At 39.6% G+C, this 142802-nt stretch overlaps 8 protein-coding genes and 2 long non-coding RNA genes across 15 annotated transcripts; 6 read left to right on the plus strand and 4 right to left on the minus strand.

The window, feature by feature from the left end:
- The first annotated feature begins 6796 nt into the window (after nucleotides 1-6796).
- Nucleotides 6797-10379, plus strand: LOC149101930 (uncharacterized). The gene is made up of 2 exons (XR_016202391.1): nucleotides 6797-6932; nucleotides 8146-10379. It is a non-coding gene; the product is annotated as an uncharacterized LOC149101930 (long non-coding RNA).
- LOC110064574 (folliculin-like) lies at nucleotides 9282-24880 on the minus strand. 4 transcript variants are annotated; one of them, XM_089274817.1, is made up of 21 exons: nucleotides 24545-24880; nucleotides 23663-23739; nucleotides 22826-22919; nucleotides 22012-22145; nucleotides 21077-21199; nucleotides 19010-19075; nucleotides 18229-18265; nucleotides 17879-17969; nucleotides 17484-17551; nucleotides 16421-16513; nucleotides 15243-15294; nucleotides 14662-14697; nucleotides 14378-14424; nucleotides 13950-14063; nucleotides 13627-13680; nucleotides 12905-13015; nucleotides 11679-11710; nucleotides 11095-11156; nucleotides 10774-10876; nucleotides 10280-10342; nucleotides 9282-9992 (listed from the first exon to the last, which is right to left on the minus strand). In XM_089274817.1, the coding sequence occupies exons 1-21, from the start codon at nucleotides 24611-24613 to the stop codon at nucleotides 9869-9871; spliced, it is 1650 nt and encodes a 549-aa protein (XP_089130943.1). In that variant the 5' UTR covers nucleotides 24614-24880; the 3' UTR covers nucleotides 9282-9868. The 4 variants fall into 4 exon arrangements, with proteins under 4 accessions (XP_089130943.1, XP_020627298.2, XP_020627297.2 ...); XM_020771639.2 differs by having other exon boundaries at nucleotides 14378-14427; XM_020771638.2 differs by having other exon boundaries at nucleotides 14662-14700.
- A 1634-nt stretch (nucleotides 24881-26514) lies between these two features.
- On the minus strand, nucleotides 26515-36174 carry LOC110064577 (CUB and sushi domain-containing protein 3-like). The gene is made up of 13 exons (XM_020771643.2): nucleotides 35830-36174; nucleotides 34535-34708; nucleotides 34075-34248; nucleotides 33331-33504; nucleotides 32871-33047; nucleotides 32198-32566; nucleotides 31463-31639; nucleotides 30784-30963; nucleotides 30479-30700; nucleotides 30104-30268; nucleotides 28648-28818; nucleotides 28206-28277; nucleotides 26515-27343 (listed from the first exon to the last, which is right to left on the minus strand). The coding sequence occupies exons 1-13, from the start codon at nucleotides 35915-35917 to the stop codon at nucleotides 26988-26990; spliced, it is 2499 nt and encodes an 832-aa protein (XP_020627302.2). The 5' UTR covers nucleotides 35918-36174; the 3' UTR covers nucleotides 26515-26987.
- Nucleotides 36175-36339: 165 nt separating this feature from the next.
- Nucleotides 36340-64719, plus strand: LOC110064576 (uncharacterized). Its single transcript, XM_089275260.1, has 27 exons — nucleotides 36340-36769; nucleotides 37876-37945; nucleotides 38716-38907; nucleotides 39136-39318; nucleotides 39895-40062; nucleotides 41040-41234; nucleotides 41717-41893; nucleotides 42130-42303; nucleotides 42582-42873; nucleotides 46048-46358; nucleotides 46953-47087; nucleotides 47269-47385; nucleotides 47750-47870; nucleotides 48416-49031; nucleotides 50808-50951; nucleotides 53035-53095; nucleotides 53525-53716; nucleotides 54010-54177; nucleotides 54519-54635; nucleotides 56074-56176; nucleotides 58559-59181; nucleotides 60109-60298; nucleotides 60565-60863; nucleotides 62094-62228; nucleotides 62422-62538; nucleotides 62937-63057; nucleotides 63612-64719. The coding sequence occupies exons 1-27, from the start codon at nucleotides 36752-36754 to the stop codon at nucleotides 64225-64227; spliced, it is 5655 nt and encodes a 1884-aa protein (XP_089131386.1). The 5' UTR covers nucleotides 36340-36751; the 3' UTR covers nucleotides 64228-64719.
- Nucleotides 64720-65961: 1242 nt separating this feature from the next.
- LOC149101931 (prostasin-like) lies at nucleotides 65962-77095 on the plus strand. Its single transcript, XM_089274821.1, has 7 exons — nucleotides 65962-66143; nucleotides 71174-71234; nucleotides 71662-71853; nucleotides 72158-72325; nucleotides 72676-72792; nucleotides 73783-73885; nucleotides 76475-77095. The coding sequence occupies exons 1-7, from the start codon at nucleotides 66069-66071 to the stop codon at nucleotides 76989-76991; spliced, it is 1233 nt and encodes a 410-aa protein (XP_089130947.1). The 5' UTR covers nucleotides 65962-66068; the 3' UTR covers nucleotides 76992-77095.
- LOC149101932 (CUB domain-containing protein 2-like) lies at nucleotides 76974-83797 on the plus strand. Of its 2 annotated transcripts, XM_089274842.1 has the most exons (6): nucleotides 76974-77097; nucleotides 78257-78408; nucleotides 79247-79451; nucleotides 80193-80335; nucleotides 80971-81358; nucleotides 82038-83797. In XM_089274842.1, the coding sequence occupies exons 1-5, from the start codon at nucleotides 77070-77072 to the stop codon at nucleotides 81184-81186; spliced, it is 744 nt and encodes a 247-aa protein (XP_089130968.1). In that variant the 5' UTR covers nucleotides 76974-77069; the 3' UTR covers nucleotides 81187-81358; nucleotides 82038-83797. The 2 variants fall into 2 exon arrangements, with proteins under 2 accessions (XP_089130968.1, XP_089130969.1); XM_089274843.1 differs by lacking the exons at nucleotides 76974-77097; nucleotides 78257-78408 and adding an exon at nucleotides 78424-78874.
- A 1042-nt stretch (nucleotides 83798-84839) lies between these two features.
- LOC110050087 (complement receptor type 2-like) lies at nucleotides 84840-107062 on the minus strand. Its single transcript, XM_089275261.1, has 22 exons — nucleotides 106850-107062; nucleotides 105076-105258; nucleotides 103830-104095; nucleotides 103261-103387; nucleotides 102921-103088; nucleotides 102203-102388; nucleotides 101888-102055; nucleotides 101374-101541; nucleotides 100527-100694; nucleotides 100247-100420; nucleotides 99330-99497; nucleotides 99073-99249; nucleotides 95021-95188; nucleotides 93421-93588; nucleotides 90816-90985; nucleotides 90615-90783; nucleotides 90114-90281; nucleotides 88894-89064; nucleotides 88067-88237; nucleotides 86275-86570; nucleotides 85815-86205; nucleotides 84840-85526 (listed from the first exon to the last, which is right to left on the minus strand). Exons 1-22 carry the CDS (start codon nucleotides 106905-106907, stop codon nucleotides 85138-85140), a joined length of 4272 nt encoding a protein of 1423 aa, XP_089131387.1. The 5' UTR covers nucleotides 106908-107062; the 3' UTR covers nucleotides 84840-85137.
- Nucleotides 107063-108483: 1421 nt separating this feature from the next.
- Nucleotides 108484-109418, plus strand: LOC149101933 (uncharacterized). Its single transcript, XR_016202403.1, has 2 exons — nucleotides 108484-108525; nucleotides 109033-109418. It is a non-coding gene; the product is annotated as an uncharacterized LOC149101933 (long non-coding RNA).
- Nucleotides 109419-109753: 335 nt separating this feature from the next.
- LOC149101934 (tolloid-like protein 2) lies at nucleotides 109754-111127 on the plus strand. Its single transcript, XM_089274856.1, has 2 exons — nucleotides 109754-109799; nucleotides 110661-111127. Exons 1-2 carry the CDS (start codon nucleotides 109787-109789, stop codon nucleotides 111026-111028), a joined length of 381 nt encoding a protein of 126 aa, XP_089130982.1. The 5' UTR covers nucleotides 109754-109786; the 3' UTR covers nucleotides 111029-111127.
- A 1007-nt stretch (nucleotides 111128-112134) lies between these two features.
- LOC110050088 (sushi, von Willebrand factor type A, EGF and pentraxin domain-containing protein 1-like) lies at nucleotides 112135-139121 on the minus strand. Of its 2 annotated transcripts, XM_089274791.1 has the most exons (24): nucleotides 138868-139118; nucleotides 138638-138772; nucleotides 137642-137815; nucleotides 135388-135561; nucleotides 134604-134789; nucleotides 133988-134161; nucleotides 133350-133529; nucleotides 132881-133057; nucleotides 128463-128630; nucleotides 127323-127493; nucleotides 127047-127226; nucleotides 126472-126657; nucleotides 125391-125558; nucleotides 124898-125065; nucleotides 124169-124336; nucleotides 123567-123752; nucleotides 120511-120681; nucleotides 120256-120423; nucleotides 119819-119986; nucleotides 118423-118593; nucleotides 117605-117775; nucleotides 115064-115359; nucleotides 114340-114490; nucleotides 112135-114051 (listed from the first exon to the last, which is right to left on the minus strand). In XM_089274791.1, the coding sequence occupies exons 1-24, from the start codon at nucleotides 138941-138943 to the stop codon at nucleotides 113663-113665; spliced, it is 4356 nt and encodes a 1451-aa protein (XP_089130917.1). In that variant the 5' UTR covers nucleotides 138944-139118; the 3' UTR covers nucleotides 112135-113662. The 2 variants fall into 2 exon arrangements, with proteins under 2 accessions (XP_089130917.1, XP_089130918.1); XM_089274792.1 differs by lacking the exon at nucleotides 117605-117775 and having other exon boundaries at nucleotides 138868-139121.
- Nucleotides 139122-142802: the final 3681 nt, after the last annotated feature.

Below are 142802 nucleotides of genomic sequence, written 5' to 3' on the forward strand. Positions count from 1 at the left end.
ATTTCAAAATTTTTGGTATGGTTTGATAGCCAGCTCTATAAGCTTTAATTTGATATAGGGGTTTAGGTATCTACATCTTAAACCGGACGCGCTACATCGCTTGGACGTGAGACACCCCTGAAGGTATACGGTAACCTTAATTAATGCTCACAAATAGCCAAAATTAGAATAAAGAAACCAGAATTCGAAAACGAAATATTCTTGTTTGTGGGATTTTAGTCTTTTTTTTTTTGTATTTTTTCCGTTTGGCGTTTTCTTAAAGATATTAAAGTGTGCTAATATTTTTTTTTCCTCCATCTAATATTGAAAAGCTGCTAATCAAACTCCGCAATAAACAAATTTGAATTGAATTTAGAATTAGATCTTAAAGGTATATCTTCCTGTCACAAATGCGTAAACTTATGTTAATTATCAAGGCTCTAATTAGACTTAGATGCCAGAGTTCGGATAAAGCTTTTTGTAAATGTGTCTCCAAATGACGAAAATTCTTTTCTAACCCAGCGGTCGCAGCCCCAAACCTTTGATGTTTATATGGCCAGCGACATTCAGGCTACTTGATAGATTTACCACAAGTCGACCTCATGAATTTCAGGGTAGAATATGTTAGTCCGCGAAGCGGCCGAGCGAGCAACGAAGTCGCGAGAGGTACTGAATAAACAAGACGAAGGACTTTTCAGAAAGTCTAGCTACTTGACCTTTATGGAAATGTTTTGGGGGAGATCGGGAAAAGCGTAGGGGTTGGTCTGTGTGGGTATCTTTGTGTTAAAGATTACTTGATGAAAAAAATTAAGGTGCAAGTATAAATACGGGAAAAATAAACTAATGCCTGTACAGCACACGATAAAAGCCGCAGGTGCAAACGTAACATAACATATAATAATAAAAAAATATAACAAAGAAATAGGCGCGACACAAAAGAAAAGACTTGTGCAGCTTGACATGTTTTTCAGGAGAGCCAATCAAGACAACAGGATTCTTAATTTACGTCTTAATAGAAGGCGTGTAAAGGAAGGTCGCGATGTAAACAGGGCGTCACTTCCCAGTCAGGGTCTCTCATTCAGCTTGTGTCATTTTGGAGCTACTAACCAAAGAAGCGGTGTTGCTGTCTTGTGATGGATTTCTTACGTTCTAAGGCAAGATCTGCGTGGGTCACAGTTATGAAATGTGTTGGGAGAGAAGATCAAGCACAACCAAGAGGTAAGTGGTTATTAGCTAAGCCGGCCGAATCCACTTGTACCTCACCGGAAATCAACAGTCTGTTGCAATGCATCAAGAGTTCAGTCGCTTGACCGCAAATTTGAGTTTTGCTCACGCAAACAAGCAGTCTTGTCAGACGCTCAAAATGCATGGACTAAAGGAGGATTTTAAAGAGTATTTTATTTGTTTCGCCAGGATGAAAATTAACTTAGATGTAAAATCAACCGCGCTGCTACGGATTTTAAGAATCAGCACCATTTTTCTGTCCGCGTGCTCATTTCCTGATCATATTTGGACCAAATCGCGTTCACGACTTGTACACAACAAATGTTTAATTTGTAAAACGGCAAACTTGATAGGCCAAAATTTAATATTGTTTTTAATTACTGCCTTTTTATTCTTTGACGTTGAAGTAAAACCGGTCGGAGAACTCAAAATTAAGGTGCGTAGTCTCAACTGAACGGCAGCAAACCTCAAAATATCCCAACAAACCACTCTCAGAAAATAATGTTTAAATTAAAATTGTTGCATCACTCTTGCGGGAAAATAACTTAAGTGTTGCACCACTCTTAGAAAATAATTTAACTGTTGTATCTTTTGAGAAATACAATATTTGCAGTTACTGTAGACATTCCAAGCAGACCTTCCATGTGTTAACTTCAACGTTCATAACATTTCTGTCTTTCATTCACACATTAATTAACATTGTAGACGTCTTCTTTAATATCAAGATCACGTTAGAATAGTACGTAAAAGCCCTTGATAAACTAGAAACTAAGCTGATAAATGTTTGATACGTATAAATATACCTCAAATACCATAGTCGTAGTTAGGACCAAATGTATATCATGTATTCTTGTTCATGAAAAAGAAACAAACGAGTAGTAACCCAGCAACATAGTGAAGTGGAAAGAATTAAAACCTCAGCACTTTTTGGAAATGTTAATTCTTGTTTTGACTAGTTAAAAAATAGACGGCGCGCGTGTGCCGGGATACTTTTGACAGCTGTGGTTAATTAAAAAGAATACCAAATCAAATTTATATTATACTTTCGATGGAAAGCAAAGCGGTGTTTTGTTTACAATTCACCGTAAAAGGTGCTCTTTGTGATCTCTTTTCACTGAGCTTTATCTTCGTAAACGATAAACACGCGGGTGATAATTGAGCCCGGCCAAAAGTCCTGTAGCTTGGCAACCCAATAACAAAATATTTCAGCCAAAATTGGCTATTAATTTCCTTGCAATAATATTTACGTATTTAAAAAACGTTTCATCGGAGACAAATTCGATACCTATGGCCGGCGTACTCTGTTCACTCTGGTGCTTTCATCAGTTCATTCAGTTCAGTGCTTATTGTTTAGCCTGGCAAGCATCGGCGAACAAAACTGTTGTTCGTCATCTATCGCACAATGTCCAGGATACAGTCATCCATATTTTGCCAATTGTCTCGTGATCCAGATGGTTGAAAAACGAACTGCGGTCACCTGCGCCTGTACAGCACGCTACAAAAAAAGTGCCACGTAATATACGTCTGCGCGCGTGACGGGTGTTTGAGGAGTACAGGTGCAGAGAGCCAATAAGATACCGTCAGGATTCTTAATGTAGTCTATAATAAGTCAGTCTTAATGTAGAATGTGTGTAAGAGGGCGTCATCTCACACTGTCATTACGCAGCTACTAACTAAAGAAGCAGTGTTACTGTCTTGTGATAGATTTCTTAGTTTCTAAGGCAAGATCTGTCTAGACCACAGTTACAAAATGTGCTGGGCGAGAACAACAATTAATGCAAGGTAGGGCGAAATCTACGCATGAACTTCACGCCAAGACATTAATCAATTCAACGTATGGAAGAATTCAGTCGCTTGGCAAATTTGAGTTTTGTTCATTCAAATAAGTGGTCTTGCCAGACTTTTAAAATGTGTGAGCTTTATTTGTATCACCAGGATAAAAACTGGCCCCAATGTAAAATCTTTTGCACTGCTACAGATTTTAAAAATCAGCACTGAGTTTTGTCCGCGCGCTCATTTCCTGATCATGTTCGGACCAAATCGCGCCAACAACTTGTACACGAAAACCTTTGTCGTAAAAGGTCAAACTTGATAGGCCAGAATTGCTTTTATTACTGGCTTTTTATCCTGTGTGTTACATTGAAGTAAAACAGTCACAAATTGTGATAGTGGACAACTAGATTAATGAGGCCGGGAGTCATAAAAACAGCAGATGAACCTGCCAGTGCGAAGAAATAAAGTAAGTTTTCTGGGATCGAGGAGCTTCACTAGGGACAATTAACTCTCTCATTTGAAATGTCACTGACGGAACTTCAATTGGTGAAAAGTTGAAGGTTAATCAATACAGAACATGTTTTGTAACACTACAGATTCGCGCTGAACCGCGGGCGCTGGGCACACCTTTACGGTTTGCAGCCAGGGCTGTTTGCACATTTACTAGAAAGAAAATAATAAAACCATCCATTTTACTTGCTGTGGAAAACTTTTTCTAGCATTTCAAAAGGTTTTAAAATAGACAACTTTTCGTGTGGAGTTGAAACAAAAAGAAAAATTAAGTTCCCTTGAATCTAACAACTTCCATGCTCCCTGATTTGTTTCGCGGAAGACATGATTTTGACAATACGGAAATGAAACAAAGTTGAGTACACTTCCATTGTCAGTAGGTCGAGCAACTAAAAAGCATTGAATAGAACAAAGAGCACATGAAGAGACTGACGTTAAGTTAACATTATTCAGCGAGTATCGCAATTCTTCCTTTCAACTGGTAGAAATAGTGCTAACAAAGGAGAAACGCCTTCCAACTTCACAGTCCGCCCTTTGATTTGAAGGTGTTCAGAAAATTCGGAGTTTCTTCGGCGACCCTTGAGTTTCTAAAACAGCATAATAAACCACAAGGAAAATCGCTATGAAAGACAACATTTGCAACACGCACAACTTATGGAGTTCATTTTCTTACACCCTGAGCTCTTTTGAAAGGCTGTCTGCTTGAATCGCTGTTGGTTGCTTAGTAGTTTTAACATAAAACGATCTGTACAGGATTTTTCAAAGTTAGGCAAATCAAGATCTTACCAAACAAAACTGCGAGAGCTCTGATTTATTTACCACCAAAAGCATAAAACAGCTAATTAAAAGAACTTATGAAGTGACCATCATGTTGAAAGGTGCATGCAAGAGCTAAAAAAGTGTAGTAACTAAGTAATTTTAAACAATATCCATTGAATATAATTTTAAAGAAAATCTAGTTTCTTTGTCTTATTTGTGGCAGATTAGTTAAGCACCTTTTCAACTTCGAGTGATGAAAAATAAATATAAGCACGCTTTCAAAATCTTTTGAAACGCAAATAGACTGTTGTGAATTAATTTCGCATCGCGAAGGAACTTCGCAATCTTGTTCTTTTATCCCAACAAATCATCGGTGTATTCAATTGTTTGCGTAATTTCCTCTACAATTTTATCTTCTGGGACAGCGAGCTCAGTCTTCTGATTCTGTAGCGAGAGGTCGTTCTATTCTGCTGCAGAGTCCTTCGAACAACGTCAAGTCTTCAAGCGCCTCCAAGTTAAGCGAATACAACTCTTTTTCTTCATTTACTGCCTTTAGTGCTCCTGTGCAGTGTCCACGATATAAAACGCAAAAAACCGTGATATCTCAAAAACAAAGTTATTTTGATTGATGCATTTCCTGTTTTTCTAATTCTGATGTTGGATATTCTTCAAATCACTCCGCAAACTAAGACTAAGTGATTGCTATGAGCCTCAGCCTGCAGAACAGGCGGATTAGCGGGCCAGAGAGCTGTATCGCGTTTCGCTCTCTGCCCCGCTAATCCGCCTGTTTTGCAGGTTATGAACCTAAGCCGATTATACCGATTAGTAATAAAAAAACCCGTGTATGTCAAAAACTAAGTTATTTTGATTGACGCAGTCCAAAAAAGAGCTTACAGACTGTAACGGGTTGTAGCAAAGAAAAAAAAAAAAAAATGACAGGTGTGACAGGTGTTTTGTGAGCAGTTTCAAACGTAAAAAGCGAAAGGCAAGTAGAACCAGGGAGGTACGATTTATGAAGAAGACGTCTCTTCTCACTGCGGCATTTTTGCAAGTACTAAGTAAAGAGGCGGTATTACTGTCTTGTGATGGATTTCTTATGCTCCAAGGCGAGATCTATGTGGGTCGCAGTTTTGAAGTGTGTTGGGCGAGAACCTCAGGCACAGTCAGGAGGTAAGCAGTTATCTGAGCTAAGCCGGAATCTACGCGTACTGCACGTCATGGTGGAAACCACTTGCAATGTGTCGAACAGTTCTTTGACAAATTTGTGATAAGTAGTAGCATGGGCTATGCAAATTATTTTGGAATGAAAATTAATGTTGGCCCCCGTATAAAATCTAGTGCAGTGTCAACAAATTTTTATAAATCGCGCACTCACATTCTAGACAGATTTGGACCCGATCGCGCTGACGTCAGAAAAAAAAAAATTGCCCTAAAACACCAACAGCCGCTTGCGTGTACATCAAGATCACCTTAGAATGGTGCATTAAATTTCTTGACAAGCTAGAAACTGAAGCTCAAAGAGATTTTAATTCCTTTCAGTAAGATAGTCATAGAGATGAGCATGAAAAGAATTACAGACTATAAACGCACAGAAAACCGAGAAGTGAAGAAAAACTAAGTGGAAGAGTTGAAACCTGACATTTTAGTCAGTACAAACACAAAATACATACAAACTATTGTCTTTAATAATTAAATAAATGCGATTGCTTTTTATTGCATTATTTTCCTGGTTTTCACTACGACATAAGCACAAGCATAAACATAACGGCAGAGAGGACTCCCAGAACGAAATCATAAGCACAAGCAAACGGAAGTGCGGACGAGCATGTAACAGGGAAAAATTTGACAGCAAGGGGGTTTCATCCTCGTCGGCACAGTCATAACGTGAACTTCCGGCATGAGAGTAAAACAAGGGTGATACCTATGTAAGTCAAAGTATGCGGTTTGATGAAACCTGAAACAATTTAAACAATCTTAACGTATTTTGCTGACAGTGAGGTCAGACGTCATAATGTTCCGACTAAATTAAACATTATTTGTCCAAAAATTACCGTGCAAACTGGTGAAACGATCAAACATTTGCTCTTCGCGCGAAATGTTGAAAAAAAAAAAAAAAATCTTTGAACTAAGGGGCACTAAACAATCAGACAATGACACGATGCCAGTAGATGATTTCAATCTTTTGCCGACGAGATAAATGGACAGATATAGACGAGGGTTCAAATGAGCAGCTTCATCAATGACATTTATTTGAAAAGCGCTTTATTCATTTTAGATAGAGCGGTTTTCTATTGAGTGTCGAAAGCGATCAGGAAATTACTTTGGTTTTGGTTTTACTATGGTTCGAGCCGATTAGCTGAGTAGTCTAATTGGTAAGAAATTGGTTTGGTTTTGGTTTTACTACACTCCGGATTGAAAACCGCTCTAAATTTATCTTGCTCTATCATTTACATTGCATTTCACATTGGGGCTACAGCTCTTTGAACTTTTATGTTTGATAAGCTTGTCTTGCTCTATCATTTACATGGCATTCCTCACATATTGGGGCACGCGTTTCGTAACTAACCGAATGCTGATCTTTGTTTTAGGGTTCATCAACTCACCCTACAATTACAACCGGCTGATAGACGAGAATCAAGACGGCGTGCCTGGGACCTTGGATCATGCTACGGATTCTCGCGTGAGCAGTATGTGTTACACCGCTAAAAATACAACAAAAATAATGTAGTAACCCCCCCCAGTTTCAAGTATCTGGGGGATCACATGATTTCGAGTGCAATTTGAAATAAATAAGCTCGAGAAAATTTTTAAATGTTGTCAGGTCCTACTGAGAATTGCTCAAACCCGTAGAGGGTGCAACTTATATTCTTTTATAAGTGCTTATTTATTTCAAATTACACGAGAATGATGATGTGATTACTTGTTAATATAAACTATTTTTAGTCTTCGCCATACAGTCGAACCTCCCGTATGCGCTTACGGAAGGTGGTCGCTCACCAGAGCTTAGCCCTTATTGGGTCAAACTTTTTCCTCACTAGCACATTGTAACTGCACAGACCTACCCTATGTCTTAACTGTTTTATCCACATGAAAGGTCAATTTCGAAAAAAAAATCGGGTGCTTCGCATTGAGAAATTTACCTCTCCTTTACCTCCCTGGAATGCGATGTCACAACACCTTATTATCCAATTTTCGCTCTATTATCTGTCTCGGGGATCATCGGCAAATTTTCAGGTGATCTGACTTGATCGGAAATCCTCATTAAACTCGTGATCGTGACTCAAAGAATACGCAACCTTGCAAAATGTAGTACTTTCTTAAAAGCTGTCATTATCCTTTCAGATACAGAACAACGATTTTGCGACGAACTCAACTGGCATCTGAATAGGAGGCTAGGCACTTAGGTTTTGCTGGTTTCACGCGATTTCGGCCTTTTACAGATGTACCGTTGGTTTGGTTTTGCAAAATCTTTTCACGTAAATCTCAAATTCGGAAGATAATACCCTCCAAAGAGTTAGAGCTTTGGAGCCTTTCTAGATGTTGGCATGTCAGTGATCCCATAACTCAAGTTCTTTCCACCGTGTTCTTCCAATTCACCTTACAATTACGATGTGTCATAAGTGAGCGATACTGATAACAATAGCGATACCCAACACCTACCGCAGACTCTTAGTTGCTCAGATATTTTTGTACCCTGCAAGCAGAGTCGCTTCGATTTTGGTAGATACGTTGGAAAAGAGTTATCTACAGTTACTTGGGAAAGATCGAGGCGACTCTGCTCGCAGGGTGATATTTTTGCGGCCCTCGTTAACGACTTTTCGGTGTTTAAGGTGATATTTTTATGAGCCTAGCCTTTTAATAACACTACGAGTTTGTTAATTTAAATCATTTTAAAAACAGATCCAATTCAATGCACCACTGAAGACGAGTTTGCCAGAGAAATCGTTACTGGGCATAAGAAGACCTACTTAGGCGCTGAAATGAAGTTAATACTGAAGGTGAACGTGGAAGTGGTTCCTGACCGTGATTAAAAGTAACCGGCGCAAGATGAAGAAAGCTCAACTCATCGACGGCTGATTTAAGTTAAATAAGATTACATGTACTTATTAAATTAAATCTATTTTCCCCTGGAGGAATTCTAAGCAAAACTATGATGTAAAATTGGTAAAAAAGAAAAAAAGAAAAAAAAATTAAAATTAATTAAATAAATAAATAAATAAACAAAATAAAATAAAAGATAAATACTTAGATAAATTAGTAAACGACATTAAAACTATCAATGCCAAAACAGCTTTTAAGTATTCTTGTTCAGTGCAAAAGAAAAAATTGAAAAGAAGCTTCAAAGTGACTTCACCTTGCTTTACACCTTGTAACAACAACCCTGTTTGCTCTGTCACGTGATCGACCTCCCATCCTGCCAAAGTACTAGACGCTGGTAATGTTATAATTCTATTGAAGGAAAGCAAACTCCTGACAATGTTCGAAGGAAAATTTGAGATGTTTCGGCAAGACTTATATCATCTTACAGATAGAAAAACAGATAGAAAAACTAAACTGAAGATGGGATAAGTTATGCCGAAACATGTCTGTAGAAGCTGTCTTGGTATTTTTTACGTTCTATTTTATTTGGAACGAATGTACCAGAAACGGATTGGGGAAGACAAGACTTGGCATATTTTGAAGCCTTCACGAAAATCCAGAATGTCAGCCACTAGAGAAACGTTCTTTCTAGAAAAGCCCACTGACTGACCCTGGGTCTCGAGGATGTGAGAAAACGGAACAAATTATCTGCCAAACTAGTGCTGCCATAATCAGCGACGAAGGCGACAACAACAACAACAAACCAAGCAACCGAACAAAATGTGACGACTTAAAAAAACAATCGACATTGCTGGAGTAATCCGCAGGTGCGGTGGTTTAAAGGTTTTCCTCTCAACCACTCAACGATTGAAACTGTTAAATCTAAATAATATAATAATAATAACGACAGCACTCTTTGAGCCATATTCTTTTGTCTTACAAACACGACAAACCTGTTTGTTTGCTCGCTAACAGACATTTTAATGTTATAATTTTATCTGATATTGCTAATCCGCTAGCGATTTGATTAATGTAATTGAATCATCCATCATCATTGTAACAAGCTAACATTTCTTATAGTTCCAAACTTAAGGAGGATTAGTGATGCCGTTTTTCCGTCCATAAGTCATTTTCTTGTGCAAACAAAACACATGGACAGCTTTCACAGAGAAGTTAGGACTTTCTCTCCAGAACCCCTTGGGAATAAAGGAACTGTAAGGATGATTTCTGATAAAGAATGATCCTGGAGAGTCACTTGTTAGTTGTCTCTTTCTGCCGTAGGGAAAAACTATTTTGTCAGTTAGAATTCTGCGCCATTTGTCTGTTACTAGGTAACCTCAATAGCACCCTCAAACAAAGTTTTCTCCTATTCATCCCTGAGAGTTGTAAAGTGGCCGATCACTCTTATCACGATGGAAACAATAAATGGCAAACTGACGAGGAGCTAACAGCCCCATAATGTTCAAAGCCGTCGGAAACTGGAAACTAGCTTGCCGAAAGAGGACTGTCAAACATCCAGACTGAGGAAGTTTGTGAGTGATGGTCACGAGGTTGAGCCAGCACTACTGCAAGTCAGCAGATGTGATCTGTACTGTTTGTTTAGTCCTGTCATCCAAAACTTGAGAACGATTTCATCCTCTGATTTGGCACCAAGAATTTTTAGAAGTCTGCAACGATCAATAGCAAGTATTAAAGCACATTTGAAACGTTTATCACAATACATGTATGATACTATCGTAAATAAAAAAAAAAAAAAAAAAAAAAAAAAAAATGGAAGAAAAGGATCCTTAACAAGTGAAGTTTATTTCAGTTTTATTTTAACGGTTCTACCTGCATTACAATAAGATTCAATGTAATATGAGAATATTTTCGGCACAACCCATTTATATTTCCTAACTGAAATATAGTTTTGTACCTTTTATATATCTATATCTTGATCTGGAAATACACTTACTTTTCTTTATCTTCACTGGTACTGTTACCTGACCGGGCAAACTTGAAAACCACTTTAACTTTGCTATAGAGAAAACGGGAAAACAAAAAAAAAAAGAAAAGATTAGTTGATGGCGACACCGCAAAGACCACAAAGAGAATCTGCATCGATGCTTAAGGTAAGAAGAATGTATATGGAAATTAAACAACGAAAAAAATACCCTTCCCTTAATGGCGAGTTTCCGTATTAAGAGGGACTTCGTGAAACGGGGGTCGATCGTAAACAATGAATGGTCCTTCAGATCAAAATGCTGATTAGTACACGAAGATTCTAGGAACAAGACTGCCGTACTCAATTACACATCTTTCTCCTAAACGTATGAAAAGTCGTTCTTATTTTCCTTACGAGGACCCGCGGAAAGATGTCAGTACAGAGCCTGAACATCTAAGGCCTTTAAATAATGTTCTGAGCACAAAAGAAAAAAACGACAATCTAACAAACGGGCGAAATCTTACTCCATCCACTCCTCCTTAAGACAAATCAGCAGTTGATCAAACACTGCATCAGAGAGACTGTCGTTATCCAGGGCTTCTTCTACTTTTTGCAGAATGGTAGGGTCTGGAACGAGTTCACTCGAAGTTAGTTCACAATAAGCGCTAGATACTAGGAATCACTTTGGTAGGATGGCAAAGGGCTATAACAGCAAGTACAGCGAAAAGTTTAAACCCCGGAATATCAGCACTACCTAGCAGTTATTGCTGGGTGTTGCTTATAAATAACGGCTGGGGGGAAACCTTGTTAAAACGTAAACATTACCTTTAACAACTGCATCATACCTGTAGCATTCTCTTTTCCACACACAACAAACCCATACCCTGGGAAATCGTGTTCGTCATCTCTAATAAACAGGATGAATAGGTTAGAAACAGTTGTTCTGAGAAGCGAGCCACCAAGGGGCGCGAACAGAAAAAGTATGAATGGTGCATATTTTAAATACGCATAAAACCGCAAACCGTTTCATAACACCTCACAAAAAGTTGGCAAACAAAATTGCAAACTTAGATCGAAAGGATGGCATATAATTAACAATTATTCACCGAAGTGGAGGTAAATATCCATCACTTTCACCGACACTGGGGCGAATAATTGTTTTAGTATATACCACACAAGCTGAATAATTAGCGGACCAAAACGTTATTTTATGTGACAAGCGGCCGGAAATTTTAAAATCTCTCGCGCCGGCTGCTTGGAGGTGAATAGTACTTGCTAATCGCCTCCGAGTTAACCAATCAGAGCGCCCGAAAAGTACTATTCACTTGTGTGATATATACTAAGCTTGGATATTTTTATATCGTTTTCTGTTTACTTCGGATTTAGAACACGCAGAAAAAAGGAGAAATAAAAGTTCTAAGCCACTAACCTTGATTGGTCGGCAACAGGGCCTTCAGGGACCTGGAAGGAACACAGATATCACCCAGTAAAAAATAGGACTCAACAATAGGACACAAAGAATAACAATACGAAATCTCGGGCAAACTTTGATATCTTTTGCGGCCTGCCCTCCTCACACGGGTTTAAGTTGGCTAAACACAGTTTTTGATACCTGTGTTCATTCACCTTTTTCTCTAAAACCCTCGATCTCTCGGTCGCCGAAAATGGTAGCAAGCAAGTTAACAACACAAACTTTGATTTTTTGATGGCTAAGCTGACGTATGTGCCGTTGCCATGGCAACATGAATAAATATAAACAGGCCTTTAAAATTGGTTTTGTTTATTTGTAGAAAATCTAGTCATTAGATTTTCTTTATAATTTGCATGCAACAAGCTTGTAACGACTCTGACAAGTTAACACCATTTTGCTAATAATTTAACAGAGAGATCTTTAATTATCCCTTGTTGAAGGTTCACTGGAATATCTAGAATTTCCTTTGTTAAAGTTCAGTTATTTTCAATACTCCAGTTACTTATTTCCTAAAGTATTTTCGTGCCAAATTTCGTGAAATTCTATTGAGTGGTTTTCGTGAAATAGGCGTATTTCCGAGAGTGCAATTTTCATTCAATCGCAATTTTTTGACTTACCACGCATGCACTGCATTTAACTGGGTTCTTTCGGTAGCAAAGAAAAAGCTGAGAACTGCTGGCTTCTTTGCATCATTACCTTGTCTAACATATCTTTGTAATAAAAGACTAAAGCCATCAATACACTGCGTTCAATTATAGAGAAAAATAGCACAGATAGTGCGGGTGTTCAGTAAATAAAATGATCGCTCTATTGACGGCATGTTTGTGTTTTGCAATCCTTGTGCGCGCGCTGAATTGCATCAGCAAAAGCGCGCGCGAAAACTGTGTTCGGCCACCTTAACAGAGATTCAGCTGTTATACCTCTCAATAGATGGAATGTAGGTTTGCTCCCCGTCTAATTGATACAATTATCTTCCACAAGCCTATTTTATTTCAAACGCCTGGACACTAATTCAAACGTGTGTGGAATCTTGACACCGAACGTTGAATATGCCGCGGGCAAAGTCTAAATCCCTCGGGTTCCAGAATCTCGAATAAGTGGTACAGTGTGTATGATTTGTATAATATCACGGTGCTTATCACATTCAAAAGGTTAACCATATGTATTTCGCTGTCAATACTCACATGTCCTCGAGGGGAAATGATATCAAGTAGAACAAAGAGGTCAGATGACAACACATGACGCGGAATCTCAACTCCTGGAGCAAGACCAAGGAAATTACATTGCCACGAATCCTAATAGAGATTCACAGAAGAAAAGAAAAGGCGGATTATTAATGTCGCAGAAACTATTAAAACAAAATGTTAAAAACTGGATCACTGATAACGAATTCAAGAAGTTTCATTGGCTTAGCCATCATGGGTTATGAGCCATTATACCATGCTCTACAAATATAGTAAGCGAGCACGTAATTTTCTGGGGGCGTTTTTTAAAAAATTATTTGTGTTTTCTTTATTTTGGGGGTGTTTTTAATAAACCGATTATTCTACTCGCACTTGTTGGATATACAATGATTATAGCCAACTCATATCCAACGCGCGCTCGTGGAATAACTGTAAATATTCAGGACATCACAGGTTTGTAAGCAAACGTTGGCATTTAACTAAGTTACATTTATTGTATGACTGCGCTTTCAAACAACTTACAGAAGACTTCCCAACAAAACCAAAACTAAGTAAAAGCTTAGTTAACGATGCTACACGACTTCTCTATGGGCATTTTATCTTGGGACTGAAGGGACACACGACAGCACTTTTCAATGATCTATAGTAGATGAATGACTTGTGTATTACACCGGGACGAGGTTTTCTTCTCCAGCTTAAAACTTGAGTGTTGAATACTATACCTTGTACTTTGTACTGTATGGAATACACGAACAGCATCCACTTGGTATAAGAACCTATTAAAAAACAAACAAACAAAACAAACAAACAATCAGTAAATGAATCAGTGAGTTAGTAGGTTGTTCCGGTCCTTCAGTCAAAAAGGAAACAACAGTCAACAACAACAACAACAACAACAACAACAACAGCACCAAAACACCAACAACAAACAACAACGGCTAACACGAAACACAAACGAACGAATAAACAAGCGAACGAGCAAGCAGAGGGACAGATGGACTAAATGCTTGTTAGTCCAAAAATGCTTGATTTCAATACAACTTACCTTGAGGCAGTTCAGAACTGATTCAACAGTCTTTCGTTTCTCGCCTCGCACAATGACTTGGTTGCCTTGAATCACATGAAACGCTAACAAGTGAAAGTGCTGACTTCCTAAAACCTGCAAAACAATATGATAAGCGTGAATAGAACTACTGCACACCATCTTAGTTACACTGTTACATTATAGGGCATTGGCAAATCTCAGGATATAACCCGGGTATGCTGGACCAACGGATATCCCCCGGATATGGCAAACCTCTGGAGAATAGCTCGGATGTTGGGAATCCCCGCGAGTATAACTCTCACATAGCGAAAATCCGGACGCAGCAAACCTTGAGTTTAATTTCCCAGTAAAAACACGTTGAAACGGTGGTCGACGTAAACGTTCAGGTACAGAATGATGTTAACATGTGATAAACAAATACAACTCACCTTTAGAATGTGCCGGAGAGAGCTGAAAACTGGTCCACTCGTGTCCTCTTCTTAAAAAAAGTCATTAAAATAGCAGGATTGAAGAAGAAGAAGAAGCGAAAACAGTATAAGGGAAATATATAAACTATTGGAATTCCAGCCAGAGCAAAGGCATTAAAATGTAACATGTTTTAACCTGCATTACGGTGTAAACCGACTTCCACATCGACATTAGCTGGGTTATTATTTTAATAAATGAAGAAATGCACTGGAATTGATACTATAAAAAACATTTTTCTGTGTACCTTCAGGAGTGTCAGATTCCTTTTCCGTGTCAGTGTCTTCTGTAAAAAAACATTATTTAAAAGTTTAATGCTTACACATCGACATGCAAACAATGTAAGAAAATCTGTGTGAGTCTCCGCTTAGAACGTTTATTAAACACAAATAAAATAAAAATAAATAACTTCTTTATTGCGTTAAGCTTCTAGCCAGCCTGCAAGGCTTACTAGTGAAACACACACCAGATCGATTTGAAATTTGAAGGAGAGGGGGGAGGAGAAACGGAGAAACCACAGAAAAACCCTCAGAGCAAGGAGACGAGAACCAGCAACAAACTCTACACACATATGACACTGGGTTCAGAGCTCTCACCACGACGCCATCCCTGTCACCAAATATATAAACATGCTGTCTGAAGGACTGCAAAGCCCTAAAGTAAGTCTGAATGTAGTAAACATTTGAACTCTTATGTCCTTGGGATTTACTAATTGTAAGCCAATCATTCACGTATACCTAACATAACGTTCTTGGCAATTGAGAATGAAGCTAAGAAATTGCACACAATGTCAAAAACCTGTCACCATGGTAGAACTTACTGACATACCTTGATCATCATCTTCCTCCAGTTGAGCCTCTAGATCTGTCAGGAGTTCCTCCTGAAACACAAATGCTTCAGCATTTACAGACAATCTCGCAACAGTTTTCTGTTTCTCTCTCCCTCAGATCGTTATCTGACTTTATTATTGTTAAAATAAGCTTTTGGATTTCTGTTATCATTATGGTCATGTAAATAAAACTATTGTTGTTGCTGATGTGGATAGATCTGTACAAGAATTACTCTACTAGTCCTATGTACTTCACTGGGAAATGCCCTTTAACCCATTGACTCCCAGAACTTTTTGCCAAAAACGCATTTTTTGGAGATTTTGGAGATTTTCAGCTTGGATTTGGGCCAATTAAACTCCAATCTACTCAAAAAGGCACTTGCAACATGACAGCATGCCTTTCTTTCCACTAGCATCGTGTTTTAATTTTTTTCCCCTTTCCTTTTTCTCCTTTTGTTGCAGTGATTGACCTTCTACTTGGCTTGCTTCCAGTTCAAAAAACTCTGAGAAAGCATCATCGAGACACGCAATTTTTACCATCGAGTAGCCACGTGTAATCGAGAGAAGTTTTGCTCTGAGTTTTTCACTCAAATTTCTGAGTACTTTTGTGCATATTTCAGGCTCCACTGAACCGATCACTTTGGTCTGGGTATCATTGGAAAGATCTTTTCCTCTTGCAGAAGTTGAGCATAGATGATGCCAATAGGCCACGTTCGATATATCAATATTTTAACATGGCTCCGAGGCTTTCGGGTCAAGATTGTAAATTTTTTAAAGTTTCTTTTGTTTCCCAATTTCCAAAAGAGACTTGGATACAAAGAAAACCACACCAAATATAGACGTTTGTCCTGAAAGCCTCGGAGCCATGTTAGAATATTAATACTGTATATCGAACATGGCCTATTTTGATCAAAGGTGATGACGTCATAAGTGGAACAAAGGCCAGGGCTCGTCACGGCCAGTTACGGGCAGCACAGGAGTCAATGGGTTAACTATATTTGAGCAAGTTGTAACATGAGTTAAACTTGTACAATTAATTTCAATACAATTTTCTTTTTTTAATTCTTTTTACTCTGACAAATAAGTACTAGTTAGCAAAGAAAACTTATATTGCCTTGCTGGCTCATGTATATGGCAAAGGACACAGTTTGCAGATGTACATACAAGTATTACTCACCTTTGGTGGTCCCTCAAGAAGCTTTTCAGTTATTCTGTTTCCACATGCTTTCAGCATCCATGAAAACCGTTGGTGGAGAGTGGCAAACAGATCCTACATGTAAATCAATAATCATGTACCACTAAGAAATTAACAAATTAAAAAATAGGCTTGACTATGCTTCATTCTGTTATGGAGTACACAAGTACATCACAAGGCAAAGGCTTGAAAGAAGTAAAGGGTGCTGTGCCTTGAGTGTTCTCCTGGGAAAATAGTAACCAAAGCTTTTACACATCATACATGATGCATGTTATCCATTTTCAGCTTGTATTGTGTTGTCACCACATCAGATCCTGAGAATGTCCTACTCTTTATTGATACAGTATCCTGGGTTTTCAATACAAGAGGACAACAAGTGGATTTCTACCTTCTGTCAATACTGCTCTTCAAGTGCTTGAAAATACAAGGTAAATATATCTGATTATTATATGGCTGTGTCTGACAAGGACAGGGAACTACTGAATTCACGAACTTGATTGGCTGAAATCGATATTGACCACGGTCTAGATTTTCCCATCTAGACCGGCATCTAGACAGGTTTCATTTCGCATTGAAAAAGTAGCAAACTAATGTACAAAAATGTTCACCGTTTTCCTTTATTTTCTTCTCAATCATTTACGGAAGTGCCGAAAAGCCTGACGACAAAAAAAAAGTAATGAGGACGAGCAAATTTCGGCAGGTTTAAGTTAAGCTCATCTCCGTTTGCAAACAAAATGTCAGCAAACCAGTTTCATTAAACGATTTAAGTTTTTCTTGTTTGCCATATAATAAACATCTTGTTATTAACCGAGCTAAGTCGGTCTGTATGGGAGAATCTTGACCTCCGTCGTGTGTAAAGACCTCACTGCGTTCAGTCTGTACTCATGACCTCGGTCAAGATTCTCCCATACAGACCTCCTGCTCAGTTAATATGAGCTAATTAAAGATCTACAGGTACATGTACTGAGTGCCCTGAGTATGTGTATCTTCACATGTTATGTGACAGTAATGTATGGTCAAACGTCTACAGTGTAGCTGCGCTTACTTTGTCTCTGAGAAGGTCAGCAATTCCTCTGTAGGTTTTATTTCCACCTCGCTGTCTTCGAAAAATATCTAAACAATGAAATAAAAGTGATAATTTATAAATAAGCAGCAGAAGAAAGGAAAGGGCACTTTTTAGTGCTACAAAGTTTCAAGGTATGGATCATAAAAGAACAGACATGTTCAAATGCAGCTCCTTATAACACATGTACTTACCATGGAAACTGCAATCAAAAATATTAAATGCATCTGTTGTACATAAATTATTTTATCTTGCCCCCTCCTACTTCCTACCCTTTTCAAAACTGAAGCAGGCATTATTGTATTTTGTAAAAATAATTATGTACAGTGTAGCTAGCATCATGGTGAAAAAATCCACGGACTAATGAAATAAATTACCAGGAGTGAGAAAGAGGCCATTAGCACTGGGCTGAATGTGTTGTCCTTTCTGTATACTCGCAGCATGCTCAGCATCATAAACACCAGTTGCCTGCAATGATCATAAGATACATTTTACAAAAGTGATGTACTTTTGCTAGTAAAAATATGTATAAAACGATACAATGTAAGCAAACCGTAAGTGTTGAACATTATGTGTTGTCCGCATTGAATACCCCAAGCAATAGTAGAGAAAATTTCAGTGTCACTTAGTAAATGAATGGAATTAATCAAATGTTGCTCTTACACATAACAAGGGCTTTAACAATGCTTTTGCACCAATTTGTAAATGTAATTTTATCAAAACTAACCTTGGCCTGCAGTTCATCTATTAATTCCCTGAAATGGCTGCAAACAACAATAAAGAAACTGAGTAAATTCAAGATAATGCAATGACTGTAAGTTAGAGGCTCCTGTTTGTGATACAGTTGCTGTTCTAAAAAAAGCCTTTCATAAATAATCTGATGTCAGTAGCCATCTTGATTACATAGTGAATATTTTTCAGCAGTACTTCAATCATTTTAGTACATTACATGCCACCATAAGACTGAGCGGGCTGTTTAGTCTGCCAATCAAATGCTAAAAATCACCACCACGATCATCGTCATCATCATCATCATCATAATAATAACAATATTTAATTTTAATTAATACCTTCTAGAGCACTATTTACATTTACTGATCAACAGTGCTTTGATACTACAATAAAATTCAAATTTGTATAACTACTTACAAGTGCATATACATGTATTAATAAAGTAGATACAACACATTACAGTACTGTTCCTAGTTAGGAGTTTTGCATGGAAATGGGTGGAAACATTACATTGCAAAACAGTCTGCTATAAAAAACGCCACCACTGGAAATCTTCAATCCATGGTAGACTCAACTTATTTGCCACCTGATGTGGCCCGATGAAGTGAAAGCCAGGGGCTGACACTAATACGCTGGGAGAAGGGATACATGTCAGTACAGTGTATGTCATGTGAAGAAAAAAGGTGACAGGTCACAGGACAAGAGAACAAACTATTTATGTGCACATGTAACTGAGTACCTCTAAGCTACAGTCTACCGAGCAATGTCAACCATACCTTACTAAGAATGGCCAAGAGTTCACTAAATAAATGCGATCCTTCATGACAGCAATTAAACTATACCTGGAAGGAAAACAGAGCATCTACATTGTAAAGGTTTTCAAGCCTTTCTATCACATGATCTGCTCTTAATGTTTATAGATGAGTGTGCGTGAAAACACACACAGTCACACGCATATCAGCTACCTTGTATTAGAAAACAGTCCTCAGAAAATATGTGCACTGATTGGTTAAAAGTCGTGTTTCTATAACTCGATAGAAACACAGAACCAGCACAAGCTGTTGACGTAATGATGGTGCGAGCAAAGAGAATTTACATTTTGATAATCAAAGTTAACAAGACGCATGGCTGTGTGAACTCGGGCTTTCAATATCGCACATCTGGAGTTATCTTTAGGGGACTGCCATATTGCAATTGTCACTGTTGTCACGCAATTTCGTTATTGCTAGTCACAAATAATTGTACTTGTGTTTATTTTTGTCTGCTGAGTGTAATGAATGTTGTTATGGTTTCAACAAATACTTCTTCTCATGTTGTGCAACTTTATTTAATCTTACCCTCTTCATATGAAGCTTACAAACATTCTTTGTAACTCTTCTAACCTTCACATAACGACATAGCAAAGACGACTTTGGTATGCTTAGACGAATACGCTCATAAACAAATTCCTTCAGTCTCCTGCCCTTCCTTCTGAGGCGTTTTAGAGTAGCTTCTGGTATTCTACTGGGTTATCGATCACGTCTAAATACACGGTTGCGTTTATATGTAAACATAATATGAGATAGCTCGTTTGATATAGCTGGTTTCGCTTGATATTTCTCGATAGAAGGTTCACTTGTAAAGGATCGCTTGTAAATTGATCTCTCGTAAAGTTCACGGACCGACCCATTCCCAAAACGCTCCACAAGTTTTAGTGTGGGTCTACCGCGAACGGTGTGTGACTTTGTATGTACATTGAGTGCAATAGCCATCAAATTTCTTTCGCTTTCATCAAGCGAGGAATTTTCCATGAAGGTGGCTGTTGCTTTAAACCATGCTCTCTAGGGTTCATTCTACGCATGCGCGAACACTTCACTCCTGCGCTGCAGTTGAACTGCGTTTTGTGACTGAATGCAAAAAAAAAAAAAAAAAAAAAAAAACGGAGCTGAATTTATACCTCGGAAAGCCCGAGTAACAAGTTGTGTTCCTTTTTTCATCACAGTGTTTTCTAAAAGAAATAGAAAACGTGTTCTCAGTGTTTCTATCGTTATAGAAACACTCTAATATCGAGTTATTAGAAACATGAGTGGAAGTTTGGGAGAACTTGAAAAAGCTGTGGAAACACTCACCTGCGGCTCGTGTTCCCACAGCATTTCTCTTTCTCCCAAACTTCCACTCATGTTTCTAATAACTCGATAGAAACACAGTACATGTTTTCTGTCTTCACTGATGATCCCAAATAAATGCCCTTGCCCTCAAGCTTTAGCATTTTTCATGAGGCTAATTAGATGTTAAAGATCCAAAATCAAAATCAGATCATTTTGCAGGTCATTAAGCGATTTTGAGCTCCAAATCTTTTAGTTTTCCTATATGGAGAGAAGTCTAGTAGAAACACCACTTGATGGCTTTAAATTGGCACTACTTGAAACAGAGCCTGATAGAATTTGTGTTATTTTCTAGGTGGTGTGTCTGTAAAAAGCCTCAGGGTGCAGTAGAACTATTATTTTCACAGATGTTATCTCGTGTTTTGTAGGAGTAAATCTACTTTAGCTATGTTTCAGCAAAGTACTGGAATAAAAAGGGCCCCAAAATAAATGGGGTGAAATATCAATGTCCAAAATTTTTCACAGGTGATGTACATAGCCCACCCTTAAAGGCCCATTAAGGCAAACATTTGGCATAAAGGGACCACGTCCACTGTAAACTTTGTACATGTTACAGTACATGTGCATATATCAAAGACAGCATGCTACATGTCATGTGTAGATCATAGTGTAACACATCGAGCAAAATAATTATACTCTACCTACAGGTATGAACATACATACAAATGTAGCTGTATTTTACACTTATGCTGAACTCACCATCTCTGGAATCCTCTAGATTGAGTGTCCTTAAGGAAGAAGGTGTGAGTGAACACATAACCTGATGACTCCTCCCCAAAGAACATTGGACCTTCACGACCTGGACACACTTCACAACTCAAACTATGTCGATAACAAATAGTAAAAGTTAATATTTTTAACGAGCAAGTGGAGTGTTTCTCTGTGCTATAATAATCAAGTTACAAACAAGTTTTGGCCTCATTATTTGTTTTGTACTGTAAGGCATGCATATCCATGCACATGCACATGCATGCAAGCAGAAGTAAATTTGCAGAAAATTTGTGCAAGATGAACAATGAGGCTGACCAAGGCGAAATGTGTGCCCAAGCCAACCTTCCAGATCAACACCCCTGAACGACTAGTACCCTCATTTCCATTACTACAAATTGTACTTGTGCAGCATGTACTACTCTGTTGCACATTGGTGTAACCAGATGCAGGTTTGTCAACAGGTTCTGTGAACATTCGAAATCTGTCCCAAAAGAAAGTGGACTTGCCAGTGGCAAAACAATTCTCTTCCCCTGGTCACACAACAGATGGCAAGCTTGTGCGTGTGGTGGAAGCTTCATTGATGATGCAAAATGCTGTAGAATTGTCAAGTGCCAAACTCTCCAATGTACAGCACTGACATTGACTTCAAGCTTCAATGTTTAACCAGCACATTAATAATTCGAATAAAATCACTTGTGTTCTGTCTAACAGCTATTCCTATTGATGAAGAGACAGTAGTCTTGAAATGAACATGCATGGACCTTTCAACTGCATCAGTGCTAAAATAACACGCAATTTTGAGCTGATGAATTTATTACAGTGGTGCTACTGAACATGGTTTCTAAGCATATAATTATTGCAAACCCTACACACAGCCTATAGTAATCAGTTGATGTGGCAATACAAAACTTGTGACCTCTTACCTTCTAACACATGCTTGCCTTACCACACTGTACAACTCTGGCTGTTCTGGTGACCTGTTGCTATAGTAACTGATGTGAGCCTCATGATCAATACTGATATATCCTGCATGATTGTGGTCTAAAGACTTGCAAGCCTAAAAAAAGAAAATGGCCCCTCAGAGTACTGAACTTTGAAACTACAGAGCCAGCAATACATTTCATGAATAAAGCAATACACATCATCATAAAAAGACAAATCAGCCTGTCTGTCTGTTAGTCCATCAGTCTGTCTATCCTGCTAGCAGTCAGTCAGTCAGTCAGTCAGTCTGTCTGTCCATCTGTCTCTCCTTCCATCCGTCCATCAGTCTGTCTGTCCATCAGTCAGTTAGTCAGTCAGTCAGTCAGTCCATCCATCAGTGCATCAACTGGCCTGTCAGTGTGTCAGTCCCTCTGTTCATCTGTCTGTCAGTCCGTTAGTCAACCCAAGGCCAATAAAAATCTATCTGTCTACATGATTGTTTATTTAGTGGGAGGGAAGTGCAGGGTAAATTGTGTCAGCTACAAGTACAAGTTGCTTGCAATGTACATACATTTACTATTTTACAGTTGCAATCTTTCACATTAATTGTCTCAATCTCAAGTTCATGATGTTTATTCTTGACAGCCATACAGTTCTTTTAAAATCATTTCTGAGAATTTGGTGGTATGACAGCAAATGCCTGGTTGACAACATAGAAATTATCAGACCACAATAACGCAAAAACTGACATTCAAACTTGTGTTATAAGTAATATTAAGAAGGGTACTGTACACCTTTAGATTCATTTGTGCTGACCTCACATTGGCTTGGTCTAGTTGACGCCCATGATTGTCTCGATTCCTGTGCACTTTCAGAACCTGGGGTTTCTGATCCAAAGCGGGTAAAATTCCTACGAAATAAAATTATTACAGTGACACATTAGGTTACCTGATAATTAAATTAAGGAACATTGTTTACTCTTATGTTAGAATATATTTAATTGTAAAGAGTGAACTTTCATACTTTTTCTTGTCAGTGGATGTCATGTGAAATCAAACAGGCAAACTGATTGCCTGGTATGAAAAGCCAATATCGCATATGTTTGTACCTATATGACAGTGCATCAGCCAGTTGTCGGCCACCACCACCTGGTATCCATCACAGATTAAGACAGTATTACACAATTATACTTCACTATGATGCACATTGAAAATTTATATGAATTCAAGAAGGCAGATTAGAGATGTGAATGGTTCCATATACAACAGTCAACTGGAGTCATTTTCAAAGAACTGCACTACTTGTTGAGAATAAGAACAGACAGAAAAAAAAAAAAAAAAATAGCAACCTTTTAGGTTCTGTTATTTCTTGCATGTAGACACAGTATTGACCCACTATCAGAAATAATTATTACTATGAAATTCTTGGGTTTTTCACAGAAATACAGCAAAGGTGGATACACTACACTTTATCCAAACAGAGGCAAGTTCTAATGTTTTTGAGTGTACCATAATGGCATATAATGACCAGTTTATTACAATACAGTTTTCAGCCAATTACAAGTACACTTGTTGGATATACAACTTGACAATAAAGCTGCTAGTAATGAGATTCAAACATATTTCTAGTGCATACTGTGTGAGTACATCATACCGTTTGATACACGCTCCGCACTCCAAAACAGAAGTGCAAGTTCCTTTGAGAGGATCATGGGCTTCACAGTGGAAAGCCTGAAGGTAGAGAAAGATGAGTACAAAGACATGAGAAGTGGAAAAATGCTTGCTATTACTTGTCTAATGTTCTTTATAATCACAACCTCTGATGAGCACATTTTGTTAGCATTAGGACGGTGTACATGTAGGTGCTACCAACATCGTATGATGTTCAAGGAAATGGGAGCAATAGACTTTTTTTCAACTGGGTGGTTTGTTGCCCCATTTCAGACCATGCGATGATATTCTTGAGAATTCTTTCTTTCAAATTTCCAAATAGTCGCGTGTATATGAATGAATATCTTTTAGATGGATAAAAGAACAATTCTCTAGAGAATATCACGTGGTCTGTATTAGGAAAACAAACTGCCCAAACGAAAAAGGTCTACATTGCAGAGTACCCAGCCATTTCATTTACATGTATCAGTGTGCTTTGAAGAACAAGGTATATGACAACAGCTGCTATTCTTTTTCAATGAGATGTAAATAAGTGGTCAGGTATTCTACAATTTGGCCAAGAATTGTTCACCTTAGCAGGGTACAGATTTCACCCAAAAGTGCTCGAAATTATCAAAATACAGTGAAATTATTAAAGGTTAGATCAGAAGGTTGAGATAAGTTAATGATCTCTGGTCAAATGCTGTGACATAACAGAAAAATTATTCCAAACTCGTTTCCAGCCCGACATTTTAAAACTTGTAAGCTTGTGTATGGACCTAATATGTAAGCTTACAGAAGATGTGATGTGGTACAACGTATGTAAGCTTGCATTTAAGCTTAACTTATATGGACAATATTTATCATAGTCGTTTTCAATAATTACCTGTGTGCAAAACAAGACACTAGGCCCGTGGAATTCACAGAAATGACACAAGGCAATAATTGCGTTCATCTTGAGGACGAGAAAAACAAGTTACTGCCTGTACAAGCTGTAAACTTCGCAACGTACTGACAGTGAAATGTCACGTCATCTGCACTTTTGACTAGGAGAGTGTTTGATGGTGGCAGCATCTACAATGAACTTGACGGAAGGCAACCGATTTCCTCTCTGTTTCCAATTATTCTTCTCTCCGACTGTTGACTTGAAAGTGCTAGTAGCGCTGAGTTTTACGCTGATTCATAACGCCATGACAGTCACATGACAAACAATTTTCCAAGCATCCAGGCCTTTTTTGGATTAGGCTCCGAAAGCGGACTAGTCACGAAGAGGAAAATTGTGTGATGAATCCAAAGATTCCGGAGGGAGGGTACTACCTTAAATGGGCGATATCTACATCTACATTTACATCTAAATTTATTAAGTTGGTAAAATCATTAAGACATCGCACCAACTAAATTATAAAGTTGATTATAAAATATATACATAGGTTCAGGGTCATAAATAGGGTATCGATTTTGGCCATTTTGGTCAGAAATTTGGTATGGTTTTTGCACTCTGGTCTTGAAATTAAGTATGCTTTTTTAGAGCAAGCTACTTTTTCATTATCATCGATAAGACGACCAACAAAAGCCCTTCATAAATTATGTTTAGAGCAACTGTGCCAGTTACAACGGCCATAAATAGGGTATCAAATGTTTGGTCAGGTCATAAATAGGGTAGGGAAAATCGCTGATTTTGGTCGTAAATATAAATTAATAGGGTGAGGGTTTTGGGAGGTGGGCCGCACACTCCCACCCATTTTTTCGGGAGTACCCCCCCCAGGAAAGAGTGTCTGCGCAGGACTGGGAGGCTAGAGTTGCAGCGGATCATCTGCCGAATTGAGAAATCGAGAATATGACCCTGTTTATTTGGACTCGCCATGCATACACTTTCGGACCGCGTTTTCTATAGCTTCCCACGGGGCTCGTCGCGCGTTCCTTCCTTTCGTGGGGAGGAATGTGGGACGAGCCCGAAGAACTTCAGCGTGGGAGACTATTTTCTGTCCAACTATTCTTGTTTTGCTCCCAGTTCCCTCGCTTTTCCCAGTCAACTGATCACAGTACTGTTTCGAAAATCTTTGTCGTATCTGAGGGGAGGTATATCGGTCGAACTCGTCATGGAAGCGAAAACAAGCTCGGGGCGTCGGGGTTAGAGATCGCCGATAGTAAGTGACTGAAAAACTGATATCACGAGGAAAAATGATTTCAGTTTGAAATGGCAGAAAATTCGAAATAGCCCAGCTCGACATAGCGATGTTCAATTGTAATCTCTCGCCAGGGAGACTGGCCGCTAGGATACAAGGTTGTAAAATGGAACAAAGATGTCATGCGCCGGGTCGGAGGGCAAGTGAATTGAAGCCATTAGCTACTAATCAACTTGAAGTCAATGACGATAAATTGACCGCACGCCATAGCGGAATTGTAAAGCTGATGTTTCTAGAGTCAGCTTCACTAGAGCCAAGTGGAGGATTGTGGGTTGTATCAGAAGCCGTATTCCTGGTTTTATGTAAGCGGTGTGTAACCATGGTTACATAGTAAAGTATGGGGTTACGCTATGGAGGAAGCATGGCTTGACGTTAGAAAATATACGAATGAAAATAGAGTGTGTGGTAGCTCAAGGTGAACAGACTTTTCTTTCTGAAATTCTTCCTTGAAGGGATCACTAGTGGAACCTTCCCATTTCATTTCTGTTTTAAGCAACCGAAACGTTCCTACAACTTGTGAGAGGCCCACATGTGGACTAACGACTGAAGCACGTGATGTTAAATGGCTGTATCCAGATCGACACGTGTGTTCTTGATAGTTTGGTCATTGTAATTTTTTTTTTTACCAAGAAAATCATTGCTAATAGTCGAACGAAAATATACTACTAACTGTTTTACAATGAGCAGTTTTATTTACTACAAGCATAAGGTTTACAAGCATAGTTACTATAATAAAGCTTCATAGCTGATGGCGATTATGCTAAATTCAATTAAGGAATTTACTGCTAGGCTTATTTTCTTTTTATTCAAGAGCTTAACTTAATGGATTGAACTTACGTGGGTCCAGAGAAGGAACAGAGCAAGCGGTTTTTAGAGCGATTTTCTCAGTCTAGGCCCTGTTCAAGTCGCGTTCTTACAAAACTGGAAAGCAAATAAACCCAGAGATGATACGAGCTAAAAAATACCTTGCTTGAAATATGGACCTCATATTACCTCTACAGTTCCCTAAATTTACTTGTTACATGTAAGCGAAAAAATGAAATAATAATTACAAAAAACAAACAAACAAACAAACAAAAAAGACCCTAACAGCAACAGTAACAATATAGGCGTCTTAGCTAAAACGGATTAAGAGAATTCAGTTTAAATCAGTCCTTTGAAATCCATATGTTCGCCACATTTTCTCTGCAACTTTGCGAGAAAATCTTTGTTATCCTTGTTCCACTTTTGCACAAATGCTCGCTGAGAGAGGATAAGACCCGGTTTGGGGACTTCCTCTCTGGATTCAATTACAACATTACCCACCAGGATGAAAGTCTTGCCGGGTAGCGAAGGGCAGGGGCAGTCTGGTGACTTATCATAAGGGACACTGACGACCGCGTCCCCCTCAGGAAGGGACCCATTGGTGTTCTTTAGCACCTTATTTATTGCAACCAAATAGCGGACATGTTTCTTTGCCGGGTCTTCTGGCAATATATTCTTGACCTTGGCGATAAAGGCTGAAAAACAAAACAAAACAAAAATACTCTGTACAAATCAGTCAAACTTGGCAGGACAACATTTGGGCCCATACAAACTCAGTGCGCAAAAAACGTGAGAAAGTAAACCCTGAATAAAAATACAAGCGGACTTCAAGATCAGGTTCTTTGAGTCCCTTTTTGCATAACTTCATTCTCGTCCCCAGAGCTACTCGTCGTAAAATGTCGTTGACGAGTAGATCGCCGACCACGTGACCAATCGAAACGGAGGCTCTGGGGACAAGAAACGCATAACTATGGAGAGCAGGGGTGGCGCAGGCAAATGTAGTTTGGCTTCGATTCCGGCCTGGTGCCATATATGGGTTGAGATTTGTGAGGGTGAAGGAAGGGTTTTCTCCAGCCCAGCACTCCGATTTTCTTCCCTCTCGAAAAACCAACATTTCAAGATTCCAATTTGACCTCAATAATGGACCCCTGCGAAAACCAGCTGGACTGATGTGGCATTGTGAGTTCAAGACCCTCGTTTATTAACCTCGAACTTGACATGTGTAACTTGGAAGAGGTTTAGCATTCATACCTAGGATAGATACTTACATGCGTAACTAAGTACAAAGGTTCTGGCTTATTGGTGAATTGAGGTCTTAGACGATGTTGCTAATAAAATACACTACAGTGTAAATACTCCCTCTTTCGCTTAGTCCGTTTTGTTTTCCTTGGGGTTTATTAACGATCACGCCCAACGGACTAGGCGTAAGAAGGACTACTCGTAGTCTACTTATAAAATTCCTTTCGTCACTTGTTTCGTATACTTTGATGAACATTGTATCATAAAAACGCTGACTCTCAATTTTAAAGGATAAATCGCGAGAACCCGTTGACTTACCAATATTACTTCCTCGGCAAACCCCGCCGACTTTCATTTGGACACACTTCGGGCAGTTTTCACTTGGTTTAGCTGAAAAACAAAGGCAGCACGTGAGGCTAAAAGATATAAAACAACTGAGAATTTTTGTCACTTTTTCCCCCCTGTTATTATTGGGTTTTCATGCAATTTCGTGACATCAAGTGGGTTTGGATACACAGTTGATACTTCAAGATCATTTGTGTTGTTCATTACAAAGAAGCGGTAAAATACAAACAAAAACCTCAGTTGGGAAAGACCAAGACATGGAGCAGGAGACAAGACGTGAAATAATCGAACATTAAGTGGAAAGAAGAAATCAATATAAGATAAAACTTTAAGAAAAGGAAAATCGTCCAACAAAGAAACAAAAATGCAAACAAAGCAAAAGATCGCACAAAAGAAGCAAACAAAAACCTCTTACCTTTAGGTGGGCATCGCTTATTGCATTTTTCTTCTGTGTCAAAGTTATTTTCATTACCAAAACAGCCTCCATATTTGAATTGCTTGCAGCGTCCTGCTTTTGAGTGAAACGCCCATCGAATTGTCTTCTTCTCACAAGGTCCTGTGTCAGCTGGCTGAGCACACACATCCACTGTATGGATAACGTAAAAAGCTAAGCTATTGAAAATTAAATATTATTTTATCGAATTCTTATTTTACAATCTAGTGAAAAACACCATGCTCACCATGCAGAATGTTACTCACAGGACGTAATGCAAATTTGATTCTGCCGCAATATACAATGTATAGTCAAGAAGTAAAAAAGCTGGAAATAGACAGGAAATATTCTAACATATTATTCGTCATAACTTCAATTGTAATCAGTTTAAGCGAGTGAAATATCCAATCAATAATTGGATATTTCAGTTGATGGGTGTTGACTGATTGTGCGACTTCATCACTGAAGGAATCTTCCATTGTCTGTTGCTGAGGTATATGGAATATGGAGCACTTAAATAAAGAGGGTCCTAAAGGGGGCGTCGAGGAGGGCGGGGAACCAATCCCATTTCCCAGCCCGTTTTTTTTCCAAATCGCAATTCCCAGTGCTCAAATTCCATTCCTACAAGCAGAATTAAGACCAAATCGCAGTGTTATACATACCAGCTCTTTTCCCTTTGCATCCGCAAAATTACGGCTTCTAAATATGACCAAGAGATTATGATAATCTCCTGATACGATCCAACAAAGACCCAAAAATTTACAAGGATTTGCGAAGATATCTTGAAGACGATAGGATCCTTTTAGACTGTACTAAAAATTAACGCGCAAGTAGTAAGTCTCTCAACGAATTCAAATTGACTGGTTTTAAGAACTCTTCAGTTTCATTTAAGTTCACGGGCAAAGTTATCGCCCCGTCCATTGAATAATCTTGTCCGACATTTCGTTGTCTGGCGGATTTACCATGCATCTTAGCTCACGACTTCATTTCAGCTTGCTTGTTTCTGGTAATCTCCTGTAGGGTTGGCTTTGGAACTTTGATTCGAGGCAAGGAAACTGCATGTGATGTTGGCAGTTTGTAATTTGAATGTGGATGTCTCTAGTAGGCTGCTGCCTACTTAGAAACCCTCTTCCCTACCTCTTCAACTGCCGGGCCAAACATTATCGTATATTTGCACAATGGGAAAGGGCCTCTCTTAAAATGTGGACCCTTTATAAAGCAACGAACGAGGAAAGGATAATCCAAATCAACGTGACTGCACATATATAATTATAGTCCCTAATTAGTGAATGCGCAAAACACCATAACAAATGCCACACTGATCCTGCGTGCATACCCTGAAAAACAATCATATATATATATGCTAGTTTGAATGACTACTGAACTGTAGATACAAGGACAACCTTAAATCAAATGTAGCTAAGGCTTCATGTTTTACCTGAACAAGTGCGGTTGCAATCTTCTATAGTGGTGAAGCCATTCCAGCCACTTGGGTGGCAGCCACCGGCGACGATCGGCTCGCACGCATTGGTCTCCAAGTTGAAATAAAAGTTTCTAAAATACCCCCTGCAATTGCTGGATGGAACGATTTGACAAATTGCTCCTGTGAATAGATGCAAATGAAAATTGGAAACAAATAGTTGAGCTAGGCCATACTATCGACAAAAAATTGAGAAACCAAAGCAGAAGCTGAAAACAACACAAAAAAAACCAAACAAAAAAAACAAACAAACGAACAGTCAGAAAGACAGACAGAAAAGTAAGGAAAAAAGAAAGCACAAAACAACAGCTGCAGCAACAAAAACAGGCATACCTGGAGTGCACGGACCATCTGCAGTCTTCTCCATCTCTTTGCCTTGTCTGCAAGCTGTCGCCTTCATAATGCAGTAATTATTGTAACTATTTGCATCCGAGCCACAGACTGGTTGGAAATCAGCTGGGCATTCCAGGTTATCACGACAGACACATCTGACGCCATTGCTGCTGTCATAAACGCACTTCTCCCAAGCTTTACAAGACACACCCTCGCAGCGATCTGTTAAGTTCAAAGGAAATACCTTAGTTATGCAGAAGATACATTGATGTAATGAACAGAAGCATGGAGATTGTTTAACATACCTTTACACAAGGGCACCATATCAGACCACTGACCATCTGAACGACAGGTTAGCTTCGATTCTCCATCCAGCTCGTAGCCTTCATCACAAGAAAAAGTTACAATGCTGCCAATACCAAAGTCGTTACCAGTTCTTTTTCCATTCTTGGGAGGAAGGACATCGAGATCCCAACAAGAGGTGACTGAGGTTAAACGAAAAACTCAAGTTAAGTCTAAGGGTTATGTAATCCAGATTTGGTATTTCACTTTCTAAAACTGCTGTCATACAACGGACGCTGATCGGTGGTGAGATCACAGATCTTCATAAAGCAATATGCGCTATATGCGCATACCACGATGGAAACACTCTAGAAAGTTTCAAGGAATTTGAAAGTACTTCCTTTATGAATGTACTTAATTTTTACTGCTCGGCTTTTTACAACTCGGATTTTTTCGGGTGTTTCTATCAAGCTAAGTTAATATGCACGCTTTTTCCTATTTCATTTCTGCTGCACACCGAATTCCAAGAGACCTGTGTTTGGGATCTTTTTTTGCCCAGTACCTATTTGAAGTGGGGATTGTGCTTGCCATTCTCTTGCAAACTAAACCCATCAATCATAAAGCTAATACAGTAACAACAACTGTCACCTTCCATCCAACAAGTCGCTCTTAGATTCAGTCTAAAACAACATTTCCACTTACTCACGCAAGTTGGTTGTTCTCCCGTCCACTCTCCGCTGGGCAGACATTTTCGTTTACTTGTGCCATTCAACTTGGTATTAATCTCACAACCAATCTCCACTTCTGTCCCTACAATGAATTCCTCCAGTCTGTCTTCTCTAAAGCCCTTCTCTGGGCTTCCTGGGTCTGGGCACGTTGCTACAGTAGCCACAAGAAAATAGGGAATTATAAGAGAAATCGGTGGGATTAACTGTGAGATCTTTGCACGTTCCCTTATATACTAAATTTCCAAAAAAATGAAAATAGAAGCAATCTAGAGGCTCTTGAGTTAGCACGCTGAAGTAACATGTTACAGTTCGGTTACTGAAACCGTGGCCACCAAGACGATGAAAACCAATCAGATAGCAAAACTAAAACAATAGATTCCAACATTTTCAAAGTGGACTTGTTTTGTACCAGACATGTTGTTTGCTGGATTTGACATGTTGGTATCTATTGTTTCAGTTCTGCCATCTGATTGGTTTTCTTTGTCTGAATGGCCGCGGTTTTAATAAACGTTCTGTAAGGCTCAGTGGTCGATCTGATAATTTCCGACGCGAGGAGATTTTATTATTCGTCAGATTCAAGATTCAATCGTATCGCTTTCTATGACGTGTTGCGGCAATGCGACAAGATGCTAGGAGTAACATGCAATACTGAGATATATATCCTATGCAATATTGGCCACCTTACCCGGAAGTATCAATGATTACCTACCACAAAACGTCGGGGGATACAAATTGCGGATAGACTCGACAGCCACTATTCCTTCGGTTACTTGTTTGTCCTCGAAGGTGACAGAATATTTGTCGCCATTGATAGCGTCAATTCTAGCGAAGGTGTACTTTCCAGTTCGCACGTGTTTTGCTATGACTCGGGTTCCCAAAAAGACGTGCCTCGGAGACGGAAGAATGTCCTCTACCATAATGTAATGCTGCGTCCCTTGTCCATAGATCACGATGTCCTTTTCCTCATCAGAAGATTCTGTCAACACTGTGACGACGTTTTCGCGTTTTTCCTTGACTAATCCACGTAGAAAACGAACGCCTTTCCTGATGAAAACAGGCGTGTCAACTCCAGCGCACGCTGTTAAAAAAGCCAATAAAAGAAATGATAATCCAGTAGTTGTAAAAAGGTCATTCTTTCGTGTTGTGATGTGTCCACTACTGACTAATATGTACAAGACTGACACGTATTGTGAAGGCAAGTCGAAGAAAAGCGTGGTAAGACAGGCCATAAAGAACATCACAAACGAGAGTAAAGCAGAGAAGAGGGGAAGGGGAAGAGAAAAAAAGTTTAGAAAAGACGAGAGAAGAAAAAGGCTGTAACAAAAAAGAAAAAGAAAAAAAAAAAAACTAAGAAAGCTATGGAACATTTAGAGGTTATTTACCAACGCAATACGGCTGTACCCCAGTCCACTCCCCTTCACCATCGCAGCTCCGCTCGTGAGACCCATATATGATGTACCCTTTGTTGCAGCGAAAAGAGACTTTCGCGCCATACTTGAAATCTTCGCTTCCATTTCTTGAACCATACTGCGGTATACCAGGGTCTGCACAGGTTATTACTAAAGCCGTGATTGAAAATTGAACTATAAGTTTGATTTGTCTGATAATTTCCATATTTTTGATATGATGGTGATGCCTTTGTAATGATTGTTACCTAACTACCCACCAGTTGCCGGTCAATGCGTAGATACCAAACATCACCTTAGTTCCTAATATTACATATTCGTCTTCTGCATTAATTCGTGAGAACTTACTTGAAAACCACAAGCATCTTGAAGACACTGAACTTTGAGAGAACTCAGCTATAAAACACTGGTTCAATACAACTGAAATGGAACATACCTGTACAAACGGGAACTTCACCAATCCACTCTCCTTGTTCTCCACATGCCAAATTGTCTGGTCCTTGCATTTGGTAACCTTCGCGACACGTGTAATGCACGTGCGCTCCGAACACGAAGCCGCCGCCGAACATCTCCGCGTCAGCCACCGCTGGCGGGTCCTCACACGTGATAGCTAAAGTCAAAATAGAACAAAGAGAGTCATAGAAAGTAATACTTCAGGGATCTAATGCGGAGAAAAATAGAGGAGACAACTGACAGTGATTATATATAACAAACAACAAATACTGTCAAGTGTGTATTGCAACGAAAGGAGAATTATCATGCCGACATATTTTTCAATTACATTGGATTAACTGTTTACAGAAAGTGCTTATGAAAATGTTTTAAGACGTTTCGGGAGAACCACTTCTTCGATTGATGAAGGGATTTTTCTCGGAACGTCTCAAAAAAAAAATTTTTCCTAAGCACTTGCTGTTGACAGTTAATCCAATGCATTTCAATTCAAAGTGCCACACAGCAACAATTTGTTTTTATTTCTAAATGTGATATTGTTCCATTAGCCTTTTTGCAGGCGTTCGGTTAGTTGGAGGCGGCAAGAAAGGTGGTTAGAAAAAGAAAATAGGTGTAGTGATATGTGCGACTTTAGTCCAAACACTTTAAGGTAGACTTTTTTTTTTTGTCGCGAGACTTTTTCCAGAAAATTTCGGTGCAGGCTAAAATTGTACTAGGTAGATAATCTTACGTTTGCAAATCGGCTGTGTCTCGCTCCATGTTTGATTGGCAAGGCAGGTTCTTGTCTTGGGTCCTTCTAGCTCATACCCAGGCAAGCATGTGAAATTGACGGTGTTGCCAAACTGGAACAACCAGCCTTCACGTTTGCCATTAACGGGAGATCCTGGATCTCCACAGCTTACGGCTGATAAAAAGATGAGTGGTGTTAAGTATGGGATGAAGGAGACAGTAAAGTAAGGAAACCAAAAAGCAGACAGACAGACAGATAGAGGAACAAACAAACAAATACACAAACAAACAAACAAACAGACAGATAGACAGACAGACAGATACACAGACAGAGGAACAAACAAACAAAAAAACACAAACAAACAAACAAACAAACAAACAAAATAAACAGATATTTACAACAAGCAAGTAAATAAACAAAAAACAAGGAGCAGTTTGAGAGCAATTTTTTCCACACTTACCTACGCATGACACATCAGATTTAGTCCACTGTCCATCTGATTGACATGTGATTGTAAATGGTCTTCCAAGTCGAAAGAAACCTTCTTTACACAAGAACTTGACGGTTGAGCCAACTGTGTTGTTTCCCACTGTTATAGAATTTTTAGGAGCTTCTGGGGCAGGGCATGTCTTGGCTATACAGAAAACAGAGAATACAGATAATTTATAGACAGTGATTGTATTGCTATTTATTATCTAACCTCACGAAGAGGAGTACAAATAATGCGCTAAGCGATGAACTAATATTCTATCGTGTTTGTACCGCGCGAAATCAGATTTAAAGCATCAAGGCCTAGGTTAGTTGCAAGTTCTAACACAGTTCATAGCCAGATTTTCGAGAAACAAAAACCTTGGATAATTAAAGTCATTTTAATATCGCTGATTGGCCATTTTAGCGTGCAGTGTTTTGCCCATTTTAGACTACTAAAAACGTACAATTTCTAGTAATTTTATCATTTCTAAGAGCGCTAATCAATATACAAGTTATTTCACGTAGAAGAGATCCTCGATACAGGATTTCAAATAACGCGTTGAATAACTTTGGTTTAGATTGCTGGAAAAAAAACCCTGAAAACTACACAAAAAAAGGTCAAAATAGGAAATTGCTTTTATGAAACGTTTTCACGCTGCATATTAAGACTTTGAGAGTGTAACAAAGAAAAATACATTAAATATTTTCCTTCTAAATACTGCAAAAACTACAAATAGCAGCTGGTTTTCTTAACTCGTGTAACGGGGCTCGAGCGTGACATAACATGTTTCGATTTTACTGCCTGCGTTACAGTCTTCTTCACACCCTCAGGACCCCAATGAAATCAGCAAAACCTCTGCCCATCCCCGTAAGGGATATTTGTCCAGTAAGGGACTCCCGGTCAGGCAAACTGCGCTATCTAACCCCAGGTATACCAGGAAAAATCGTCTTGTACCCTATCCCACACTAGAGTGTAAAGAGGTGTCTTATCTTCGGTTATGTAAACCAGACGTTCGCGGAAATTAAGGAACAACAAACCCGGCTGGATATCTGGAGAGTTCCAATTTCGCAATTATGATACTTGCTTTATAGCGTCACATCAATTCATCTTAAAATTACAAGATGGTAGTGTTCTTTTCAGAAGTCTGAACATTCAAGAAATACTGTACATGTACTTTAATATAAAGTCGCTTCTTAACGACAGACGAGGCAGATTTGAATTTCTAATGCAATGAAATCAACAAGAAAAGAATATACATCGCCACTGAGTGTTGATCTACTTACCTGGGGTTTGGTCTTGGGCTACGGCCAGTTGAAGCAGAAAAAGACAAAAAGCGTATTTGCAGATACGATGCGTCTTGTCACCGTACATTCTGTTTACGAAGACGAAATGTCTTTTGAAGTATCTCTATTGCGTCTCAGCCGCAAGGAAAGGGAAACGTGCACGAACGTGCTAAAGAGATTTCTACCTTTCAGCACCTCTAATCCAATTGCTTGTCAGCTATATCCTTGCTTTGACAACTAGCCAACTGTTTCGCGAGGAAACAACAGATGCTTTCGCTCTGGATTTTCGACAGGAAGTCCAAATTCATTAATTAGTCAGCGAACTTTCATTGAGAACGAAGTTTGTTAATGTTACGAGAGCCAAATCAGCTGAGATTGTAATTAATCAACTTTTTCAACCCCCGCGGCTTATCTTTTTATAGCTATTGGGCAATTTGCGTCGTCATTCATGAACTTGGCTGTTTAGTGGGGTCTTAGTTGGCCCCTTCTTGATCTTGCACTGTTATCGTTCGTTTTCTCACCATAATGTAAGAAACGAATTGCTGATTCAATCAGCACGAAGCAAAAATGGTTTTTAGACGTTGCTTACAAAGCATGGAGCAGAAAAAGCGCTAAAGAAAGCGAGGAAAATATGTTTTTTTACACAGGAAGCAAATAACTCTACTGACCTTTTATTTTTGAAGCGTCTGAGAATTTGACCTTCTTTCCGTTGAAGCGTTAGCTCAAACAGATCAGTGTGCGCGCACGCTTTTGTCTTTGGCAGAAGTTCAACAAGTTCGTCTGTGCAAGCAACATTCGATCGCATCGCCTCAGGCGGATAAAATAAAACCAAAGGATTGGCCACAGCAAGACGCTGCTGCGGAAGTCGAATAACAGATATTTGCAAGTAAAACCTAATCGAAAGTTTCATCAACAGAGCAAGATGTTCTCGAGATATGAGGTAAGATGTATTTCTAGGTCTCCTGTAACAAACGTATTGGGATTAACAAAACAAGCAAAAAAACGTACACACTAAATTAAAATACTAACCAGAATTACGAGGTCATTTACGTGATATCTTGAAGTTTCTCTTTCTTAGAAACCTGGAAGCCGAAACAATTGAAAAGGTCGTCAAAGCAGTTTTTGAAAAGGATAAGTTAAGACAAAGCGGAGTCGCTTATCAGAAGAATCCACTGATTACAATTTGCGATAATAATAATTCTTCATAGTACAAGTGTTCAAATGTTGATATTGTTCCTCTTGATTTATCCTGCACGGGGGCGTTTGACGTTCGTTCAGAGTGATCTAATTCAGTGTCTAATTAAACCGGAATGAATCCAGTGGCATGTTTTCGCATCAAATGACAGGAAAAAATTTGAAAACAGCATATGTCTGCGTGGAAATAACAAGTTTGATCTTAAGTAAGTAGAGGAAGAATGCTCCGATAGATAGCTATCTACTCAGTCTCCATGCTTTTTAAAGTATAATCTTTTTTGAAGTTATAAAGTCTGAGAAGGAAGCATGTTATAAGAACTTTCAGAAGTCAAAAGAGTATCGATTTTCATTGCGCAAATAACATTTGTTTTTATTCCAATGCAGATGTAAGCTGTAGTAAAGATGCACCTATAACATTAATACCAGGTTAACCACTTTCCGCGCCCATTTTAATTCCTTCATTGAAAGAGATGTTAAGATTGTTGATCAAGTGTTTTGGCTGTTGCTACTTTTGCCGCTAATTTTGTCCCGTGCCTCGCACCTCTTGCATGTGATTTCTTATACGTGGTTAAAATGCTCAACCCGTCTTTAAACGTAGAGTGCAAACCTCGATTATTAATCCGGCAAACAAAGCTAACAAACAGCTGATGGTGTAATCGGGAGGTGGGCGTGCTACTGTAAAAGACACGAGGCGCTTTTGTGAAGCAGTTAGTATTTCTGTTTCAGTTCATAGACATTTTGCACTAAATTCTCTTTTGGCTTGGCCTGGTATAAGATAATTGAGTAAACATCAAACAGGAAAAAACGTTTTTAGACGTTTTTAGTAAAGCATGTATTTCTTCCGCTCTCTAGATCCTTGTGTGCTTATTTCTGATCACTTTGGTAACCTGCATTGAAAGTGCTGGGAGCCGCCGGAGCAAAAGTAAGTTTAGATCGGCTTTGAAGTTTGCCCGGCTTCATGGTAATTTTTAGCAAGTAAAGTAAATAATTAGTAAGAAAAACTGATGCGCTTATAAGCTATTGACTGCAAGTTCAGTAGAGTACTTGCCATGCAAATAAAGGCTAAACGGATCTAAACGTACATGTATGGTCAAAAACAAAACAGTAACGATACAATAATAATACATTCCTAATGGCAAACAGTATTTTATTCTGATAAGCTAATAAAGATGGTGAATTTTAAGCTGGTGAATTTTTCATGTCGGGGACTCAGAATTTTTCTTTGTCCCACGCTCGTGTCATGTTGATTAATTCACCTTCACATTTCATCACCGAGCTTAAAATTCACCATCTTTATTAACTTATTACTACTCACGATGACTTCGATAGCGTTGATCCTAGCAGTATGCAGGACACCTGTCATATATGAACTCAGTTAAATGGCCTAGCTCTCCATGAGTTCTCGTAGTTCAGTGGATAGAGCGCCCGCCCGGTGTTTAGGGGGTCATGGGTTCGATTCCTGTCGGGGACTCGGGAATTTTTCTTTGTCCCACGCTCATGTCATGTTGATTAATACACCTTCACAGTATTTTATTCTTTTGACAAGCAAACAATTCACTCGATGCCAAAATGTCCAGTTTCAATGTTTACACGTTCTTGCGTAGGTCGTATGTAGGTGCAGGGCTCACTACTTTAGTTCACCTTAAGAAGGATATTTGGATATCTTTATTTTCATAATATTTCTTAAATTAGATTGCGATAAGAAATGCAGTGACCTACTCCGGCGAGTACAGAAGAACCCACCTACTAAAAGCGCGATCGAAATACACACTGGTCTGTGTAAGGCAAGATACCGCTGTTATAAAGGCTTTAAGTTGGTTGGCAAGGAAATACGGACTTGCAAGGGAGGGGCGTGGATTGAAAGGAAGGAGCCCAAGTGTTATGGTATAATCAATTCCATACAATTCCTTGTTGCTTTATAGAATCATCATACGTAAGATTTAATTTGCTTAATTATACTACATAATTTTCCTGGCGCGTGAGCAATCAATACTTAACAATAACAAATACAATAGCAAGCAGCATCTTATTTTAAGGTGTTTGTTTCAAAGTTAATGAATGATGTAAACTAATGTATTTGTATTCTGATTCGATACTGAAATGCTGGTAAAGCTAATACATTCAAAGGATCTTGTGGAAAACCTGAAGACATCCCAAACGCCAAGTATACGGGCACGAGTTTCAACTCCAATGATAGGTTGAAGTATAGATGTGAAAAAGGTTACACGCTCATCGGACCTCGAAGAAGAAGATGTGGAGCTGGTGGAAAGTGGTCCAAGGCTCCCAAATGTTTACGTAAGTTAAATTTAGTCACATTTCCCTCAGTAAACAATCTCCCTGAATTCATGAGGGAACTCGGCCTGGGCGTAAACCATGATGTGTCTTGTGGAATCTGGGGAGAGTAAAAACCCACTCGAACACCTCTCCACTACAGAACGAATTTAACACACAAATTACGTAATGTTGGAGCTATGTCAAAATGTGTTGATGGTCTAGATCGATCAAGGGGATTTTAGTTTAAGGATAGTGTCTTTCAGCCGGTAAAATAAAACTTGAATACGACCCGGATTGGTCTCCTTTGGGTCTTTAGGGGTTTGGTTCAATTCAGTCCGACCAGCATCCCAGACCCTTTCATACGGTAGTGACCCAGGGCACTGACTTATAAAAGCTTTGTCAGAGGTACAGTAGCCCTTTATGAAACTTTTAGGGTTATTTTTAACTGGATTGTCTAAAATGAGCTAACCTTGAGGTAACCTGATCAAAAATGGCGTGGGCTAGAACGAGGTAACCAATGCAAACTCCTAGGGGAGCATTTGCTTTGAGTTTTTTTTGTCCATCTTTTCATGTGCACCCTTGCATATTTTCTGTTAGGACCTTGCGGAAAACCGGAGGATATTCCGCATACCAAGGCTAATGGATCAAGTTATAACTTTGAGGATACTTTGACCTACAGTTGTGAAAAAGGCTACGCCCTAGATGGACCGAAAAACAGAACCTGTGGTGAAGATGCAAAATGGTCCGTTGGTCCTACCTGTACGCGTAAGTCGAGTCAACATGCCATGAATCCCGCCAAAATCTATCGAACGTCCGGTAATCGAACTCATTCGAAGTTCAATCGTTTGATGAATTTCGATTGGGATAAGCAAATCGAATGGAGTCGAATTCGTCAAAACATCTTGCCAATCAGTCGAACACTCAATCGGCCATAATCGAACTCTAGTTGAACTGAAGAGATCAAAAGCAAATGGTTTCGAAATCTTTCATCCATCCTTTCAACAATACTACCTGCATTCACGATAGACTGACAACAAAACTCCCTTGATCGTCCTTAACGACACCTCTAACCCAGAAATGCGTACTCTGCTTTTTCACCTAAGAAAACCTATTATACATTATGAGCCACAGTCCACGAAATTAACATTAGAGGGAGATAAGTACGTTGAATGACATCAGAATGCTTGTTTCGAAAGGCAATTACGTTTTGTCAGTTTCTATCTCAAAGTTGACGGGATGAGCCATATGGCAAGTTTTAGACACCTTGAAAAGCATGACACCATTAGTAAACGTGAAGACACTACTTTTATTTGCGAAATGAAATGTCATTCTGAAAGTTATGAATAGGGGGTGTCTACCCCTGTACTTAGCCGATTTCTATAGAAAAATCAACTATACAAGTGGAAAGTTCAAGTGTGTGTCTGTCTTAGATTTTCCTGGCGTGATCATTCGGGCAAGTGTATTCCATTGGTGGGGTCACCTTTAGAGTTAGTCAATATATTAGTTTATACAGATAAAAAATCATCGTCAGATGGAGAGATTGTATCCACACAACTCTAAAGATGACCTTCTCCCAGTTTTTCGAAGCGCCAATCACCAACAGCTGTTCTTGTCAATACTATCTTACCCCGATTGATCACAGTAGATTCAGTAGACAAAGTTTCTTTGATACCCCTGTTTTCAAATCATTTTCCAGGATTATCTTACAAAACAATATGCCGTATTTTTATTTCCTTTTGCAGCCATCAAGTGCACTCATCCTTTGAAATATCGCAAATGGAAACTTCGAAACGGCAATGTTTCATCCTCTGACCCAGAATTCTTCGAAGGTGCCACTTTGGTATTTGAGTGCAATGAAGGATATGACCTCAGAGGCAGTGACACTATGACTTGTTTGGAATTTGGTTGGAGACCTCGCAGACCCCCATATTGCCTTAGTAAGCGTTTCCTTCTCGAGTCTAATAAAAAAAAAATCAAATCAATATCCACAGTAAACAACGATGGCTTGGCGGTTTTAATGGGACTGATCATCTTGAGTCATAACCTTTTGTTCAGTTGAGATCAAAGCCAAAAATATTTGTACATAAAAAAAAGGAATTTCTTAGGATGACTTTGAGTTGTTCTGGCTTTGTATGTGAGAGGTTTTGGAATGCTCGAAGGTGTCAGCGCTTATGACACGTTTAGGAAAAAAAGAAACAAACCTTGCTGGTATACCGTTGGTTGTACTGGCTCAGTTTATGAATTAGAATAACTCCCTTCCTAACACCAACACACTACGAGCAAGATCTCATTGCAGCTCTTGGCCTACTTTTGAAGCTGCCACGAGAGCTTGCTTCCAAGCTATTCAAGCAACAGTTCAGCAGTTAAGGGTCACTAGCAAAATTTGTTTATTTGTCAAACTGTATATTGTGATTTGCAGTTAAAACTTGTCCCGACCCTGGGAGACCAGACAATGGTGATCGCTTTGGATATTTCTACGTCGGACGAACGGTACGGTTTTCCTGTCAGTCAGGTTTTGAATTGCATGGCTCCAGGGAAAGAACCTGCTTGGAAAATAAAGAATGGAGTGGCTCTTTGACCACCTGTCAAGACGGAAGTAAGTTGGGCGTTGCGAAGTTTTTGTAAGTAAGAGATAATCGAGTCATTTGTTTGGTCTTCTGGTAACTAGTTACGGCTTTAGAGAGTAATGGTCGTGACTTTCTGGGAACTGCAACTAATGCATTAGAAAATGGGGGATGAGCAGTTATTCGGAAATTTTAAAACCTCTAATACGATTTATAACATAATTTGAAAGCTACAGATATGATGAAATGAATTGTATTTTCCTTTCAGGGTCTGATTGCCCAGTTCTTGGAACTCCCATTAGCGGACGAAAATACGGTAGCAAGTACAATAATGGAGATATCGTTACATTTGAGTGTGACCCTGGATTCGTCCTTAAAGGTTCTGCAGTAAGAAAGTGTTCAGAAAATGGAACTTGGAATGGAACAGAGGCAATTTGTAGAGGTAAGTGCTTCAGAGATGGTTCTCTGCGAATGATCTGAAAAGCAATTCTACAGTAATGTAAAAAATGACATTTCTTTAAAATACGAAAAACTAGAAGGTTGATCACCGCATGTATGAATTATATTATCATTAATCTAAATTGCGCCACACTGGGAACTAACTTTCGTGTCTTCCAGATTCTCGATCAATCAGTACCTTAAATTGGGCGGAAATGTCCCTAAGTACTGATCACATTTAAAATCGAATCTACATCGCCAATCAAAAGAATTCTCTTGCAGATGAGGTTGAAGATCGCTTTAAAGATGTCAACACCACTGCTTATAACTTTCGAAAAAACCTGATTGATCCTTTGTTGGAATACACGTGCAATAGTGACAACGCGACCGGGTGCAATAAGACAAAGGGCCTTGGGATGGAAATTCGTGGAAGAGCCATTAATCTGAACGCAAATGGCGGACTGGATCTGGTGTTTGTCATTGATGCCTCCAGCAGTGTAAAGAAAGGCACTGATTTTAAGAGTGGCTTGGAATTCGCAAAAGAGCTTGTGAGAACCATTGGAACCAGCAAAAGGTATGGACCCATGACGCATTGTAGTCAGTCAGTCAGTCAGTCGTGTTTGTTAGCCGAAGACTCAGCTGCATCCAAGGTATTGAGCGTCCGTTTAAGGTTTTCGTGTCTCATCAAGGGTGCGTCCACTGCGTCCAGTCTTGAACATACAGATTACAGTGCATAAACCTTTTTGATATGTGTCTGCTTGCTACGATATTCGATTTCATAGCCTGCAGAGCAGGGGTATTTTGAACGCGCGAGTACACATTTGCCTTCTTGGATTTGTCAACTGTGGAGAATTGGGGCGAGGAAAAATTGCCCAGGGAGAAGGCCTCCTCTGCCTCAACCCCTACCGGTCAAGCATCCAATTGCAACCCAAGATAGCGGCATCCAAAATACGGTTTATCGAGCGTTCCGTTCCAAAATGACGCATGCACTGCAGGCTAATTTCAATGGAACGCTATTTTACACTTCGTACGAAAAGCTGAGAAGAGACCTTGGAACGGCCATGTGTTTTACAAATTTTATAATCCCTTGCTATTGCTTCAGTTGCTCATGAAAAAGCTATGCTACAGTAGTCTTAAGTCTTTCTCCAACCATGCCGTACCAAATCTGTGTGATCCATTATCACAGACCAATAATAGTGGGCGAAGGAGTTAAAAGAATTGGCAATCGCAAACGAATTTTAGATTGTTCTCAGTTCAACAAACAATCTCAAAGTACTACTGTTATCAAATATTTCTCTCATTCAAGTTAACATTGTCAAAACTTGTCCATAAATCTTGCGTTACCAGGGCAACTGATCCTGTTCGTTAATGAACGATTCGAAACGATACTTCTATTTCCAATCAATCACTGATTCTTCTTACAATACATAAATTTCGACTTTATCTTTAGCTTCGAATGTACATGTCAGGCTCGTCAGAGATGCTTAATAGAACATGTTGATTATGGCATTTGAAATCCTTTGAAATTCTTGAAATCTCCTGTACAAGTCCACTGCAATATTCCATTTAAGAGTGAATGCCTATAAAAATGGACCTAAATCGCCTATCAATGGCACAAGTCGAAAAATTGATTTCGTTTGTATTTTGTCCATAGATAGGTCCTAGTAAGAATAGAAACGGACCATAGTTAGTTTCTGCTAATACAGCTTTCTTTGGTAGAAATACGCCAAAAACGATTTCGACCCGATTGGGCTCAAAATCTACTTCCGGTTTTGCTGAATTTTCCGAATATTTGATTGCTTCGCGCTTCGCAGAACAGCTACTTGAGAATCTTTCAATGGATTTTATATTCAGTTCAGGTCTTCGTGGTATGACTGAGCGAAAAATAAAATAAATCAAAGTTAGTTTTGAGCCCGAAAAGAGATCAAACTGACACGCAAAATTTTACAGTGTGTCGCAAAAGAATTATTGCACAAAAACATCGCCATATTTTTCTATGGGCTATAACTTTAGATACCATAAAAACACTTTCTACGGGTTAAATATACACCCACCTGTTAGGCTATCAAAAAACATCTCTGGGCAAATGATTTCCAATCGCCCGCTTTGGCCTGTGTTTCTCATATATTTTGCCCAAAATCCGCCGTTGGAATGTAAACAATTGCGTGACGCGATAGCCACTCTCGAGTAAAATATTCGTTTCCAGCAATCCGATGAAAGCAATTTTTGAAACGTTGTGTAGATAAAATAATGGAAAATGTTTTGTTGTTGTTGTTGTTGTTGTTGTTGTTGTTTAAGTTAGTATAAATATATATGTTTTTTCATTTGCATTGCAACACCCACGACATCCCTGATAAAGAACATTTCTACAGTACTCCGGGAAATGATTTTAACACTTGTTTATTTTATTGATTTCACTGATAACTTACAATATAGTGGCAGTTTTAGAGATACACTTAACCAATCCTCTATGGTTTATGGCAACTGAATCATTGACTGACAAATAAAGTCAAGTGGAAATACCATAATTTCTATAAACTACTAACTGCGTGATGGCATCTCCGCTCTTCTAGCTGTGTAGAAAATTTGTACCTACACAATATGCTCAAACTCAGCTAGAAAACCCGGAATTTCTTGAATTGAATTAGCCCAGGAAGAAATTGCGTTTAAGTTTCGATCATACTGGGAAAAAATCCATCTTTTCTACTTTGGTTGTTTGATCAATTAACTGAAATTTGCAGATCATAACAATGGTAGACAAATAAACATTACAGTGGTCGATCTAGGACTAGGTTTACACTAAAGGAGTTTTTTTGGATTCGTAAAAGTTCCCGGATTCATCAATTTTAGAGTATTCGGATTAGTAGGGGTTTACAGTGAAAGGATATTCGGATTCTTAACCGTTTACACACGACGATAACTCCGGGAACATTCATGATGGAATGGTTAACAAGCAGTTTGTTGCCTCGACAACGAGAAACAAAATGCCTCCGAAAATAAGGCTACGGGTAGGTTGAGACAGTCTGCAGTTTTTTTGCAACTCGCGGACCACGGTACTGTTGTCCATCATGTCAGGTCTCTCCAGGTATTTATTCTGGTCTTTACTTAATATCTAGAACCGTCGAGGTTTTCGATCGTGCCATCGTCGTCATCTGCGCAGTAAAGTATAAATTGGGTTTCTGAGGAGTATGGCATTACCCATTATAGAAGTGATTACCTACACCTGAAACAGCACGAGGTAATCACCCAGCGACCCCCATCAAATGGCCATCAATGTGCCTACGACTCGACTACGACTGGATCAGGTAATTCGATCCGCCGTTTTCGTTCCACCGCAAACTCAAAAGATCACAGGCGGAAAAATATCCGGATTCGAGAGAAAATCGTTTACACGACAAAACTCTCCAGATTCAAAAGTTTTCGGATTCAAAGTTCCCACTTTAAATTCCGGATTCAAAATCTCCGGAGACACGACCAAACCGGGAAGTTTTTATTTCGGATTCGTCCACTTTTCGACTTGTGCCTTTGTTTGGTCCATAGTTATGGGCACTGGCTCTTAATATACCATTTTATTTTATTTTAAATTAATAATTAGATGAAACCATTTTTGGTCATTTTGCACAACCGGTGTCTAAAATTTTGCATGGGCACAGCAAAACTCCACTTGGAACAGAGACCCTTTTATGAGCAATTATCTAAAGAAGGATAATTGCTCACTATCGTTTGTCGTTATGTTTTTTTTTTTCAGGGCCGACGGAACCAGAATAGCAGCAGTGTCATTTGGTACTGAAGCAAGACTCGAGTTCAACTTGGGAGAGGCCACCGTGAATACGATGGAAAAGGCCATCGAAGCCATTGACAAAATAATGTACATGGGAGGGGCTACTGCGTCCGCACTTGCTTTGGAAATGGTGAGGAAAGTAGTTGTACCACAAGCTCGTGCGGACAGCCACCGGGTGATGATGTTTATCACAGACGGAATGTCGAACATCGGTGGTCCTCCCCAGAAGGCAGCAGAATATCTTCGCGAGAACGAAAAATTTGAAATTTATGCAATAGGTGAGATGGTTCATCTCCCACAGTCATGTGAATGAATCAGAACTTATATTTAATAGTTAGTAAGGAACGTTGGTTTGAAACGAAGGTTTAGTTCAGTCGCGTTCATATGATGTAATAGTGGATATTTACTTTTTTTGTTTTACAATGGATGAGTTGCTCTTATAAGGTTGAAAAAAGCAAACGCGACTGTCAAAAAGGACTCATCAAGGCTGTCTTCGTCGGTGTTGTAAGTTATAGAAACAAACTACAATAAATTCGACGATAAGTAACTAGTCCTGTCACACTGTACGAGTTCTGCCGAAAGTACATGGGCAAGCATCCACCGGGGTGGCCCAAATAAATTATCAGGGTCAACTAGGGGGGAGTCCCCACAGGTCCAAACATTACAACAGTCGGCTCTCGTACAATTTATTCAACATGACGTTATTTAAGCAGTTATTGACTCTTAGGCTTGCAATGAACACTCGTTGAACTATTTGTTTAATTTTGAGCCTAAGTCAGTTAAGAAGGAAGAAACCATAAATTTGTTTAAAAGTACCAGAGGCATTTTTTGTAGTTTAAATGTTAATTTAATATCCATTCACGTTGTTCAAGGTGTTGGAAAAAAGGTTCGCATTCGTGAACTGATGGGCATTGCGTCTGCTGACGAAAACGACGACCACGTGATCTCCGTCAAAAAATATAAAACTTTGCAGGAAGCCATCAAGAAAGCGGTGTACATAAAGATAGGTACGTCAAATAGCTTGTCTTCCATTGTTTTTTATTTTGCCTCGAAATTTCCTTTTGGAATGAATGTTCAATTTAAAATTTATTCGAAGTACCAAACATTTTAGTTGAGGCTTGAGGTCATTAAACTGAAAAGTTGGGACTAATTCATTTCTATTTTCAAACTTTTGTTGCATTTTTATAGATTATTCTCCTTGTGGTGTGAGTCCAGTAGAATTTAGAGCTCGAATGGTTGGAGGTAAAAACTCTAAAAGAGGATGGTGGCCCTGGCAGATTGGACTATACAAAAATAACGATGAAGGTAAATTGAAATCAGATTTTGTTGTTTTCGTTTGCTGGGAATATGGAAAGATGACGTCCTATTTGAATACACCTGTAGCTTCACCTGAGAATTCATCATAGACAATTCAAACGTCAGCGATTTTTTTACAGAGGGCTCTGAAGGCCCCATTTTCCACCTTCAGGCCGCCTTTTTAACGGAAGTTTAAATAACCTGCAAGTAAAAATGTACGTGTTCACAATTATTTTGTTCCACATACGACAAACAGAATGCGCAATTAACTGTTTCGTGAAAGAGCAGAATTTGTAAAAACTCTTCTTCATCTTTTGAGATTGGATACATTTCTTTTATCCTCTTGTTTGCTCTATGGTTTTAATTCCTCCAGGACTACAGCTTATTTGTGGTGGTGCTCTGATATCTCGTCGCTGGATTCTGACTGCAGCCCATTGTTTTTACCACTGGAATCCGATATTTCAGAGATATCGATTCAGCGGAGACACTGGAGAGTAAGTGAGCTAACTGCTTTTTCTTTTCGTTAATCCTAATACACGTCATTCTCTATCTTTGTCTTTTTGTCCATCCGCTCGTTTGTCCTTCCTTCTGTCCGATTGACCATTATTTATATTTGATTAACTTGGCTATCTAAGCTACAAGCTTATTTTAGCATTTGCAGTCTTCCTTGAGGATTCCAAGGAATTTAGCTAAAGATTGGGATGTAATTTTATAGACTAATTAACACTTTGCGAGTGTTCTTGGGGGTTCAGATGCACTTCATTAGGTTTGTCAAATGAAAATAATGATACCATTCGCTTTTCAAAATGCTTGCGAAAGTACTGAAGACCCAGTGCGTCTACGAAAAAAAAGATAAAAACATCTGTTGCCACATGATGAAACGCTTATTGACTCAGATAAGTCTGGCTGGACTGGAAAATATTTGCCTTTCCGTCAGGACATCGGTCTGTTAGTCTTGCCCTTGTGCATGCCACTACAAATATTATGCGGTTTGGCGCTCCCACTCAGTCAATAAGTATACATATTATCTTTTCTCTAGATACCTGGTAAAAGCCGGTGACCACAACTTAAATAGGGATGAACGATCTCAACAGGACATTCACCCAGAGAAGTTCTTTGTTCACCAAGATTACGTGCATGATCTTAAATACGTGAATGACATTGCTCTCATCAAACTCAAAGACAAAGTGGAACTCAGCCCTTTTGTGCGAACTCTGTGTCTTCCAGAAAAGGATGAAGGCGATTTGGCAATCCCCACGAAATACGGTTTTGCAACTGGGTGGGGTGTAACACAAGCCTTGAAACCTGGTGAGGACCCCGAGCCTGAAAACAGATACTCAACACGTCTTCAATACTCTGCTTACACAATTCAAAGTGACCAACTATGTGCAAGGAGAGCCGCAATTGCTGTTAACTCTACCGTGGCGTTTTGTGCCGGAGATGGAAAAGGTGGAAACGATACATGTCATGGTGACAGTGGTGGAGCTTTTGTTCGAGAAGGAAAAAGAGGAGAGGACTACAGATGGGTGGCAACTGGACTCGTCAGCTGGGGTTTGGGTTGTGCACAAAAGGACCAGTATGGGTACTACACGAGGGTGTATCCATTCACTGATTGGATAAAGAATACTATTAAGGAAAATACCGAGGCAGACCACTGAGCTTTGTTAGTATTGTCATGCATTCGCGCACATAGAAAGCAAAACCACTACTGTTTAAAGCATTGTTATCGTCTTCTTTTTCTGAAATGCATTGATCAACGTAATATTAGACAGTTTAAATATACATATACAGTTTTAAAGTGAACAAAAAGTACCACCAAAAAATTTTCAACGGCGAGTACAGTTATCTTTCATCGCCAAATGAAACCTATTCCAGGACGATGCGTGACGCAAAGACATGAAAGGCATCAAAATTTGGAGACCTCAAAATTCTGGAGTAACATCAGAAACTTGCTAGTGAGTTTTAAATAATTACTGCGAAATCTTGCTTCAATTATTCGATTGTTTCTTTCGTCATAATTTGAATCTAACTGCAATAAAAATCTATGTAAGATACGACTTGTTTTTGGCTAGTGCACACAAAATGAAATATTACCATAGAGAGCGATGTAAAGTACAATAAAATAGCAATTAAATGCATTTGTGAAATACTTTTTCTCTGTTAAATATTTCATTTTTCTTCATCTCAATATCCAAAACTCGTCATTTCTGGTCTGGGTTTAAATCCCTCCTGCTGTTAATTTACCTTGGTATCAGTTTGTCAGTACACATAAATAGTATCGACGTCGATCGAGTGAAAACAGGAACTGAGTAGTAACTATTCAAGTGCGTGTCCTAGTTGATGGAAAGCCGCATGATGATCATCTGGGTTTAAAAGTTAATCACGTTTTTCATTATTATTATCCAAAGCTATTTGTCATGCTAACCTTAGGCTACTATTTGACACTTTCAAATCGATACGATTTACGGAAATGACTGTTGGCGGCATTTTAAAAACAACCCATTGCCAAATTTAAGGTTGACATCAATTCTGGATTACCCTAGTCTCGCTCTAAACAGTCAGGCCCAGTCCGTCGATAGTACATCCAAGCCCTTGCGATAGTGAACCCCTTAAGATACTGTACCCAACCCTTGACGTACCTCGCGAGGTTGTATAAAGAATAAAAGTCTGATAGTAAATAAAATTGCATTTTGAAACTTCCGCCAACCAGGGATGTGAGTCTCCACTGCCATCTTGCATGGAATTAAGCAGATACTGATAATAATGATACTTGGTGAGGTTTCATGAGATGGTCGCGTTAACAAAGGGGTCAAAGACATGCTCCCTCACGAGAATTCAAATTTTCAAAACTTCAGAAACGCTCTTTTAGGCATTCTGGTAGAGTTTTATTGCATTGAAATAGGTGCTGTCAATACACTTAATGGTAGTTATTAAGTGACCCCCCCTCCTTACGCACCTTTTTTCGGTTGGCTTCCCCTTTGAAGCCATGCGTTTTTGGCGTGACTCTCCTCCCTCCTAAATCCCACAAGCTCCCATGGCCACCTATTTTGATAAAACATGTACGGCCCCTGAAAGTTATTTCAGCTCCTGAAAGCTATCCAGTTTTAAAACCATCCTGCAAAAAGTGAATTACTGAGCACTTTTAGCCTCATCATTAGCCTTACTTGGTTGGTGATTTCAAAACATTTGTAGTTCATTTGTAAAATTCCATAACAAAGAGGAACTTATTAAAGAAAGAGAATAGCATGGACTCGTTCAGTTTCAGACACAGGAAGACAAGGAATTGCTTTTCATTTGTAACCGTCTAAGAACTTGACCTTTCTTTCCGTTGTAGCTCCAGTTCATACAGATCATTTTCAGCGTTACGTGTTCGTATTCAGTGCAGTTACTGTTTCACTTGGCAATTTGACAACATTATTTGGACAGCTTAGTTAGACGACTTTAGAAACGATCGAACTTTAAAGACGGGTAACTTAAAACCTAGCTCTGGTGCGGAGTGGATGAGGTCTGATAGATGGAATACCTTTAGAGTTAATGCAGATAAGCTGTCCAAGATGTCCTCCGCTTGTTGTAAGGTATGTCTTTCGGTCTTAACCGCTGTCGCCACTACGAGTGAGAAGACTTCCCTTTGGGCTTATTCCTTTTGTGCAGACTAAGGGTAAGCAACATTTCAAATATCTAGGAGGAGACCGTTGTCTCTCTTAAGCCGAATCATTTAAAGTTTTTTTTTAATATCCCATAGAAATGGCTTGAAAGTTGCTAGCTAGTCAAGCGCACAACAGACAACACTTGTACATTTCATAATAAATGCTGACTTGACAATATAATCGCCGTTTCAGTGTAGTTTTCCGTGGTTTCCTTTGGACGACGTCGCCATGTGCAATTTTTACAATGTTAGGCAGTATTTCCATGCCGGGAAAACTGAGTTTGCTGCTGTTATTTAATTCAACTACGCGACGTGACCTAACGATTAGGGAGGTAACGAAATACGACGGCGACGCCAAGGACAATTTCGACCGAATCAAAGTGGCTATGAGCCACTGAACTTGGAAAATAACTTATGAAAGGGTGTTATGAGGCATTGCTCATTAAGGAACTACTCGTGATGTGAGGGCAGTCTAGCTTTCGAACAAGCCCGTAAAGCCTTTTTCCATTCAGGGTTGTGTTGTGATATTTGCAAAATGAAAAAGTTCACTGTTTGTTACTCAGGCCTGCCTACACGTTTTACATTACATGTATCTGTACGTGTCTTCCTTGAAGGTGGTAAAGGGGGGGGGGGGGGGGGGGTATAGATCACGTTTCACGGAAAATAAAGCAGCCCTTTCACAATTCACGAAAAATACAACATTGGCATTTCACGCTTCACGGAAAATAAAAGAGAACGTTTTGGAAAATCACGGTTCACGGCGACTATTGAAATCACGATTCACGAGGAAACAAATGGCTATTTCACATTTCACGGGAAATAAAAAGGGCCGATCACGGGTCACGAAAATACCCTTTACCACCCTCTTCCTTGTGCTGTAGTCAAAAACGGCAAGATTATTTTGGTTTGGTGAAAAGTGAGGTATACACTGAACGAAACACTTGAGCCTGCGGTAAGTAAATAAATCATTAATATTTTCGCACTACGGTATTTGATGTACAAGTGGCGCAGTGTGATAAGCATTGCATGGCCCGCTATGCTAGGCATTGGAAGTTCGAACCCTTTTGGTGATTATTGATTATGTTTCCTTTTTGCCTTCATTGTTTGTTCTTTTTCCGTCAAGAAACCATTTACCGAACGGTAGCGTTTGTCTTTCCGTTTCTTGTGTTAAAAAACAAATTCTCAGGAGCCTTTAATCATTCGTTTATATCGATTGCTTTCGAACTCACAAAGACTTTCCCTGAATTGAATCGCTAAGCAAGAACAATAAGTATCTTTCTTATAATGAAAAATTTTTATACCTTCTACCTCTCGAAAATAACTAACTTGAAACGCTGCAAGCAACTGTAAAACGGCCTTAGACGGCTGATGTTTGAAACCCGCCAAGGTCGGGGATTCTCGTCGTTTTGGGTACAAATCAAGGATTCTGGTCTCGCTTAAGTTGTTGATGACGAAACGTCACCATTTTTAGCTGTCAAAGTATCCTTTGTGACGTGCCTTATCATGATTAAAATTCGGTTACTGACGAAATATTACCACCAATCAGCGAGAGACAAGTTACTGTGAAAGAAGTGTTCAGAACGGCGACAAAACGATCTCCACGTATGAGCTAGATGATCGAGGCAAATTAAAATTGCTGAGCTTAAAAAGACCTCTGGTTTGTTTACGTTAGAGTGTGGTAAGCACCAACCCTGCGTCCTATAGGATTAGTTTTGCTCTATGTTAATCTTAGACTAATCAACGAAGGAAAAATAACATTAAAAATATCGATAAAATAGATAAAATAGTTTAAAAAATAAAGTTTAAAAATTTTCATGTTATTTTGAAAACATAACAAATTTGCGCCTGTGTAAATGATGTCAGTTTCGTGAAATATTGAAGTCAAAGAATGATCGTATCAAGCTCACACAAAAATTCGCCAAGTCAGTACAACGGAGTCCTTTCACATGGACTTCCCGCTCTTCCCTTCGTACCCAAAAGATTTATTTATATTTCCCGTGTTTTCCTTCCAGGTGCTGTTGTGTTTATTTGCTGTTACGTGGATATTCTTGCCTCAAAGTTCTAACGGCGCAAGTAAGATTAAAATGAAATGAATGAAGTTTACTTAAAACTTAGAAAATTACTTGCAGCTGGACATGAGGCGATAAAGTCCTTAGCTAAAACCTTGTCCACACGTATTTGTTTGAAAACAAGTATGTTTTTTTCTCGGGATTGGCCTTTCGACCACACCTACAGCTGTATCAGCTGGAAAGAATAATCAAAACCGCATCTTTTTAGAAACGCTCTCCAGAATAAAGATTGGACGGATGAAAATAGACCTTTTTTTTTTTAAAAAAAAAGAGATGGCGTCAGATTGTTAGACTTGGACTGATTCAAATGCGAACTGCTTCTGGTACTCGGTCAGAATTTTGTCTATAAACGACACTGTTCTATTACAAAATAAAGTGAATAAAATTCACTGGTATGTGATAAGGCAGCGTTATAATTCGAACTTCGTTGCAGGAAATGATGGACGTTGCAATGATCTACTTCGGAGACTGCTGAGAAACCCGCCAAATAACACCAAGATCGCCATAAACATTGGACTGTCTAAAGCGAGATATCTCTGCCACGAAGGATTTAAGCTGGTTGGCAAGAAAGTGCGAACTTGTAAGGGAGGAAAGTGGAGAGAAAGAGTAGAACCCAAGTGTTTAAGTAAGTTCAAATGAGAACTTAAAATTCCATGTTTCATTCACAATATTCAACGATTTTGAACTAGTCTTACAAGAACAAGGAATTTCAACAGGCTTTACTTTTTTGTGCTTTTCGTGAGGAGATTAGGTCTACAGGAAGCACTAACGATGCATTGATCCATAGACCTTGTAAGCTACCTTCACCAAATACTAACACGTTTAGTCAGGATAATAATAAAAGATTAGAAACTGCAGGAAAGTATATTGATGCAGCACTCGTATTTGTTTTTTTTTTCATTGTGTTCTCCAAATCAGAACCTTGTGGTAAACCAGAAGACATTCCATACTCCAAAGTTGTTGGCTCAAGTTTTAATTTCAATGACCAGTTAAGATACCAATGTATAAAAGACTACACGCTAATTGGACCCAGATTGAGAACCTGTGGTGACGATGGAAAGTGGTCCGAGGCCCCTAGATGTAAAGGTTAGTCATATCCTCTCATTTGTCTGAGAACCCTCATGAAGCTTTTTTCACGCGAAACGTTGTTGTTTAAAATTATTTTCGGACACTTCCGTAGCAAGGCTCCTGCCTTTTTCACCTTTAAACACCGTTTGGCACTGTTTGCAAGCGTTTAAAGCTAAGAAAGGAGGGGATGCGGGTGAGTCAGGGATTACTGGATTAAGGGTGGAACCATTACAAAGCTGCGGCGACTTCCTGTATCAGTGTTTAAGATTTTGCAAAAAGTACACTCTCACTGAACATTTGCTAATAATGTAAGTACGTTTACTCACAACATCCGCTATGCTAAAATCTATTTCTTACAGAGATAATTCCCTGTGGTCAGAGCTTAGTATATGCTAGGGCCAGGATAGTTGGTGGAACAATTTCCCAAAGAGGAATGTGGCCTTGGCAGATTGCAATCTACAGAATCAACAAAAATGGTAAGTTCCCATTCCGTACTCTTGTAGAGTTGGTGAAATGATCATCGCTTTAATCATCACGGATATAGGATATATGGCGAGAAACTAAGAACGAATAAAAAACTAAGCCAATGTTAAAAATAAGGAATGGTTACGCTGGTGTTAATTGTAAATACATACAAATGGAGATAAATATGTAGAGGGAAAAACCTGGGTCAGGGATCTTCCTTACTGGCCGAGAGACTTAGGGTAGACAGACGGCAGAGTTTGTCCGCTACAGCTACAGGTGTAAGTAAACCGAACTAGGCCAGCGAAAAAAGGAATCATTTTTCTGTGCTGTTTTTATCGTTGTCTAATTTCGTAGAGAAGTCTTCTTTGCTACCCTTTGTTACCCTCCTGCTACCCTCTACCCTCTCTACCCTCTTTTGAATATACTTGGAGTGTCAAACAGGCGTCATCAAAGTCGCTAAAAACCGATAAAAATGTTAAACAACAGAGAAACAACAACAACATGATATTAAGTGTAAATTCTGGGAGAAACGTACACTTGAAAGGTTGGTTGGACGCATATCGATATGCCTTAATGTGACAGCGTGATGCTGTTAGTGAGTTTATATATATATGTTCTAAATGTCTTGATGTGACAGCGCGATGCTGTTAGTGAGTTCATACGTGCTACATGTCTTAATGTGACAGCACGATGCTGTTAGTGTTAGTGCTCTGACACTCATAATAGATCAACCCGTTTTTGTAATATAAACTTAATGTGCCCGCGATTTAAGAGAATTACTGAAGGGGGTCGAGCGTTTGCTGTGCGAGCCACGAAAGAATGGAACAAATTAAGTGTGGACATCAAACAGAGTACCAGTGTAAAAAATTTTAAGCGCTCCCTTTTTAAAATAATTTTAGATAATCAAATTCTTAGCAAACTATTCCTGCAAATTTTTTTTTAAAATTTGTAAATAATCGCATTTTATAAATATTTTACGATGTATGTAGGTTTAATTATTTTATTTTAATTATTTTTAATATTGTTACGATTGTACTATTTCTTTCTTTTTCTAAAATTTTAATTTTGAGGGCCATTAGGTTATCAGTTTTAATACTGTCAAATGTTACCCTCGTAAAATAAAGTCTTACCTACCTACCTACCTACCTACCTACCTACCTACCTACCATATGAGTCAATACGTGGCTGTGTAGCCGCGCGAGGCGATTCCAGTGGATACCCACAATTTGACCCTTGCTCACCATGGAGTCTCCAGTCGCTCAGTGCTTAGAGCATCCGACTAAATCACGGAGGGTCGTGGGTTCAAATCCCAACTGGGACTCGGATTTTTCCGAGCATACGTTTCTCCCAGAATTTACACTTATAAAACAAAATACAGCAACAAAAAAAAAACCTCGCAGTTTTCGCCTTAACTAAGTTACACGATTAGACGTTTTGTTGTGTTTTTAGTTCCTCAGTTTCATTGTGGTGGTGCGCTTGTTTCTCGTCGGTGGGTTTTAACCGCAGCCCACTGTTTCTATTCGCGGAGACTGTTCACCGGGAATGCAAATCTGTAAGTGCAAATATTTTAAGTACAAATCCAAATATATTGAATCATGCAGTATTGATATGATCCGAAATTGGAAAGTTGAGGATTAACTTTACCGTAATTTAACGTGCAGTAAAATATCCCACAAATTTATTTGTGAGCGTTAGCCATGGAGGAGAAAGACTACATAGAGCAAAGAGATTTCTCTTAACGCTGCCTCGAGTCGAGTTGCTTTACTTACGGTGATCTAAACTCTGATCCAATCCCGAGGTCGTGGGCTCGAATCCCGCTGTTTTGAAAAGAAGGTTTTTTTTCTGTCGTGTCTATTTTCCCCAGGGCTAACGCTCAGAGAGACATTTCTGGGTTATTTTCATTTTGGGAGTCAAGTTCGGACACGTTTTGCCACCCGATGTTGTAACGTACCATCCAACATCCAACTCGCAGCATGGCCAGGCGGGTATGTGTAACATTTTGCGACAAATGCTTCGTGCGTTTGGCCGGAACTTTAAGAGTTACCTGCCGGAATTGACGCACCTCTATGAAATTCAGTCTCGTTTCTGTCGAATTACAAAAAAATCAAATTTAAAGACTACATTAGAGATTACGACAACGAATAAAAAATCAAAACCAAGATGTCAATCACGAGTAAGGAAAATAATGAATGGAAATCACGAACTGCAAGACATGAGAACTCGAAATATTTGGATGTTTTATTGCGACAAAGCAAGATGCAACTGCATGACAATTTATTCACTTGCTTGCGCATTCACAAGTAAATAAATATGAGTATTTTATTTTCGCACAGTTTCCCATTGGCAAGTCGTTCAGCCCTAATTTCCAACATCAAGCGAAGCTTAGCGAACAAACTAGATTCTGATAAGTTAATAAAGATGGTAAATTTTAAGCTTCAAATTTTATGCTTAAAATTCACCATCTTTATTAACTTGTCACTACTCACGATGACTTCGATAGCGTTGATCATAGCAGTATGCAGGACACCTGTCATGTATGAACTCAGTTAAATGACCTTGCTCTCCATGAGTTCTCGTAGCTCAGTGGATAGAGCGCCCGCCCAGTGTTCGGGAAGTCATGGGTTCGATTCCTGTCTGGGACTCAGAATTTTTCTTTGCCCCACGCTCGTGCCATGTTGATTAATTCACCTTCACAAACTAGATTCTGTTTATGTGTGGATGAAAAGCGTAAACGTATAATAAGAGAAATTTGTTTCCTGACTGCGGGAAACAGGCAAGCCAAAAACTATTTACTAATAACCTGAGTTGGTGTGAGCTAATCAAAAAGACAGGAATGCAATCCGTATGTTATAGCATACTTTTGTACGTTATCAAGCTTTAAGTGTGTGATTAATAATGTTTGAATTAACTAATATTAATCGAGTTAATTAATATTAGTTGAAGTTTCTAATACCAAGGAACAAAGTCGTCTTATCTCTTTAACTCACTCACGTAGCTAATTGCTATTAGCAAACTTTCCCACAGTCGATTTGTAAAGCCAGGAAATTTGCTTACGTATGGGCCTTTAAACCGCAATTCAAACCTAGTCTAGTTTAATTAACTTTTCGCTGAATGGTTATAAACAACTTTTGTTCGTTATTTCACCTTACCAAGCTGCGTAAAAGTGTTTTCTACGCAGTTTTCGGTTCTTCCTTGTTAAAGCGACATGGACCTTTAACTCTACTTGATAAGAATGAAACTTGTGTGATTATTTCAGTAGGTTTAGGGTTTCGCTTATAGTGTAAGTTTGTAAGATTAAATACGTGAGCGTATGACCAAAGGACGGAGTAAGTCCTCGTTTCCGATACCATCGAACAACGGTACGTTCTACATTGTAGTTAGTGCTTAGCTTACCTTTGCAGAAATATTTACTCTTTTACATAATATAGCTTTTGTTTATCACTTGCTGCTGATAAAATTAGGATCACGTTCAATTTAGGTTAAAAGGTATTTTGTCCAGCCAGAGCTGTGATCGGTACCAAAATCTACAATCTATAACTTAGTTTTGGGTTGGATTTTCTTAGACCCACGGTTTAACTCGTTATTTCCTCAGTTTCTAATTTGAGTTCGAAGCACGTACTTGGGTATCAAAGAAGCTACTGTTTCCAGTGTTCTCATTCATTCTTAACAATTTACGACCAACCACAGCTCAGTGTGTGGACGCAATCATGACGAGCGAACTTAAATGCTAGTTTTGGCTCGAGTTAGTTAGTTGATTGCTGGCTACAGCAGAGAGAACACCTCCAATAAACCAGTTGCCGAAAAAGTGAAGCAGTTTTCTTGAGCTACTCTCCCCGTTACATCTGCCGTGTAACACGTATTTAATATCAAGAGGCTATCACTGTGTCTCGGAAGATTGTTTTTTGTTAAATGAACGCATTCATTTACCTTTCAGTTACCTTATTAAAGCTGGCGACCACAACTTGTCGGTGAAGGAAACTTTGCAGCAAGAAATTGTTCCCGAGAAGATTTTCGTGCACCCACGATTTAAACCGAATGGTTTGCCATTTTTTGATGGTGATATAGCCCTAGTAAAACTCAGCCAGGAAGTGGAACTTAGCAAGTTTGTTCGAACAGTTTGTCTTCCAGAAAAGGACGAAGGAGATTTGGCAATTCCCAAAACAAGAGGCACTGTGGCTGGATGGGGAGTGACACGAGCCTTACGTCGCGGCGAATACACCCAGTTAAGTGAGATATCCAAGGTCCTTCGTCACGCTTCTTTTCCAATTCAAAGCGACCAGCTTTGTATAAATAAATCGGGTATTCAATTTAACACAACGACAGCGTTTTGCGCCGGGGACGGAAGAGGAGGAGAAGACGCCTGTTCGGGAGATAGTGGAGGAGCGTTTGTTCGGGATGTCAGTTCCAGTTTGTCAGATTCTAAATGGGTGGTGATTGGTGTTGTCAGCTGGGGAAATGGCTGCGCACAAAAGGATCAGTATGGATACTACACCAGGATTCATCCATTCCTTGACTGGATTAGGAAAACTATGAATGAAAAGAAAGAACCAGCAAATAGTGAGTACCACTAATGCAATAATGCTGTCATAAAACAGAACCAAAAAGAACAACAAAAACAGAAAATAAAGAACAACAACGAACAAAAGATGAGTGAAAAAACCGTCCTCCGTAACGTTTAGTCGAGAAAATATGATACCTAAAATACTTAAAGGTTTTTTTTTTTTACTTGCAATAACACAAGGGAGAACAATGCATACTCACAGCACTAGCTCTATTTACATTATATTGCTCTAATTATTTACACTATGATTTAAATTAGAATATCTAAACGACTTACAATACAGTTACATGACTTACACTACTAACAAATACAGTGACGACTAGGGGCAAAGAAAAAAAGAAGAAAAATAGATAGTTGTCATTACAGCTTGAGGTTGTACTATTGAAACATAAAAAAACAGACCAAAGGCATGTGGTACATTAAAAGTAAAATTAGTTATGTATCTTACAGGAGATTAGAAATATAGACTAATGGGTAGGAGATAGATACCGATAGGTATAGAAAATGTGATCTAAAATATTAATTAAATCCTCATATATCCTGTTAGAGGTTTCCATTTCTTTGTGCTTCCACTTTTTGTTCTATTTCATATTGTGATTTTAGTGTGGATATGAAATGCGTAAGATTTGGATGATCATCTTTTGTTTTAGCGAGCCATATCTGATATCGTGCTAAGAGAATACTTAAAAAATACATAAAGTTGCCATAAGGAACTCGGAAAGTAATTTAGCAGACGTCTTTTTTACTGCATCTGTAAATGAAATACAGTTGGTTCTGAGGTTGAGCTTTTCGAATTGTATTTTTGATTTCTCATTGTATTCTCGCTTTCCTCTTTTAAAAAAATAAAATAAAATAAAATAAAATAAAATAAAATAAAATAAAATAAAATAAAATAAAATAAAATAAAATTTCTCTTTTTACAGACAAGCCTAAAAACCAATGCAGTAGTGAAACTACTAGGCAACAAAGAAGACAAGGGATCAACTTAAACGAAGATTGTGGACTGGATCTAGTGTTTCTTTTTGATGCTTCCGTCAGTGTGAACAAATTCTATTTTCAGACAAGTTTGGAGTTTGCGAAAGAACTTCTTACAATCATCGGGGCAAGTAAAAGGTATCAGAGATTTGTGCCATTTTAACTGTTTCAGAACTGTCTGTGCATTTTGAAACTGCCTTTTGGGGAACGTGATTGTTAGAGTTCAAGAATGAATGTGTAAGTGGGCAAATTCTACCAAAAATTGATAAATTAATAAAAAATAAAGCTTTGAGCTAACAGATATTCCATCATGCAACAGCAATTCAATATTTTACCCGGATCCTCTCCCGTGGTGTTATCACGAAAGTATGCATACACTGAGTTAAACTCTACTTCTTTTTCAGGGCGGCCAGAACACAAGTAGCAGCTGTGACTGAAGCTAAGTTGGAATTCAACTTAGGAGACAGTAAAGCGGATACTATAGAGAAAGCTATCAAGGCTATTGACAATATAATGTTCGTGGGTTGGGTTTCTTCGTACATTCGTCCTTTTAAACTTGTCAGGAATAAAGTGTCACCCAATTCTCGTTATGATAGCCATCGGGTGATGATGCTTATCACAGACGGATTGGACCTCAGTGGATCCGTACGAAGAGAAGCAATGTATCTTCGCGATAATAAACACTTTGAAGTTTACGCGATTGGTAAGGTTGAACTGTTGGTGAACTGTTATAATTAATTGCATTGGATTAAGTTCATAAAAATACCTTTTAGCCCTTTTTTGTGAACTTAATCGGATGCAATTCAATTCAAAGCGCTACCGCCGCAGCAATTTGTTTTTATTTCTAAATATGATTTTTAATTAATGCCCGCCAAATTTTGTTTTAAGCTATTTTGCAGTTTTTGCTGAAGGTTTACTTGTAGCCAATTAAATCAATGTGTAGTACATGGGTACTCAGTCTGGACTTATTAAGTGATGAACACAACAAATACAACACTACATCGAGCATATGGCGGACCCAATCCAAGCGCGCGTAGATCTGACGTAAGGAGGCTATTGACGTCGAATAGTTTTAGTTACAGCGGCGCAACCCTTTGGAACAGCCTACCCTGTAACATTAGAGAGTTTGGTTCACTAAATCAATTTAACGCTTTCTCCATCATAATTTTTAAACACACGGCATTCATGGAAATCAGGTTTATTAGTAGAATATTGTTGTAAGTTAATATAATATTAGGATTATAATGTTAGGTTTAGGATATTAGACATTTTATCGGAATTTATTGTACCTGATGAATTTTTACTGTGTATAAAATAATAATGATTAAAGATTAAAGATTTTAAGGCGGGAGTACAAAATACACCACAGCGCTGACCATTTATTCAGAGCGATTTAGTAAGCAAGTTTTTGTATATCTAGAAGAAAGGGATAAAATAAAGTTTTTTTTTGGTGGGGGGGGGGGGGTTTACTTTGCATTGTTCTTCTGCTTACAGTTAGAGAAAATCAATTAAAATTACAATTAACAACTGGTTTTTCTACCCTCTGTAAATCTCTACAAATCGGACATTGTCATCAGTAGCTATTAAGAGAGCGTTTCTTTGAGAAAATTCAAGATTGGATTCTGAAATTGAAAAACGGACTTCGCGTTTCTTTACTGAATAGATTAATCAAAGATCCCTCGGATCATGCTGCATCATCATGTGTTGATCCGAATGATCTTGGATTAGGCCGTCTGGTAAAGAAATGCAAAGTCCGTTTTGGATTTAAGAATCCAATCTGGCATTTCCCCAAAGAAACGCACCCTGATTATACTTTTCGCTAATTTTAAATGACCCGCCTTTGCTTTTTCCCGAGTTTAGGTGCATTTTAGAGCCCTTAATTCGTACCAAAGTGAACTATCATTTCTTTGTTATTGTTTTGCTGTTCTTGAAGGTATTGGAAGAAAAGTGAATACACGTGCACTAATGAGCATAGCTTCGGCTAATCAAGACCATAATCACGTGATCTCTGTTAGAAAGTACAGAAAACTCCAAGAGGCCGTTCGGAGAGTAGTACAGATATATATTGGTAGGTGAAATGGCATTGGTTTTAAATGACAGTGCGGCATGCATACCTTTAGGTCACCATGCACCATGCCCCTCTCAATAATACTGAAAAATAGATTTTCAAAATTACACTCCGTAACATATTTCTCAATGTGATATCTCCAATTGACTCTAAATGTTGATTTGATTTTGAAACTTCTGTTGTATTTTTATAGATTATTCTCCTTGTGGCGTGAGTCCAGTAGAATTTAGGGCTCGAATGGTTGGAGGTAAAAACTCTAAAGGAGGATGGTGGCCCTGGCAGATTGGACTGTACAAAAATAACGATGAAGGTAAATTGAAATCAGATGTTGTTGTTTTCGTTTGTTGGGACTATGGAAAGATGACGTCCTATATTAATAAACCTGTAGCTTCAAACGAGAATTCATCATTTTTCGTTAATGTCAATGAATAGACAATCTAAAGGTGAACGGGTGTTTTACAGACGGTCCTGAAGGTCCCATTTTCCGCCTTCAGGCCGTCTTTTAATGGAGTTTAAATAGCCTGTAAGCTAGAATGTCGGTGTTCACAATTATTTTGTTCCATATACGACAAACAGAATACGTTACTACAGCTGTTTCGTAAAAGAACAGCATTTGCAAGCTTATTAACTGTATTGAAAACTTATTTCGTATCTTTTGAGATATAATTTTTTATCTTTTTGTTTGTTTTATCGTTTTATTTCCCCTAGGAGTCCAGCTTATTTGTGGTGGTGCTCTGATATCTCGACGCTGGATTCTGACTGCAGCTAGTTGTTTTTACCATTTTGATCCGATATTTGGGAAATATCAATTCAGTGGTAGCACTGGAGAGTAAGTGCGCTAACCGCTTTTCCATTTTGTTAATCCTAGTACACGTCATTCGCTATCTTTGTATTTTTGTCCATCTGCTCGTTTGTCCTTCCTTCTGTCCGATTGACCATTATTTATATTTGATTAACTTGGCTATCTAAGCTACAAGCTTATTACAGCATTTGCAGTCTTCCTTGAGGATTCCAAGGAATTTAGCTGAAGATTGGGATGTAATGTTATAGACCTATTAACACTTTGTGAGTGTTCTTGGGGGTCCAGACATACTTCATTAGGTTTGTCAAATGAAAATAGTGATACCATTCGCTATTCAAAATGCTTGCGAAAGTACTGAAGACCTAATACGTCTACGAAAAAAAAAAAACTTAAGATAAAAACAGCTGTTGCAATATAATAAAACGCTTATTGACTCAGATAAGTCTGACTGGACTGGAAAATATTTGCCTTTCGGTCAGGACATCGTTCTGTTAGTCTTGCCCTTGTGCATGCCACTACAAATATTTTGCGGTTTGGCGCTTCCACTCAGTCAATAAGTATACATATTATCTTTTCTCTAGATACCTGGTAAAAGCCGGTGACCACAACTTAAAGAGGGATGAACGATCTCAACAGGACATTCACCCAGAGAAGTTCTTTGTCCACCCAGATTACGAGGATCGTAAATTCGTGAATGACATTGCTCTCATCAAACTCAAAGACAAAGTGGAACTCAGCCCTTTTGTACGAACTCTGTGTCTTCCAGAAAAGGATGAAGGCGATTTGGCAATCCCCACGAAATACGGTTTTGCAACTGGGTGGGGTGTAACACAAGCCTTGAAACCTGGTGAGTACCCCGAGCCTGAAAACAGATACTCAACACGTCTTCAATACTCTGCTTACACAATTCAAAGTGACCAACTATGTGCAAAGAGAGCCGCAATTGCTATTAACTCTACCGTGACGTTTTGTGCCGGAGATGGAAAAGGTGGAAACGATACTTGTCATGGTGACAGTGGTGGAGCTTTTGTTCGAGAAGGAAAAAGAGGAGAGGACTACAGATGGGTGGCAACTGGACTCGTCAGTTGGGGTTTGGGTTGTGCACAAAAGGACCAGTATAGATACTACACAAGGGTGTATCCATTCACTGACTGGATAAAGAATACTATTAAGGAAAATACCGAGGCAGACCACTGAGCTTTGTTAGTATTGTCATGCACTCGCGCACATAGAAAGCAAAACCACTACTGTTTAAAGCATTGTTATCGTCTTCTTTTTCTGAGACGCATTGATCAACGTAATATTAGACAGTTTAAATATACATATACCGTTTTAAAGTGAACAAAAAATAGCACCGAAAAATTTTCAACGGCGAATACAGTTATCTTTCATAGCTAAATGAAACCTATTCCGGGACGATCCGTGACGCAAAGACATGAAAGGCATCAAAATTTGGAGACCTCAAAATTCTGGAATAACATCAGAAACTTGCTAGTGAGTTTTAAATAAATTGCTGCGAAATCTTGCTTCAATTATTCGATTGTTTCTTTCGTCATAATTTGAATCTAACTGCAATAAAAATCTATGTAAGATACGACTTGTTTTTGGCTAGTACACACAAAATGAAATATTACCATAGAGAGCGATGTAAAGTACAATAAAATAGCAATTAAATACATTTGTCAAATACTTTTCCTCTGTTAAATATTTCATTGTTTCTTTATCTTAATATCCAAAACTCGTGAATTCTGGTCTGGGTTTATATCCCTCCTGCTGTTAATTTACCTTGGTGTCAGTTTGTGAGTACATATAAATAGTATCGACGTCGACCGAGTGAAAACAGGAACTGAGCAGTAACTATTCTAGTGTCCTAGTTGATGGAAAGCAGTATGATGATCATCTGGGTTTAAAAGTTAATCACGTTTTCCATTATTATCATCCGAAGCTATTTGTCATGCTAACCTTAGGCTACTATTTGACACTTTCAATTCGATACGATTTACGGAAATAACTGTTGGTGGCATTTTAAAAACAACCCATTGCCAAATTTAAGGTTGACATCAATTCTGGATTACCCTAGTCTCGCTCTGAACAGTCAGGCCCAGTCCGTCGATAGTACATCCAGGCCCTCACGATAGTGAACCCCTTAAGATACTGTACCCAACCCTTTACGTACCTCGCGAGGTTGTATATAAAGCATAAAATTCTGATAGTAAATAAAACTGCATTTTGAAACTTCCGCCAACCAGGGATATGAGTCTCAACTGCCATCTTGCATGGGATTAAGCAGATACTGATAATAATGATACTTGGTGAGGTTTCATGAGATAGTCGTGTTAACAAAGGGGTCAAAGGCATGCTTCCCCACGAGAATTCAAATTTTCAAAACTTCAGAAACACTCTTTTAGGCATTCTGGTAGAGTTTTATTGCATTGAAATAGGTGCTGTCAATACACTTAATGGTAGTTATTAAGTGACCCCCCTCCTTACGCACCTTTTTTCGGTTGGCTTCCCCTTTGAAGCCATGCGTTTTTGGCGTGACTCTCCTCCCTCCTAAATCCCACAAGCTCCCATGGCCACCTATTTTGATAAAACATGTACGGCCCCTGAAAGTTATTTCAGCTCTTGAAAGCTATCCAGTTTTAAAACCATCCTGCAAAAAGTGAATTACTGAGCACTTTTAGCCTCATCATTAGCCTTACTTGGTTTGTGATTTCAAAACATTTGTAGTTCATTTGTAAAATTCCATAACAAAGAGGAACTTATTAAAGAAAGAGAATAGCATGGACTGGTTCAGTTTCAGACACAGGAAGACAAAGAATTGCTTTTCATTTGTAACCGTCTAAGAACTTGACCTTTCTTTCCGTTGTAGCTCCAGTTCATACAGATCATTTTCAGCGTTACGTGTTCGTATTCAGTGTAGTTACTGTTTCACTTGGCAATTTGACAACATTACTTGGACAGCTTAGTTAGACGACTTTAGAAACGATCGAACTTTAAAGACGTGTAACTTAAAACCTAGCTCTGGCGCGGCGTGGATGAGGTCTGATAGATGGAATACCTTTAGAGTTAATGCAGATAAGCTGTCCAAGATGTCCTCCGCTTGTTGTAAGGTATGTCTTTCGGTCTTGACCGCTGTCGCTACTACGAGTGAGAGGACTTCCCTTTGGGCTTATTCCTTTTGTGCAGACTAAGGGTAAGCAACATTTCAAATATCTAGGAGGAGGTCGTTTTCTCTCTTAAACCGAATCATTTTAAGTTTTTTTTTAATATTCCAAAGAGATGGCTTGAAAGTTGTTAGCTAGTCAAACGCACAACAGACAACACTTGTACATTTCATAATAAATGCCGACTTGACAATATAATCGCCGTTTCAGTGTAGTTTTCCGTGGTTTCCTTTAGACGACGTCGCCATGTGCAAGTTTTACAATGTTAGGCAGTATTTCCACGCCGGGAAAACTGAGTTTGCTGCTGTTATTTAATTCAACTACGCGAGGTGACCTAACGATTAAGGAGGTAACGAAATACGACGGCGACGCCGAGGACAATTTCGACTGAATCAAACTGGCTATAAGCCACTGAATTTGGAAAATAAATTATGAAAGGGTGTTATGAGGCATTGCTCATTAAGGAACTACCCGTGATGTGAGGGCAGTCTAGCTTTCGAACAAGCCCATAAAGCCTTTTTCCATTCAGGGTTGTGTTGTGATATTTGCAAAATGAAAAAGTTCAACGTTAGGAAAATGTTTGTTACTCAGGCCTGCCTACACGTTTTACATTACATGTATCTGTACATGTCTTTCTTGAGGGTGGTAAAGGGGGGGGGGGGGGTATAGATCACGTTTCACGGAAAATAAAGCAGCCCTTTCACAATTCACGAAAAATATAACATTGGCATTTCACGCTTCACGGAAAATAAAAGAGAACGTTTTGGAAAATCACGGTTCACGGCGACTATTGAAATCACGATTCACGAGGAAACAAATGGCTATTTCACATTTCACGGGAAATAAAAAGGGCCGATCACGGGTCACGAAAATACCCTTTACCACCCTCTTCCTTGTGCTGTAGTCAAAAACGGCAAGATTATTTTGTTTTGTGAAAAGTGAGGTATAGACTGAACGAAACATTTGAGCCTGCGGTAAGTAAATAAATCATTAATATTTTCGCACTACGGTATTTGATGTACAAGTGGCGCAGTGTGATAAGCATTGCATGGCTCGTTATGCTAGACATTGGAAGTTCGAACCCTTTTGGTGATTACTAATTATGTTTCCTTTTTGTCTTCATTGTTTGTTCTTTTTCCGTCAAGAACCCATTTACCGAACGGTAGCGTTTGTCTTTCCGTTTCTTGTGTTAAAAAAGCAAATTGTCTGGAGCCTTTAATCATTCGTTTGTATCGATTGCTTTCGAACTCACAAAGACTTTCCCTGAATTGAATCGCTAAGCAAGAACAATAAGTATCTTCCTTATAATGAAAAAATTGTTATACCTTCTACCTCTCGAAAATAACTAATTTGAAACGCTGCAAGCGACTGTAAAACGGCCTTAGACGGCTGACGTTCGAAACCCGGCGGAGACTCCTATATGAAAAGGTTGCGGATGCTCGTCGTTTCGGGTACAAATCAAGGATTCTGGTCTCACTTCAGTTGTTGATGAACGGGTGGTGAATGGTCCTTAAAAAACTCTGGGTCTCGCAAAATGTTAGTCGAATTTCACGGGTCTCGCCGTCTCGTGTTTTAGCGGTTATGTGCGTCTCGCAGTCTCGATTTTTATACAAAGCTGTCTCGGAGTCTCGATGTTTCGCAAAGCTAAAGGGTTTCAAAGTCCCGATTCGTTCGTTTACCTCAGGTTTTATAAATGACGCCTCTATAATTGACATTGAATTTCAATGAAGGAACTTACAAATTTCCGAGAAAAAGTTAATCCTAACTTCTCCTAAATATCAATTGTCTGAATTCCACAAAAAGCTACAGAACATCTTGCAACGTCCGTGTTGGCTCCAGTAAAACAGTTATTTTGTTCTCCGATATCATAACGTAGTGTGTTATAATTGAATTTCCAGTTCCAGCCAGTTTGAGGAAGCTGGCTAAAAGGCTGCACAAGCTCGCTCTAGCTCTCAACTAAATCTGGGGCCCGAATTTTAAGAGTCTGAACGTCTTGCGCTCGCACGTCAAACCCTTTGAAGTCTCGGTCTCGCAGAGGAAAACGCTTGTCTCGCCGTCTCGCGCAGTCTCGCATTTACCATTCGCCACCCCTTGATGACGAATCGTCACCACTTTTAGCTGTCAAAGTATCCTTTAAGATGCAATCGAGGAAATAATAATAAAAGAAACGTTCTCATTTAATTTCTGTTTTCAGGCTTGATTTCCGCTGTTCTCTTGAGTACGCGAGTCGGGTCTACAAGTGTGCGCGGGATCCTTTCTTTAACAGTGGCTAGTAATCAAACCTATTCTGTTTTAGGCGGTATCTTTTAGGGGTCTAATGAAGCTCAACAACGTCCACATTAGTCTCCCTTAGGAGTTAAATTCAACTTGTCTGACGAGCATCCCTTGCCTTTTCACATGGGAGTTCCCCCGGGTTTCCAAATGTCTAACGGCAAGTGAAGGAGTGAAGGAGTGAATTGAAGGAGTGAAGAGTAGTATAGGGCGCTTAAATGACCGGTAACCAATCAGAAGCCGAGAAAGACAATAGGCTATTGTTTGGAGAGCAATGGATTCTATTGCTCTCCAAATACACGATGGCCACCACAAATTTCAGCCAATCAGAAAGTGAGTTGGGATCATGTGACGTCACCAAGATGGGGGCGCCCACGAAAGTGCGGCCATGTTGGAAACAGCTCACTAGCCTCGACCGAGGACTGGGATCGGTCTTACCGATTTCCATGGCGACACAAATCACGCCAGGGTCACGCAAGAATGTCACGCAACTTCAAAATCGATACTTACAGTGTCCTGTGGTCCTAAACGGCAGATGTCCGTCCTGCAAGCGCCATGATGAAGACTGCGAGACTTGGGTCCTAGGTCTGACTATAGGGTGGCTGTCCCAAAGTATCATGGGACGATGACCTCATCGGTATCCAATTAGAATAAATTAAAACATTGGCTCCTCCCCAGTGACCTCTCTTAAAGAGAGCATTAATCGAAACATCACACAATGTCAAATGTCACGAACTTTAATATCAAAACTTTTGTTAGAAGTTTAAGCATTTAAACTGTGGTTAATGAGCTCTGTAGTCTACATCATAGCTGTCATCTAAGGTTGTCACCAGTTCTGTTATCTTCCCCCTATTAGCCATTGTGCAATAACCTTAGGTCAATGTCCAATGCAACCCAATAATTTTACCATATGGGAGATCATACGACAAAGCTCCCAGTGATTTTTCACCATGCTCTCATGTGATTTCAGCGTGCTATACCCCTCCCAACTCCCTCAATCCCCAGTTAGTAAAATCCCATTGTTTTCTGACCCTGTCCCAGTTGTGAGCTAGTATTCAAGCTAGGCCGTTCTGGATGGTATTATCGTACCATCTGACCTATTGTCCTCCCAGAGGGGCACCCCTCTTCTGGTCCATCCTATGTTACTTCCAAGGAAATAGGTCCGGATTTCTCCAGTATGGTGCCACCGTACCATCTGACCTATTGTCCTCCCAGAAGGGCACCCCTCTTCTGGTCCCCTTAGTAACATAGATTCCCCTAGAGACGCCGCTACTCTGGGGGAGATAAGCTCTGTCTTCCCTGCCACCCATGTTTTGCCACCATAATCAGTGTTTTGTTTCTGTTTCCTGTATCTACCCAGCAAAAGGGGAGGGTGGGTTGCAATGTTGTTACCCATACAAATATCCTCGCTGGTGCTGTTAGATCTGCCCCTCCCTCTATGTGGGTGTGCTTTAATAATTTATACTAAATTGCACACCAGCAGGGTCTCATTAACGCTAACATTACAAGATATGACATCATTGTCATGTTCATCGAGTAAAAAGACTGGTTTCTGTCGGCATCACACAAGTTCAAATGAACATTTGATTAATGTCCAAAACGTTTGCGCTAAAATTACAGAAAGCTGGCCATTGTGTCTCAAATAAGATAACACTATTAAAAAAATGGAACAGAAATAATTTTATCTTGCGTGAATGCAAGCTTAGACAAGTAACGAAGGCAAAAATATATAGGGTAAAAGGTGAGAAGAAAAAAATCCAATTGAAATACTTCAAGTGGAAATGAATTGCTAATGGCAGTTTGCAATAAAATCTAAACTCCTTGATCTCGACTATTCCCTTGAGTAAAGCATCATTCAAAGGAATCTTGAACTGTTGTTTTGCAGAGGACGGCTAAGAAATGTACAAAGACTTATAACGCACGTGCACAGCCGTTGTTCTACTTGTTAATTCTTTTGTTTTGTGGCTTTCTCGTCGCTGTTGCCGTCGTGGTGTGCTTAAGCTTCCTGTTGTCTTGCAGAGAACGGCAAAGAAATGTACCAAAAATTATAACGCACGTGCACAGCCATTGTACTGCTCATTAATTCTTTTGTTCACTGCAGTTGCCGTTGTGGTTTCGTAAATTCCCTATTTAGAGACGAGGGCGCGGGGGGGGGGGGGGAGGGGGAGGTGTGGGGGAAGTGACGTGTCTTATCGTGATTAAGTAATTCGGTTACTGACGAAATATTACCACCAATCAGCGACACACAAGTTACCGCGAAAAAAGTGTTCAGAACGGCGATAAAACGATCTCCACGTATGAGCTAGATGATCGAGGCAAATTAAAATTGCTGAGCTTAAAAAGACCTCTGGTTTGTTTACGTTAGAGTGTGGTAAGCACCAACCCTGCGTCCTATAGGATTAGTTTTGCTCTATGTTAATCTTAGACTAATCAACGAAGGAAAAATAACATTAAAAATATCGATAAAATAGATAAAATAGTTTAAAAAATAAGGTTTAAAAATTTTCATGTTATTTTGAAAACATAACAAATTTGCGCCTGTGTAAATGATGTCAGTTTCGTGAAATATTGAAGTCAAAGAATGATCGTATCAAGCTCACACAAAAATTCGCCAAGTCAGTACCACGGAGTCCTTCCACATGGACTTCCCGCTCTTCCCTTCGTACCCAAAAGATTTATTTATATTTCCCGTGTTTTCCTTCCAGGTGCTGTTGTGTTTATTTGCTGTTACGTGGATATTCTTGCCTCAAAGTTCTAACGGCGCAAGTAAGATTAAAATGAAATGAATGAAGTTTACTTAAAACTTAGAAAATTACTTGCAGCTGGACATGAGGCGATAAAGTCCTTAGCTAAAACCCTGTCCTCACGTATTTGTTTGAAAACAAGTGTGTTTTTTTCTCCGGATTGGCCTTTCGACCACACCTACAGCTGTATCAGCTGGAAAGAATAATCAAAACCGCATCTTTTTAGAAACGCTCTCCAGAATAAAGATTGGACGGATGAAAATAGACCTTTTTTTTTTTTTAAAAAGAGATGGCGTCAGATTGTTAGACTTGGACTGATTCAAATGCGAACTGCCTCTGGTACTCGGTCAGAATTTTGTCTATAAACGACACTGTTCTATTACAAAATAAAGTGAATAAAATTCACTGGTATGTGATAAGGCAGCGTTATAATTCGAACTTCGTTGCAGGAAATGATAGACGTTGCAATGATCTACTTCGGAGACTGCTGAGAAACCCGCCAAATAACACCAAGATCGCTATAAACATTGGACTGTCTAAAGCGAGATATCTCTGCCACGAAGGATTTAAGCTGGTTGGCAAGAAAGTGCGAACTTGTAAGAGAGGAAAGTGGAGAGAAAGAGTAGAACCCAAGTGTTTAAGTAAGTTCAAATGAGAACTTAAAATTCCATGTTACATTCACAATATTCAACGATTTTGAACGAGTCTTACAAGAACAAGGAATTTCAACAGGCTTTACTTTTTTGTGCTTTTCGTGAGGAGATTAGGTCTACAGGAAGCACTAACGATGCATTGATCCATAGACCTTGTAAACTACCTTCACCAAATACTAACAGAGTTCACGTTTAGTCAGGATAATAATAAAAGATTAGAAACTGCAGGAAAGTATATTGATGCAGCACTCGTATTTGTTTTTTTTTTTTTTCACTGTGTTCTCCAAATCAGAACCTTGTGGTAAACCAGAAGACATTCCATACTCCAAAGTTGTTGGCTCAAGTTTTAATTTCAATGACCAGTTAAGATACCAATGTATAAAAGACTACACGCTAATTGGACCCAGATTGAGGACCTGTGGTGACGATGGAAAGTGGTCCGAGGCCCCTAGATGTGAAGGTTAGTCATGTCCTTTCATTTGTCTGAGAACCCTTATGAATCTTTTTTCACGCGAAACGTTGTTTTTTAAAATTATTTTCGGACACTCCCGTAGCAAGGCTCCTACCTTTTTCACCTTTAGACACCGTTTGGCACTGTTTGCAAGTGTTTAAAGCTAAGAAAGGAGGAGATGCGGGTGAGTCAGGGATTACTGGATTAAGGGTGGAACCATTACAAAGCTGCGGCGACTTCCTGTATCAGTGTTTAGGATTTTGTAAAAAGTACACCCTCACTGAAGGTTGATAACATTTGCTAATAATGTAAGTACGTTCACTCACAACATCAGCTAAGCTAAAATATATTTCTTACAGAGATAATTCCCTGTGGCCAGAGCTCAGTATATGCTAAGGCTAGGATAGTTGGTGGAACAATTTCCCAAAGAGGAATGTGGCCTTGGCAGATTGCAATCTACAGAATCAACAAAACTGGTAAGTTCCCACTCCGTACTCTTGTAGAGTTGGTAAAATGATCACGCTTAAATCATCACGGATATAGGATATATGGCGAGAAACTAAGAACGAATAAAAAACTAAGCCAGTGTTAAAAAATAAGGAATGGTTACGCTGGTGCTAATTATAAATACATACAAGTGGAGATAAATATGTAGAGGGAAAAACCTGGGCCAGGGATCTTCCGTACTGGCCGAGAGACTTAGGGTAGACAGATGGCAGAGTTTGTCCACTACAGCTACACGTGTAAGTAAACCGAACTAGGCCAGCGAAAAAAGGAATCATTTTTCTGTGCTGTTTTTATTGCTGTCTAATTTCGTAGAGAATTCTTCTTTGCTACCCTTTGTTACCCTCCCGCTACCCTCTACCCTCTCTACCCTCTCTACCCTCTTTTGAACATACTTGGAGTGTCAAACAGACGTCATAAAGTCGCTAAAAACCGATAAAAATGTTAAACAACAGAGAAACAACAACAACATGATATTAAGTGTAAATTCTGGGAGAAACGTATACTTGAAAGGTTGGTTGGACGCATATCGATATGCCTTAATGTGACAGCGTGATGCTTTTAGTGAGTTTATATATATATATGTGCTAAATGTCTTAATGTGACAGCGCGATGCTGTTAGTGAGTTCATATGTGCTAGATATCTCAATGTGACAGCGCGATGTTGTTAGTGAGTTCATATGAGTCAATACGTGGCTGTGTAGCCGCGCGAGGCGGTTCCAGTCGATACACTCAATTTGACCCTTGCTCACCATAAAGTCTCCAGTCGCTCAGTGGTTAGAGCATCCGACTAGATCACGGAGGGTCGTGGGTTCAAATCCCATCTGGGACTCGGATTTTTCCGAGCATACGTTTCTCCCAGAATCTACACTTATAAAACAAAAAACTACAACAACAAAAAAAAACCTCGCAGTTTTCGCCTTAACTAAGTTACACGATTAGACGTTTTGTTGTGTTTTTAGTCCCTCAGTTTCATTGTGGTGGTGCGCTTGTTTCTCGTCGGTGGGTTTTAACCGCAGCCCACTGTTTCTATTCGCGGAGACTGTTCACCGGGAATGCAAATCTGTAAGTGCAAATATTTTAAGTACAAATCCAAATATATTGAATCATGCAGTATTGATATGATCCGAAATTGGAAAGTTGAGGATTAACTTTACCGTAATTTAACGTGCAGTAAAATATCCCACAAATTTATTTGTGAGCGTTAGCCATGGAGGAGAAAGACTGCATAGAGCAAAGAGATTTCTCTTAACGCTACCTCAAGTCGAGTTGCTTTACTTACGGTGATCTAAACCCTGATCCAATCCCGAAGTCTTGGGCTCGAATCCCGCTGCTTTGAAAAGAAGGTTTCTTTTTTTCTGTCTTGTCTATTTTCCCCAGGGCTAACGCTCAGAGAGACGTTTCTGGGTTATTTTCATTTTGGGGGTCAAGTTCGGACACGTTTTGCCACCCGATGTTGTAACGTACCATCCAACATCCAACTGGCAGCATGACCAGACGGGTATGTGTAACATTTTGCAACAAATGCTTCGTGCGTTTGGCCGGAACTTTAAGAGTTACCTGTCGGAATTGACGCACCTCTATGAAATTCAGTCTCGTTTCTGTCGAATTACAAAAAAAATCAAATTTAAAGACTACATTAGAGATTACAACAACGAATACAGAATCAAAACCGAGATGTCAATCACGAGTAAGGAAAATAATGAATGGAAATCACGAACTGCAAGACATGAGAACTCGAAATATTTGGATGTTTTATTGCGACAAAGCAAGATGCAACTACATGACAATTTATTTACTTGCTTGCGCATTCATAAGTAAATAAATATGAATATTTTACTTTCGCACAGTTTTCCATTGGCAAATCGTTCAGCCCTAATTCCCAACATCAAGCGAAACTTAGCGAACAAACTAGATTCTGATAAGTTAATAAAGATGGTAAATTTTAAGCTTAAAATTTTATGCTTAAAATTCACCATCTTTATTAACTTATCACTACTCACGATGACTTCGATAGCGTTGATCCTAGCAGTATGCAGGACACCTGTCATATATGAACTCAGTTAAATGAGATAACTAGATTCTGTTTATGTGTGGATGAAAAGCGTAAACGTATAATAAGCCCGGGGAGGAGTACTTTGGGAATTTCTGGGTGGGTATGTGCCGCTGTGACCCTGGAACCCTTAGCCTATACCAGAGCTAGTTCAGCTGAATTTTGCTAACCTATACTAGAGTAAACTCCCCGAATCCCCCCATCTGTCGACACTGTTGAGGCTGATTTGCGTAAAGTTAAACTTGCCGATTTGATTTTTTTATATTTTTGAGTGGCAATTTCTAGTTTTCTTCCTCCAGATAAAACCTTCAACCAACCAGTCAGTTTTGTGAAAAATGATACCCTATTCTAGACCCAAACGCTCTGATTTACATACCCTATCCTAGAGTAAACTGCTTGAAAACCATACCCTTCACAGCGGCACATACCTATATAGCCCATATATGGCAGTGTTCTCCCCCCCCCCCCCCGGGATAATAAGAGAAATTTGCTTCCCGACTGCGGGAAACAGGCAAGCCAAAAACTATTTACTAATAACCTGAGTTGGTGTGAGTTAATCAAAAAGACAGGAATGCAATCCGTATGTTATAACATACTTTTATAAGTTATTAAGCTTTAAGTGAGTGATTAATAATGTTTGAATTAACCAATATTAATTGAATTACTTAATATTAGTTGAAGTTTATAATACCAAGGAACAAAGTCGCCTTGTCTCTTTAACTCACTCACGTAGCTAATTGCTATTAGCAAACTTTCCCACAGTCGATTTGTAAAGCCAGGAAATTTGCGTATGTATGGAACTTTAAACCGCAATTCAAACCTGGTCTAGTTTAATTAACTTTTTTCGGTTCTTCCTTGTTAAAGTGACATGGACCTTTAACTCTACTTGATAAAAATGAAACTTGTGTGATTATTTCAGTAGGTTTAGGGTTTCGCTTATAGTGTAAGTTTGTTAGATTAAATACGTGAGCGTATGACCAAAGGACGGAGTAAGTCCTGGTTTCCGATACCATCGAACAACGGTACGTTCTACATTGAAATTAGTGCTTAGCTTACCTTTGCAGAAATATTTACTCTTTTACATAATATAGCTTTTGTTTATCACTTGCTGCTGATAAAATTAGGATCACGTTCAATTTAGGTTAAAAGGCATTTTGCCCAGCCAGAGCTGTGATCGGTACCAAAATCTACAATCTATAACTTAGTTTTGGGTTGGCTTTTCTTAGACGCTCGGTTTAACTCGTCATTTCCTTAGTTTCTAATTTGAGTTCGAAGCACGTACTTGGGTATCAAAGAAGCTACTGTTTCCAATGTTCTCATTCATTCTTAACAATTTACGAATTAACCAACCACAGCTCAGTGTGTGGACGCAATACGAGCGAACTTAAATGCTAGTCAGTTTGGCTCGAGTTAGTTAGTTGATTGCTAGCTACAGCAGAGAGAACACCTCCAATAAACCAGTTGCCGAAAAAGTGAAGCAGTTTTCTTGAGCTACCCTCCCCGTTACATCTGCCGTGTAACACGTATTTAATTTCAAGAGGCTATCACTGTCTCTCGGAAGATTGTTTTTTGTTAAATGAACGCATTCATTTATCTTTCAGTTACCTTATTAAAGCCGGCGACCACAACTTGTCGGTGAACGAAACTTTGCAGCAAGAAATTGTTCTCGAGAAGATTTTCGTGCACCCACGATTTAAACCGAATGGTTTGCCATTTTTTGATGGTGATATAGCTCTTGTAAAACTCAGCCAGGAAGTGGAACTTAGCAAGTTTGTTCGAACAGTGTGTCTTCCAGAAAAGAGTGAAGGAGATCTGGCAATTCCCAAAACAAGAGGCACTGTGGCTGGATGGGGAGTAACACGACCCCTACGTCGAGGCGAATACACCCAGTTAAGTGAGATATCCAAGGTCCTTCGTCACGCTTCTTTTCCAATTCAAAGCGACCAGCTTTGTATAAATAAATCAGGTATTCAATTTAACACAACGACAGCGTTTTGCGCCGGAGACGGAAGAGGAGGAGAAGACACCTGTTCGGGAGATAGTGGAGGAGCGTTTGTTCGGGATGTCAGTTCCAGTTTGTCAGATTCTAAATGGGTCGTGATTGGTGTTGTCAGCTGAGGAAATGGCTGCGCACAAAAGGATCAGTATGGATACTACACCAGGATTCATCCATTCCTTGACTGAATTAGGAAAACTATGAATGAAAAGAAAGAACCAGCAAATAGTGACTACCACTAATGCAATAATGCTGTCATGAAACAGAACCAAAAAGAACAACAAAAACAGAAAATAAAGAACAACAACTGAACGAAACAAAAGATAAGTGAAAAAAACGTTCTCCGTAACGTTTAGTCGAGAAAATATGATAACTAAAATACTTATTTTTTTTTCAACTTGCAATAACACAAGGGAAAACAATGCTTACTTACAACACTAGCTCTATTTACATTATATTGCTCTTGTTATTTACACTATTTAAATTAGAATATCTAAACGACTTACACTACTTACAAATACAGTTACACCACTTACACTGCTAACAAATAAAGTGACGACAAGGGGCAAAGGAAAAAAAGAAGAAAAATAGATAGTTATCATTACAGCTTGAGGTTGTACTATTGACACATAAAAAGCAGACCAAAGGCATGTAGTACATTAAAGGTTAAAATGAGTTATGTATCTGACAGGAGATTAGAAATATACACTAATGGGTAGGAGATGGATACCGATAGGTATAGAAAATGTGATCTAAAATATTAATTAAATCCTCATATATCCTGTAAGAGGTTTCCATTTCTTTGTGCCTACACTTTTTGTTTCTATTTCATATTGCGATTTTAGTGTGCATATGAAATGCATAAGATTTGGATGATCATCTTTTGTTTTAGCGAGCTATATCTGATATCGTGCTAAGAGAATACTTAAAAAATACTTAAAGTTGCCATAAGGAACTCGGAAAGTAATTTAGCAGATGCCTGTTTTTACTACATCTGTAAATGAAATACAGTAATATTAGGTGGTGTACACGTTGTTTTTGTCTGAATGCAACACTATTTTGTGCCGGTACCCAGGCACCAGTGCTCGGACACCAAGTGTGAACACACCCTTAGTTATCCGGTAATAAATGCCCGCTAAGTTTTGCTTTTAGCAATTTTGCAGTACCTGTTTTATCTGCTGATCAAATGAAGACTGATTGATTGAACAGTTTAACTATTTGGCACTTTTTTTGAAAACGATATTATGTTTTATGAGAGGTGTTTGAAATTACAGGCTAGGTTAATACTGAGAAAAAAAGGTCTTCAGAAAGTAAACAGCCTCCGGGTTGTTTCGTTTAGCAGTTCCACTTCTTTTTTTTTTAATTACGAGTATTCTTATTATTTCAGTTCGGAGCCAGTGTGGTGGAGATCTAACAACTGAATCTGGAGTAATCACAAGCCCGAGATTTCCCTCCAGCTACCCTGATGATGCCAACTGTGAATGGAAGATTGCCGTCGACGATGGCTCTCGCATAACACTGACATCTGTTATGTTTGAGGTACGAAGTACATGGCTGTCTATCACAAGGACGGAAAACAGTAACACGTGCGGAAATGGCTTTAAAACGGCGTGAAACTCAACGGTTCATTTCATTCCAATACATGTAATTCTGCGTTGTTCGCAATATCAATTAACGGAGCTCACCCACTTGACTGTAGAATATTCCTGTGAATAATCCCAACCATCCTTTGATAAACGAGTTACTTCCAAGTTCTCTGATGTTTCCATGACGTCCATATTTCCGAATCACAGTCTATATTTTCTTGGCATTAAGCCCACTACTATTCAATGCTTTCAACCTTTTTTTTTATTACACGTGCACAACTTATTAAATTTAGGAGGCCCAAGAACGTCAGCCAATCAGACTGCTCTTTTGCCTGTCCAATATTCTGTAAGCATTAGACCTGGTACTACCTTGAATGATCCCATGTGACATCCTGAATCTTGATGGTTTTCTCCTACCGGTAAATTATTAGTTTTTTCTTTGCTTTTTCAACTTCCCTTTTCTCTTTCATTAAAAAACGTCAAACTTAGTAGACGCTGAAATCGGCTCTCGATCTCAAATGCGCACTTTTAGCTAAGGTATAATGTTTTTCCAGCCCGTAATTGTGAGATAAATAATATTTCCAGTCGTGCAATGAATCTCTTATTAAAGGGAGAATGTGTTCTAACTCTTATTAAAAAAAAAAAACAACAACAACACAGAAAACACGACAGCTACAATACATCACCTATTTTAAGACCAACACATAGCTATCTACAATAACAACGGGGGAAAAAAAAAATGTTTTTATTCAACACAACTGGTCGGGCTCATAAGAGGTTTTTGATTTTAGGTGGAAGGAGGCAACAAGTGCAAGTACGACTATTTGGGGGTTTCCAACGGTGAAACGAGGGATTCTGCCAATCAAGTTGCAAAGCTATGCGGAACTGAGTTACCAAAACCCATCACTTCTAGTGGCCCTCATCATCTCTTCCTCAGGTTTCGTTCAGATTCCTCAATGGCGTTCAAAGGTTTCAAGTTGAGGTTCACCAAAACAGGTATGCCAATTGGAACAAATCTTAGTGCAATTAGAGGGTGGCCTGAGGGGCGACAACGCGCCGTTTACAAGGGTCTTCATGATTCGCCAAACGAAGCAATAGGTATACAACACAAACAATGCCCCTAGCCCTAAAAACAAAAGAGGTGCAAATTAATAAGAACGAATCAAAATAGGAGTTTTAAAGAGGTGCAGGTCGTCTGGGCCTGAGGCTTTCCCGAGTCTTAACGCATCTAAGATTTTACTCGTGGACCATTCGATCGACCAAAATTTTCTGAAATTCTGTTGTAGAATGGAATGGAAGGAGAAAGACATTTCGAGAGGTTCTTTGCGAGAGACATCGAAAATTTCTTTTTTAAACACTTTAGAGGGTCTCAATGGGGTGATGGCTTTTACGGCTAACGCTAGTAATATTTTGGCTTCTTTTTTACGGCCAACGGTTAATTGATTTTCCTACGTAAAAGTATTTACAAGAGATCTCGAGACTTTCACTCTCGTGGCTAAAGTATATTTCTACAGTTAACACTTTTTACGGCTAACAGTTAAAAGTTTCCAATTTTTACACCTAACAAGTACGGGAAATTTTTGACCCGTTTAACTTGTAACTGTTAACATTATTGAGACTCCCACTTTAGTTACCACACGAGGTTGCCCTTTACATTTATTCGAAAAAAACATTGAATATCACAAATCTTTGTTCGATTTTTCACTTTCATTCACTCGGAATTATTTTATTTTGCAGTACTGAATAACTGTGGAGCTACCCTATCAACTTTATCAGGAGAGATTACATCACCAAACTACCCACGACCTTACCTAACAAAGAGAAACTGTATATGGAAAATCAGTGTCCCGTCAGGAAATCACGTTCAGCTTGTATTCCAAGTAACTAAACTATTGCATTAATGAACAGAAATTGCACCTCAAGAACCTGAACCTCAATGTGTGTTAATTCCTCGTGGAGAAAAAGACTGAAGCTATAATATAATTTCAGGGTTTTTAGTTTTAATTTTAGCAAAGAAACATAAACTGTAGTTCGGGATCTAAGATCGGGAAATGTTTTGGATACTTCCACGGCAACATGTACATTTAAAGATCATTGTTTCGTTTTGACGAAAATAAAACTTTGCCTTGTTTCTACCAGTTATACAAACACGAGCTCAAATTTTGGGGAAATTAAAATGTCGTGGGAAAGCCAACCATAAGTGTTTCACAAGTTCTGACTTGTACTCTCTGCTGGTTTAGATTAATTCCTATGTTATATAATCTGTTTCATCGCGAGAAAGAAAAGAAGATTACACGAAAAAAAGAAAAGAAAAAAGAAAAACAACCAAACAAAAAAAACGTTGTATGTGACCTTCAGGGTCAACGCATCATGAGGCTGTTCAGGCTATCAAGTTCCGAATAATACTCTCAAACTTTTACAACTGTTTTCAAAAACGTGACTGCACCGTTCCCACTAAAAAAAATAATAATAAAAAAAGAAATTAAATATTTGTATTAATGATTTTATTTTCTAGGAAATCAACATAGAAGAAGGGGTGACTGGAAAATGCGTTTATGACTACGTTCAGGTATATTACGGCATAGGCCAGGAAGCGGAGAGCCTGGGAAGATATTGTGGCAAGCAAGATCCAATTAAATTAGCTTCTACAGCACATACAATGACGGTCACGTTTCACTCGGATAAAAGGCCTAACTCGAAAGGTTTCAAAGCAATGTTCGCTGCAAGTTAGTTGTAAACGTCTACTGACTTTGTTTGTCATCTGGGAACTCCCACTCAATGCCCGGAAAAATGTCACGTCCGACGAAGTAGTGACGTAGGGACTATTTAGTGATCAGAAAGTACTATTCTGACGGCACGATAGATAGGAAAATGACATGGGGCGTCTTGGGACTTGGCGTAAGGTGAGAAGTATGTATTACTCCATAATTGTTAGTGGTTGGTTAGCTTGTTTGTCCTTTTAGTTTTGCCTTTCATTTTGGAAATGGCGTTAGTTGTTCCATTAAGACTACAAGGGCTGGGCGATACCTTTCCCACATTTCTTTGTAAAATTATTTCAAGAGTGTTTATCAATCCTCTTTCGTTCCTGATGTCGCACAAGTGGCTTTCGCCTTAGTATTTACATTTTAGTGCCCTCTTCTGTTGTTGATGACTTAGGACCCACGAACTCATTTTAATCAGAGGAATGACGGTTTCATACTATAATAGGCGACAAAATCAGTTGACACATTGTCTTTCAATAGTACTTTTAGTGCACCAAATAACACCGCTCTCCTGACCACTCTTTTTATCGCGCGATAAGGTGCGGAAAAAACCCCGCTCCCCCATTCAATGTTGCTTGTTTGTACCTCAAAATCACAAAAATTGCCGCGCAACATTTTTTGGAGGGAGGGGGGCTGAAAGGACAGCTAGCAGGGCGAAAAGGGACCACAGTGACGAAATAGGGGGTTAATGCGTCAACAATTTTGTCGCCGATTGTAGAACCAATATCATGCACAATCATTGCCTCACAAAAGTCCAGTCAGAATGCAGGATTCTTGTTGGCAAGAGTAATAATCATATGAATGTATGTTACATTTGCAGTTTGCGGAGCTCAACTCCAAGCTTCAAACACCAAACGACAGTTCTTCTCTCATCCCAGTTATGGTGACGACAACTACGGGTCAAATCTCCATTGTTTATGGCAGTTAACAGCTCAGTCAGGTCACGTGATTCATCTACGATTCAAGGAATTTGAAGTAGAAATGGAAAAAGTTTGTGGGTACGATTACGTCATCATTCGTGACGGAAACAATAGTACCGCGCCATTACTGGGCCGAGTGTGTGGCAAAAGACCGGCGGAGTTTGTTTCACCCGGAAATCGAATGTGGATAAAATTTCGAACAGACCTAACCACCAATAAAAAGGTTTCATTGCAGAATATTGGACTTCGTATAAAAGTGATAAGTAGTAGAGAGAGCTGAAAACTGTTCGATTTTGCAGAAAATGGCTATCACGCTAGTGTTCTTATGTAAACTTAGAGAGAATTGTAAGGAGTAGAGAAAATTGCTACATGTGTATGCACATGCCAGTGAGAAAAGTTGCTCTTCTTTGAACCTTGCACACGGCGGCAGCGCCCGCAGTACGAGCTGTAGTCAAAACTGTGCTGTCCTACCGATCGACACGATAATAGCTTTTTTTTCGCAGCTAAGAAAAATAAAGACATTGCTAAAGTTGCTTTGGCTTCTTGTAATAGTTAACCTGAGAATTCTGGGTTTAATTTGGCGAGGAACAGCATATTTTGTTCAAAATAACACAACTATTATCCTACCTGACGACACTCAACGAATTACGAGCGAGTTGCCATGCCGAACACCGGCGACCCATTTTTGGCGCCAAATTAAAAGCTTGGAGACACAAAATGTTTCATATTTTCCACAATTTGCCATCTGATATGGTTTTTGGAATTGTAAATCTCATTTCGTGAGTATTTAATGGCATGTCCTGTGAGAAAAGTGACCTAATTCCAATGCCTTTCCTGTTAGCTTACATTGACGTCAGGACAGTAAAGTTTTTCCCACCTGCTGAATCCTGATTGGTCAGTTCAAATTTCCGGCGCGCAAGCCGTATGCAAGGAAGGTGCAATAAATAATCACCGATAACGTAACAAGTTGTTTATCTATTTTGCATTTGTATTAAGAATTGTGACATTCAGCTTTGGTTGCTTTTTACGCTCTTTTTTTTTCTTGGAAAATCAAAAGCAAACGGAAGTAACGAAAGATGTGAAAAATCAGTAAATAGCTAGTATTGAACTGCGGAAGGTGAAAGTAAATCACTTCGTCTCATTTTTATTAAAAATTGCTTTCAGGTGGCAAATTATCCTGCCACTGTTTTGTTTTGTTTGCGAGTTTTGTTTGTTTTGTTTTTCTCCATAATTGGCGTTAACCTGCAGTAGAGAACACGAATAAGCCGGAAAGTTAATTTCAATTTCATGTGTGTAACAACCACCAGCAAATAGAAAGGCGAGAAAACAAAGTCTGAGAAATAAACTCTTTGACGGTCCATATTATTAAGGCGCTTTTCATTAAAGTGGGTACTCTTAGATCTCTCTTAGGTCACATTTTATGGAAAATAGAAGAGTATGATAATGTTTACTTTGAAAAGTAAGAAAAAGAAACAAAAATTAATTGAAGTGATAATAACTCAGCTGGGGTTATTATAAACTTTCGACAACTAGACTGGCTTAGCTATTTGCAGGTCAGTCGGATAAACTTTTTAACGTATTGCACTAAAGTTTTGTTGCTTTTGTCGTTGTTACTCCTGCTGCGTTGAACTTTGCTTAATAAAGCCGTCAATCAACGGTACACCATGCTCCTGTTACAGATTAAAGTGTTTCTTCTCTTTCCTTTCATCACTACGCTGTAGTTTGCTTTAGTTGGAACTCAGAAACTATATGCAAACAGATTCATGGTCTCCTGATGCAAACTCATACCCCACTGTGGTGTAAGGGGAGAGGGGGACGGGGGGGGGGGGGGGAGGGTTGGAGTCCCTCTGGCCTTTTCGACATGTTATGACGCAAGTATAATGGGATACATATGCAAATAGCCCTGCCGGGGTGACTTCATTCAACATGGCGGAATTTTTCACTATAATTTTCGCTTTTTACACGAAAATTTAAAGTTTCTCAACTTTTTCGACATCTTAGCAAGGAAAAGGTGCTTTATGCATCATTATGTTGGTTTTGCAACTACCTCTGTCTGGATTAACAGTCTACAATATCACATTATAATTACAATATAACATTATAATTATTTCGTATCTCATATCAACCCTTAAACCACATCTCACTTGTCAGTAAATATCTCCTATATCTATATCAGCAAATATGTCTCACCTACTGAAATGGACATGCAGATGCCCAGAGAAAATCTTCTTGACGAAATTAAAAAAGATGCCACCGTCTCCCCTCCTTACGTCCAAGGTATATGTAGCGGTAACTCATCAATCTTTTATTGTCTTTACGAAAACGAGAAGTGCAAAATGTAACCGAGAATAGCGATGTATTGTGCCTTGAACCATTCCCTAAGGTGGAAACTTTGTGAGTCCTGTTGTGCGATAACTGGTAACTAATGGATGGAGACCAGAAATGTTTTATTACCTTAAATAAATTACACAGCTGCACAAATCCTAAGACAGGATGATAATAAACATTGTTTTCGCTCGGGCTTTTAAGGTAAGTTGCTGATTATGTGACTGAAGAAAAAAAAAACCTTCATGGTGATTGGCCGGGAGTAGGAGATTCATCGCTAGTTTTCAATTAATACTGCAGTACAGATTAATACAGGTGTGCGTAATTTCTTCATATAATCCAATAATAGAAGAGAAAACGTATGAAAACTCAAGCAGTTAGACATTTACACTTTTATTCATATTTGAAAACTCTTTCAAGTTCCCTCGCCCAAATATTCTTACAATTTTGGGAGAATTCTCTAATATAACTCGTACCTAATTGCACCGCCGTTCATACGATAGCCTATACTTAAAAGTTTAAACTCCTTCCAAACTAAACTGGGGCTCTTTCAACACAATATAATAACTACAAGTGATATCATGTGTTTTCTGTAAAACAAATATCAGGTACTTCAGGTCTACTGTGTGTTTGTAGAAAATATTATTGCATCTTTAATTTACCCTGTTTACCCTGTTAGATGTCACTAATACAAAAGCGTGGTCGTTTCACTAAACGGAGATTTTCAAATCTGACCCATTTTGTAGTATTGTCGTCAAATTTCACTGACACTAAAGCTGTACCCGAAAACTCCACGACAGTACCGGATCGATACCACTCTGGTTTATCCTCTCTGTGAAGGGCTATTACTGATGAATTAATCGGAATATCCTTCTTTTTTCGAATCGTGTCTAAAATAAGCACTTCTTGAGTTCGCCGGTAGCTGCGTGTATGCTTTTCACTCAATGTTAACACGAAGTCAACGCGTGTGACATTAAGCTTTGTGATGTAAACTTTGTAGTAGTTATCGGCGCCATGATTATACCTCCATAATCCCCAAAACATTGAACCAACCAGGATACAGTCTAAACAAAAGAAAAAAGAACTAGGTCAGTGTCATATTGTTACATTATGATGACAATATTATAACTGTGTAATGTTAATTTTTATAGTGTTCTGCGGATAAGCTTGTTAATTTTTCGCATTGTAAAGCTCTGATCTTGAAATAGGAACCGATAAGGCTCTCGCGCTCAGTATGCATTTTATTAACATTTTTAATTATAAGCCTTACAAGAATAACACCCCAAACAGTAAATATAACTGCATAAACAAATATAAAATCTAGCGTTTTATTCACGTTACAAGGAAATTACCTGGGTTAGGATCACAGCCGTATAATTCCACTCTTAAGCAGATAAAGTCGTCATTAGCAGACAAGGGATGAATTCTGATAGTCCTGGCGATGAACGGCTCTTTGAACTTGTATTCTACCAGGGTCGAAGAGTCCTTGTTCCCCGGGATAACCTTAAGAAAAGACCAACATAAGCTGACGTGCTTCAAGTTCATGGGACGACTTAAAAACAAACAAACAAACCAAACTGAACTACCGCTACTGCTACTGCTACTGCTACTACTACGACTACTACTGTTACTACGACTACTACTGCTACTATGAGTACTACGACTACTACGACTACTACTACTACTACGACGACGACAACGACGACAAAAAAAGAAAAAAAAAACAAAACTATATTTAGTACACTACTAATGGCAAGACTAGAAGAAGTCGCAATAACAGTGGTGGAAATATAAGAGTACTGTGGACCTCACCTTTCTTGATCCAGACTCACTGTAATCTACAATTTTAGGTCCAGCGTTGAAGCTGATTCTGTATCTTTGAACCCATTTGTTAAGGACTGGTCCTCCCTGTGTAGCAATAGCTGTGAGCTTGTAGGTTTTATCGAGATCAATTTGTAAGTAAGCTTGTGTTTTTGGTGGACACCAAGCTGAGGGACCATTGAGTCGTGCAGCATTCGGTGGATAAGCAGGGTCTGTTAAGGATGCCAGTGATCTGATCCTGATAGCCCGATTGTTATTGTTCTCCAAACCAAGAGGCCTTGCACAAACTGAAACACATAACATTTAATCATTCACGTTGGAGCGACAGGTTTCAAACAACGAGAAAATTTAGAGCAAATTATACATGATATTGAAACGAGTTTCAAAAAATCAAATGAAACTAAAATAGCATTGTTAAAACATAACAAAAGAGACCGAAGCAGTTGAAAAATATATACTGTTCTTAAATGATTTCAGAAGGGTAACCTTTTCTGCGTTCCCGGATTAATATAAGAAATGTAATAATAAAGTGTATTATCGTTTGTCTCACGATGTAGTCACTTGAGATGTAGATCGCGACGTTTCGACTGCTTACTGCTAGTCTTCTTCAGGCGATAAGGTCGACTGATTGCACGGTATCATTTATATCAGAAAGGTCGGCTGTGATTGGTGCATTTCGATCCTCCTATTGTTCCATTGTAGCTGTTCCCTCAGTGGTCCGCTGTTGTACCATTCTCCTGTTGTTGTGTTCCTTGATCGTGGGTATCCATGCTTCAGGAATTTCAATTCCACTATCCCTGTTGATGTTGTTAGGGTGAAGTCTTATGTGAATAGCTTCCTTGACCCTACGTGTGTACCAGTGAGGATCTCGATCAACAAACTTGACCTCATTCAAGATAGGATAGTGGCCGGTCTCGTGTGTGTGTTCAGAAACGGCGGAGGTCTGGGTACGGGCGAGTCGTATATCCCTGTCGTGTTCTTTGATCCTCTCCTGCATAGATCTCCCTGTTTCCCCGATGTAGACTTTGCCGCACTCACAGGGAATCCTGTAGAAAACACCATCTTGTTTAGCCGGGTTGACGGTGTCGTTTGGTCGCACTAAGTGTGACCGAAGTGTCGTGTCGGACTTAAAGACGGTGCGAATGCCTTGTTGTTCTAGGCAGCGGCGGAGAGACTCCGAAACTCCTTAGACATAAGGTAAAACGGCGGTGGATTTAAATTCCGCGACAGGCTCTCTTCTTGGGGTTGTTCGTGCCTTTGTGATCTTCTGTACAAAAGAGGAGGGATATCCGTTAGAAACAAGTACAGATGACAGATGTTTCTTCTCTCCAGCGATTACTGATGGTTTGGTGACGAGACGTTTAGCCCGGTCGTACAGACACTTCACAATACCGCGCTTTACTGACTGAGGGTGGTGTGAATCATACGCTAGGTACTGATCAGTATGTGTTGGTTTCCTGTAGACATTGGTGGTAAGGCGGCCATCAGGTTCTCTGTAAACTGACGTGACTCGCCGGAACAATGGAACAATAGGAGGATCGAAATGCACCAATCACAGCCGACCTTTGTGATATAAATGATAACGTGCAATCAGTCGACCTTATCGCCTGAAGAAGACTAGCAGTAAGCAGTCGAAACGTCGCGATCTACATCTCAAGTGACTACATCGTGAGACAAACGATAATACACTTTATTATTGCATCCACCACGATGAATAACAACAACCTTTTCCTCGACATAAGAAATGTAGTTTAATATGGAAGCAAGGTTCGTCTATACTCACTGGAGCAAATGGGCCTGGAATCGGACCAACTCCCATTCTGACAGAATATTACTCGACTTCCAATTAACTCTAGAGCGGGAGTATTGCATGTAAAGGTTACATTTGCTCTGCTTCGATAATCATCGCCATCTTTTGCCCCATTGTCCGGTATGCCAGGATCACTGCATCGAGCTGTTAAAGACACGTTATAGCAAAGTGTTAACGACCTTATGGTTTCTGGTTATGAAATTGCTATATATAGCTAACAACTAGCATGAAACGACCAGCAGTATCTCTACTTCACGGTGAGTGGGATACCACCCTAGAATTAAATTCGCTGGTACTAATTTTAATACACGATAAAAAAAAAGTACAATGATCTTGCCTAAGTACTAACACAATGTAATGACCGTTGCCGAAACTCCGAACACACGAACACTCGAAGTCCCGGTGACTTGACTTTTCGCTAAAACGATTTCCACATTAGCTGGGCTTCTAATAATAACGGTAATATTAAAAAAAAACAACAACAACAACAACAAAAAAAACAACGAACAGTTTATCATGTAATACATGGCTATATTGTCTCTGCAGCCAAGTTATTTTCAAAAGGTGCGATCATGCATGTTACGTTCAAATACTCTTCACTACATCGGATTGAGCATTGGGTAAAACACATTTTTATCTGTCGGGAAATGTGTAGATCTCGTTTAGGAAACCTGGTATGTTTCTAAACCCTCAATAATTAGCGTTCAGATGGCTTACATTTTTCCGTCGACATACAAATAGTACATTCTACTAAACATTAATAATCAATTATTTTAAGTCAGGCCGCTTGACATACTTACCTTCACAAGAGGGTGTTTGATCACTCCACTCTCCGTCGTTGCAAGTTATAGTTGAAGCTCCCACAAGATCAAAAGTCCTGCTTTTACATCGAAACTGTACACTACCACCATGGGAAATGTTCTGGCCTAACTTCCACCCATTGTGAGGTTTTCCTGGATCCTGACAACGTTCTTATGAAGAATGAATAACTAAGAATGTTTATGCAAATTAAAACGAAATGCTAGTGGGTACCTTAAGAAAACGCTGGGAAAGGTAGTACTCAGTGTGGTAATTTATTTATTTATTTATTTATTTTTTCACTTAACGTTCTGTCGCTGCTAGCCGACAAATGTAGGCGACAATGAAACAAAAGCAAGGAATAATGTTGATCGTACGTCCGTCATGTTGCTCTGGCACGTGACAATGCAAATATTGAGTATAAAAACTTAACGAAGACGATGTTGTTTAATAGAACCATATGTGTAGTAAGATACTGCCAAAGAAATTATTTGAGATCGTCTGTGGAAATACTGGGGTGACCGCCCTACACAACTCCTATCCACGTGTAATAGCCACTTTGAAAGTTTTGCTCGAACTGGTATATCTGTAAGGATCTGCCCCTTTTGTATGGTACGATAGGCGGATCTTTGAATATTTCGCCAAGCAGTGATTGATTTTGGATTGAATGCCAATGTTAGACGAGGGTGACAGGCTGTAAATGGCCGGACTCCTACGCTTCTTGACATTAGTATATTTTTCTTAATTTCAGTCTCGCGACCCTTTTTGCTCCACACTTGTTTCTGAAGGGCACTTAATGCTGTGTTTTTAGGGGGACATTTCACCAGAGTAGAGCCACTGGAGTACATAGGCCTGTGTGATTTCCGCAGTTATCCGCGTGTAATTTGTAGATTGACACCTCTGTTTTTTGCCACGTGCTAGTTTTTTTCGGCTTATTTATATTGCAAATATGCTTTAAGCCCTCTAAATATTAACTCTGGATGGACAAAGTTTGAAAGATTCTGTGGACATGTTGGTTACTTGCATTTTGTATTATTACGCCTGGCCCGGCAGGCTCGCGTTTGAAACACAGATGATCGCTTAACTCTTCTCTCGCGCGGTTGACTCTAAGGCAGGCCTACTCGCAAGCTTTACTTGAATAAGTTATGAGGTATGATCCTGCATCTGAATAGGGCAAAAAGATGTAGCTGGAACTACTTCTTCTATTTGCATCATTCCTTACTTTTACATGCTGGGAATCTACCGTTCCATATTCCTTTCCTGCAAGTTGAAGAGGTTGGGCCTTCTAAATCGTAGCCAAAATTACACCCAAATGTAACTGACGAGCCATAACTGAAGTCGTCCCCGATGACGCGTCCGTTCTCAAGTGGTCCCGGATCTCTACAAAGTCCTGCATGAAAATATTGACAAGAAACAGATAAGCAGTGTGTCCGAAACTCTCACCGCTCTGTGATAATCGATCCGTTAATCGATTGTCCACCGAGTTACAAAGTTACAGAGTTACCGAGCTACCGAGCTATTGAGCTACCTGCGTACCTACCTACGTACGTACGTACGTACGTACCTACCTACCTACCTGCTTGCCTGTCTGCCAGTAAAACCGATCGCTTTTGAATGAAAATGTAAAAGAAAAGTATTTCATCTAACAATTTGACATTTTAGAGTGTTTTTGTTATAAAAGGAGGCGCTCTAAACAAAATATACGTAAGTGAATGGCTCAAACCTTTGCAAGTTGGAGAATTTGCATTCCATTTGCTATCGATGCACATAATCTGCTGGGAGCCTTGCAGTTGAAATCCTTTGTTGCATGAGAACGAGACTACTGCTCCATGGTTTGTATTGTGGCTATTTACCTTGCCATTAGAGAGCGCTGGCAGTGGATCACAAATTTTAGATGGTGATTTAATGTTATGTACTATTTACCTTTACATTCCGGCCTTTCTGAATCCCAGACTCCGTCGTTACAGGTGATTTGTGGCTTCCCTACCAAACTGTAGCCCTGTGTTGTGCATTCATATGTCACCATCTGACCATGCGAAAAGTGGTTGCCATTTCTTCTCCCTCGAGCTAAATGACCAGGATCATCACAAGATGCTAACAGAGGAATATATAATAGGAAAATATTATAAACTATAGTATAATGTGCTTATGGAAAAAAATTATTTCTCAACAGAAATAAAGACATTTGGGTGTTGAAATTGGAAAAAAAAAAATCCTTAAAATTCGTAATGCACTATACAAATACTGCACACACAAATATGATCAAACTTTACAAACTGGTACACTAGTGGAATCCAAATTCTTTCCAGCGCGCCGTATTCTGTCGATTCCAGACAGTCAAGTCATGGTTGCTATCACAGGAATAGGTAACTTCATCTCCGTCGATAAATTTAACCTTGTTTCCAAGCAATCTTCCTTTGTATGGGGCTCTCGGTGGTGGAGGACAATATCTGTTCAACCGAAAGCTCTAACCTTTATTCCATTCGCAAAACTTTGGAAAGCTATCGTTGAATCACTTCGCCAAGCGTATGAAATTTGTACTACTTGCAAATTTTTCGTAGGGTCTTTTACTCTCGTGGTGACCGTTTCCGCCTGAGAATTCCTGCATTTTACCGTCAGAGTACCTTCAAATTAATTAATAGACTTTCTGCCTTTCACCATTACCTTTTCCTTGCTTAAAACTTTCTTAGCGTTGTTTTCTTAAAACTTTCTTCCGTCGCTTTGCTCTGTGAATTTTGTGTCCGGCGCTGAGTCTGTGCTTTGATTCTTTCAGTCGCCATGATTGGTTTGTTGTGTAATCTCATGAATTTCCTGAGAATAAGCAACTTGATCACGGAAGCCAGTAAAATAAATGTTCCTCTCACTGACAGACTTTTTCCATAGTTATTTCTTAAAAGCAATTGACCACTCTTTCTGTGGGTTTACCGGCGCAATAAACCACTCGACGCAATAAACCACTCGAAAAAGTTGTAAACGGAATTTCTTTTTGGTGTATATATATAACAAAAACATATAGACTTAGGCCAGCCTAAAAGCGTAGCTCCTTGGCCGGGTTTGTTCAAAGTCCGATTAAGCTAATCAAGGATAAGGTAGAATTTTGACTTGAGTTCTGTAACTTTGCGGTGAGGTTTCCTGTATATTGTTCGGCCTTCTGTTTTGAGTTTTAACACAAGACAAAAGCAGTGTTAACGGTTAACTTTTAATCCTGGGTTAGCCTTAACCGGCTTCCGAACAACTCGACCCTGTTTTAAACTAGTTAACGTGACATGAACCCGCGATCCAATCGGAAACCAGCACTTGGTCAGCGGTAAACCTCAAAAAACCCTCGACTCTAAGCTTGAGCCCACGATATGGTCACGTGATGCTGGTCAGCGGATACCTTGTTTTGACAGGTGTCAATTGGTCATAACATAGATGCCCAATATCAAAGACGTACACGGTAAACCAAGTCTGCATGTCTCTGTCAACCTATTAATTATTTGGAGTATAGCCGCCATCTTGAGCGACTCCGTCGCCGCCGCCGTCGTGCGTACGCGTCCATAAGCAATACCGCTAGTCATGATATCCATGAGAAAATCAACTCATGGGTTTCCTTTCTTTCCTATATGTATGGGGCCGGAGCTCCGCCAATATATATCTAAAAGCAATAGATTCTCTAGCGACCTTTGTGGCTCTGTGGCTCTGTGGCCATCGATGCACACAATTTGCCGTGGACCTTTAAGTTGAAATCGGTTTTACCTTGTGGTCCTTTTACAGAGTTATTCTTTTATGCTCAGTGTATTTTGACGGTGATTTTAATTCCGTTAAAAGGGATACAGGAACCATTTGGTAAACAAAATCACTTGGAAAAAGTCAGCATGCCACGTTCTCAGTGAGCGGATTTTCCTAGCTACCTTATCTATCGAAGAGCAATGCAGTAAGTAATTAAATGGACCGCGTAGCAAGTAGTTCAAAGCCGTCACCTGCAAATCAACACTAATTTGCGAGTAATGGCTGAATAGTGGTGTTAATTAACTGTTATCATTTCCGCACCAAATAAATGGAAGCGGCTACACACAGAAATAGGGTGTCGCTATGTCATGTAAATAATAGCTGCAAATTGTAAATTGTTTGCGATGAAATTTAGACTGTCACGGGAAGTAGTTAAAACTTACTTGCTGTCACGTATGCGTTATCGTTGATCACCTTATCCGCTTGTAAAGTTCAAAGGCATGATGGGAAATAAAAAAGCACGAGGTTGTGACAACATGGCGTAGTTTCTGTCGTGTACATAACAGTTACAAGCTTGCCTTTACAATCTGGTACATTAGAATCCTAATTATTTTCACCACAACGCAATCTCTCGCTGTCAAACAAGTTATAATTGCCGTCTCAAGAAAATTTAACTTCATCTCCGTCGATGAATCGATACTTATCCCAATGCAGTCTCTATATGGAGTTTTGGACCCTGGGTAATTACCTGGTCAACCGATCAACCCATAAATTGTTGCTTTTCTTTTCCTTTTGCAATGTTTAACGTTTAGTCTAACCTTTGCAAACTGGAGCTGGATTGTTCCAGTTACCATCATTGCACATGATAACAGAGGCGCCAACCCTTGTATAGCCAAAAGAGCAATAAAACCTCACAGAACGCCCGTGCCTAAAGTCGTCTCCTGATCTACGGCCATGTGCTGGTTGAGAGAGTTCGTCACACGGTGCTACGGAATCCAACACGAACAATCGAATCAACTACTGATAGAAAAGGTTTCCTTTGTTTAACCGAGGATTGCTATTATTGTTGAAACCAAGTTTATTACAGTTAGGTAAAGTTTACAAAGTTTTCAACTTTATTTCAGTCATAAATACGTAATTCATCCCGAAACAAACGGTGAGCTTATATACCAAGGTTAATTAGACGTAGAAACAAATAGTGATGTAACATGAAGTCATCAAAGGAAAAGACTCAACTTTCCAGAGGTTTTGACCTCACTTTAATCGGCCAGGCTTTTGGTTCTTGATGCAGAAAGACCTGTCTTTAGGGTCTAATTTAATGAGAAACCAGAAACTGCAAGGGACCGCATACGATAAACGCTGCCAACGGAGGGTCTACAAGAGATCTAATCAGCCAAAAAAATGTTTGAAGACAAGCAATAGACTGCAAGGCTGATACTACGTGAAAAACGTTTCGAGACACCAACACGACAAGAACCGATAAAGTAGGATCGTAACAGTGGACAGCTGTTTCGCCCTTCTTGGGGCTCGTCAGCACTGTGTAGCGAAGATATGTAACGCCAGCAGAAAAGCCAACGCACATAAATTGCAAAATGACCCGTGCACGATAACGTACCATGCTTAAAAAACGCAGCGTATCGGATACTGTCCATGCGGTTGAATGTTTAAATGTTTAGGCTGGCCTTGTCCAGCCACATTTATTCTTTTGCTTTTCGAGACACCAATCTTGAAACTTTGTCTCCTTGCGCCCCGAAACACGTGATGTGGCAACGCATGTTTCGGGGTGCAAGTGAGTTCAAAGTACGGAACTTGATATGGTGAACGGGTCATTTTGCAGTTTATGTGCGTTGGCTTTTGGGCTGGCGTTACATATCTTCGCTACACAGTGCTGACGAGCCCCAAGAAGGGCGAAACAGCTGTCCACTGTCCACCTTTCCTCTTTGTAATAAACCAAAACTTGGTTTCAACAATGATTGTAATAGTAGTAACCCTCGGTCTGGTTTTTTGATTTTCAACATTCCACTAGCAATTTAAGATAATGATAATTGTTTGCCATCATTCCCGTTATTTTCTAGCGACCTTAAAAAATAGTGACATTAAATACCGAAGATCATCATAAATGTTGACTCCAGTGACGTCACAGCTAACAAATAATCAGGGCATCCTGCTGATCAATGAAGCTCAGGGCCATCACCTCAATGGCAAGTACTTGTGATGTGTTGTGTTACAAAAGCGTCAGCGAAATGCAAGACTAAGTTCACCCATACATATACGACGATAACGAGCAGGGATACTAAAACAAGACATGACCAAGTTGTGTAGGCCTTTTGCATGAACTGGTCGCGTGGTCCAAATTCCGCCACGCTGGATGGCAGAAGAAGAGTCGATTTAACACGCTCAAATAGGAAAATATCTCACCTTTGCAACTTGGCTTTCTATATCTCCAGCGACCATCTAAGCACTTTATCGTTCGCACACCTTCCATAATGTAATCTCTGGGACACGTGAACGTGACTGTTTTGTCGTGACGAAAGTCCTCACCAATCCTGTTTCCTTGATAAGGAAGACCAGGGTCTGGGCAAGGAGCTGGTAAACAGGGATGTGTGAGGTTAAATTATGAAACTTTTTCATGACGTCAACAGACAAGATTTGAAAGCGTACTCTTACTGGTAATGACAGTATTTAGGTAAAGAATTTATTTGTACACGATAAAAATATACTAGCAACGCCGATGTGGTCGTGACTAAAAATAATAATAGTGATAAAAACAAAACAAAACAAAACAAAAACAAAACAAAACAACAACAACAACAACAACAACAAAAAAAAAACAAAACAAAAAGGAACTATTTAAAGACTGTCTAAAATGTCTTTAGAAGAACGGAAGTAATGATTACAAAGATGATACGATAACAATAAAAACTATAAAACAATACAGGGAGTTAAAAGCTACTATATCCGTACCGAAAACTATAAAATTTACGTAGCATTTTCCTAATTGTTTCTTTTAAAAGCGCCAAGTGAATCACTATCTCTAATTTCATTGTCAAGCTTGTTTCAAAGTTTGGCTCCAACACAGGCGATGGCCTTCTTTAGTGTACTGGTCCCGTGGCACGGAATATTAAAATAGAGTTATTCCGTGAGAATATAACTCGTCTCACGTTTAACGAGTAAATCATGAAGAGGGGTAGGCGTAGCATGAAAACGGTTGTGGGCTAAAAACAGTGACCGCTGACAATACGTATGCCGAAAAGGCAAACAATTCGCAGTGTTCAAAATGTATTCCGTTGGTGCACACCAATCCAGGCGATAAATAATATTTGCTGCTCCCACATGAGTCCGTTCAATATCGTCAAACAAGTTCATAAGCCTCTGGGGCGGGTTGTTCAAAGCCTGATTAAGCTAGCCCAGGTTTAGGGAGAATTTTGACTTGAGTTTTGTAACTCTTCAGTGAGGTTTTCTCTTTATAATGTTCGTCCTTTAGTGTTGAATTTGAATAATCTCAAAGTATACAAAGCATACCAAGGTAAAACATTTATATCCAAGAAAAATGTATACTTTCGGTTAACTTTTAATCCTGGGTTAGCGTTAACCGGTTTTCGAACAACCCGGCCCAGATGACTATGTCATAAGTTATAGGTGGTAAGCTAAGCGAGCGTTAATTGGTAAAAAAATTAAATGAGTTCTGAAGATTTAATCTCTGTATGAATGTTTTACTGAACTCTGAAACATGCTTGTTCCACTTGATTTCACTCTCGATTTTTTGGCTAAACACCTAATAGGGGCCACTTGAGATAATTGCGTTGCCGAGTCTAATTCCCTGTAAGGGACCACTGAACGATCCAAGTTGCATTAAAATAAATTCGGTCTTTCTAGGATGTGGGGAGCAGATTATTTCAGTTTCATTTTGTGAATTCACCAAGAATTTTAAAATTGAGTTCGCTGGTAACAGTATCAGGTGCAGGCCCTATCACATATAGTAATAATAATAATAATAATAATAATAATAATAATAATAATAACAGCAACAACAACAACAACAGCAACAACAACAACAATAACAACAACAACAATAATAATAATAATAATAATAATAATAATAATAATGGTAGTGTCATTGGCGTACATATGAAGATTTATAATCCATCAAATATTTCGTTGCGCGCGATTGGTCTAAACTCGTCACGTAACTGAATATCCCCAGCCAAAACTGGGGAATATCGCAGTGATATTCCCTAATTTTCAAAACCGCTCGTGCTGCGAAACATTTTTGAAGGATAATAAACACAATAATAATAATAATAATAATAATAATAATAATAATAATAATGGTAGTGTCATTGGCGTACATATGAAGATTTATGATCCATCAAATATTTCGCTTGCGCGCGATTGGTCTAAACTCGTCATGTAACTGAATATTCCCCAGCCAAAACTGGGGAATATCCAGTGATATTCCCTAATTTTCAAAACCGCTCGTGCTGCGAAAAATTTTTGAAGGATAATAAACACAATAGCCTCCATTTGGCGCGAAAATATGCTCGGATATTTGTCCTTAGACATTATCTGTTCCTCAAAGCTCACAGTTTTTCTCGAGCTACGCTCTCGGAAAACTGTTTTCGTCCTGGAGCAGATAACGTCCGCGGACAAATATCCGACCATATTTCCGCGCCAAATGGAGGCTATTGTTTATATACCTTCATTGCAACTCACAATACCTGGAAGGTTAATAGTAAAAATTTAGAATACAGTGGGGTCGAGCACGGAGCCTTGTGGAACACCAAACGAGACTTTTAGCAGGCTTAGAAAAACAGCCATGAACAATCCGTCAATTGATGGCAGTTAGTCAAATAGTCTTTGACCGACGACCAGAGGTTTACTACAATTATTCCAAGCCCTTGCAAATTTTGAAGTAGCACAGAATGAGATATAAAGTCAAATGTTTTCTGAAGGTCCACAAATACGACACCAAGTAACATGTTATTGCCCAGTGTTCTTCAATCTTCTGTCATCTTAATCAATAAGAGTTCTGTCAAATGGCTTTTTTTATAAGCCCAAGGGAAGTTAGGATTGCTGAGGTTATGACAAGTAATGTGCAAAACAATAGAGGAAGTTACAGCTACCTCCATTATTTTGCCAGGCACGAAGGTAAAGAAATGGGACGATAGTTATCTTCAGCTTCGGCAATGCGATATACAATAATAATAATGGCGATGACGATGACGATAATGATGACGATGATGATGGTGATCATGATGATGATGATGATGATGATGATGATATGTAACATTGGTATAGCGCTAATTCTGTCTAGTTCATTAGCACTTTACAATTTAAATGAGTGAATGAAAGCAAAACAAATTAAAACAATAAAAATTTACATCAGAAATCATAATTTAAAAGCTCTTTTAAATACATGTGTTTTAAAAGCTTTCTTAAATGAAGATACGGAAGATTGCGTATGATCTCTAAGCTTATCTGGCAAGGCATTCCATAGGGTAGGCGCAGCAACTGAGAAAGCTCTCCGGCAATAACCTTGTAGGTGGTATTGTTCGCGTACTAAATAGACTTAAGAGTTTGATCTTAGACTGCGGTTTGGTATATACGGACGGTGTCGCTTAAACATTTAAAAGTCATTAGTATGATTTTATATTGGATCCTGAACTCTACAGGTAGCCAGTGTAATTCTTTTAACACAGGTGTAATGCGCTCTTCCTTGTTGGTATGAGTTAGTAGCCTATAACTAGCTAGCCGCTGAATTTTACACGCTTGTAAGTTTTTGTATTATTTGGTTGAAAACGTTGCACAGAAGTGAATTGCAGAAACCCAGCCTGAAGGTCTCAAGGAAATGAAGCAGGGACTCTGCTGCTTGTAAAGACAAGTGTTTTCGTATACGGGCTATGTTTCTCAGATGAAAGAAGGCAGATTTACAGGTTGCCTTGACATAGTCTTCCATTGATAGTGATGAGTCAAATACCGCACCGATATTTCGGACGGTTCTTGATGGATTGATAACAGCCTCACAAATTGCAACTGAGTTAACGGGCGGTAGTGGACGATATTTCGCGTTTAGGATCAGTAGCTCAGTCTTACCTCCGTGCAATTTTTAGTTTAAGAACATATTTTATTTCTTTAATTGTGTGACTTATGATATATTTAGAACAGGACCTGTAATAAGTATTAGTGGTATTATTATTATTATTATTATTATTATTAGTAGTAGTAGTAGTAGTAGTAGTAGTAGTAAAAGTAGTAGTAGTAGTAATAGTAGTAGTAGTAGTAGTAGCAGTTGTAGTAGCAGTAGCAGTAGCAGTAGCAGTAGTAGTAGCAGTAGCAGTAGCAGTAGCAGTAGCAGTAGCAGTAGCAGTAGCAGTAGTAGTAGCAGTAGCAGTAGCAGTAGTAGTAGTAGTAGTAGTATCATTGTTATTGCTATTGTTATTTTGTTTCAACTGATGTCTTAAGGCACTTACCAAGACACTGTGGAACAGGAGCAGTCCATTCCTTATTCTCCTGGCAGTAAATGGTGGACTTGCCTCTCAGAGAGAAATCTTTGTTGCACGTAAACGTCACAGATCCACCGTACACGAAGCCTTTATTAAGAAGTTGCGCTCCATTTGCGGGTATTCCAGGATCATCGCATTGAACAACTACGTCGGGGAAAAGAAAGAATATGCCTCACAAACTTCAGAGAGAATTAGATATATAAAATCATATGGATAACACAAACCTTTGCAAGTAGGAAAACTTTCGTTCCATTTGCCATCAATGCACGCAATCTGGTTGGGACCTTTAAGTAGGAATCCTTTATTGCATGAAAAGGAGGCTAATGCGCCATGTTTAAAATTGTTGCTTTTTACTTTGCCATTGAAGAGAGCCGTTAGGGGATCACAAGACGCTGAAAAATAAGGAAACATACCTCATAGTTGTGCTTAGGGGTTTAGTCTCTAACTCGCATTCTGGAGAAGAAACCACGGCGGACTATTGCAATAGGTCGTAGTTCGTTACAGGTACCTGTCTTAGCCACCTGGAATTGTTTTAGGCTGTTAGCTAGCGCTGGGAGGAGAATTGTAGATAGCTTTTCCTACGAACAGTTGTTCACACATAAATGCTTTCCGGTTTGGTAGACAATCCTGGATTGATCATGCATGTAACGACGGTTCCTGTGATTCGAATAAATTAAGCCAGAATGTAGAATTAAATAGCCGCTCTTCATAAATGTATACACAAATTAGCTATTTGTGAAAACCTCAACGGCGCACCGAAATGTCGGTTATAAAGCATTATTTGCGAGATGGAAGAATCATGTGAGCTAAATCGTGAACGAAAACGATGAAGGCCTTTAAATTGGGAGGACAGGTAGCATTTCTAAATCTTAGGGTGCGTTTCTTTAAGAAAATTCAAGATTGGATTCTCAAATCCGAAAGAACCCGGAAAGGGATTTTGCGTTTCTTTACTAAACAGATCAATCCAAGATCTCTCGGATCATGGTGCGTCGAAGGAACCGTATAATCCACTCTAAAAGTCTTTCGGATTTAAGAATCCACTCTTGGATTTTCCTAAAGAAACGCATCCTTAGTGTTAAAGTATAGGCTACGATATGATAAATACCAAATTAACGTTCACGGTGAGCAGTGAGAAATTCACCTTTACATTCTGGTACACTGAAATCCCATTTCTTTCCAACGCAGCGCAATCTTGCTTTTCCAAACAAATCATGGTTGCTGTCGCAGGAAAATGTAACTTCATCTCCGTCGAGAAATGGAACCTTATTTCCATGCAATCGTCCTCTGTTTGGAGTTCTCAGTCGTGGGCAAATACCTGTTCAGTCATGAAAAAATTCATTAACTGTTGTTACTGTTTGTGCTAGGTACAGCTGTATCTCGAAACTTAGCTAAACTTCACATTGGGAACAACTTAGTCTAACCTTTACAGACAGGTACAGGATTGCTCCAGTTACCATCATTGCACCTGATAGTAGAGGCGCCAATCCTTGCATAGCCAAATGAGCAAATGAACCTCGCAGAACGTCCATGTCTGAAATCTTCTCCCATACTTCTACCATAAGCTGGAGGGGCGAGTTCTTTGCACGGCGCTACGAAGTGCGATACGAAGATTCCAATCAGCAACTGATTAAAAACAACTAACTTTTACTTTAAAATGTAGAACTGGAGAATTGATCATCTTTTCGGGATTTGGCATTCTTCGATAAGAGGGTATCATAAAGCAGAATGAAATTACTAACAAGTATGTTTACGTTATTCAATGTTTAATTTGAATACGAATCATGCAGTTCTTAAGGAAGTACGTCACAGCAACCAATGCAAGCCTAACTCGTCAGTATATAAAACAGAAAATGGTATTATGGTACCGAGATATCATGATCGATTGACCGGAATTGGTGTGAGAGTAAGCAATTGGTATCCTTGATGCATTGTCCTTATGAGCAATTTGAATCTTTATTATCCACCGGCAATCGAAATTATAGTCTAAGGGGTGTTTTAGCAGTTTCTTTAAGATATTTTGCAATGCGCAATATTTCTGTCTTCAAGTGGCAAGGACTTTTTAGCCATCTCAAAGCAAATCGAAAACGAATACTCTTTTTCAGGTCCCTGAAGTGGCCACCCATTCTTTTTTGAGTTTATTACCGACTACCAAATGTTTTTTTTTTGGTTGTTGTTTTTGTTGTTGTTGTTTTTTTTGCTTTTGGTTTTGGTGTAATTGTGGTTAGGAAACTATCACCAAGTCCCAATAGACCAAAAAAAAAAACTTACCTTTGCAGCTTGGTTTTTCATTGCTCCAGCGACCGTCTGAGCACTTAATCGTTCGCACGCCCTCCATTACGTAATCTCTACGACACGTGAATGTAACTGGTTTACCATGACGAAAGTCACCACCAATCTTGTTTCCTTGATGAGGACGGCCAGGGTCTGAGCAAGGCTCTGAGAATAGAGAAGAGTTATAGTTAAACCAACGGTAACAACAGCCATTTACTAAGCACTAATACCGAGTTTTTGAATGATCTCATGTTGAACAGGGTCTTGTTTCCGGACCCTACATCTAGCAACCTGGAATCTCAACATCTTGGCTGAGTTTTCTCTTTACAATGCCCTTAACTGAAGATTGTATATTTAGAAACATAGATGAATTTCTAATTGCCTGCCAAAAAAAAGGAAATGTTACAATAAACCAGTAACAAACAGGCATATAAGTTACTCGGAAGTAACCAGTTAAAATTTAGGATTTTTTTTTTCTAATTGCATTCGACTGTTGTCTTGCATTGCAAACCTTTACAGGATGGTAGACTGTCGCTCCATTTCCCTTTCATGCAAGTTATTTTTGCTGATCCGACCAACGTGAAGTTTGTGCGACATGTTATTTCAACCTCACCACCTTCCTTCAAAGTAGCATGTGTGATGATACCATTCTTTATTGAATCCACGACAGGACAGGAAGCTATAATAATGCAATGATAGGAACAAATATGTCAACATATATGTTAAAAAATTCCATTGCCAGTCAGTTCATTACTTAAATTAAATGGCGCATCTTATGTATTGAACTGAGTGCAGATTTCGTTCTCCACTAAAAAAGATAACGTACCAATGCAACTGAATTCCCTCTTAAGCCACACAGTCTGGTTACACACCATGATTGGCGACCCCTTTAGGTAATATCCATCGCGACAGGCCAGAAAAATGTGAGTCCCATGAGTGTAGTTCACATGATTTGTTTGAGGATAAATGATGTACGCGTTACTCGGAAAGGTAGGTTTTGAGCATAGAGTTGCTAGAGATGGAAAAGACAAAAAGAAGGGTGCACTTTAGCTAATAGTTGCAATCGTGTGAATTGTAATCGTGCTACAGTAGAAAGATAACTCTTAAGCTAAGTTATCCTTCAATGCTTTGTACGTACCGAAAAGACGTCAGTTTAGACTCTGCCCTGGGAAACATTTGTTAAACATCAAAATTAAAACAACAGAATTCAATCTATCAGGGAAACAAAACTCGCCGCTTTCCTTGGACCAAATCATTAAATGTTTATGTTGCATACTCATCTTGGAAAGAAGAAAACAAAAATCTGTTAGGGCCCCTATGTGGGTACGGCTCAAAAATGAACCCCTTATTTTTCTTTTCAATTTTCATTTCTCTATATCATACAAATGTTTGACAATGCTGAAAAAACATAAGACCCTGAGAAACAAACGGGGTTAGAACAGACAAAAACCATTTAATTCTATTCTTGAATCGTGGAACGAGTTAGTTGACGTTGTATGAATCAACATTTCCTATTTCATAGTACCTCATAAGAGTCTTCTCACCTTTGCATACTGGAACACTGGAATTCCATCTGCCATGGATACAGCGCAGTGCACGATCACCAACCAATTCGAATCCAAGCTTACACTCAAACGAAACGACTCGACCATGAGAAAAGCTTGTTCCAAATATTCGACCATTTGGCGGATACCTAATCTTCAGGCAATAGGCTAAGCACAAAATATGAGCATATTAGCAGCTTTGATCCTGTTCAGCACTAGCTTCGAGTAGCCACTTGGAATCTTGAATGTGGAGTTCTCTTACTGACATTTAAAGCTCACGAATGATTAAATCTTGTGGATAAATTAAATATATAACAAGGATGAAAGATAGGTAATTTACCTTTACAAGTTGGTACATTGGCACTCCAAACTCCATCATTACATGTCAAAGTGGGCGACCCGAATAGATCAAATGTTAATAAGAAACTTGCATGTATATCAATATCTGAACCTGAATTGAAATCGTCCTATCGTAAAAAATTGTATTGGTTTCAGAGATCGTCTGTAGACATCAGAGGCTTCAATACATTTAATTTTGTCATGGAAATCGATGGGTAAGAATTCTTTTTTTTATTATTACAAAATGCGACCACAAATTAAATGAATAATATACTTGATTTACTTTCGTAGGCTAAGTATGAGTGAAAGCCGGTGTACGATCGATTAAAATATTTATTTGCGGATTGTTTCCAACCTTTGTTTTCAGGAAGTATAAGTACTTGAAGCTAAAATGGAGGGCTTTTTTAGCAGGTTGAGTAGTTGCTATGGTAATTATGCATGTGTCATGAAGATGCCCTCGACTTGTTTAACAATAATTGGGCATTTGCAAGGTACCAATATTGTAACATCCCTCGATTAAAGTGTGTCAGTATTGATCTCTCAACTGCTGGAAAGTGCTGTCTAGATTACGAATAAGGCGAAGTGCTGATTAGCACCTCCAACCAAGTTCGACACCTTGGCTTTTAATATTTTGATGAATGCAATACTCTGTAACGACAACTTACTCTCACAAAACGGTAGCTTTCCGTTCCATCTTCCATCAACGCATTCCAGGCTTGGTGTACCGACCAGTCGAAACTTTTCATTGCAACGAAATTCCACGGCCGCCTGTCCGATATTAGGGCGTGTTTCAATAACTTGACCATTCGAAATTTGACCTAGGTCTGGACAAAACCCTGTAAAAGAATAAAACGTAGTCATGAGACTAAAAGGCGAATGTATAAAAAATAAATCATACACTTGAGATGCGTAGAAACATAAAACATCTAAGAGCCTATCGCAGAAACTGTTCTCTTATCTCAGTCTTAATCATCTCTATGAAAAAAACGAACTTGCAAATAGACCAGCTACAAGTTAGCTTGATGGCTCAGTCGGTAGATTACTGCACAGGTACAGCAGAGATCATGGAACTGAGTCCTGGATTTTCGAAGGCAGTTGCTTAAGCAATGCCCCAAGCTAGCTAGCAGTACAAACTGGATCGACTGAAAAACAAACCTTGAAAAGGGACTTAAAGGCAAAGGGGTTTAGGGGTTTATAACTTACACTCGCCATACGCTTGTGAAGGTAGAACTTTGAACCAGGTTTTAAGTAAAGTGCCGAAAATACAAAAGTATTTGAAACACATTGACATCTTTGGCGAAACAATGGTTTGGTCACTGTAGTTTCTCAAACGAACCAGTAAAATCATTTGTCAAAAAAGGAGTCCTGAATGAAAACACCCTAACAGATAACCTGAGGTAAGTCGAAAGACAAAATTAAACTCTTATGGGCAAGTTTCCATAGTTTGTGAAGTTCACTCGTATTCTTGCTTGCTTGTTTGTTTGTTTGCTTGCCGGTTCTGAGGTGTGGCTAATTCAACAAGAACGGATAAAATATTCAAATGATTCCGGCTAAATATTATAGAACTATAAATTGATCTCTGGTGGTACCTTCTAGGATGTCTGTTTTGGTACATATTAATTTATCATATTTACATTAATATTTTAGGCTGCAATGCTATTTGTTTTAGCTCACCCCTTCAAGGGGTAAAAATGGATTTATGCTCCATTCCACTAGGAGAGAACTGAGGAGATGATGGCGAGTGAAATGAATGTTTCCTTATAAAACTTCTGCGAGAAAATCTTTGCAATAAACAAAGAGCATCATGTCAACATACCCACACATCTGAACTGCCTTTGTGTCCAGATACTCCCAAGGCATTTTATTATAGGTTTTCCAACCAGGTAAAAGCCTTGTTTACAACCAAACAGCACCACGCTTCCTTTCTCGTACTTTTCTTGATCTGGTGGATGAATTATGGTTGAGCCACGAGGAGGAATAGGTGGACCACACGTTAAACCTTTAGAAGAAGATAAATACATAAAGTAAAGGAATATTTACCACCAAAATATTACAGAACTGCGAATTTTCAAGTCACAAAAAAGGAGGATTGCGTGTGTTTGGCTAATACGAATGGCGTTATAAAACACGTGACAGATTTTTCTTTAATAATCGTCGTTTGGCGATAGAAAAATCAACAAGGATTAGAATAATGGAAAATGTTTTACTGCTCTTAAAAGAACTTCTCATTGCTGCCATTCTCCCACATCAACCATTATGAGTTGAAAGCAAGTCACCAGAATTAGTATCATTGTAAGACAGGCGTCTTTTGTTGGAATGTTCACTAAAGCAGCAAATTCAAAGAGCTACGATGGTTTATAAGTCTCTGCACGGGTTGGCTCCAGAATGTCTAAGTTCTAAATTCGAGAGGCAAGAAACCACACATAATCCAAGGGACTCTGAGAATAAACTAAGTGTTCTATTGCCGCGCACAAACTATTCTAAAAATAACGCGGGGGGGGGGGGGGGGGAGAGGTACTCCCAGAAAAAATCGAGTGGGCGTGCGCGGCCCGTTTCCCAAAACCCTTACCCTATTTATGACCAACGTCTGCAATATTCCCTACACTATTTATGACCTGACCAAAAATTTGAAACCCTAACCATTAAATTAAAGCCCTGTTTCAGACCTGCGTTATAATTAGTTCCCTTGTTCAGACCAATGTTAAATTACCGTAAACATACTTTGAGAAGGGGTTTTGTTGATTTTCTTTTCGATAATGATGAAGGCTAGAGTGCAAAAACCATACCTTATTTATGAACAAAATGACCAAAATCAGCTAAAATTGACACCCTATTTATGACCATAACAGCTGAAAAACCATACCCCAAGGGGCCGCACATACCTTATAGCCTATATTAGGGAGTAGACCCTTTAGCTATAGTGGCGCATTCTACGGTATTCCTTGTCAATTAAGGGAAGCAGAGTCCCTGAGGCAGTTTAAACGCCTACTCAAATGAGGTGTATAAGGCACGGCATTCGTGGAAAGTAGCTTTCGCTTTATTTAATTATATTTTTTACTATTAGTTATTAGTAGTTTTAGCTCACGGATTTTTAACCGTGTTTAAATAAATATTATCTATCTAAACAGACTCAGAGAGTCCAGACCTGTAGAAAGTACACCTTGGATGTATACCTAGGCATAAACTTCTATCAGCAGACCTTTCAGGTCTGATTTGACTACAATATTTACGCTGGGTACATGCCTATTATTGTCGCTATCCGTCTAAATTGTTGTTACTGATGAACGCAAGTCAGTTGATTTCTTAAGCACGTAACGCAGTGATGACAGCAAAGAGAGAAAAAATCCTTTAAAACTACAGACATTTCGACAAAATGCCAAAGTTTGGTTGCATCGAGTCACTCTTCCTTCGTCGCTGATCAATTCTGTTATCCATCTCGCAGCTTCAACTTGAACTGAATTAAACTTTTTTTTTTACAATAATAATGCTTTTCAAATATATAGAGAAAGACCAAAGACTATTAGGATATCTCAGTAGTTATCAACAACTCACCATTATGTCTGATGATTTCTTTAAACTGGTTTACTTACCGTATCCCACCATCGCACAAATTATCGAGTAGTAAAAGACGATTACAACATGCAGCATTTTGAAGCGGAAGTTAAACGCAACTGATGAATTTCCTTTCTGTTGGTACGTAGTTTGTACTATAGAGGTTCAAATGCTTAACTCGATTTGAGAAACGTGTACGCGTTACTGATATCTATCGAAATGTAAACCTCATTTTGCGCGGCATGCCCTCTGTTTATTTAAGAAAAGTCAAAGGGCACTCTATCTAGGATGTGGGATGTCCTAACGAGAATTCTATTTAAAGAGGTTTTCAATTGAGTATCGTATCAAACCAAAACCAAACCTATTACTTATAATTAACTTTTACGCTACTCAGCCAATCTCAAACCGTAGTAAAACCAAAACCAAAGAAATTACCAGATTAACTGCTATGACGTGAATATAGATTGCTTTTTGCTGGATTCAAATCATAACTGACGGCCACGCAAACCTGGGGGTAAGGGGGTGGAGGGTGGGGGTGGGGGACTGGAAGGGTACTCTGCAAAATTTCATACAGGCTGTGGGAACACGAGCCGACAGGCGAGTGTTTCCCAAACTTCCACGAGTGTCTCTGTAACTCAATAAGAACACGGAAAACATGTTTTCTATTTCTTTTTGAAAATTAGCGACGGAAAAAAAAATTGTTTATTTTGATCATCAAAAGCAATTTTCTTTGCTCGAGCCATCAGTATGTCAACAGCACGTGGTGGTTCTGTGTTGCTATCGAGTTTTAGTATAAATCTACCAGCGTTCTATCACGAATGCCGTTCTCTGATTGGCTACGCTACTCACCACCTATTGAGACCAACACATAGCTATCTACAATAACAACGTGAAAAAACAGGTTTTTATTCAGCAAAAGTGGCCGGGCTCATAAGAGGTTTTTGATTTTAGGTAGAATGAAGCATCAAGTGCAAGTACGACTATAGATCGTTTTCACGTGACGTCATCACTTTCTAAAATCCAAAACTAAACAGCCACCAAAGTTTTTATCCTCGTCAGGGATAAGAGGCAGTATATTTATATCTGTTTACAATTTTACAGCTCAACAACGTGCTTCGTTTGGAATCCAGAGCATTTTGAATTTCAGGGTTATGGAGGTGCGTGACACAAGGCTACGATCGAGTTCGTCGAAAAATATATACTTATCTCATGATTTTGAGCCTTTTTAGAAGTTAGAGCATTAGGAAAAGTGCTTCTGTAAATGCTTGTTTGATCAGTACTGATAATCAGTCGCCTAGATAGTCAAAGGAAGTCAGATGTTTACACTATTTTCCGGCCGCCATATTGGTGTACCACGGAGGTACACCAACATGGCGTTTTCATACTGGGCTCTGTAAATATCTGCGAAACATTTCGACGAATATCTGAAGATTGGGGAAACGCACAGGCCTAAAACTTGGAGAAGTGTCTTATTTAGTTATCTTCTATAACATCATTATTTCATAGATTTTTCCAACGGATGGTTTTCGATTTATTTTTTATTGCGTGACAGTGAAAACGATCTATTTGGAAGTTTCCCACGGTGAAACGAGGGATTCTGCCAATCAAGTTGCAAAGCTATGTGGAACTGAGTTACCAAAACCCATTACTCCTAGGTTTCGTTCAGATTTCTCAATGGCGTTCAAAGGTTTCAAGTTGAGGTTCACCAAAACAGGTATGGCATTTGGAACAAAGCTTAGTGCAATTACAGGGTGGCCTAAGGCGCGCCAGAGTCTTAATGCATCTAAGATTTTACTCGTGGACCATTCGATCGACCAAAATTTTCAGAAATTCTGTTATAGAATGGGATGGAAAGAGAAAGACATTTCGAGAGGTTCTTTGCGAGAGACATCGAAAATTTCTGTTTTTAACACTTTAGAGGGTGTCGAGGGGATGATGGCTTTTACGGCTTATGTTAATAATATTTTGGCTTCTTTACGGCCAACGGTTAATTGATTTTCCTTACGTAAAAGTATTTACAAGAGATCTTGAGACTTTCACTCTGATCCAATTTTTCAGTACACCTAACGGGAAATATTTGACCCGTTTAACGAGTAACTGTTAACACTATTGAGACTCTCTTACGACTCGAGGTTGCCCTTTTATTCGAAAAAAATTGAAATATCACAAATCTCTGTTCCGTTTTTCACTTTCATTCACTCGGAATTATTTTATTTTGCAGTACTGAATAACTGTGGAGCTACCCTATCAACTTTATCAGGAGAGATTTCATCACCAAACTACCCACGACCTTACCAACCAAGCAGAAACTGTATATGGAAAATCAATGTCCCGTCAGGAAATCACGTTCACCTTGTATTCCAATTAAACTATTACATTAATGAACAGAAATTGCACCTCAAGGACCTGAGGAAATAAAAACTTTGCCTTGTTTCTACTAGTTATGCAAACACGAGCTCAAATTTTGGGGAAATTAAAATGTCGTGGGAAAGCCAACCGTAAGTGTTTCACATGTTCTGACTTGTACTTAGATTAATTCCTATGTTATATAATCTGTTTCATCGCGAGAAAGAAAAGAAAATAACACGAAAAAAAAAAAAAAAAGAACCTTGGATGTAACTTTCAGGGTCAACGCATCATTAAGCCTGTTCAGGCTATCAAGTTCTGAATAGTACTCTCAAACTTTTACAACTGTTTTCAAAAACGCGACTGCACCGTTCCCATTAAAAAAAATATAGAAAAAGGAAATTAAACATTTGTATTAATGATTTTATTTCCTAGGAAATTAACGTAGAAGAAGGGGTGACTGGAAAATGCGATCATGACTACGTTCAGGTATATTCCGGCATATGCCAGGAAGCGGAGAGCCTGGGAAGATATTGTGGCAAGCAAGATCCAATTAAATTAGCTTCTAGAGCACATACAATGACGGTCGCGTTTCACTCGGATAAAACGTCTAACTCGGTTTCAAAGCAATGTTCGCTGCAGGTTAGTTGTAAACGTCTACTGACTTTAAGCTTTGTTTGTCATCTGGCAGCTCCCACTAAATGCCCGGAAAAATGTCACGTCCGACGAAGTAGTGACGTAGGGACTATTTAGTGATCAGAAATTACTATTCTGACGGCACGATAGATAGGAAAATGACATTGGGCGTCTTAGGACTTGGCCTAAGGTGCGAAGTATGTATTACTCCTTATTTGTTAGTGGTCGGTTAGCTTGTTTTTCCTTTTAGTTTTGCCTTTCATTTTGGAAATGGCGTTGGTTGTTCCATTAAGACTGCAAGGGCTGGGCGATACCTTTCCCACGTTTCTTTGTAAAATTATTTCAAGAGTGTTTATCAATCCTCTTTCGTTCCTGATGTCGCACAAGTGGCGTTCGCCTTAGTATTTACGTTTTAGTGCCCTCTTCTGTTGTTGATGAGTTAGGACCCATGAACTTATTGTAACCAGAGGAATGACGGTTTCACACTATAATAGGCGACAAAATCAGTTGACACATTGTCTTTCAATAGTACTTTTATTGCACCAAATAAAACCGCTCTTTTTATCGCGCAAAAAAGTGTGGAAAAGAACCCGCTCCCCCATTCAATGTTGCTGATTTGTATCCCAAAATCACAAAAATTGCCGCGCAACATTGTTTGGAGGGGAGGGGGGCTAAAAGGACAGCTAGCAGGGCAAAAAGGGATCACAGTGACGAAATAGGGGATTAAAAAGGTCAATGCGTCAACAATTTTGTCGCCGATTGTAGAAACAATACCATGCACAATCATTGCCACATAACTGTCCAGTCATAATACAGGATTCTTGTTGACAAGAATAATAATCATATGAATGTATGTTACATTTGCAGTTTGCGGAGCTCAACTCCAAGTTTCAAACACCAAACGACAGTTCTTCTCTCATCCCAGTTATGGTGACGATAACTACGGGTCAAATCTCCATTGTTTATGGCAGTTAACAGCTCAGTCAGGTCACTTGATTCATCTACGATTCAAGGAATTTGACATAGAAATGGAAAAAGTTTGTGGGTACGATTACGTCATCATTCGTGACGGAAACAATAGTACCGCGCCATTACTGGGCCGAGTGTGTGGCAAAGAACCGGCGGAATTTGTTTCACCCGGAAATCGAATGTGGCTAGAATTTCGAACAGACCTAACCACCAATAAAAAAGGTTTCATTGAAGAATATTGGACTTCGTTTAAAACTGACAAGTAGTAGAGAAAGCTGGAAACTCTTCAATTTTGCAGAAAATGGCTGTCACGCTAGCGTTGTTATGTCAACTTAAAGAGAACTGTAAGGAGTAGAGAAAATTGTTAGACGTCGATGCACTTGCCAGTGAGAAAAGTTGCTCTTCTTTGAACCTTGCATACGGCGGCTGCGCTCGCAGTACGAGCTGCAGTCAAGACTGAGCTGTCCTACCGATCGACACGATAATAGCTTTTTTTCGCAGCTAAGAAAAATAAAGACATTGCTAAAGTTGCTTTGGCCTCTTGTAATAGTTAACCTGAGAATTTAATTTGACGAGAAACAGCATATTTTGTTCAAAATAACACAACTATTATCCTACCTGACGATACTCAACGAATTACGAGCGAGTTGCCATGCCGGACGTCGGCGACCCATTTTTGGCGCCAAATTAGAAGCTTGGAGACACAAAATGTTTCATATTTTTCACAATTTGCCATTTGATATGGTTTTTGGAATTGTAAACCCCATTTCGTGAGTATTTAATGGCATCTCGTGTGAGAAAAGTGGCCTGATTTCAGTGCCTTTCCTGTTAACTTACATTGACGTCAGGACAGGAAAAAGTTTTTCCCACCTGCTGAATTCTCATTGGTCAGTTCAAATTTCCGGCTCGCCAGTCGTATGCAAGGAAGATGCAATAAATAATTACCGATAACGTAACAAGTTGTTTATCTATTTTGCATTTGTATTAGCATATTTTTCTTAAGGATTTAAGAATTGTGACGGTCAGCTTTGGTTGCTTTTTACGCTCTTTTTTGCCTTGGAAAATTAAAAACAAACGGAAGTAACGAAAGATATGAAAAATCAAGCAATTATAGTTAGAGTGAACATGAGTAAATAGCTAGTAATGAACTGTGGAAGGTGAAAGTGAATTGCCTCGTCTCATTTTTATCTAATATTTCTTTCAGGTAGAAAATTATCCTGCCACTGTTTTGTTTTGTTTATGAGTTCTGTTTGTTTTGTTTTTCTCCATAATTGGCGTAAACCTGCAATAGAGAACACGAATGAGCCGGAAAGTTAATTTCAATTTCATGTGTGTAACAACCACCAGCAAATAGAAAGGCGAGAAAACAAAGTCTGAGAGGTAACATTTTATTGAAGGTAACATTTTATTGAAAATAGCAGAGTATGATAATTTTTCTTTGAAAAGAAAGAAAAAGAAATAACAATAATTAAAGTGATAATAACTCAGCTGGAGTTATTATAAACGTTTGACAACTAGACTAGCTTAGCTATTTGCAGGTCAGTCCGATAAACTTTTTACCGTATCGCACTACAGTTTGTTGATTTTGTCGTTGTTACTCTTGTTGCATCGTTGAACATCACTTATTGTAGACGTAATAGTTACTTAAACCTGTAAAATAACACAACACCATTCTCCTGTTACAGATTTAAGTGTTTCTTCTCTCTCGTTTCATCACTACGCTGTAGTTTGCTTTAGTTGGATCTCAGCAAACTACATACAAACTACATGCAAACAGATTCATAGTCTCTTGATGCAAACTCATACCCAACTGTGGTGCAAGGGGAGAGGGGGAGGCGGGGTGGTGGTAGGAGTCCCCCTGGCCTTTTCGACATGCTATGACGAAAGTATTATGGTATACCAGGTACATATGCAAATAGCCCTGCTGGGGTGACTTCATTCAACATGGCGGAATTTTTCACTATATTTTTCGCTTTTTACACGGAAATTTAAAGTTTTTCAACTTTTTCGACATCTTATCAAGGAAAAGATGCTTTATGCATCATTATGTTGGCTTTGCAGCAACCTCTGTCCCCGGATATGGTTTGGCAGTTTACAATATAACGTTATAATTATTTCGTAACTCATATCAACCGTTAAACCACATCTCACTTGTCAGTAAATATCTCCTATATCTATATCAGCAAATATGTCTCAACTACTGAAATGGACAGATGCCCAGAGAAAATCTTCTTGACGAAATTAAAAAAGATGCCACCGTCTCCCCTCCTTACGTCCAAGGTATATGTAGCGGTAACTCATCAATCTTTTATTTTCTTTACGAAAACGAAAAGTGCAAAATGTAACCGAGAATAGCGATATATTGTGCCTTGAACCATTCCCTAAGGTGGAGACTTTGTGAGTCCTGTTGTGCGATAACTGGTAACTAATGAATGGAGACCAGAAATGTTTTATCACCTTAATTAAATTACACAGCTGCACAAATCCTAAACCAGGATGATAATAAACATTGTTTTCGCTCGGGCTCTTAAGGTAAGTTGCTGATTACGTGACTGAAAAAAAAAAAAAAAAAAAAGAAACTTCATTGTGATTGGCTGGGAGCAGGGACATTTACACTTTTATTTATATTTGAAAACTCTTTCAAGCTCCCTCGCCCAAATATTCTTACAATTTTGGGAGAATTCTCTAATATAACTCGTGCGTAACTGCACTGCCGTTCATACGATAGCCTATACTTAAAAGTTTAAACTCCTTCCAAACTAAACTGGGGCTCTTTCAACACAATATAATAACTACAAGTAATATCATATGTTTTTTGTAAAACAAATATCAGGTACTTCAGGTCTACTGTGTGTTTGTAGAAAATATTATTGCATCTTTAATTTACCCTGTTTACCTTGTTAGATGTCACTAATACAAAAGCGTGGTCGTTTCACTAAACGGAGATATTCAAATCTGACCCATTTTGTAGTATTGTCGTCAAATTTCACTGACGCTAAAGCTGTACCCGAAAACTCCACGACAGTACCGGATCGATACCACTCTGGTTTATTCTTTCTGTGAAGGGCTATTACTGACGTATTAACCGGAATATCCTTCTTTTTTCGAATCGTGTCTAAAATAAGCACTTCTTGAGTTCGTCGGTAGCTACGTGTTTGCTGTTTATTGATTGCTAACACGAAGTCAACGTGTGTGACATTAAGCTTTGTGATGTAAACTTTGTAGTAGTTATCGGCGCCATGATTATACTTCCATAATCCCCAGAACATTGAACCAACCAGGATACAGTCTAAACAAAAGAAAGGAGAACTAGGTCAGTGTCATATTGTTACATTATGATGACAATATTATAACTGTGTAATGTTAATTTTTATAGTGTTCTGCGGATAAGCTTGCTAATTTTTCGCATTGTAAAGCTCTGATCTTGAAATAGGAACCGATAAGGCTCTCGCGCTCAGTATGCATTTTATTAACATTTTTAATTATAAGCCTTACAAGAATAACACCCCAAACAGTAAATATAACTACATAAGCAGATATAAAATCTAGCGTTTTATTTACGTTACAAGGAAATTACCTGGGTTAGGATCACAGCCATATAATTCCACTCTTAAGCAGATAAGGTTGTCATGAGCAGACAAGGGATGAATCCTTATAGTCTTGGCAATGAACGGCTCCTTAAACTTGTATTCTACCAGGGTCGAAGAGTCCTTGTTCCCCGGGATAACCTTAAGGAAAGACCAACATAAGCTAAGCTACTTCAAGTTCATGGGACGACTTAAAAAAACAAACAAACAAACAAACGAACAAACAAACAAACAAACCAAACTGAACTGAATCAATCCAGGGACTGTAAGCTCAAGCAAACATGCATTGACGCAAGCAGTTAGTCGAGTCGTGCATGCATCCTATGATCCTTCATGACAGAATCTAGCAGTAGCACCAGCGGCAATAGTGTCAGTAGCAGCAGCATTGGTAGTACGGCTACTGCTACTGCTACTGCTACTGCTACTGCTACTGCTACTGCTACTGCTACTGCTACTGCTACTGCTACTGCTACTGCTACTGCTACTGCTACTGCTACTGCTACTGCTACTGCTACTGCTACTGCTACTGCTACTGCTACTGCTACTGCTACTGCTACTGCTGCTACTGCTGCTACTACTGCTACTACTGCTACTACTACGACGACTACGACGACGACGACGAAGACGACGACGCCAAGAGCATCGGACGCATGAAAAGGGGTAGAAGAAGTCGCAATAACAGTAGTGGAAATATAAGAGTACTGTGGATCTCACCTTTCTTGGTCCAGACTCACTGTAATCTACAATTGTGTGTCCAGCTTTGAAGCTGAGTCTGTATCTTTGAACCCATTTGTTAGGGACTGTTCCTCCCTGTGTAGCAATAGCTGTGAGCTTGTAAGTTTTATCGAGATCAATTTCTAAGTAAGCTTGTGTTTTTGATGGACACCAAGCGGAGGGACCATTAAGTCTTGCAGCATTCGGTGGATAAGCAGCGTCTGTTAAGGATGCGGGTGATCTGATCGTGATAGCCCGATTGTTATTGTCCTCCAAACCAAGAGGCCTTGCACAAACTGAAACACATAACAATTAATCATTCACGTTGGAGAGACAGGTTTCAGACATTGAATAATTACAATAATTATGAGAAAAATATGCAAAATCTATTTTTCAAAAATTAAATTAAACAAAAATAAACAGGTATCAGCCCGGAAAGTAAAGAGCAAAACAAAAACGTTACAAAACAAAACAACAACAACAACAAAAAAACAAACAAACAAACAAACAAACAAACAAACAAAAAGAGAGAGAGAGAGAGAGAGAGAGAGAGAGAGAGAGAGAGAGAGAGAAAAGAAAGAAAAATGAAAATGACTGCAATGAGTGAACACTAATCCATTCCTTCCAGTCGTTCGCCATCAGTTTAATCACGTGGCTGTCCCTTATTCCGAGATTTCGTTGTTCATAGAAAACCAAGGTGGTGGCGTTCGAACTCTTTCATCAGACAGAAAAATATAAGTACACGAGTGTGATTACTTTATTCAATTCATTACGTCAATTCAAAGATATGCGTATACACGATTTCTCATGAAGAAATAGTTTCTCCACGATATAGAAATAGAAACTATTCGGCATTGAGTTTCTTGTGTAAACTAGTTCGGACTGCTCAAGCTGTGATGACAGTGTAAACAAATACAAACACAAAACTTAAAAACATTGGGCGACGCACTGTCTTGCAGGGTCGCTGGTCAAAACTTTTTTGTCTCAAGAAATATTTGTTATAAGTGTTGGCGATCTGAAATTGAATTCAAAGTGTCGCCAACAGTTCAAATGCCTTTCCTCGAAAATGTTTTCTCCTGTACAAGGTAATTCTTAATTGATTAAAAACACTTTTACCATAGGCTATAATCTATTCATCGCTAGTTCAACTTCACGTGCAGATCGTTATCTGACATTCGATCAAACTTAGTTCTCTATCGAGCCATTCGAACGCCACCAAAGTAGACCAAACAAGCGGAGTACGCGCGTGAACGCACTGCTCTAATCTTTGACTCCTACGAATACCTCAGATGTTGAAAAAATCGGGGATTAACAAAGGAAACGCAATGAATTACCTGGCATTCGTTGTCCGAATCGTCCAGGTTTGTGCTGTAAAGCCCCGTGACGTGATTGACCGAAAAAATAAGGAGCCTGCACTCATTGTGGTCAGTTGAAGGAATACCCCAGGCTCCCTACCCCCCAAAATATCTTTTTATATTTCGAGCTGATACCAGTTTATTTTTGTTTATTTTATTTTCGAAAATTTAATTTTACGTATTTTTCTTATAATTATCATAATTATTCGATGTTCCGGGTTGTTCCGGAATTTTCCGGAATGTTCCAGAATGTTCCGGGATGTTCCATGTTCCTGGTTTTATCGACGGCCAATAACATGTTTTTGTTTTTTTTTTTTTTCCTGCGGTAAATTAATTTTATAGATTACAAATGGGTTTGTTTACCCAACTTTGTCTTTGAATCGGCTTCCGCGCCGTCAACTAACGATTTGTAAAAACCTCTTCGCAACGAGCGAGTAACTCAGATAGTAGACAAAGAAAGATAAATTGCGGAACAGATTTTTTTTCGTACTACTTTATGTTAGTTGCGTTTATTTCACCAGTTAAGCTCTCCAAAATTGTATTTGTGGTGTGAAATTTCGTGCGAAGTTTGAAGTTTTACTACAAAAACAATTTCTGTCACTCGTTCCTTTAAAATCACTTGAAATCAGACTTTTCTACCGTAAAATAAAGAGCAGAAAGCGAGGAAATTCGTTAAGTGTATTCCACAGAAATTCTTCTAAATACAGCAATGATCAGAGAGGTAAACTCGACTGAAATTGACTCAAATTTTACGGCGAGAGAAACACAGGATTAGGCGCCATTACAGCGCCAAGCTACAAACAACCAAGCAAACTCTCACAACTTCAAAACACTCAGTTGAATTTACTTACAGTGACTTTCCTTTTTTTTAACTGAACAGAGATAAACTTGCGTTGACTAATCGTTGATGGATGTGTAAAAAAGGCAGAAGATTGACGATCACCGCTAACTTTTAGGAGCGAAATTTAGGTAGCGGGGAAAATATCCGGCCTGTGGGCCGTATCGTAAAAAGCTGGACCGGTCACGTGCGTATGATTAGCCAATCAAATTCGAGGATTTAGGATTCCGGCCCGATCAGATGCTTGAGAAAAAAATAAATATTGTTTTCAAACGATTTAAGAACAGCGTTCCCGGATTAATAAACGAAATGTAGCTTAATATGGAAGCAAGGTTCGTCTATACTCACTGGAGCAAATGGGCCTGGAATCGGACCAACTCCCATTCTGACAGAATATTACTCGACTTCCAATTAACTCTAGAGCGGGAGTATTACATCTAAAGGTTACATTTGCTCTGCTTCGATAATCATCGCCATCTTTTGCCCCATTGTCCGGTATGCCAGGATCACTGCAACGAGCTGTTAAAGACACGTTATAGCAAAGTGTTAACGACCTTATGGTTTATGGTTGTGAAATGGCTGTACATAGCTAACGACTAGCATGAAACGACTAGCATAATTTCTACTTCACTGTGAGTGGGATCCTAACCCAGAATCAAATTCGCTGGTGCTAATTTTAATACACAATAAAAAAAGTACAATGATCTTGCCTAAGTACACGATATAATGACCCTTGCCGGAGCTCGAGCCCAGACTCGAAGTCGCAAACACTTGACTTTTCGCTAAAACGATTTCCACATTAGCTGGGCTTCTAATAATAACGGTAATATTAAAAAAAATAAAAAATGAAAAATAATAAAAAAAGAAAACCGAACAGTTTATCATGTAATACATGGCTATATCGTCTCTGCAGCCATGTTATTCTCAAAAGGTGCGATCATGCATGTTAGGTTCAAATACTCTTCACTACGTCGGATTGAGCGTTGGGTAAAACACATTTTTAACTGTCGGGAAATGTGTAGATCTCGTTTAGGAAGCCTGGTATGTTTCTAAGCCCTCAATAATTAGTGTTCAGGTGGCTTACATTTTTTGGTCGACATACAAATAGTACATTCTACTAAACATTAATAATCAATTATTTTAAGTCAGGCCCTTGCGATACTTACCTTCACAAGAGGGTGTATGATGACTCCACTCTCCCTCGTTGCATGTTATAGTTGAAGCTCCCACAAGATCAAAAGTCCTGTTTTTACATCGAAACTGTACACTACCACCATGCGAGTGGTTCTGGCCTAACTTCCACCCATTTTGAGGATTTCCTGGATCCTGACAACGTTCTTATGAAGAATGAATAATTAAGAATGTTTATGCAAATTATAACGAAATTTTAGTGGGTACCTTAAGAAAACGCTGGGAAAGGTAGTACTCAGTGTTGTAACTTATTTATTATTTTTTTTTTTCACTTAACGTTCTGCCGCTGCTAGCCGACAAATGTAGTCGACAGTGAAACAAAAGCAAGGAATAATGATTATCGTACGTCCGTCATGTTGCTCTGGCACGTGACAATACAAATATCAAGTGTAAAAACTTAACGAAGACGATGTTGTTTAACAGATCCATATGGTGTAGTAACATACTGGCAAAATAAAATATTTGAGATTGTCTGTGGAAACATTGGGGTTACTGGCCTACACAACTCCTATCCACGTGAAATAGCCGCTTTGAAAGTTTTGCTCGAACTGGTTTATCTGTAAGGATCTGCCCCTTTTGTATAGACTACGAGTAGTCCCTCTTTTGCTTAGTCCAAAATCCTGGGGGCGAGGAGCTCCTTTCGCGCGCTCCTCGCCCCCAGGATTTCGCGCGGCCATATTTTTCTCGCGGTTATCTTTCGCGTGACGCACGAACAAAGCGAAAGAGGGACTACTCGTAGTCTACCTTTTGTATGCTACGATAGGGGATCTTTGAATATTTCGCGAAGCAGTGGTTGATTTTGGATTAAATGCCAGTGTTAAACGAGGGTGACAGGCCGTACATGGCCGGACTCCTACGCTTCTTGACATTAGTACATTTTTCTTAATTTCGGTCTCGCGACCTTTTTTGCTCCACACTTGTTTCTGAAGGGCACTTAATGTTGTGTTTTTAGGAGGACATTTCACCAGAGTAGAGCCGCTAGAGTCCATAGGTCTGTGCGGTTTCCGCTTTTATCCGCATATAATTTGTAGATTGACACCTCTGTTTTTTTGCCGCGTGCTATTTTTTTTTTCGGCCTATTAATTTATATTGCAAGATATGTTTTAAGTTCTCTAAATATTAACTCTGGAGGGACAAAGTTTGAAAGATTCTGTGAACATGTTGGTTACTTGCATTTTGTAATATTACGCCGAGCTCGGCAGGCTGACGTTTGAAACACAGATGATCGCTTAACTCTTCTCTCGCGCGGTTGACTCCAAGGTTGGCCTACTCGAAAGCTTTACCTGAATAAGTTATGAGGTATGATCCTGTAACTCAATAGGGCAGAAAGATGTAGCTGGAACTACGTTTTCTATTTGCATCATTACTTACTTTTACATGCTGGGATTCTACCGTCCCATATTCCTTTCCTGCAAGTTAAAGAGGCTGGGCCTTGTAAATCGTAGCCAAAATTACACCCAAATATAACTGAGGAGCCATAACTGAAGTCGCCCCCGATGACGCGTCCGTTCTCGAGTGGTCCCGGATCTCTACAAAGTCCTGCATGAAAATATTGACAAGAAACAGATAAGCAGTGCGTCCGAAACTCTCACCGCTCTGTGATAATCGATCCGTCGATCGATTGTCCACCAAGCTACCGAGCTACCTACCTACCTACCTGCCTGCCTGCCTGCCTGCCAATAAAACCGATCGCTTTTGAATAAAAATGTAAAAGAAAAGTATTTCATCTGACAATTTGACATTTTAGGGTGTTTTTGTTATAAAAGGAGGCGCTCTAAACAAAATATACATGAGTGAATGGCTCAAACCTTTGCAAGTTGGAGAATTTGCATTCCATTTGCCATCGATGCACGTAATCTCCTTGGAGCCTTTCAGTTGAAATCCTTTGTTGCATGAGAATGAGACTACTGCTCCATGGTTTGTATTGTGGCTATTTACTTTGCCATTTGAGAGCGCTGGCAGTGGATCACAAGTCGCTGTAAAAGGGGAGAAAACAGGAGACAACTTAAATTCATAGATTGCTCGGTATTTTAAACGGTAATTTAATGTTATGTGATATCTACCTTTACATTCCGGCCTTTTTGAATCCCAGGTGCCATCGTTACAGTTCAATTGTGGCTTGCCTACCAAATTGTAGCCCTGTGTAGTGCATTCATATTCCACCATCTGACCATGCGAAAACTGGTTGCCATTTCTTCTCCCTCGAGCTAAATGACCAGGATCATCACAAGATGCTAACAGAGGAATATATAATAGGAAAATATTATAAAATATCACAAGATGCTAACAGAGGAATATATAATAGGAAAATATTATAAAATATAATATAATGTGCCTGTGGAATACAATATTTCTCAACAGAAATAAAGGCATTAGGGACCGTTCATTTTTTATGAGGGAGGGGGGGGCTGGTGGGATTTGGGAAGCACCATTTAAAAATCGCATGACCCCCCCTCAGCTTACCAATTTTTTCACATGGCCCCCCCTTATAGCGGTCATTTTTTGGGATGACCCCCCCCCCAAAAAAAAAAAATTGAACAAACAATATTTAGATTTGAACTTTTTTAATATTTCTCTATTATCCCCCTACTCCACGTTATTGTGCTCACTATGAAGACAATATTTACAATCTCTATACGATAGAGAGCTGTTGTTTAAAAAACAAATCAAAAGAAAGAGAAGTCAATTTCGGATCTCCTAGTTATGGCTCGCCCTGAGCGTGTGGCATTTGGCCTCTCATTGGCATCTTCCTCATCTGAATTGATGAATGCAAGAATGACGTCACTTGAGTCATCTTCTCCCCCAGAGTCAATGGCGTCACTGTCATACTCATCATTGTCACTTTCATCCGTTTCACTGCTGTCAGCACTTGCCCTGTCGTCATTTTGTGTCAATGTCCTGGCATTTCTCAGTGTTGGTTGGCCAGCTCTGAGAGGACTCTTCTGCTGCAGGCTTGAATGTCTTACAATTGCCTTTACTTTCTCACTCGTACTGCTTTTCAAATGCTGCTTCAGCCCGTCGTGGTTTGAGTACTTGTTTAGTTCTGGAACACGTAGCTTTTTAAGCTTGGTTAGATCTTTGCACAACTCAGTCCAAGGATAATCTTCCTCCCTACTTAACTTTGCCTTTTCTTCTGCTCTCTTTTTCCTTTTAAATTCCAGCACTTCAAGATGCTGAAGATAATCCACCACAAACTTCGATTTGACAATAAACTTATCTGCAAATAGAGCAACGCTCTCAGGGTCAGATAAAACCAGCCTGCCACTTCCATGTTCTTTCTTCTTTATATTGTTAATCCAATCAGGGAAAGAGCGCATTACTACATGAGCATCATGAAAGAGGCTCATTCCAAAATGCGCAACAATGGCGAAAGCGACGACTCGTTTAAGAAAAGGTTTACAGCTGAACGATTCAGGCAGTTTGACATCTTACAAGCAAAAGAAGCAATCTTTCTAAGTGCGGATGGCTGTTCAGAAAGGGCGAGTGAGTTTTCCATGCAAGGGTACCAGTTGAAGCCCAGTGATGGAAGAAAACTGAACTTCTCCATCAAAGAGCACAGAGCAATGGTGGAAAAGTTGAATGTCATACTGAAAGATGTAAAGGAACACGATTCCACACTCTTTCAGTCCAATGGGCTTGCTTTAAAGCAGGGCGAAGAATTTGCCCCCAGTTTTAATGTAAAACAGATCAAATGTACAGAAGCTAAGTTGACGAAGGTCACGCAGGACATGGAAGCACTAGAAAATAAGAAGAGCAATTATAACAGCATATTCAAAGGCATACTCAAACAGGACATCAACAAAAGGAGAAGGAAAACAGAAAACCGCAGAAAGTCAAATGAAAGAAAGAGGAAGCGGACTGAAAACAACGTCCAACGAGTTTATGGAATCTGTGTTGGAAACCCGCTAGGAAATGATCTTCCACAATGCCTTGTGTACCCTCCTAGAACGGCCGTCCCGGAAGAGTGTCTTAAAGTTGAAGATGTTGCCACGTCGATATTTAGAAGAGATGGGCCATACATTGCACAGCTCTTGGAAGGGAATTATTTCACCAATGCTGCAAGAAGCAGAATCACCACCAATCTTGAGCAGGAAGTCAGAAATTATGTTTACACCTTCATGTACCCTGAAGAGTTCACTCTGACGGAAAGCATTGCTGCTTCTTGCAGCATTGGTGAAAGAGACTCCCATAGCAGCACAAGCGGCGACGAAGAACTCGACGACAGCGGAGATGAGGATGAGTGCCAGTGAAAGTTGCATTCGAAAATAACACTGTTAAATACTTCTTTTCAGTAGCTACAAATGCTTTTTGTCGCCAAACGTTTTTTTAAAGCAGAAGGAAAGTTTGTAATAAATTTGTATCCTGCCTTCTATGTTTATTCTATAGCAATTTTTTTGATATTCAAACATTATGCCATTTTAAAGTTTTACTAAAATATTTCACGTGACCCCCCCTTTTCCCCTTATTTTTTTGGGATGGCCCCCCCTCGAAAGCCATTTTTTTTCGCATGGCCCCCCCCCCAAATCCCACCAGCCCCCCCTACCTTATAAAAACTGAACGGTCCCTTAGGGTGTTGAAATTGAAAAAGAAAAATTGCGTTAAATTTCGCAAGCAAATTTAAAAAAAGGTCCTAAGGTCCAAATTTGACATTACAAACGGGGAACACCTTTTTGGAAAACTGGGTACGAGAGGTTTATGTTACAAACCCTGTGACGTCATAGAGTTTTTAAGAAGGCTTTTACCGAAGACCATACAACAAAGTAGCATGCATTTGCTCCTTAGAAAATATTTTTCTTCTCGTTTTATATCTCTTTTCACCTGCCTTTACTATTTTCACTGTATCTTTTGACTTAAAAAAAAAAAAATGGCACGAGTTGGACCAACCCTATGACCCTATGACGTCATAAAATCATGGCCAAACGAGCAAATGTTTTCCTAATTGATCACGTGTCCTTGCGAGAGCACAGTATAAAAGTTTAAGTAGAGTGGAAAAATTCACAGTCCAAAACATTACCATCAATACCACAGATCTGAATTACTTGAGCCAACTTTTTCATTTGGTTTCACGGGTACAATAACGATCACAACCACCCATTTATCATGTCTGAAATGAGCTTACCCTTGCAAGAAGGAAGATTTCTATCCCAAAACCCATCGTCACAATGACGAATGTTGGTGCCAGTTAAAGTGTACGATACAGCACAAGCGTACTCTACGTGGCTGCCATGTGGCAGGAGTTCACCTATTATAAAAATGCCGTTTGTCGTGTGTCCGTTGTCTAGGTTACCATCTAAAGCACATCGAGCTGTAAAATACAAACATTAAAATACACCCACTTTAGTTCTTTATAACGCTTGGACTCTCAAGACGCGGAGTTAGCAACCACAGAGAGCAATGCAAAACGCTAAACAAATCCAGTATCGCAGAAATTAATGCTTAGAAGCTTTGAATTGAATATTAACAAACTGCAACTAACACTATTCACCACGCACAGCGTTACATTTTATACTCAGTGTATTTGCACTGTCGGCTAACAAATTTATCTTTGGCAAAAGGGGATACAAAGAAGATTTGATGAATAAAATCACATATAAGGAGGGCCGGAATGTCTCGTTCTCAGTGAGCGGATTGCAAATAGATCGAAGATCAAGTAGTTTAAACCCGTAATGTGCAAACTAACACTAATTTGCGAGTAATGGTTGATATGAATAACCGTGTCACCTTTGCATTCAGGTATGACGCCACTCCACGCTCCACGTCTACACCGAATTGTGTCATTCCCCACTAAGTCGTGATTTCTATTGCATTTAAAAGTCACTGTTTGTCCCTCCTGGAAATTGTTATTCAGGCGTTTTCCGTTGGATGGTTCACCGGGATCTGGACACACCGCTGTGTCAAAAGGGAGAAAAAAAAATAACAAATGATATCTGGAGTTAAAAGAAAAACACGTAAAAATAAATAAAGGTTAAAAGATCTGCCGCGATTGTCATTTCAATTAATGCCTTGATATCAGTTTTTAAAAGCTGTATTCCATGCATGTTCCCGATCAACTTCTTAGACGAGATCAAACATTGTAAGAGAAAATTTGTTAAAATTAAAAGAGAAGCGAACCAGCAAGTTCATTTCACTGTAAAATGTAGTATCGTCCCCAAAATTTACGATCCAAGTGGTCAGCATAAGAAATAAGCTCTAGCCCTACCGGTGAGAGCTCGTTACTTACAGTGCTGAGCAAAGGGAATGCGGACTTTGCGGACGCTAAGTATGTGGAACGGAAAAACCATCTATTCAAACGTGAGACTGTCAAAATGTATGTCAAGGGTAAAACACTATGAGATCGCAATATTTCAGCCTGACTGAGGTTTCCCAAAATAACGGTTGTGGCTCCATCGCGATTACGTTGAACTGAGACTGTCCAAATGTATGTCAAGTGTAAAACACAGATTTACTTACCAACACAATTAGGAACAGAACCACTCCAAGAGCCATCATTGCAGTGGATATTTCTACTACCATCTAGTTGATAACTTCGATCGCAAGTAAATACCACAAACGAGTCGTGTCTAAAGTCGTTTCCTTGCATGCGTCCATTAGGTGGTGTTCCTGGGTTGTCGCATGGTGCTAAAAGGCAAGATACTCATTCAATAAACCTCGAGTAGCCGGAATAAAGAATTCAGTACTACATTCGGAAAAAAAAAAAAAAATCATGGCAAATTCCTTGAACAATGACATGAAAATCCACAAAGTTTGGAGTCCAACGCTTCAAGCTTTCAAAGCTTCAAGTTGCTATAATTCGTTTAGGCCCAAAACGTCCCCTGGCCGAAAAAGGGTTAACACTGTTAAATAATTTAGAATTTTATTAGCGAAATGTGTTTCTGAGGGAAAAATAAAGGATAATTACATTTGAAATTTCATTATTAAGTATTTGCATTTTTTTTAAATTTACCTTTACATTCTGGGGGATCGAGGTTCCAGCTTCCATCATTGCATGTCAGTCTGTCGTTGCCTTTGAGTGTATACCTTGCATCGCATTGATACCAAACTGTTTCGCCGTGCCTGTAATCAGAACCGATCTTTTTCCCGTGAATAATATCACCAGGAGATAGGCAGAAAGCTAGAAAATAAAAATAGAGATGCTTTGATGGGTCTATAGCGAGTATCTTCTGAGGGGCGAGTTTGTAATTGGGTTACCGAGGTCATCAATCCAAATGCTTGAACTGTCGGACAAAGTCCCTTTATATCAGCTACATATTGTTTGGTGCTGCCGACTCGAGAAATACAAAAAAAGATGGATCGCTACTCTTGCAAGTACTTCTCGAGCAAGCTAGGTTAGTAAGTAGTTTATAATATGATGGCACTTGTCGGCTTTCGGAAACAAAACATTCAACATACCAATCAGTCCAATCAGAACGCTCGGATATATTTTGAAGCCTATCTTGCCATATAATAACTTTACATAAAGATATATAGTTTCGTATTAAATTCTTTAAACAAATGACTCTTAAACGTTTTGTACATGCGCTAAGAAGTTTGAAATCCCCAAGCTACAAACTCCATCAAACTTTTGATTTTCGGTTCTGTTCCTCTTGTTTCAGTACATAGGGCTCCGCAGTTGGTGTCTCTGAGAGAAATGTCTCAAGTGGTATTGAGCACAACGGTAACGTTCTTATCTCCTTTCCAATATTCCTCTGATAGTTTCAAGAAATCTCATTCTTTCTTGAGCTCGGTTTTTAAATATCTGTAATTACCACCGTTTGCATGAAGTTGCTGTCACCAAAAATAATAACTCGGGGAAAGTCGCAATGCACTGTTTATTTTCAAACTTACTGGAAAATTTTTACTGAATGAAATTTCCAAAATCTCTTCATAATTTCAGCTGTTGATTTATCAAGAATAGTAACAGTCATGCACGCATATCTGTAGTAGGATTGTGCTCGTACATGTGTATACTCTCAGGAACATATGTCGAATTAAGGTATGTATCGAGTTCAAAGTTAATATTGCTGATAATGATTTTATTAACCGACCTTTGCAAACTGGAGCATCACTGGTCCAACGTCCATTGTCGCATTCCTGTGTCTTAGATCCAATCATCTTGTAATTTCGTAGACAACCGTAAGTTATTTTTTCACCGTGCTTGATCATTTCATTGTTCTTACTTCTGCCTTCCACATACAAACCTCCTCCGGGTCTTCTTGAAAAACTGCAACGAGCTAGGAAGATAATGTACTTTAAAAAAGTTGCCACAAGATAGCTTCAATGGACAATAACTTATGAGAATAGTGTTTGAACTGTTTAAATACAAAAATACAAAAGTAATAATCCTGGTTCATCACAGTCTATGGATTAATCCATTGACTCCCCTTTTGCATAAGTCAAATTAAATAGATTTGCTCGATTAAAATCACGTACTAAAGTGCAGCAGCTCTCAATAATTCAAAATACACATATTAAATCTGCAGTTTAATTTAAGTCTTCGAGCAATTTTTTTTTTCCAAGGGTTAGAAAAGGTTTGTCTCTATTTCGTGCACTATACAAATACTGTACATACAAATATGATCAAATTTTAACGATGACGGTCATCTATCGGGAACAAGCTCACCATTACAAACTGGTACACTAGTGGAATCCCAGTTCTTTCCAACGCAGCGTATTCTGTCGATTCCAGACAAGTCATAGTTGCTATTACAGGAATAAGCAACTTCATCGCCCTCGAGAAATCGATCCTTGTCCCCAAGTATTCTTCCATTGTATGGGGCTCTCGGTGGTGGTGGGCAAATACCTGTTCAACCGAAAACTCTATCAGTGTTCGATGTTTCTATGTTGTTTTTCTTTTGCGCAATCCCAAAGCTTAAACTTGTTTAAAGTTTAGTCTAACCTTTGCAGATTGGAGCTGGATTGTTCCAGTTACCATCATAGCATGTGATGGAAGAGGCACCAACCCTTGTATAGCCACGTGTACAATAAAACTTCACAGAGGCCCCATGTCTGAAGTCGTCTTCTCCTGATCTCCAGCCATGAGCTGTCGGGGCGAGTTTGGCACACGGTGCTGTGGAATAAAACAAGAAAAATCAGATAAAACGATTTTCTTTCTTAGGTTTGGTTGTTTGTTTGTTCGGGTATCAATTTCTTGCCGAGTTTTTCGTTTTGTTTTTTGTTGTTGTTGTTGTTATTCTTATTTTTGGTTTGTTGTTGTCCTAACTGAATGTTTCTCAAGACGAAGTCATCGAATTCACAAAAAAACTGTCCAAAGTCGTAACTTTTCAACATCATCCTGATCCAGTGGCGGAAGTTATCTATTTAATCAGAACGCGATTTGGCTAGACGACGCGTTTGCAGGCAGTGCCTGGTTACCTTAGTAATTTTGTTACTAGTTCTCAATCGACGAGTGAGAGTGGTGAAAAGCATGCCTCTGATGCCTCGCTTTCGAGTCATATATGATTTGTTCAAAATGATAAATTAGAGGAAGTTATTTTCCATTTGCGCTTAGCAAAACCAACACCAATAGTTCAGTGTTTACGCCTTTTCTCTTTTGCTTTCGCTTTTAGTTCGAGTTCAGTGAGGTTTTCGTTTGTGTGTGTTTATTAGTATAATAGGTCAGACTCGATTACCTTGGGTCACTGCGGGTCGACAAAGGGGTAGCTTGAAGCTACACCCTCGGCAAAAAATTGAATTTTGTACATGTTCAACGAATAGTAAGGAAATTACGAGAACTTCAAACTTCCAAGTCTTATATCTTCTAGGCGGATGAGATTTTCCATATTTCTTTCGCGTTCCACTTTATCTCAACGAGTTCTGTGTACTTTTTGTGCCATAACAGAGAAATGAAAATTTGCCTTTAGCACGGTGACGTCATTTTCTCACCAAAAACCGTTAAAATCAGGAAAACAAAAAACAAGGATTGTTTGGGATAAAACGTTCTATCATTGGATCAAACACCCAAAAATTTTTCTGAGGGTGCAGCTTCAAGCCCTCTGCTGGCCCGGTGTGGTTTTTGTTTAAAAGAAAAAAAACTTACCCCTACAACTTGGCTTTCTGTTGCTCCATTGTCCGTCTGAGCATGTTATCGTTTGCACACCCTCCATACGGTAATCTCTAGGACACGTGAACGTAACTGTTCTGTCATGACGAAAGTCATCGCCAATCCTGTTTCCTTGATAGGGAAGGCCAGGGTCTGGGCAAGGAGCTATTAGATGAGAAGATATATAATAACTAAATTATAGCACCAACGGTGAGGTATGATGTCAAAAGCCAAGAGTTAAGAGTGTAATTGGTAATGATCAATCATTTTAGTAAAAGTTGGAGGAGGTCTTCGATTCCGCATTACATCTCTAGTTTCCTGGAATCTGGATATATATCTTTATATAATAGCTAGATACTACACGCGCTGTGATTGGTCAATAGAGTTGCAAAGCCTATGTTCTGACGTACTAGTAAACCACCGTTCCCGATATGGCAGCTGTACGCGCGGGAACTAGAGAACCCAGTACACTAGTAACGATGACAAATGTAATAAACAGTTTCGGATTTCACTGGCTGAGATAACGCGAATGTCCCAAATATATTTTCATTCAACACGTACATGGAAATTTGCAAGAAAAAACAGGACCAGAAGTTGGTCGGCAAATGAAGCTTTATCTTTTTTTGAGGGGTAAAAATTTTACACTGACTCCGGTTACGCTCGAGTTTAAATTAAAGTAGTATAAACCCTTTTTCCCGGCGCTTTCCAGGGCCTGTAGAGGACGAAGTCACCTGGGCTTGACTGATCAATTTGCGTTGTTAAAAAAGTAGGAGAAGGATTTCGAGTTAACATTAAACTTATCAGACGGCAGGTTTCTTTTGCAGATCACAGGTCACAGGTCACAATCAAAAAGCACTCAGTAAAACTCGTGATGTTAAAATTACCCGAGATTCCCAAGAGGTTTATCGATGTTTCCATGCAACAAACCTTAACTAAAAATGTTTTACTGTATAATTTTAATGAAAAGATTTCTAGGGGTGGTATATGTACGAAATGGGTTGAAATGTAGCTTTCAGAGATGTAGTGTTCAGAGATATATTTTATCGTAATAAGATAATTCATTATGATAGCAAATTGAACTGTTTTATTCCTGTCTTTTTTTGAAATCTTTACAACGGGTATGTGCTAAACAGAAACAAGAGTGTCCCCTATACCTCTTCTGAAAACAATTTCACGCATAAGTAATTGGCCTTTTCACGCATCACGAAAAATTCGAAAAGCGGCTTCACGTTCACAGAAAAAAGCAAGCAATCACGTTTCACGTAAAAATTCAAAGGCTAAATCATGTGTCACATAAAAATACAAATTCTATCCACGTTTCGCAAAACATACAGAACCCTCCATTTTGATGCATCAAAATGCCGTGTGTGACACATCGTGACAGACTAGATGCTAGGCCCTCCTGGTTCACTGTCAACATCACTTTAAGCCTCTTTCGTTTTCATACCATATTGAAAGGCTATAAAGAATTTATGTTTTCAACAGAAATAAGTCTTGGCTTTCCTTGGATCTTTTTTTTTTTTTTTTTTTTTTTTTATTTATTTATTTCAGTGCCACAGCTGATTTTCCTTATGCGTTTTTGCTTTTTGTTTTGTTTTGTTTTTTTTGTTTTTCAGAAAAGAGCTGTTATAGTTACATTTGGGACGCACTTCTATGCATCTGTTTTATCACGTTTTGGCATATTTTTTGGTGACCTGTGACTTGTGAGCTGGAGCTGTGAGCTGTGAGCTGTGAGCTGTGAGCTGTGAGCTGTGAGCTGTGAGCTGTGAGCTGTGAGCTGTGAGCTGTGAGCTGCAAAAGAAACCTGCCGCTTATCAGAACCCTTGAATTTTTAAAAACTCTGCATGCACGCATAAGACGATAAATGAATTTGGTTCCATAAACTTAGCTTTCAAGCAATAGTTTTCATTTAGCAAGATACAGAGAAAAACGAACCTCATAGCCTTTAAAGTAAGTAAAGAAATTTTGAATAAATTTCGGAAGCAACGTTTCTGTAACTAAACTTCATTCCATTATATTCACAAAAGTTTTAAAAATTCTCGTTGAATTACCTCGCCGAGCGTATGAGGTTTTTATTACTTGCAAACTTTTTGAATGGTCTTTTATTTCCGTGTTGACCGATTCTGCCTACGAATACCTGCATTTTACCGTCAGTTGTTGTGGTCTGGTCTCTGCCATTGTGCTGTTGAAATGCTCGGAGACATTAGCTGTTAAAGCTACTCTACAATCCGAGGGTAAATAAAGTCTACTACTACTACTACCACTACCACTACCACTACCACTACCACTACCACTACCACTACCACTGCTACCACTGCTACCACTGCTACCACTGCTACCACTGCTACCACTGCTACCACTGCTACCACTGCTACCACTGCTACCACTGCTACCACTGCTACCACTGCTACCACTGCTACCACTGCTACCACTGCTACCACTGCTACCACTGCTACCACTGCTACCACTGCTACCACTGCTACCACTGCTACCACTGCTACCACTGCTACCACTGCTACCACTGCTACCACTGCTACCACTGCTACCACTGCTACCACTGCTACCACTGCTACCACTGCTACCACTGCTACCACTGCTACCACTGCTACCACTGCTACCACTGCTACCACTGCTACCACTGCTACCACTGCTACCACTGCTACCACTGCTACCACTGCTACCACTGCTACCACTGCTACCACTGCTACCACTGCTACCACTGCTACCACTGCTACCACTGCTACCACTGCTACCACTGCTACCACTGCTACCACTGCTACCACTGCTACCACTGCTACCACTGCTACCACTGCTACCACTGCTACCACTGCTACCACTGCTACCACTGCTACCACTGCTACCACTGCTACCACTGCTACCACTGCTACCACTGCTACCACTGCTACCACTGCTACCACTGCTACCACTGCTACCACTGCTACTACTGCTACTAGAATACTTTTACATTAATTAATATGCTTTCTGCATTTCACCGATAACCTTTTCCTTTCCTTTGTTAAAACTGTTTTAGCGCGAAATGTTCCCGTCGCTTTGCTTTGTTGTGGATTTTGCGTCTGTGCTTTGGTGCTTTCAGTCGCCATGATTGGTTTGTCACGTTATCTCAAGAATTTGATGAGAATAAGCAACTTGATCACGATAAACAAGTAACTTGATCACAATAAATTTTCCTCTCATTGACGGCTTTTCAAGAAAGCAAGAGAATATAATCTCTTGTCCAAAGTTATTTTATAAAAGCAATGGACCACTCTTTCTATGGGTTTACCGGCGCAATAAACCACTCGAAAAGCTTGTAAATTACTCGCCTAACGGTTTGTGATTTAAAAGGTTTTTTCGTCATCTCCCAACATCTCAAGTAGTTTATTGCGCCCGTAAACCCATAGAAAGAGTGGTCTATTATATAGCCAACTTAAAAACGCCCACTGCCCGGTTTCAATTTTTTTTTTCCACGGGGTAGGGGGGAGGGGAGTGGATGGCTATATACTAGCTATACACAAAGACAAAGTTATTTTCTTCTAAGGAGACTGCTGGGAGACGCATGTTAAACACCTAGTCACTTATCAAGTTAAACTTAACCGCCGTACCGAGTTTGTGTCAGCCTTTGGGTGGTACTGTGATCAAATTTGCATTTCTCTGATTTACGTTATTTTAGAACAGAAACAAGTGGTTAGTATGGGAAGAATATCGCTTACATTTTTTAAATATCTCTTTTCGTTCTAGAAAGTTTTTAAAATATGCAAATTAGCTAATTGATTACATCATACACAACCACATTTTAATCAAATATATGAAAGTGAGATCTCAACCAATATGTATCAGACATGCTTGATTCTTGGCACCTAGACTCTACAAGGTGTGATTTACAATATGACAACACGCTTAGTTCCAGACCGCTTTGATGTTTAGGGATTTTCTGGCTTTTTCGCATTGCATTTTGATATTTCTTGGTAATGCCTTATTTGCGTGATCTAGCAATCATATAAATGTGTTAGGTAGACAACTTGACCTGGTTTCATTTTCCTGGGCTGAAATTTAGTAAAATGCTGAAAATAGGTCTGAGGGGTCTAAACGAGAGTGTTGTCGTGGAAACACAATTTTATTGCATCTGTAGGTGTGCTACCTTAAAAACTATTAGTGCACCAAGTTTCAATGCTTTCCGCAGCAAATTGATTGAGAGAGCTCAATTTATATAATTAATATCAAATTGGGTTGAATGGATGACGTCATCACTCCCCTAATTTACATATTTCATCCATTCTTTAAACTTAAAGGTATCTCAGGAATTAATAGAGATATTTGAAATTTTACATTGAATTCTCTATGATGCAACTGGTCTGACAAAGGGCTGATGCTGGAAACGTTCATTTCACAAACTCACTGTATCTACTGACACTCACCAAGACATCGTGGAACAGAAGCGGTCCATTCCTTATTCTCCTGGCAGGAAATGGTCGACTTGCCTCTCAGAGTGAAATCTTTGTCGCATGTAAACTCCACAGATCCACCGTACACGAAGCCTTTATTAACAAGTTTCCCTCCATTTGCGGGTTTTCCAGGATCACCGCATCGAACAACTATGTAGATGAAACGGAAAAGAAAAACATAAAAAAACAAAAACAAAAAGGTACTGTTATTAATCAAGAAAACAACTACATGTAACAAGTTTCATCTACATCTGGTCTGTATGTTTTACATACACTTATTAAACAAGAAGCTTTACTGATGTGCTGTACGTAAAATTGGTTAATGCTATGCAAAACGAAAGAATACGCGATTTATATAATCTTAATCACAAACGTAAAAAAAGTTTGCCTTATTTGCCAATTACTACACTTTCTGCGGCATTCATATCAACAGTCCACTTACTCTCGCATGTTGTAGGGGAGCCACTCCAGGTTCCGTCACTTTGGCAAGTTCTTATTCTTGAACCCTTCATTTCGTAACCTTTATCTTTACATTCGAAGACTATTCTATTTCCAAACGTTAGCCCCACTTGTTCAATTATGTCTCCATGGTTTGGCTTGTCCAGGGGTCCACAGCCCACCACTACAAGACATAAATTTTGGGTATTGTTTATGATATCTATAACAATCATTTGTTGAAGTCCAGCCCAGGAGCATGTCCACTTGAGGAAAATGCTAGGGCTGTAGTTGTCTCGGGCATTATTTGAGTCAAATAATTCATTTGCGAGACATTGGCAAATCACGATAGTTTGCAATAAACGACTTCAATAATTGTTTTATCATTCGATCACCAAGTTCGTTTTCAAATTGAAATCACTCTCTCACAGCTCAGAGAAGCGATTTGCCATATTTGACACGAGAGCGTGGTTTCAATTACGCATGAGCAGAATATTATTTGCAGCAAAAGAAGTTTAGGCGATACTACGCAAGGGCAGCCCATTATTTGTAGGCATTTATTTGCAGGTCACGTAGTGGGATCTCGGCCAATGGAAAGGAAGAAATCAGAATTAACTATATGACTAAATTATCAGTCTTCTTTACCTTCACAAGTTGGCGTTCTACCACCCCACTCCTCGTTTGCCTGACATATTCTGTAAGCTGGTCCATTTAGCTTGTAACCTTTATTACATACGTAACGCACCTTCTCCTTGAATGAATATAAGTATCCTATAATTTTTCCGTTAGGAACGTCCCTCGGACGGCCGCAGCTTTTAGCTAATAAGGTAAGATACAATATGTGTTATGTTATTTCTTCATCTGCTAAAATAAGTTGATACCTTCATTGTTTTAGGTATTTGTTCAGGGATGGCGGAGCCGGGGAGCTTGGGGGGTAACCCCCCCCCTTTCAAGCCAAAAATACACAAAATAATGATTTTACAAATAACCCTACAAGTTAGCGTCTCTGGGCCCCGCTTGTAAGCCCCCCCCCCGCCCCCAATTCAAAATATGCTCCGCCATCCTTGTTGCTGCATATAAAACGAGCAAAACAATTTTCATGTCTGCGCTTTTCATGTAGTATCCAGGGCCAAGTTTGTTTTTCCGTACTAAATTGCTGTTAAAACTCCGGATTAGCTAAGTTATGTTATGTGGACCGGTACTGTAACTAAACTACATGAGATATTACACGAGGCACATCCATCACTTTAAGAAAACTTACGTGAGCAAGTGATATCTCCCGTCCATTGGTTAGAACCTTTGCATGACAAAACCCCACCGCTTGACTTGAAATACCCTTCTTTACATTTTAATAACACGCGATCGCTGTATTTAAATGTCTTTTTCATCCTTCGCGGGTAGTAGACGATAGCTGAAACCGGAATCTTGGGTGGATTGCACTGCGGAACTGAAAAGAAAACATCAAAGAGATTGCTTAAGGGAGGTAATTACGGGTTCGGTTTTTAAGCACGTCGGGTGGGAGTCGCGATTGCCTCATGGTTAGTGCGCTCGACTCCGGAGCGAGCAGTCCGGGTTTGAGCCCTTGCCGGAGACATTGTGTTGTGTATTTGGGCAAGCCACTTCACTCTCACGGTGCCTCTCTCCATTCAGGTGTATAAATGGGTGCCGGCGAATTTAAGGCTGGGAGGCAACACTCCGATGGACTAGTTATCCCATCCAGTGGGGAGTAGAAATACTCCTAGACGCTTCATGCTACTGAAACCGGGATAAGCTCCGGCCTGATGAGCCACTTGGCTCGTATACAGACTTTGCCTACCGTTTTAACTACGGTATCTTAGGAAGCAACAAACCAAACCACCACCACAAACAGACCATGAAACAAAACAAACAAACAAACAAACAAACAAACAAAGTACCAGACATGCAAAGACGCAAGCAAAACCATTGTGTTGTCCTTTAGTATATAACTGAGATCATTTCAACCACATGACATTAAAGTGCAAAAACCTTTACGCGGTTAAAAAAATTGTTATCACGTTACGTACGTTCACATTTTGGCTTTGGGGCACTCCATTCTCCTGTCTCAAGGCACATGATCCTAGCTGATCCGATTAGGTTGTAAGAATCAAAGCACCAATACTGAATATACTTCCCGGCTTGTAGGCCCTCCAATCGTCTGTTTCCGGAAGAAATTTCACCTGGGTCCTTGCACGCGATTCCTAAACGATGAAGCAAGTTTATGAGAGAACGAAGGAGCGAAGGAGCGAAGGGGCAAAGGGGCGAAGGGGCAAAGGGGCGAAGGGGCGAAGGGGCGAAGGGGCGAAGGGGCGAAGGGGCGAAGGGGCGAAGGGGCGAAGGGGCGAAGGGGCGAAGGGGCGAAGGGGCGAGGGGGCGAAGGCGCGAAGGCGCGAAGGCGCGAAGGCGCGAAGGCGCGAAGGCGCAAAGGCGCGAAGGCGCAAAGGCGCGAAGGGGCGAAGGTGCGGAGGCGCGAAGGCGCGAAGGCGCGAAGGCGCGAAGGCGCAAAGGGGCGAAGGCGCAAAGGCGCGAAGGCGCGAAGGCACGAAGTCGCGAAGGCGCGAAGGCGCGAAGGCGCGAAGGCGCGAAGGCGCGAAGGCGCGAAGGCGCGAAGGCGCGAAGGCGCAAAGGCGCGAAGGCACGAAGGCCCGAAGGCGCGAAGGCACGAAGGCCCGAAGGCGCGAAGGCGCGAAGATGGGAAGGCGCGAAGGCCCGAAGGCCCGAAGGCGCGAAGGCGCGAAGGCGCGAAGGCGCGAAGGCGCGAAGGCGCGAAGGCGCGAAGGCGCGAAGGCGCGAAGGCGCGAAGGCGCGAAGGCGCGAAGGCGCGAAGGCGCGAAGGCGCGAAGGCGCGAAGGCGCGAAGGCGCAAAGGCGCGAAGGCACGAAGGCCCGAAGGCGCGAAGGCACGAAGGCCCGAAGGTGCGAAGGCGCGAAGATGGGAAGGCGCGAAGGCCCGAAGGCCCGAAGGCGCGAAGGCGCGAAGGCGCGAAGGCGCGAAGGCGCGAAGGCGCGAAGGCGCGAAGGCGCGAAGGCGCGAAGGCGCGAAGGCGCGAAGGCGCGAAGGCGCGAAGGCGCGAAGGCGCGAAGGCGCGAAGGCGCGAAGGCGCGAAGGCGCGAAGGCGCGAAGGCGCGAAGACGCGAAGGCCCGAAGGCGCGAAGGCGCGAAGATGGGAAGGCGCGAAGGCCCGAAGGCCCGAAGGCGCGAAGGCGCGAAGGCGCGAAGGCGCGAAGGCGCGAAGGCGCGAAGGCGCGAAGGCGCGAAGGCGCGAAGGCGCGAAGGCGCGAAGGCGCGAAGGCGCGAAGGCGCGAAGGCGCAAAGGCGCGAAGGCACGAAGGCCCGAAGGCGCGAAGGCACGAAGGCCCGAAGGCGCGAAGGCGCGAAGATGGGAAGGCGCGAAGGCCCGAAGGCCCGAAGGCGCGAAGGCGCGAAGGCGCGAAGGCGCGAAGGCGCGAAGGCGCGAAGGCGCGAAGGCGCGAAGGCGCGAAGGCGCGAAGACGCGAAGGCGCGAAGGCGCGAAGGCGCGAAGGCGCGAAGGCGCGAAGGCGCGAAGGCGCGAAGGCGCGAAGGCCCGAAGGCGCGAAGACGCGAAGGCCCGAAGGCGCGAAGGCGCGAAGATGGGAAGGCACGAAGGCCCGAAGGCCCGAAGGCGCGAAGGCGCGAAGGCGCGAAGGCGCGAAGGCGCGAAGGCGCGAAGGCGCGAAGGCGCGAAGGCGCGAAGGCGCGAAGGCGCGAAGGCGCGAAGGCGCGAAGGCGCGAAGGCGCGAAGGCGCGAAGGCGCGAGGGCGCGAAGGCGCGAGGGCGCGAAGGCGCGAGGGCGCGAAGGCGCGAGGGCGCGAAGGCGCGAGGGCGCGAAGGCGCGAGGGCGCGAAGGCGCGAAGGCGCGAAGGCGCGAAGGCGCGAAGGCGCGAAGGCGCGAAGGCGCGAAGGCGCGAAGGAGCGAAGGCGCGAAGGCGCGAAGGCGCGAAGGAGCGAAGGCGCGAAGGAGCGAAGGCGCGAAGGAGCGAAGGAGCGAAGGAGCGAAGGAGCGAAGGAGCGAAGGAGCGAAGGAGCGAAGGAGCGAAGGAACGAAGGAACGAAGGAACGAACAAAAGAACGAACTAACGAACGAATAATTTAATGAATGATTGAAGCAACGAAAAATGGAAGGAAGGAAAAATCAGAAGGTAAGCCAAAAAAGATTCGTGGAAACTCATAGTTAATGTAACACCTATTTTGCCATCTTTTTACCGCCTAAAATGAAAGTATCAACTTTGAACGAGACTTAAAACCTACAAAGATACTCACTGCATCTTGCCTTCTTCCCGTCCCATTTTCCTATTGCTCTGCATGTTCGTGTAGACGAGCCACGTAGTTTGAATGGAGGCTTGCATGTGTATGTCACTACACTGTTAAATGAGCGACCATTGCTGGACTTCTGACGAGAATTCTTAGATTTAGATAGAGCTTCACACCTTAAATCTATAAAACATCCAAGTCTGTTAGGTATATATGTTATTGACCTTAAATCGTATTAGAAATGGATGCAGAAAATAAATTGCTATATTTGGCTTCAGATTGGGCTTGTGGCATGTTTCAAGGGAAAAGATTGATGCTACGCACTTTTTGGCTGGTGAATAGTTCCCGAATTGAGTGCCAAGAAAGAAGTAGGTAAGGCAAGAATGGAAAATACAAAAACATTGCCTCTTACATATCTAGATGTCATGCGATCTTTAGCTTGTCACGAATCTTCTGCCGCAAAAGGAATTTGTCGCTTTTACTAAAGTTTAAAGTCTAATTCGGGTTTCAAGCATCCATGAAAGGGGAAAGGGCATGATATGTATAATATTTTATTATCATTATTTTTATTATTATTATTTTTTATTTTAACAGCTTATCGATATTTTTCTACATCCTCTGTCTTAAGATTCATGTTTCAAATATCATAGGGACATAGGTTTATGTCGTTAACGTTACAGTCAAAATCGTCATTGAAGGTTTGGTTAGGGAAATTGAAATGTCTAAGGAGGGATGCTGGAATATTTTGCCAATGTTTATGACTTCCGTATAAAATCGGTCAAAATAGTTCTGCGTCCTTTTCAGTGCTGAAAAGGAATAAAACGTCCCAAAAATATTGCAACGTTAAGTTACGTTAATTCACATATCAAAACAATATTGTCTTTACAAAGCATTTTTAGGGGCAGGAAGACATGTGGCATACGGCACGAAGAAAGAGAGGGGGAAATTATTAATTGAGGACACTATAATTAACTTACATGCCATAACACACACACGCACACTTACTGTTTCTGACGCAGCTCATTCCACAGTCCTCGTCACATAAACATTTCTGGTTCGACTTGCAATCATTGTCAGACGAACAAGATTTAGTGCAGTATCGAAAAGCTTCTTCATTTGTTCTTTGGCAGTCAGGAGAGTCTAGGACAACAAATTTCAACATAAGGATAAATAATTCATTCCCAGAGAGGAAGTAGTGATGTAAAGATAGCGAAATGAATCATAAAATCTCTCACCGCTTTTCTTTCGCTTGCCTCCGATAACTGGAGAAATAAATATGACAATCGGAATTATAAGGTACTTTTTCCACATTTTTGACGTCAACGGTAACAATTTTACGTTTAGAAACTTCTTCGCGAGACAGTATTTCACGAATCGCGATTGCGAAGTGGACAACTGAAACGCTTCACCGCGGGGCCCTCCTCAAATTACTGTCATTTCAGATTTTGTCACAGTAAACTGAACAGAGACGTGTTGTTGTCCCAGCTCAACAGGAACATGATATCACATATATGAAATGTATCTGTCTGGAAACTACTGGATGTTTTCCAAAGCGGTGTACGCCTTTTCCTGACAGTCATTTTTATTATCGTAGTAACATACCATCTGCTTCACCAGGAGGTGGGTGACGAAAGAAGAACATCACTTCCTGTAGGGTAGGGTGATGGCAATCGAACCCGACCGGGGATATGAACAGTTTTTAATATCCCATGCCCACCCTATGTGAAATATATTCGTTCTAGTAGCTTCCGGAGTTTTTATCTTCCTGCAATGTAACACACATCAGGTTTTGCAGCCACTTTTAAAAGGATTCCTCAAACTTCGTAAATGCTTCTATGGTTTGATCCTGGTCAAAATCACTGAACTCTTGCCTGCTCTTTATACACACACAAACACTCACACACACACTTCTTCCCAAAGCATTTTTGTCGCCTTTCGCTTGCAGTAGCGTTACCGTTGTCGTCTTTTGCTTGCAGTAGCGTTACCGTTTGGTGTCTAACCCGTAATTCGTAAAGATAAATGTTAACAATCGTTTTGAAACTGTCAAAATCAATAACTATCAATTGATCGATTGGTATTGATGTAAGAAATAGAAAGCATTTTCCGTGTACCTTCTGAGTTATAGAAACGCGATTGTGCGAATGGAAGAAACAAGATCGCGCGATTGGACGTTTGGGAAAATGAACTTCGGTGCAACTTAAAGGAGCTCAGTCACCTTATTTTGAGTTATTTTGGCCACATACAAAATTACCTTTAAATGGTAGGAAACCCGAAAATAACAGTTTAATAAGATAGAAAAACACCAAAGAGATAATGATAAACCATAAAGGAACAAGGATGGCTGCAGATGGAGAAGATTGACACTGATTACAAACGACGAATTTGAAAATATTGAGGCTAAACTTTTCAATATGCGCAAACCGTGACTGAGCTCCTTTAAAGCACTGCGAGAAAAAGAAAGAAAACTAATTTGCTAAAATTCGCTTATGAAAGTGTAAATTCTCTTTACTCGCGCCATCATTACCTCCTCATGTCGTGCTAGTTCTTTACTGTGTGGTCTTCTGTGTTCCATTGAGATCTACACCCGGTGTTGTAGAAAAGTACGGCTTTTAGAGCTTACATTATTAGACTTCTTATAGGGTGGTTTCTAATACTAGCATATCGATTGTTTTGTCTCGTCTCTTTACAAGTTTAAGACACTGATAAAATTATTTTCACAATTTGTCAATAAGATTTTATTAAGTCATTCCATCTTCTAGGCCTACTCAGACGTCCTTGTGCCGCGTCACGCAATCTAAGCCAAGAGCCGAGCGTAAGAGGCTATCCGTATCCAGCTTCATGCCTTCCGAAGTTTTACATTCACTAAAATAACGGGGAGCAAAAACCACAAACAGCAGGCAAAAAGTGACATTTGCAAGATTACTTCAGCACAGCCTATTTGAAGAAGGTGCCGTTGGAGCCGGGGATGGGGGCTGAGGGGTAGTCCCTTATATGAGCTATATGTGAGGCCCCAAAGGGTACAGGTTTTCAGCCGTTGAGTTATCGATTTTGGCCAGTTTGGTCATAAATAGAGTATGGTTTTCAGTTTGCACTCTACTCTTGAATTAAGTATGTTTTTTCAGAAGAAGCCACTTTTTCATCATTATCGATAATGCCATCAACAAAAGCGCGTCATGAATTATGTTTAGGGCAACTGTGCCAGCCGTATTGAATTTTTGGTCAGGTCATAAGAAGGGTAGGGAAAATCGCAGATTTGGTCATAAACAGGATAAGGGTTTTGGGAGGCGGGCCACACACGTCACCCCCACCCAATTTTTTTGGGAGTAACGTCTGATATAATACATGATTGATATATAAACAATCTGGCCAAGATTTAGGTCTGTGAGGTTTCTCATTCGCGCGTTATTGGAAAAGTGTTTTACCCACATTTATAGAGCTTTGTATGGAGACGCCATGTTGGTGCTCTTCCGAGAGGCACCAACATGGTGGTCGTAAAGTAACGGAAGCATCTGTCGTTGAGTTTTGATTCTGAAATGAAAAATAATTACTCTAGAGTTCCGACACATTGAAAGTAATAATTCTTCTAGTGCAAAAACTGTTCAGTTATCAAAAACTTGAGCGATAACCCCTCTTTTGAACTTTTTATGTCACGCAACGCATAAATTTGGAAATTCAAACGTCTTCCATAACAAAATGAACAACCCTGTCGAGCTTAAACGTTGTAAACGTCAAGTGATTAAAGGGTCTTATATCTGATGAAACTAAAACTTCAGAAGGATTTTTAATTTTTTATTTTGGAAATGATGACGTAAAACCGGCGATTTCCTTAGCCTGTAAACAGGCTTCTGGTGAGCCCGTCTCGCCGCTTCGCTCATTCTTTTGTTTCGCGCTGGCCGATTTTTTTTCCCGTCCTCCCCAGGAGCCTGTTCGCAGGCTATGATTTCTCTGCTTCACGCGTCATGCAAATCAAAGCGGTTTTGCATGGCGCATACACGGCTTTAAAGGTGAAGCAAGTCAATGTTTTGCGATTTCAATAAGGCACATTCAATAGGTCGGACGCATTGTGGACTGAAGAGAAAGAGAGTACAACAATAAATCATTTTGATGCCGTAAATATTGACCGGGAACAACACATGCAGAGAAAGCCCGAGAACACGTACTCTGGAAGACGATAAGATGATCTTCATTGCAGAAAAATTTGCACCGGTGAACGCCGGTCTTTATAATGTAATTATTATCAACGCCGTCTACCTTTCAGAGAAAAAGGGGGAAAATGGTTCCTATGCTTGAAAAGGAACAATAAGAGTTCTTCGGGTGGAGACGGCAAGCTATCAAAACTCAAGCACGTCCGCCTTTAGATTTAAACAAGAAAGATGGATGCCTGATTAATTTTCCCAAATTTTCCCAGGGCGGACCCCCATATGAAAAGGACGGGGGTGCTCGTCGTATATTTTAGGGGTTCAAAAAGCTGTTCTGGTACCTCTTATCCTCCGAAGGTCCACAGCTGCAGCGGGCAGAGGTGTGGCAGCTCTCGTAAGCTTGTAATTCTTTTCATTGTTAGCAGCTGTTATTGTTTTAGGGCTAGGGGCATTGTTTGTGTTGTTTGTTCTATTGTTCTCTCAAAGGGTAGCAAGCCATTCATTTGAGACCTTACGAGAGCTGCTTCCGTCACCCACTGCGGGAGCTTTCGCGATACCTTTTAGGGTACTGAGCCGAAAAAAAAATGTCATGAAATATTTGACAATCAACCAATTTGTAATTTTGTCTAACTTACAATCGTCTTTATCGCCATTTAAATTATGTAAGCGTTAGTTAATGTGTTGTATTAGAATGGTGCCTCTTAGGGGTCAAAAAAATTTCAAGTCACGCCCACAAAACAGGATCTTGGTACCTCATATAGGATCCGAACAGCACCACATCCTTTTTATATGGGAGGTTCCCGGGGATTAAATTTTCGGAAAATGTCAATGAAATGACTTATCTTGTTTGGTTTGTTCCGGGAATTGATTGCCCTTCATCGGGTTTTAGTGCAACGTACTATTGAGGTTAGAATATTGGAAAAGACACTTCAAGTAAGCGAAATGCTAGTTCCTGATCGAAAACGTAGCCCTCAATATGTCAATATTTTCGTCAGCTGGGCACAATATGACGACATACTAAAAGCCCGTAA

This window comes from Orbicella faveolata, unplaced genomic scaffold (genome assembly GCF_042242905.1).
Source record: "Orbicella faveolata isolate gen_17 unplaced genomic scaffold, um_ofav_v1 contig_36, whole genome shotgun sequence".
Taxonomy (NCBI): domain Eukaryota; kingdom Metazoa; phylum Cnidaria; class Anthozoa; order Scleractinia; family Merulinidae; genus Orbicella; species Orbicella faveolata.

Bases quoted from the DNA above. Each gene is read 5' to 3' on its own strand.
- LOC110064574 (XM_020771637.2), bottom strand. From the start codon at position 24,613: ATGAACGCAATTATTGCCTTGTGTCATTTCTGTGAATTCCACGGGCCT. The intron at 17,970-18,228 runs GTTAGTTTTGAT...TGATCATTGCAG, and splicing joins TAGATGAACTGCAGGCCAAG to GCAACTGGTGTTTATGATGC. The intron at 14,428-14,661 runs GTACACAGAAAA...ACTTTTTTTAAG, and splicing joins GGAATCTGACACTCCTGAAG to AAGAGGACACGAGTGGACCA.
- LOC110064577 (XM_020771643.2), bottom strand. From the start codon at position 35,917: ATGTACGGTGACAAGACGCATCGTATCTGCAAATACGCTTTTTGTCTT. The intron at 30,964-31,462 runs GTAAGTGGAAAT...GTTTAACCTCAG, and splicing joins AGAACAACCAACTTGCGTGA to TCACCTCTTGTTGGGATCTC. The intron at 27,344-28,205 runs GTAAGTCAACGG...TTTGTTTTTCAG, and splicing joins TTGCCGAGGAAGTAATATTG to CCTTTATCGCCAAGGTCAAG.
- LOC110064576 (XM_089275260.1), top strand. The intron at 41,894-42,129 runs GTAAGTTGGGCG...TTTTCCTTTCAG, and splicing joins GACCACCTGTCAAGACGGAA to GGTCTGATTGCCCAGTTCTT. The intron at 47,871-48,415 runs GTAAGTGAGCTA...TCTTTTCTCTAG, and splicing joins TTCAGCGGAGACACTGGAGA to ATACCTGGTAAAAGCCGGTG.
- LOC149101931 (XM_089274821.1), top strand. From the start codon at position 66,069: ATGAGGTCTGATAGATGGAATACCTTTAGAGTTAATGCAGATAAGCTG. The intron at 72,326-72,675 runs GTTAGTCATGTC...TATTTCTTACAG, and splicing joins CGAGGCCCCTAGATGTGAAG to AGATAATTCCCTGTGGCCAG. The intron at 73,886-76,474 runs GTAAGTGCAAAT...TTTATCTTTCAG, and splicing joins TTCACCGGGAATGCAAATCT to TTACCTTATTAAAGCCGGCG.
- LOC149101932 (XM_089274842.1), top strand. From the start codon at position 77,070: ATGAATGAAAAGAAAGAACCAGCAAATA. The intron at 77,098-78,256 runs GTGACTACCACT...TTATTATTTCAG, and splicing joins AAAGAAAGAACCAGCAAATA to TTCGGAGCCAGTGTGGTGGA. The intron at 78,409-79,246 runs GTACGAAGTACA...TTTTGATTTTAG, and splicing joins TGACATCTGTTATGTTTGAG to GTGGAAGGAGGCAACAAGTG.
- LOC110050087 (XM_089275261.1), bottom strand. From the start codon at position 106,907: ATGCTGCATGTTGTAATCGTCTTTTACTACTCGATAATTTGTGCGATG. The intron at 102,056-102,202 runs GTACGTTATCTT...GCATTATTATAG, and splicing joins GAGGGAATTCAGTTGCATTG to CTTCCTGTCCTGTCGTGGAT. The intron at 86,571-88,066 runs GTGAGTATAGAC...TATGTGTTTCAG, and splicing joins TTCCAGGCCCATTTGCTCCA to TTTGTGCAAGGCCTCTTGGT.
- LOC110050088 (XM_089274791.1), bottom strand. From the start codon at position 138,943: ATGTGGAAAAAGTACCTTATAATTCCGATTGTCATATTTATTTCTCCA. The intron at 123,753-124,168 runs GTGACACGGTTA...TGTATTTTACAG, and splicing joins CGTCATACCTGAATGCAAAG to CTCGATGTGCTTTAGATGGT. The intron at 114,052-114,339 runs GTAATTTCCTTG...TCTTTTGTTTAG, and splicing joins TGGCTGTGATCCTAACCCAG to ACTGTATCCTGGTTGGTTCA.